The sequence below is a fragment of the Gossypium hirsutum genome, chromosome D07 (assembly GCF_007990345.1).
Source record: "Gossypium hirsutum isolate 1008001.06 chromosome D07, Gossypium_hirsutum_v2.1, whole genome shotgun sequence".
Taxonomy (NCBI): Eukaryota; Viridiplantae; Streptophyta; class Magnoliopsida; order Malvales; family Malvaceae; genus Gossypium; species Gossypium hirsutum.
In genome coordinates this window covers 9,274,787-9,413,369 of record NC_053443.1, presented here as the reverse complement: position 1 = coordinate 9,413,369, position 138,583 = coordinate 9,274,787, and the positions used below count along the sequence as shown (strand labels likewise).

At 33.3% G+C, this 138,583-nt stretch overlaps 13 protein-coding genes and 1 long non-coding RNA gene across 22 annotated transcripts; 8 read left to right on the top strand and 6 right to left on the bottom strand.

Annotated features, from left to right (window-relative positions):
- The first annotated feature begins 18,409 nt into the window (after positions 1–18,409).
- On the top strand, positions 18,410–20,217 carry LOC107953940 (phytoene synthase 2, chloroplastic-like). Its single transcript, NM_001327616.1, is given in 6 exon segments — positions 18,410–18,883; positions 18,984–19,034; positions 19,111–19,283; positions 19,396–19,631; positions 19,716–19,908; positions 19,990–20,217. Coding segments are annotated over 6 exon segments (1,257 nt in total). The 5' UTR covers positions 18,410–18,456; the 3' UTR covers positions 20,167–20,217.
- Positions 20,218–21,394: 1,177 nt separating this feature from the next.
- On the bottom strand, positions 21,395–23,754 carry LOC107953942 (glutathione S-transferase F12). Its single transcript, XM_016889388.2, has 3 exons — positions 23,437–23,754; positions 23,290–23,338; positions 21,395–22,037 (listed from the first exon to the last, which is right to left on the bottom strand). Exons 1-3 carry the CDS (start codon positions 23,581–23,583, stop codon positions 21,589–21,591), a joined length of 645 nt encoding a protein of 214 aa, XP_016744877.2. The 5' UTR covers positions 23,584–23,754; the 3' UTR covers positions 21,395–21,588.
- Positions 23,755–26,632: 2,878 nt separating this feature from the next.
- On the top strand, positions 26,633–30,657 carry LOC107953943 (sucrose synthase 5). 2 transcript variants are annotated; one of them, XM_016889389.2, is made up of 14 exons: positions 26,633–26,936; positions 27,014–27,171; positions 27,262–27,454; positions 27,530–27,648; positions 27,728–28,040; positions 28,132–28,305; positions 28,386–28,502; positions 28,577–28,743; positions 28,869–29,093; positions 29,180–29,746; positions 29,833–29,971; positions 30,062–30,141; positions 30,268–30,297; positions 30,378–30,657. In XM_016889389.2, exons 1-14 carry the CDS (start codon positions 26,724–26,726, stop codon positions 30,391–30,393), a joined length of 2,511 nt encoding a protein of 836 aa, XP_016744878.1. In that variant the 5' UTR covers positions 26,633–26,723; the 3' UTR covers positions 30,394–30,657. The 2 variants fall into 2 exon arrangements, 1 of the variants encoding a protein (XP_016744878.1); XR_005916077.1 differs by lacking the exon at positions 29,833–29,971 and having other exon boundaries at positions 26,636–26,936; positions 30,378–30,532.
- A 5,979-nt stretch (positions 30,658–36,636) lies between these two features.
- LOC107953944 (zinc finger BED domain-containing protein DAYSLEEPER-like) lies at positions 36,637–41,466 on the top strand. Of its 3 annotated transcripts, none has more exons than XR_005916076.1 (5): positions 36,637–36,903; positions 37,961–38,009; positions 39,172–39,338; positions 41,031–41,156; positions 41,246–41,466. XR_005916076.1 is itself a non-coding variant. In XM_016889390.2 (4 exons), exons 3-4 carry the CDS (start codon positions 40,247–40,249, stop codon positions 41,317–41,319), a joined length of 984 nt encoding a protein of 327 aa, XP_016744879.2. In that variant the 5' UTR covers positions 36,639–36,903; positions 37,961–38,009; positions 39,172–40,246; the 3' UTR covers positions 41,320–41,466. The 3 variants fall into 3 exon arrangements, 1 of the variants encoding a protein (XP_016744879.2); XR_005916075.1 differs by having other exon boundaries at positions 39,172–39,347; XM_016889390.2 differs by having other exon boundaries at positions 36,639–36,903; positions 39,172–41,156.
- A 7,444-nt stretch (positions 41,467–48,910) lies between these two features.
- On the top strand, positions 48,911–50,270 carry LOC107953946 (expansin-A13). The gene is made up of 2 exons (XM_016889393.2): positions 48,911–49,669; positions 49,751–50,270. The coding sequence occupies exons 1-2, from the start codon at positions 49,035–49,037 to the stop codon at positions 50,058–50,060; spliced, it is 945 nt and encodes a 314-aa protein (XP_016744882.1). The 5' UTR covers positions 48,911–49,034; the 3' UTR covers positions 50,061–50,270.
- A 1,005-nt stretch (positions 50,271–51,275) lies between these two features.
- On the bottom strand, positions 51,276–53,116 carry LOC107953945 (uncharacterized). The gene has a single exon (XM_016889392.2). It carries the CDS (start codon positions 52,945–52,947, stop codon positions 51,817–51,819), a length of 1,131 nt encoding a protein of 376 aa, XP_016744881.1. The 5' UTR covers positions 52,948–53,116; the 3' UTR covers positions 51,276–51,816.
- A 3,229-nt stretch (positions 53,117–56,345) lies between these two features.
- LOC107953948 (transmembrane 9 superfamily member 4) lies at positions 56,346–59,780 on the bottom strand. Its single transcript, XM_016889394.2, has 7 exons — positions 59,309–59,780; positions 59,191–59,231; positions 58,518–59,103; positions 58,278–58,415; positions 58,033–58,189; positions 57,428–57,912; positions 56,346–56,942 (listed from the first exon to the last, which is right to left on the bottom strand). Exons 1-7 carry the CDS (start codon positions 59,458–59,460, stop codon positions 56,723–56,725), a joined length of 1,779 nt encoding a protein of 592 aa, XP_016744883.2. The 5' UTR covers positions 59,461–59,780; the 3' UTR covers positions 56,346–56,722.
- Positions 59,781–60,454: 674 nt separating this feature from the next.
- Positions 60,455–63,872, bottom strand: LOC107953949 (uncharacterized). The gene is made up of 3 exons (XM_016889395.2): positions 63,473–63,872; positions 62,122–62,359; positions 60,455–60,964 (listed from the first exon to the last, which is right to left on the bottom strand). The coding sequence occupies exons 1-3, from the start codon at positions 63,740–63,742 to the stop codon at positions 60,810–60,812; spliced, it is 663 nt and encodes a 220-aa protein (XP_016744884.1). The 5' UTR covers positions 63,743–63,872; the 3' UTR covers positions 60,455–60,809.
- A 2,624-nt stretch (positions 63,873–66,496) lies between these two features.
- LOC107953950 (kinesin light chain 3) lies at positions 66,497–82,789 on the top strand. Of its 4 annotated transcripts, none has more exons than XM_041097387.1 (18): positions 66,497–66,743; positions 67,270–67,365; positions 69,544–69,734; positions 69,818–69,922; positions 71,937–72,037; positions 73,093–73,171; positions 74,224–74,235; positions 74,449–74,514; positions 75,891–75,959; positions 76,060–76,116; positions 77,392–77,469; positions 78,268–78,365; positions 78,449–78,494; positions 79,804–79,931; positions 80,131–80,236; positions 81,011–81,073; positions 81,764–81,829; positions 82,313–82,789. In XM_041097387.1, the coding sequence occupies exons 1-18, from the start codon at positions 66,614–66,616 to the stop codon at positions 82,502–82,504; spliced, it is 1,683 nt and encodes a 560-aa protein (XP_040953321.1). In that variant the 5' UTR covers positions 66,497–66,613; the 3' UTR covers positions 82,505–82,789. The 4 variants fall into 4 exon arrangements, with proteins under 4 accessions (XP_040953321.1, XP_040953324.1, XP_040953322.1 ...); XM_041097390.1 differs by having other exon boundaries at positions 81,011–81,113; positions 82,313–82,619; XM_041097388.1 differs by lacking the exon at positions 77,392–77,469.
- Positions 82,790–106,367: 23,578 nt separating this feature from the next.
- LOC107955994 (protection of telomeres protein 1b) lies at positions 106,368–111,328 on the top strand. 2 transcript variants are annotated; one of them, XM_016891758.2, is made up of 10 exons: positions 106,368–106,704; positions 106,951–107,081; positions 107,708–107,897; positions 108,394–108,455; positions 108,614–108,702; positions 109,290–109,571; positions 109,683–109,759; positions 109,908–109,963; positions 110,608–110,760; positions 110,917–111,328. In XM_016891758.2, exons 1-10 carry the CDS (start codon positions 106,590–106,592, stop codon positions 111,112–111,114), a joined length of 1,353 nt encoding a protein of 450 aa, XP_016747247.2. In that variant the 5' UTR covers positions 106,368–106,589; the 3' UTR covers positions 111,115–111,328. The 2 variants fall into 2 exon arrangements, with proteins under 2 accessions (XP_016747247.2, XP_040953320.1); XM_041097386.1 differs by having other exon boundaries at positions 106,565–106,704; positions 106,931–107,081.
- A 556-nt stretch (positions 111,329–111,884) lies between these two features.
- On the top strand, positions 111,885–113,039 carry LOC107953951 (uncharacterized). Its single transcript, XM_016889400.2, has one exon. The coding sequence runs from the start codon at positions 112,354–112,356 to the stop codon at positions 112,831–112,833; it is 480 nt and encodes a 159-aa protein (XP_016744889.1). The 5' UTR covers positions 111,885–112,353; the 3' UTR covers positions 112,834–113,039.
- Positions 113,040–113,459: 420 nt separating this feature from the next.
- Positions 113,460–120,199, bottom strand: LOC107953952 (isoprenylcysteine alpha-carbonyl methylesterase ICME). Of its 2 annotated transcripts, none has more exons than XM_016889401.2 (11): positions 119,734–120,199; positions 118,792–118,868; positions 117,934–118,003; positions 117,649–117,729; positions 116,953–117,027; positions 116,611–116,712; positions 116,389–116,526; positions 115,443–115,508; positions 115,186–115,329; positions 114,804–114,894; positions 113,460–113,924 (listed from the first exon to the last, which is right to left on the bottom strand). In XM_016889401.2, exons 1-11 carry the CDS (start codon positions 119,997–119,999, stop codon positions 113,763–113,765), a joined length of 1,272 nt encoding a protein of 423 aa, XP_016744890.2. In that variant the 5' UTR covers positions 120,000–120,199; the 3' UTR covers positions 113,460–113,762. The 2 variants fall into 2 exon arrangements, with proteins under 2 accessions (XP_016744890.2, XP_016744891.1); XM_016889402.2 differs by having other exon boundaries at positions 118,792–118,863.
- A 3,226-nt stretch (positions 120,200–123,425) lies between these two features.
- Positions 123,426–127,756, bottom strand: LOC107953954 (transmembrane protein 33 homolog). The gene is made up of 9 exons (XM_016889403.2): positions 127,382–127,756; positions 126,490–126,607; positions 126,241–126,341; positions 125,805–125,930; positions 125,411–125,531; positions 125,227–125,311; positions 124,618–124,731; positions 124,466–124,505; positions 123,426–123,835 (listed from the first exon to the last, which is right to left on the bottom strand). Exons 1-9 carry the CDS (start codon positions 127,547–127,549, stop codon positions 123,683–123,685), a joined length of 1,026 nt encoding a protein of 341 aa, XP_016744892.2. The 5' UTR covers positions 127,550–127,756; the 3' UTR covers positions 123,426–123,682.
- Positions 127,757–131,489: 3,733 nt separating this feature from the next.
- LOC107956604 (uncharacterized) lies at positions 131,490–132,149 on the top strand. Its single transcript, XR_005916070.1, has 2 exons — positions 131,490–131,608; positions 131,820–132,149. It is a non-coding gene; the product is annotated as an uncharacterized lncRNA (long non-coding RNA).
- The last annotated feature ends 6,434 nt before the right edge of the window (positions 132,150–138,583 follow it).

Here is a 138,583-nt window from a genome sequence, read left to right as displayed (position 1 = left end):
TATGAAAAGACAATGACAACCAATTTTGATGTAAAAACGATAATTAATTAAAAATATAAGGATGTACAATATCGATACAATAAAAACATTTCATATTTATTTAAAAAATTACATGACAAGTACAAAAATAAAATAAATCAATCAAATCCCCAGTCATAATGTGTGCCATATCGGGATGGTCGATGGTTGCGAGTCGGATTCCTTATTGGTTCAACCTCCAGTACAGGTTGTAGTCTTGGCCTCTCATCTTCTTCGCCTTTGCCCATAGTTGATTGCGACTGATAGCCATCGTGTGTCATCCAATCTAGGAATAGGTGGTTGCAAATATGGTCACCTTGGTAGAACATTGATCTCGAAGGTGTTTGCAACACCATTGGCGTAAGGGGTATAACTATATTGTGTCCCATAAACTGATGGCATAACGATCGAACTCCCGGTCAATGCCCCAAACATAGATGACCTATATGTCGTCATCGTCATCATCATCGTTGGAAACGTCAATGGCATCAACGTGGAATATGCTGGGGGCGGAGGTTCATAAGCAAAACCTAACATCGAAGTAGAAGTAGAGAAATGTGGTACAATATGTGGTGTTTGTGTAAAAAAGACAAGGTTAGTATAAGCACCAGAATAAGTCGAGTCATATTGACCGGGGAGTGGTGTGGCCATTAGTGTTGGCTCTTGCGTAGGTGTAGCCAATGGACCCGCCTCTGCAGCTCCGTCGTGGCCTCCTCGCCTTGGTTCCTAAGTGCCTGTCGTGGTCTTCTCGTATGCGGTTGCTTACCCCTTGCCTCTTCACCTAGTAGATATGACTTGCCATAGACATTAAACCATGGCATGTACTCCGGATAGCAGGCCAATTCAAGAGTGACAATGGCGTTGCGAGTATGTAAAAACTCGTACCTATTGCTCTATATGTTGATACTGTGCGTGGAATTTAGTCCAATTCCCATTCGTTCTTCCTCGCAAGTCAATATGATACAGATCTTCGATGTCTTGGGGTGTCGGTGAAATCGATTGCCTGAACCTGAATTGCCACAACACTCTATCTGACTCGTGCATCTCCACAGTAGTGTACACTACTAATGACACATTTATGAGCCAGATATTGGGGTTGACCAAGAATTCCGACGAGATGCATTCTTGAATTGTCGGATCAGAGTAATGCGTCCATTCAAACAATATTAAAATAATAAAAAAAATAGTTATTTATATACTACTAATTTTTAAATGAGCTACGTTAATATTATATAATTCAAATTTAAAAAATACATACCTCCGCTTTTGACAGTTGGTTTAACAGAAGCCGCATATCTCGAAGCACATTAGGTAGCCCCACGTAACTCGATCCATGGTTCCACCTATTGAGATAATATGTTAACACAATAATTTAAAATTTAAATATTTTATTATAGTAAATATATTATCCATTGAATTTTACATTGTTATGAGTGAGAATGTATAAGGGTAATCCGCTTGAGGATGTAAAATTGGCAATCGGTATCACGCCCATTATTGTAGTTGAAGCATGCAACCACCAATTTTGATTTTATGCGGTTTGGTCGCCCAACACATCTCCCAGTACAACATCGTCAACACGACTGCCCCAACTGAGTTCGCTTGCTTCTTTAAAGTCGACGAGTTTTAGAAGTCACCTTAAATGGACGAGATTTCGTGACTTATTGGGCATCAGGAGACCCTCGATAATCATAAGGATGTATGCCCGAACATGTTGTTCTCTTTGGACTTCAATCAAATCCTCATCGAACCTAGTCCCGTCATTTTTCGAAAAAATGATCTAATTTGATATTTATTTTTAATTTTCGGCATTTTTAAGTTATTTTCTCGAATAACAACTATAGTGTAATAAATTAAATATGTTAGTGAATATTGTTGAAACCATTTCTATTTTGGAAAAAAAACAAAAATTAGTTGTCGACTTTAAAAAAAACAAAAATTGGGAGTCGCCACCAATCTTTTATTGAGGTGTGATTGGATCACCTAAAAAATAGTTTTGGTCTACGAGTTTTAGAAAAATGGATCCGAGAGTCGGTTACGTACGAGGAAGGATTAGCACTCTCGTAACGCCCAAAATTGGTACCTAGTTAATTAATTAGTGTCTTAATGTCGAAAATATAAAAATATGATCCTTAATAAAAACTTAAAAAACGTTACTTATTAAAACTCTTATCATTTCAGAGAAAGAAAATGTCACACCCAATGCGTTAGGGCACGACATTCTAATTCCTCAAAAATGAACTAGTCCAAAATACTCGTGTAATAAAATTTAAAAGAATATTTATTTGTTTAAGATTTATAAAAAAATCCTAAACTTGGAATATTTCCTTTGTTATTATTTTTTTTAAAAAAATGCTTGTCTCGAGAAATCAATACGTCACATCCAATACGTTAGGATACAGCATATTAAATTCCCGACAACAAGCTTTTCATTTTATTTTTTGATTAATGAGTAATTCTCGATTGTTAGATTTAACGAAGAAAATTGGAACCCAATACGTTAGGGCTCAATTTCCTTGAAAATCCTAAATACGAGTATTATCTCAATTTTGAAAATTTTAAAAGCGAGTAAAAAAATGATGTAATGCTACATTAAGTGTAAAATACAATAATAAATACAACAATGACATAGAAATAAACGAAATTAATGTACATAAAAAACAACGACATGTAAAGTATCAAATGAACAAAATATAAATGAAAACATAAATCAATAAGCAAATGAAGGAAATAAAAAAAATATTGTAGTAGGCCTATTTTGGCCAGGCCCCGAAGCATGCCCAAATCCAAACAAATAAATAAATAAATAATCAAACAAAACCAAAATACAATAAAATAAACCCACTACAGGCCCAATTTCAAAACACCCGAAATTTTAACCCAGACCCGAAATAGACCCAATCCCGACTGGCCTAAACCAGTAGTCAGAAACCCTAGGGTTCCGAAAATAACACAAGCGCCGCAACAGTGACTCCCAGCAGGCTCCCCTCCATGCACGCCCCCAGCTGGCTCCCGTACGTGCCACATCCCCTGACGCTGCACTCTGTACCTGTAAGAGACGAACTAACGAGCAGCAAAAACAGACAACAACAGCAAAAAAGGAGAGCATATAGCAGATTGACAGCAAAATACTAGGAAAAATATGAAGAAAATGTAAAATTTAGAAAAATTTATTTCTTTCCTCAGATCGGCTATAAAAAGGACCGATTGAACTATGTAGTTTTTTTATGCATTCAATATACAAAAAATCGAGAATACAAAAATCAAAAACAGAGAGAAAGGTGATTTTTTCTGGGTTTTTATTCCTTTCTATTTCGCTTGTTGTTGGATTCCTTTTTTTTTCTTTCAAGTTTTATGTTCATCAATCGTTGTTCGAAAAAGAAAAAGAAGAGAGAAGGGTGAGGAGCGCACCTGGTGATGAGATCCTGGCCCTCTCCGTCGTCATCGGAGCATGGGCTAGGTTCAGAAACCGTTCAAATGCCCTCCGTACAGAATGGCGCATGGGGGAGGGCCTCTCTGCCTTAGGTTTTCTTTCAAAATAAAAGAGGGCTGCTGATACTTTAGGTTTTTTTGGTTTTTAAGCAACATAAGACGACGTCGTTTGACGCCAAGGCTATGGTTTCAAAATGGCGTCGTTAAAGGCCTGCAACCCGCGCGATAACCCGACCCAGGGAAGGATCCGCGCAATTTGGTTTAAGGGTCTATTTGCACAACAAACCCTTCAGCGTTGGTTTTCATTTCGATTCAGTTTTCTCTTTTTTAATTGTTACCTCGCATTTAATTCTAGTTTCATATAGATCCATGTTCGAACGGCACCGTTTTGAATATTCAAATCATATGCTAGAGAATATTTTTGTGTTAAATTGCTTTAATGGTCCCTTTAATGTTTAGCGTTTCTCATTTCAGTCGTTTATTTATTTGTTTCAAATTCGCTCCCAGGGTTTTGTTTTATTTCTAAATTAATCCATTGTTATTCTTTATTATCATTATTACTATTAATTATTTTTATTATTCATCAATTTACTTAATCGTTATATACATCTATTTTATTTTTTTATATAGTATTATTTTGTGTTTTCCCTATATTATTATTTAATTTTTGTAATATATTATTTTATAGATTTTATGTTTGACTAGTATAATTTGTACACATTTTATAATTATTTTTTTTAAATGTGTATATTTTTAACTTTAAAAATTTTATACAATAATATTTCATAATTCTAATTCTATTTTATATGTGTATATACAATTTATACTAATTTTTTTTACGTATGTATATAATATACCACTAATTTCAAATTGTAAATTTTTACCTATTTTCTCTATATAAATATTTTATTATTATTTTACTTATTTCAACCTCTTTTACATATATTGTTATATAAATACATATATTATTTATATTAAATACTTCATTTCATATATTCCTTATTTAATTTAAAACATATACTAATTTTGTGATTTATTCATTTTTTTATTTATTTTATTTCCTTATAATTCTTTCTTTAGAATTCATTTAAACATTTTTATTCATTTTTTTATTATAAAATTATTTCAAATCTTCGTAAATTACCCATTTTTTAAAATGTACAATTTTGTGTAAATACTTTGCTAAATTCAAATTTCTTTTCTCACTTGTTTTCTCTTTTTAAATTAGTTACATTGCATCTTCCTTTTAAATTAATAACTTTTGAATGTTGATGTTGATAGTGACATAATGCATGATTGAAATTATTGTCATTGTATTTATTGATTTATCGTTCATCACTCATTGGTGTATATTTACTATCCAAATTTTGCATGATTCATTGTTCATTTAATCAATGCGGTTTTTACCGTGTTTCAATAAAAGTATTAGAATCATCTTATTTCACAATTTGTCAAAATACACGTTATTCATGATTCTCGAGAGAATTGTGCCCTAACTTACTGGGCCTCAATTTCTCCGATGAATTTAGATAGCCGAGTATCTCTATTGTAATAAAACCTATGATTTCCAAATAAAAGCTCATTTTTGGGAATTCGATATGTGGTGTCCTAACGCATTGGATATGACATATTGTTTTCTCGAAATGAGGATTTTTTTAACTAATGAAAATAAAGGCAATATTCGATATTTAGGATTTTGTGAGATCGAACCCTAACTTATTGGGTTTCGATTTTCTCATCTGACCTAAAGAATCGAATATCCTTCTCAAAATGTACAGGTTTTAAAAGTCAAACTTAAGTTTGAGGATTTGAAACGTTACACTCTAACTCATTGAGTGGGACAATTTATTTCCTTTAAGTAAGTGAGCCTTATTATCCAATTCATTTTATTCAAGATAAAAGGATCGTATTTCAAAATCTTTTCAAAGTTTCGACACTAAGACATTAAACAATCAATTCGGTACCAATTTTGGGCGTTACGAGGGTGCTAACCTTTCCTCGTGCGTAACCGACTTCCGAACCTATTTTCTCAAAATTCGCAGACCTAAAATTATTTTTAAGGTGATCTGATCACACCACAATAAAAGATCGGTGGCGACTCCAATTTTCATTTTTAAGTCGACAACTAAATTTTTGTTTTTTAAACATAAAAATGGTTTCGACAAATAGAAAGAGAAAAAAGGTACAAAATATATACATGAAATTATAAAGAATAAAAGACATACACATGGGTTTACATATAAAATTTTGGACTATAGAATTTATAACAAAATATATATAATGCATTTATGAAAATAAAGAAAAATATATAAATATACATATATATATTATAACATATGTGTTGAAAATATAAGTTTGTATTTAAGGAAATAAAAAACATAGACATGTGCATATATATATAAATATTCATTAGAAAAATATATAAATACATACATGTACATATATACAAAAGTAAAAAAAAATTGAAACTAAATATAGAAGTGTATATATATGTATATAAAAGTTAGGAAGTAAAATAAAAACAAAAACATATGTATAAAATATATATAAGCATACGTATACTATATATAAAATAATATATATATTACATAAAAACGATGCATGCGCATGAATATAAAAATAAAAATAATAATAATGATACAAGATTAATGATGTCACATAATAGTATTAATAATATTAAAATAATTAATTTAATAATAAAAAAATTAAAATAACAAATAGAGGATTAAATAGTATTAATAATCAAAGACCAATGAATTTAAAACAAAGAGTATAAAATAAAAAAATATAAGGCCAAATAAAATGTAAACAAATTTAAAAATAATGAATTTGAAAATTAATAGTAAGGGAAAAAGAGATTTGAAATCAACAATATACAAATCAATAAATAAATTATACACAAATCAACAAAATAAGAACGCAAGAGAGAGAAATTTGAGTAAATACTCTTAAAAATTATTATTACTCCCCATTTCCCTCCTTTACAATGAAGGGAAAGACATCTATTTATAGTTGAGCCTCCCCAAATCCAACAGTACAGATTAATTACATCAACGGCTAAGATTAAAAGGTATCTACAAATTAAATCTCTAAGATTACAAAATCATATCTTCTAAGGTTGCATATCATATCTAAGATTACATATCATATCTAAGATTGCATATCATATCTAAGATTACATATCATATCTAAGATTACATATCATATCTAAGATTGCATATCCTTGAAGATTATGTTTCCATATGCATCAAGCTTGTAGATAGACCTTCAACCTTTTCAAGTAATGGGCCATCCCGATCGGGCCAAATGATATAATTTTGGACTTTGTTTTATTATTTTGGGTTTATTATTTTTTATGAGCCCGGGCTAAATTAGCCTATTATAGTTGCCCCTATTTGCTCATTATCGTGTAATGAGAACGGAGCAAAGACTTTAGAAATGACCAATTTTGCCTGGCCGTGCTAGACTTTAGCGCTCTTCTTCTTCTTCAAATAGCTTCATTCCTTCCTACTGCATATTCAGAGGTATAGGAACTGGTGCTTCAACCTACTCCACTGCAATGCCTGGGAGATGAGATTTGCACGTTGTAGTTTTTCAAAATTTGCTATCTTTAATCTGCTCCACTACAACTCTAGGGAGATAAGACTTATATCTTCAACTTGATCTGCTGCAACTTTAAAGATGAATTTGATGCGATCTGCTTTACTGTAATTTTAGAGAGATTCAAATCCACTCCACTACAACTTTAGGGAGATGAGATTTGTTTATTTAGTCTGCCCCACTGCAATTTCAAGGGGATAAGACTTGATTTCTTGAGTGTGCTCCACTGCAACTTCAGGGAGATAAGACTCGCTTTCTTGGGTCTGCTCAACTGTAACTTCAGGGAGATAAGACCCAATGCGATCTACTCTCTGCAACTTCAGATAGATAAGATTTGTGATTTTAATCCACTCCACTGTAACTTCAGGAAGATAAGATTATTGGCTTTAATCTGTTCCACTGCAACTTCAGGGAGATAAGATTCACCATCTTCAGTCTACCTCACTACAACTTCAGGAAGAAGGCTTGCTTACTTAGTCTGCTCCACTGCAACTTCAGGGAGATAAGACTAGATGCGATCTGCTCTTTGCAACTTCAGAGAGATATGATCTGAGATTTTAATCGCTCACTGCGACTTCAGGGAGATAGGATTATTGGCTTTATTCTGCTCCACTGCAACTTCAGGGAGATAAGATTCGTCATCTTCAGTCTTTTAAATTGTAATGTTGGGGAAATAAGATTCACCGTCGTAGCTTCAATCTGTTCCACTACACCACCAGGGGAGTAAGATTCACCGTCGTGGTTTCAATTTGCTCCACTGTAATGCCAAAGAGATAGGATTCACTGCCCACAGCTTCAATCTGCTCCACTTCAGCTAATCCAAGCCTTAACACCAGGGAGATAAGATTCGCCGTCGTGGCTTCAATCTGCTCCGCTACAACGCCAGGAAAATAAGATTCGCCATTGTGGTTACAATCTTTTCCATTGCACCATCAAGGCGATAAGACTGATGTCTTCGATCTGCTTCACTGCCAGTACAGGAAGGCAAGATCTACTATTTTCAACCTACTCCACTGTTGCTCAGGGAGATAGGATTCACAATCTTCAACCTATTCCACTCTGACCAGGGAGATAGGACTTACAATCTTCAACCTATTCCACTGCTGTCCAGAAAGATAGGGTTGGGGTCATCGATCTGCTTCGCTGTCGGTGCAGAAAGGCAAGATCTGCTATTTTTAACCTGCTTCGCTGCAACCCAGAGAGGCAAGGCTGGTGTCTTCGATCTGCTTCGTTGTCGGTACAGGAAGGTAAGATCTGCTATTTTTAACCTGCTCTGCTGTAACCCAGGGAGGCAAGACTGGTGTCTTCGATCTGCTTCGCTGTCGGTGCAGGAAGGCAAGATCTGCTATTTTTAACCTGCTTCGCTACAACCCATGAGGCAAGGTTGGTGTCTTCGATTTGCTTCGCTGTTGGTGCAGGAAGGCAAGATCTGCTATTTTTAACCTGCTCCGCTGCAATCCAGGGAGGCAAGGCTGGTGTCTTCGATCTGCTTCGCTGTCGGTGCATGAAGGCAAGATCTGTAATTTTTAACTTGCTCCGCTACAACCCAGGGAGGCAAGGCTGGTGTCTTCGATCTGCTTCGCTGTCGGTGCAAGAAGGTAAGATCTGCTATTTTTAACCTGCTCCGCTGCACCCCAGGGAGGAAAGGCTAGTGTCTTCGATCTGCTTTGCTGTTGGTGCAGGAAAGCAAGATTTGCTATTTTTAACCTGCTCCGCTACAACCCAAGGAGGCAAGGTTGGTGTCTTCGATCTGCTTCGCTGTTGGTGCAGGAAGGCAAGATTTGTTATCTTCACTAATCTGCTCTATGGGGAACATGACCTATATAATGAACCTAATTATGCCTAATGATTAGGATGGCATAAAATGAATCAAATGCTCCTAACTAGACATGTGTGATGGTGTTTGTACGAATGCATAATTTTTTAATAATTTTTTTCCTGAGAATGATCCCACCTAGGTTATCATTGCTCGAAGTTTATTAAGGCTTTAACACTGATGTGCTACAACGCCTTCTTGCTTGGCTGGCTTTTCTGAAGAAACATTTAGTCAGGTTGCCCCCATTGTAACCCTCAAAGTTTAATCCATTGGGGTGCAAAATTTGCATCATTTGCTTTTGACGCATTTAACCATGATGGACAACTTTGAACATCCCTTTTATATCGAAATTGGATTCAAAAACTCAGAAAGAATTTTGTCTTCAATAGGCAAAACCGCGATGGGCCCAAGAGAAAGACATTGCCCCGGCAGAGTTTTTTTTTGGGCGATATGGCATTAATCGTGAACAGAATGCAAAATTTTGATATTATGCTGTTGTTCAAATTTAGTACATTGTCAGATATGATCCTTTTGGCATTCCATACTGACATATAATTTTTCACAAATTTGCTAACTGTCGACTTTGTGACATTGGCATATAAAGCAGCTTTCATTCATTTAGTAAAGTAACTGACTATCACAAAGATGAATCAATGACCGTCAGACTCTTTTGGCAAGATCGACCAAATGACCTTCATGCCTCATATAAGGAGAAGTCATGTATCCCAATGGTTCTTTGTAGGGTAAGATCTGTTTCTCGGTTTGTTCTACCATCCTTAACAAGTCCGAAAATAGGCTACAATCTATGTCATCTTCAAAGTTATGAAATCCCTCTAAACACATGCCTCGATCAAAAAGAAATTCTAAGCCTGTAGCAGCGTCACTCATGTTATTGATATCTGGAGACCGAATATAAAAGAATATACAAAAGAATGTATTTATGAATAACTATTTGTACAATATAATTATGAATAAAAGAATGATGTGGAAGAAAATCCAAAAGAATGAAATAATAATTATTTCAAAAAGAATGAAAAAATATTGGCTCAAAAATGAATGCAAATATGTATTTTATTAGAATAATGACGTTCAGACATGAGCCTATTTCACAAAGGAATTTCTATCATTTTTAGGCTAAAAACAAAAAAAATGTTCTGAACATTACTCTAAATAAGCTCTAAAAATTACAGGGATTTCTTCCGCAGTTCAATTACTTAGAACACTCCCAGATTTATAAGGGAGGATATCTAACAAGGTCCCCATTTCATTTGTGTCTCCCTATATGTCATTGATGTGAACACTTCCCAACATCTCCTCATATATTACATTCACCCCATTGTCAATCATGATTGGGTAACGAATTTTCTGCATTAAATGAGCCACCCAACTTGACAATACCCATGTTGATGAATTTTTCAACTAGCTTTTTGAAGGTAATGCAATTCTCTATTGAGTGTCTCGTAATTCCCGCATGACAATTGCATTGTGCACTTGCGTCGTACCATTTGGGATACGGAGGCTGTGAAGGCTTCACATGTAAAGGAGAAACAACATGCGCATCGAATAAGCTTTGATACAACTCTTTGCACGACATTGGAATTGACGTGAACTGGAGTTTTTCAGTACCTTGTTTCACACATGATTCTTGTCTTGATGAACCCTGCTGATTAGCAATCGATTTGCTGTACGTATTCACGCTGTTCACCTCATTTCCTTTTTCTTTTGAGGCTTGCCTTCTATTATTTCCTCTAGCATCAATCCTTCCGCTTCTTATGGCGCTTTCAATCATTTCACCATTCATGATTATGTCAGAAAATCTTTTTGTGGCACTCCCTAACATATGTGTGATGAACGGAGCTTTCAATGTATTTATGAATAGCATTGTCATTTCCCTTTCCTGGAGCGGTGGCTGAACTTGGACGGCAACCTCTCTCCACCTCTGTGCGTATTGCCTAAAACTTTCACCAGACTTCTTTTCCATATTTTGTAGAGTGATTCCATCAGGTACCATGTCAGTTACATGATTGTACTGCTTTATGGATGCCTGTGCTAAATCTTTCCATGAATTAATCTTGGCACAATTCAATTGATTGTACCACTTGGGCGCTGCCTCTGTGAGGCTATCCTAGAAACAATGTATTAGCAACTGGTCATTAATAACATGCCCAGTCATCCGCCTACAAAACATAGTAATATGGGCTTCGGGACTACTAGTTCCATTATCCTTCTCAAACTCGGGCATTTTGAATTTGTAAGGGAGTACTAAATCCAGAACCAAGCTTAATTCTTTAGCATCAATCCCATAGTAGCTCTCAGCACTTTCCATTGCTCTAAATTTCTCTTCCAGCCATTTATACTTTTCCTCTAGCTGTTTTGGTAACTCATCATTCACTTTTTCTTTTCCCGCTGTATCATCGAAGTCAGGAATAGCCATATTGACAAGGTTGTCTTAGGGGTTAGAGCCTGATCCAACTTGAAATTCATTGGCATTGAAGCACTGGCCTGAAACTGCTGAGGCCTAATGGTGACAGAGGATTTGCGCGGACATTCCTCAACTTGCTGAGGGGTAAAGCCTGGAGGATAGACAGGTCCCTCACTGTCTCATTCTTCAACATTAAGCACAGAGCTCTTTCCTTTATCAATTCCTCCAGTCAGTAACTGAGTCAACTTAGCCATCATATTCTTCTAAGGTTCCATCAATTTGTCCATCAAATTCTGCTAAATCTTCTCGAGCTGCTCCTTCATTTGCTGCTGAAGCTGATCCTGCATTTATTTTTGGAATTGTTCGAGCTTTTCTAATCTTTGGTCCATACTTCTTGATTTCGCCCGAGTACCGTAACGGTGTTTAGTTGATTGGTTGGTTTCCAGGTTAACTGAGGAATGATTTTAATCGATTAGGCTCTTTTAGTGGACTTTAACGCGTATAATGTCATGTAATGCGAATGCATGCAATGAATGCATAAAGAGACGTTGATTCTGATTCAATTCCATTTAGAAAACTTTACTAAAAAACAAATCTCTTTACATAAAATGAATATTTATATGGCCTTGCCCTCATAGGCGGAGACATTCGATCCTCTTCTTCATTCGAGCGTTAAGATAAATCTCACGAACTCTTCAAAAAGACGTCTCTTCTATCTCTTTTTTGCTCGATCCGGGCCGCAACTCGTTGCTCACTCATGCTCGTGATACTCGTTGGCTTCTCTTTAAGAAAGTTCAGTGGCTCTTGAATAATCTTTGTCATCTTAAATCCATAGTCGTGTAGTCCTCCATTAAACTATCATCCTTCTCTTATCACGTTTTCTTGGACCATATTCGGACAACCATATTGTCTTCCATTTTATCAAGAAACTCATTTTCTTATGACAAGTTCTATATTTCACAATTGAACGTGAATCAACATCTCTTTTTTATGATGAAAATGTAATGTAATCATAACAAAAAAGAAACAAGTTAGTACAAAGCAAAAGCAAGCAAGAATAAATAGAACGTCTATTCGGGTGACCACTAGGGGTTTGAAGTGGCTCTACCTAGGGTGAGCTCCTAAGGTCTTCTATATGCGGTTCGGTTCTGAAGTAAGGGTACCTGAACCAGCAGATTCCTCGATCCTCACCTATTATAGGCTCATACAGACTGAGTTTAGTTCAGGGGGATACATTTCCCTATGGCTAAACGGAGATGAAAATCTTACGAAGACATAGGTACGGATGTATCCCGAAAGTGATCCACTATCCTGCACAGAGGTGAAAACCTCACGAATGACTAGTTTCTCACTCCCACTTAGAGGGGTAAAATCATTCAACTCAGGCAATGTATAATGCAAAGATCAATTTAGCAAGAAAATAATGAATGCAAAAGGATCTCATGAATTTTTAAAAATTTTCGACATAAGACAGAAATTAATCAATTTTTGGCTCGACTCTCGTGTTTGTCCCCAGTGGAGTCGCCAAGCTGTCGAAACCATTTCTATTTTGGAAAAAAATAAAAATTAGTTGTCGACTTTAAAAAAACAAAAATTGGGAGTCGCCACCAATTTTTTATTGAGGTGTGATTGGATCACCTAAAAAATAGCTTTGGTCTACGAGTTTTAGAAAAATGGATCCGGGAGTCGGTTACGTACGAGGAAGGATTAGCACCCTCGTAACGCCTAAAATTGGTACCTAGTTAATTAATTAGTTTCTTAATGTCGAAAATTAAAAAATATGATCCTTAATAAAAACTTAAAAAACGTTGTTTATTAAGACTCTTATCATTTCGGAGAAAGAAAATGTCACACCCAATGCGTTAGGGCACGACATTCTAATTCCTCAAAAATGAATTAGTCCAAAATACTCGTGTAATAAAATTTAAAAGAATATTCATTTGTTTAATATTTATAAAGAAATCGCAGCCCAATACGTTAGGGCACAATTTCTCAAAATCCTAAACTTGGAATATTTCCTTTGTTATTATTTTTTTAAAAAACTCTTTGTCTCGAGAAATCAATATGTCACATCCAATACGTTAGGATACAACATATTAAATTCCCGACAACAAGCTTTTCATTTTATTTTTTGATTAATGAGTAATTCTCGATTGTTAGATTTAACGAAGAAAAATGGAACCCAATACATTGGGGCTCAATTTCCTTGAAAATCCTAAATACGAGTATTATCTCAATTTTGAAAATTTTAAAAGCGAGTAAAAAAATGATGTAATGCTACATTAAGTGTAAAATACAATAATAAATACAACAATGGCATAGAAATAAACGAAATTAATGTACATAAAAAAACGACATGTAAAGTATTAAATTAACAAAATTTAAATGAAAACATAAATCAATAAGCAAATGAAGGAAATAAAAAATATATAAAGAGAAAAAAGGTACAAAATATATACATGAAATTATAAAGAATAAAAGACATACACATGGGTTTACATATAAAATTTTGGACAATAGAATTTATAACAAAATATATATAATGCATTTATGAAAATAAAGAAAAATATATAAATATACATATATATATATTATAACATATGTGTTGAAAATATAAGTTTGTATTTAAGTAAATAAAAAACATAGACATGTGCGTATATATATATATAAATATTCATTAGAAAAATATATAAATACATACATGTACATATATACAAAAGTAAAAAAAAAATTGAAACTAAATATAGAAGTGTATATATATGTATATAAAAGTTAGGAAGTAAAATAAAAACAAAAACATATGTATAAAATATATATAAGCATATGTATACTATATATAAAACAATATATATTACATAAAAACGATGCATTCGCATGAATATAAAAATAAAAAAAAATAATAATGATACAAGATTAATGATGTCACATAATAGTATTAATAATATTAAAATAATTAATTTAATAAAAAAATTAAAATAACAAATAGAGGATTAAATAGTATCAATAATCAAATACCAATGAATTTAAAACAAAGAGTATAAAATAAAAAAATATAAAGCCAAATAAAATGTAAACAAATTTAAAAATAATGAATTTGAAAATTAATAGTAAGGGAAAAAGAGATTTGAAATCAACAATATACAAATCAATAAATAAATTATACACAAATCAACAAAATAAGAACGCAAGAGAGAGAGAAATTTGAGTAAATACTCTTAAAAATTATTATTACTCCCCATTTCCCTCCTTTACAATGAAGTGAGAGGCATCTATTTATAGTTGAGCCTTCCCAAATCCAACGGTACAGATTAATTACATCAACGGCTAAGATTAAAAGGTATCTACAAATTAAATCTCTAAGATTACAAAATCATATCTTCTAAGGTTGCATATCATATCTAAGATTACATATCATATCTATGATTGCATATCCTTGAAGATTATGTTTTCATATGCATCAAGCTTGTAGATAGACCTTCAACCTTTTCATGTAATGAGTCATCCCGATTGGGCAAAATGATATAATTTTAGACTTTGTTTTATTATTTTAGGTTTATTATTTTTTATGAGTTCGGACTAAATTGACCTATTACAAATATATAATAGTTTTTTATAAAAATTCGATAATTTAAAGACAAACGTGGACACCATGTTTCCATCATTCTTAAACAGACAGACCATAGCACTCTTTATACGTCAAATCGTATATTTAGAATGTGATATAGTTGGTATATTTCCATCACACAAACAAAATCCAATAGCTGTGGTTGTTGTTTCTTCACGCTTTCTACCCTTTCTTTAAAATTTCCACCTCACTTCTCTCATTACACTCTTTCTTTGGCTTGTTTTATAAAAATAATATTAAAAAATTATTTAATTACGAAAATGGGTTTATAGGTCCTTCTATTATAATGGTCAGATCAAATTAATCCTCTCAATTATTAAATCAATTTAATCCTTATTGTTAAAAACAATCAAATAAGTTCAACATTTACTGATAAAAATATCATTTGTTACATGGTTTTAAAAAGAAAACAATAAATAAGAAAGGGTTTATGAAGCAATTATCCCTTGTGTCATGTTTGATGCGTCCTTAAGTTTTTTTTTTTTCAACAGCCAATTTAAAGGGAAATGTTTCTTATCGGGTCTCTCATGATTTTTTATCACACTTCAATTCAATGTCGTCAGTGTGTCAGGCAACACCAATAAAAAAATAATTTTAAAAAAAGTGGTACCCCAACCATTCAAATGACACCTATATTCTCTATAAAAAAAACATCTCATTTCCGTAATTAATTTGTTTTTCGTATTATTTTCGTAATTAATTTATTTTTTAATATTATTTTTATAAAAAAAAACCCCTCCTTCTTCGCTTGAGGTGCCTAGGGTTTGCTTCTCGTGGATTTGGGCTGGGCTTTTTTGGTCTTGTGCTAAGTGTCCTATTTTTTTGGACTTTGAGCCTTTATATTATGTACTGTTTGATGTTTTAATGAGATGCTTGAAATTTCAGTCAAAAAAAGAAATGCTTGGACTTTTCATGTCAAAAAAATAAAATAAAATAGAATTCCACCTAACAAAAACAAAGATCATTCACTTAGGTTATAATTAATTCAAAAAATTTAGGATCCTATATATATATATATCTCGTTTATTATTATTTTATCACATCTATATTTATTGTTTGCATATAGACGATACATTTATTAATCATAAAAAATATAAATATTTATTTTATATTAAGAATAATAGAATATTTTCTGTTATATTTGTTATAACAATTAAGTTATAAAAAATGTTAGGATAAATAATAATGGTTCATATTGTAGGTTATGTGGAAAGTTATTGATGATGGAGGTTTAGAAATGGTGTTTAAGTAGAGTATTCACTATATGAGGTCTCTCTTCTTTGTTTTAGAAGAGAAGATATTGGCTTGGAACTGGTCCATTATATCATGATTGCCTCATTCGTAAGCTTGAATATAGATTGAAGTTAGAGTATGGCTTGGATACACTCCATGTAATCATCTTTAGAATTATTGACTTTGAAAAATTGAAAACATTAATAAGATTTGATCTATGTGAATATGATGGTTGTTATTAATGACATTCTGAAGATACTCCTTTCTTATTGGCAATGATTATTTTTTTTCATTGAACGCTTGAGATATAATAAAATTTTTATACAGTATTAAAGGTAAAGTAGCATAATTTGAATCGGCGTCAAAGAAAACTTTTCGTGAGTGAAAGAACTACTTTGATGTAAGGCACTTAAGTTTCCAAAATAGTATAGGAGAACGCAATTCATGCATAGGAGATATGCTTTTGATGCATAGCATTTTCCACTTCAACAATTCAAGTGTCCTTAAGTTTTTAGGAGTTTAAATATGTTCTAAATTCATGTAGTCTTCGTACATTTAGTTAATTTATTTTTTTAAAATTTTGAAAAAATAAAAATTTAATTGTTAACCCCATTAAAATGTTACATTAACAAATTCAATAAAAAAATTAATAGTTCTAATAAATAGACCTGAATTCTTTTATCCATAATACAAATTGAGGAGGGAAATGAGCAACAACAAAGTTTGAACCTTATTATTTGAGGTGCTAACAAGAGACTTAACCACTATTCCCTTGTGCCATAGACAAATGAATTTTAATGTTGAAATCTAAAAATAAAAAGATTAAAATTTTAAAAAATAAAACTATAAGAACTAAATTCTAAACATGCGAAAAGTAAAACATTTGGAACATATTTTAACATTTTTTGACTCACCGAATGTGTTATATTTTGTAAAAAAAAAATCTAAATTACCAACAAGTGTTTGGTGTTGTGATAAAAACACATTGCACTCCTAAGAAGAGAATGCGAGTTCAAACCTTGGGGACCAGATTGTTAGGAGAGGCATCCCAAACATCGAACATGAACAGTAACATGAACATAGATAATGCCAAAAAAAGGCACAATGACTTATTTGATCCTCCAATTTTACAAAAAAAAATCATTTTAGCCCTCCATTTATTTTTCGTCTCTTTTAGCTCTTAAACTTGCACTGTTTGTCAAATTACCCTTAAAATTGATGGAAAAGTTAATGTTCTTTTAACTTTACTGACGTGGCATACACGTGGATGCCACGCCAACAATTAATTAATTTTTAAAAATTTTTTAAAAATAATTTTGAAAAATTAAAAAGTATTAAAAATATATTTTAAATTTTAAAAAATAATTAATATCTAATGGCCCACGTTGATGCCATGTCAGTTAATTTTTTCATCCGATGAATTGACAAATAATACAAGTTTAAATGCTAAAAAATGCAAAAAAATAAGTGGAGGACTAAAATGATGTTTTTTATAAAGTTAAAGGGTGAAATCATTGTGGCAAAAAAAATTCTCAAAATAGTAATTTGATATATAAAAAATTTATAATTAGAAGATTAAAAGAAAAAATGTGCATGACATTTTTCCAATTCAAATTTAAAATCTACTTATCTAAAATTGGATCAATTGGAGGGAACGGATGTCCCATCGTTGAAGACAATAAAAAATTAACAAATGTATATTTTATTTACTGAATTTTAATTCGATTAATATATTTATTATTGCAATAATTTGAATATGTCGAAGTCGCTTTCAACACCAAAAAAAGTCCCGTATGGTGTGTTTATATTTCACTTGCCGCATACTCACAGACAGTGTCGCCAATCGCCATGCCTTACTTAGATAACCTTATCGAATAAACCCGATCTCACTATTTTTTAATTGGTCGACATCATTCTCTACCTGGATTTCACCTTCATGCTTTTATCCTTCATCTCATTTGGGTTTATCCGCCCCCACATTTTAAGATTAAAGATTAAGAAATAATTTAAGAGCAGAACCGGGTTTGGTCTTAGGATCCCAACACCTAATCCCGACAACCATTTGTTTCATTTTGATTATATTATTCATAAATCACTATCCTCCTCCCCCATTTAATAATATTTGTAGCCATCCATCAAAATAATAACAATAGGTAATTGTTTTGCCTTCACAGAAATAACATTAATAACACACACACACACACAAAAAGAAGAAGAAGCAATCCAATGGAAGCTAGATACATACAACCAACTTTTAAATCAACCTCTCTCACGGTTCTTTCTTTGGTTTAGATCCCATTTGGTTTCAACATGTCTTTAAAGTTGCTTTGGTTTGTATCTTCCCAATCAAACTTGGGGTTCCTTCATCATGGGAACCGGTCCTTGCCATGTCCTAATTTGTTGTTCCAACACAGAGCAGGTAAAGGTAAGAATCAGAGATGGAAACCCCATTTTTGTTCTTTAAGGACTCATGTTCCTGGTTCAGAAGGGTTAAGAAGAAGCAAGGTGAAGGTCACTGTGATGTCAACCATGGCAGCCACTAGCTCAGCAGGTGAAATAGCTATGTCATCAGAGGAGAAGGTTTACAATGTGGTGTTGAAACAGGCAGCTTTGGTTAAGAAGCAATTGAGATCACCTCGTGGGGATGTTGTTGTACCTGGTGATTTGAGCTTGTTAAATGAAGCATATGATCGTTGTGGTGAAATTTGTGCCGAGTATGCAAAAACCTTTTATTTGGGTTAGCCTTTTCTAATTCTTGTTATACAGTAGCTTTGAATTAGAGTTTCGATCAAATACTAGAAAAAAAAAACAATTATGCTTAATTTTGCCTTGTCTAGGAACTTTGCTGATGACCCCTGAAAGACGTAGGGCTATATGGGCTATCTATGGTGAGTCTTTTAAGTGTATGATGTATGACAGTAATTATTTGATCACTTTCTTATGATGTTATATGCATTTATACAGTCTGGTGTCGGAGGACCGATGAGCTCGTTGACGGACCAAATGCACCGCATATAACTCCCACTGCTTTAGATAGGTGGGAAGCAAGGTTGGAAGATCTATTCAACGGTCGTCCGTTTGATATGCTCGATGCCGCTTTAGCCAACACGGTTAATAAATTTCCAGTCAATATTCAGGTTACTTGCATTAGACTGGCTTGTGCTTACCTTAAACTGAGCTAGAGAACAGCTTCTAGTTGGCATCCAACTTATATTGCTACCCATAGATCATTTTCCACTCTGTTTGCAGCCTTTCAAAGACATGATAGAAGGAATGAGGATGGACTTAAGGAAATCGAGATACAAAAACTTCGACGAACTATATCTCTATTGCTATTATGTAGCCGGCACTGTCGGGTTGATGAGTGTGCCTGTGATGGGCATTGCACCTGAATCTTTAGCTAGCACAGAGAGTGTGTATAATGCTGCATTGGCATTAGGGATAGCTAATCAACTCACTAACATACTCAGAGATGTTGGAGAAGAGTAAGTTGCATGGTGCTCTATGCATTAAAATGTACATTTTTTAAGTCTCATACTACATTTTGTACTTGAACTTGGTACCTGCAGTGCACAAAGGGGAAGGATTTATCTACCACAAGATGAGTTAGCACAGGAAGGACTATCAGATGAGGACATTTTTAGTGGAAAAGTAACAGATAAGTGGAGGAACTTCATGAAGAAACAAATAAAGAGGGCCAGAATGTTGTTTCATGAAGCAGAAAAAGGAGTTAAAGAGCTAAATGCATCGAGTCGATGGCCGGTAAGTAATCAATAAACTCGTCTTTCGACGTAACACGGAACATAATAACCAGTAATCAGTGTTTAAATTGTTAAAATGCAGGTATCGGCATCATTGATGCTATATAAGCAAATATTAGATGAGATAGAGGCCAATGATTATAACAACTTTACAAAGAGAGCTTATGTAAGCAAAGCAAAGAAATTAATTGCCCTCCCTGTTGCATATGTTAGATCTCTCGTGGCTCCATCAACAATTCGTTCTTCTCATCGGAATTAATTTCACTGTCCATCCAAATAAAGCTTAATGGTTCATTGTATAGTATTTGGATCCATGTATATTAGCATTAATTTTTTGGGAATGATTTGAAGCTTGGTGGGAGCATATGTGTATATATACTAAAATCATTTATACGACTAAAATATTCTAATCACCAAACTAGTTAGATTTACATTTGTTGCTTACATTTAGTTTTTTAGAAAATTTTACTTATGACGGGTGTTTATCATCGTATCAATAGTAACATCTATCTGAATTTTTTTGTCTCTTAACTATAAAAAGCTACAAGATGATTATCGAACTATTTAATTTTGTCTTTTTGATCACTAATTGACTAATGGTGACGGCTTTTAAAATTAGCATATTAGCAATTTTAACCCTTAACATTTATAAATTTTGTTAATTTAGTCTTAATTCTAAAGAAGGTTAACCCTCAACATTTACACATCGAGTAATTTGGTCTCTTTTTGGGTAAACTACATTAGTAGTATTCCAACTATTTTCCTGTTTTGGTCACCTAGCTATGAAAAGTTACAAAATGGTCAACCAACTATTAGTGATTTTCTTTTTTGGTCACCCAACTATGAAAAGTTACAAAATGGTCATTCAACTATTCAATTTTGTCTTTTTCGGTCACTCAACTATCTTAGATTTTTGGGTGTTTCCATTTTTACGTCACCTGTTGGTGATAAAAACAGACAAAATTGGATAGTTGCGTGTCCATTTTATAACTTTTCATAGTTAGGTGACCAAAAAAGAAATTTACTAATAGTTGGGTGATCATTTTGTAACTTTTTATAGATAGGTGACCAAAAAAAGAAAAAACCATATATAGTTGGATGACTACTGATGTAGTTTACCCTTTTTCTTTTTGCAATTTTGCTTTTCTTTGTAACATTGAGGGTTAATTTTAAAAGAATGAGAAAAGATAAAAATTATTATCCTGAGATTTTTTGGTGTTTTCATTTTTTTTATATATTTCAATCAAAATTGGCTGATAAATTTTTTTTCAGCTTTTTAGGTGAAAAGGTCATAAAAAAAATCAAATTACACAATGTGTAAATGTTGAGGGTTAGAAATTTTAGAATAAAAACTAAACTGATACAATATATAAAATTTGAGGGTTAAAATTACTATTATGTCAATTTTAAAAGCTACCATCATTAGCCTACTTGTACTTGTGAACAAAAACAACAAAAATTAAATAGTTGAGTGACCAAAAAACAAATACTAATAATTGGATGACTACTAATGTAGTTTATCCATATTTTTATTTATTTTATTTTCTCACCATAATATAAAGCTACATGGTAACTTTTAATTCGAAGTTAAACTAAAAGTACTATATTTAAGCTAGATTAGTTTAATCAAAAGACATTAAAATTTTATTCTTTGATAAATGAAAATAGTAATATAAGGTGATCAATAATTAGCGAGCTTCATGAGTTTCTTCCAAGCAGCTCGGTTAGAAATGGTCTCCCACCATGCATTCACATGCTTCCGTTGAGACACCATGTGCCACATCCCAACATCGTCGACCAAGTATCGAAGAGCGGGTAGATGGCTAAGGTCGGCCAAGGTGAATGAATCTCCAGCAAGATAGGCGGTGGTGGACAAGCGTTGCTCGTAGATGTCCAACACTTTTTCCAGCTTTTGTTGGCAGCTGAGCACTAAGACCGTATCACCCTGCTTGCCCATTCGTGGGAGGATCAACAGTTGAAACACCAAAGTGTAGACCAAATCGTTGAAGTTGTGGGCTTCTACTTCTAGCCATTGATCCACCATTGCTCGTTCTTCCAATGAGTTTCCAAGTAGGTTTGTACCTTGCTTTTCATATTTGGCTGCATAGTACCTTATGATTGCCCTAGACTCTGCCAAAAGCAAAATATTTACACATTTGAATATAAATATGAAAAGGGTAAATTACACCCAAGGTCACTAAACTAAGTTTACGTTTTAATCACTTAACTTGAAAAAGTAAGTTACAAAATGGTTATTTAACTATTTGAAAGTTTTTATTTAAGTCATTGGCTATTTAAATGGTTGATGCATGGCCGCCTTCTCTATTTACAACACTTGCACCAATCGAAACATCACAAATCTACAAACCAAAATCTAAACAACTTTCTTCTCCGATCTTCGACATTGGCTATCAGATCAATTTGGATATTTGGTATGTTCTTCTACTCGTCAATAGGTACTGATCACCTAGGGACGAAGCTAGAAAATTGCTTTAGAAGGGGCCAAAGATGAATCTTAAATTATTGGAAGCTAAAGTGTAATTTTATCATTATACAAACCTATACTTTCATAAAAGTTAAGGGATTAAATGGCAAATCTACCATTTGGGGGAGCAAGTAGGGATGGCAGAATCCAAGCCACTCAACGGATTCTAAACCAATCCGCTCCAAATGCAACGAACCTTTTCTTTTGAAAAGTGGATGCGGGACGGGGCGAGGTGGACTTTTTTCTTTTGGAGTGGGAGTGGAGTGATTATGGTAATTACTTGTCCCATCCTGACCTGCTCTAGATTGCCATTTTAATCCTTGTATATATAAGTTATTAAAAAGGTAAAAATATAATAATGTAATACTAAAAAAAGCTCATATATTTCATGTTTAAATATTTTTTTTGAAGAATTGTGTTTAAATATTTACTTGATTTTAAAAAGATCGAAAATATAAAAGATGAGTAGCAAAATTTGAATTGAAGCGGAGCGGGGATGGATATATCTAATATCCATGGAGATGATAGTAGTTTTCAAAATTATACATCTATAATAGAGTAAGGTGGATGGTGGAGTAGAATGTGCCAACTGTGGAGTTGTGATGGATTTAGCAATATTCGCTCTCGCCCCACTTCATTGTTATTCTTAGGAGCAAGGTCACTGCTTGCCCCCTTTATCTTCGTCCATGATCTACTGTACTAATTACCGAATCGTCGTATAAAGTTCGTTAGCCAAATTTAAAAAAAAATTAACAACCCAGTGACTTAAATAAAAAAAACATTAGAATAATTTATTGACTTAAATAAAAATTTTAAATAATTTAATAATTATTAATAGTTTAATAACACTATAATTTATCCTTAAAACCTTACAGGAACGCATCCCAAGAACCTTACCAAAAAGTTTGAAGTCACCATCCTCTATAGCTGGGACTTGTCCAAACGGCTGCAAAAAAAGAAAACGTCAAAATACTAAGAACCAAAAATAGTAAATATTATAATATAACAATGAATAACAAAGCAAAGAGACATGCAGTGCAGTACTTGACGAAGGAGGAAATCGGGTTTTTTATGATCGCCGGCTTCGAGATCGACATGGACGATCTGAAATTCAACCTCTTTCTCAAGAAGGCATGCCAATACCCTTTGAGGGCAAGCTGCCTTGATTGGACCGTACACTTTCACTACCATTCTTAAATTTTATTATTATTATGAACAAACTGATGGATTTTGATTTTGGTTTTAATTATAATTTTGCTAAGATATATATAAGATTGGGGGAGTGGGAATGGGGCAATGCTACTCACCCACCATCATATTGTTTCTTTGTGGGGGTTGTCACGTGCTAATATTCAATATTATGCTACCCTCCACATTCCATACAGTATTTGAGCCTTCCCCAATTCTATTTCTTTCACTTAAATTTTATTATCAGTCCCTATACTTTGTGAAAATTGTATATTTAGTCTTACTTTAATTTTATTAATTTTAATCTCGACTCAAACGGTAACAATTAAATCCGTTTGGTTAAATTTAATTACTAGTTCTGTATTATGCATACAAGTGTATATTAAGTTCATATTCTACAATTAGATCATTCTAAGTCCTTGTATTTTTTGAATTTTAAAATTTTAGTCTTGACACAGATGACTACCGTTAATCTATTAATTGAATTTTAAGTGAGTAATATGTGGAAATAACGAGCTGATATCGCATTACATATATTATAGTATGTTTATCGCATTGGATTTTGAAAATAACTTAACTTAATAAAACTTTAATAGTTGTCATTTGGTGAGGACCAAAATTTTAAAATTTAAAAAGTATAGGGACTAAAAATGACCAAATAAAAGTACATGGGTTAAATCCACAACTTTTGTAAAGTATAAAGACTAATAGCAGAATTAACCATTTCTTTACTCGTCAGTCTATCTCATAAGCAATCATCCTCTTCCATTTTCCTTAAATTTCCTTACAAACATTAAATTTAGTCCTTGTTTTGTTTTGTTTTTTCTATTTCAGAATAATTAAAAAAAATCTTAACATATTATTATTAATTTTGAATTAATTCACAATATATAAATAAAGGAATAGTGTTTCTCTTTTTGACACTAAACTGCCTTTATCAGAGATTATTTATATTTTATTTCCAATTTTACAGTTGACAGGTGAAATTGATGCGGAATTTTTAATTAAGTGGATTTTTTTTAACAGACCTTGTTTTAATGCAAATATTTAATTTCTCCATTTAAGTTGGGTTTAATGATTAAAATTATAAATTCATGAATGGGAAAAAAATTAAAAAAAAAATTTCCTCTTAATTTTAGTTTAATTTTGCCAAAGGAATTGAAGTTACCCATTTTTATTTCCAATTTAAAATAGTTGTGAAAATAATAAAGAAACATAAACGAAGGTAAGAAAGAAAAGCTTCTAATTTTGATGTGAAATCTTTCCTCTTTTTATAATTTCATAATATTTAAATATAGTAATATGGAAACAAAACTAAAAATGAAGAAATAAAATCTTTCTAATTTTGATGTGAAATCTTTCCAGTTTATAACATTAACATGGATTAGAAATGAATATATGGACATGTATGTTAGCTAATTAGCCAAAATTTGATTGCAAAAGCCATGTTTAATCTCTTGAAGAAGAAAATGGTGCCCAGGAAATTGTGGAAGAACTTAGTTTTACTATTTCAACCCAAAGTAAAAATCAAACGTCTTACAAAATCCCAAAATTAATAATAATTTCCAATCATAAACCATACAGCTTATGTCGAAGAGACGGAGTTTTTTAACAAGAAGAATGAAATATGGGAGGATCCAAGTGACGAAGAGGGCATCCCACTGTCAAAGGAAGTTGATGTGAAAGCAGAGGAATTTATCAATCGGTGCAAGGAAATTTGGAGGCTTGAAAGACAAAAATCCGAAGAGGAATTTCGAGAGAGGTTGGCTCGTAGTGCATGAATTTCTTGTTCTTCTTTTTATGAATATTTTTTATATGAGAAAATTTAATTAGATTTAATATCGACTGGCAATTTGATCTAAGGTTCTTCCTTTTCATAATTTAGAATGACATCTTTTTTTTCTTTTTGATGATTCGGATTCAATTCCAATGGTTTGATTATGGTATTAATATAAATTTTATTGTGTTAGGCTGGATTTCAAATTGTATCTATGCTAATATTAATTCAAAAAACATTAAAAAATATTTTACGATATTTTATATATTATCATATTCGTTACATTTAGACTGAGAGCGTAAGAGTAGACCTGTCCCTTCATTGATTGTTGTTTTTCAGCTTGCTTTCTCTTTTATATAATAGATGTTGAATTCTTATATTCAATTTACCAATATACAATATGGATAAATATAACCGAAATTCGTGGGATTGCAAAGCTTGGGCAAATATGAATGATTCTTATTATTTCATTCTTCTCAAGTTATTTATTTTTATATTAATTTGATTTGTTATTTTAAGTATCATTTTTAACCATGAAGTTTAATTTCTGATATATTTTTCAAACTAAAAATATGAATCAAAGAGACCCAGCCTCCAAGAAAAGGAATTTCAAACCAAATTCGATGGCAAATGCAGGAGAAAGGATAAGTTCAACTTAATCCATAAGCTTGCGTAGTTATGTCAATCTGTGTTTGCCAAAAATAACAAAATTTTAAATTTTTTAATATTTAGTTTTATGAAATGCTAATTCATGCAAGTTTAAATTAAAAATGACAAAAAATTAAGAGGATAAAGATTCGAGCTTATTTTTTAAAACAGTATAAATTAAACTACACCTGAATTTATTAAATTATTAGTAAGGCTACGTTATGATCATTTATTCAAAAGTAAACCTCACACTTTTCTTTTAATTTTTGCTACAAAGTATAATCTATAAAATTTATACAATTTTCAATTTAATTCATCATGAATTCGCTTGAGTTATAATTAAGGTTATAATTATAAACACAATAATTAATTGAGACAAAAGGAATTTAAGTTACGATTGTGTTGGAGTGGAACATGTCTGAACGTTTGTTTGTGTTGTTAGACTGACATCCACGAAAAGAAAAGAATAAAGCAATGCCCTTCAACTTTTTTCTCCTTCGGGTGGCCTAAGTTTCTTCTTACGTACACAAATTCTTTCCTTGATTTGATTAAGACTAGCATTGCATCCGAATCTTCTTTTTCTTCTCTTCATGCATTTGCATATATTTCATTATTCCTATCCCCCATCTGCACTTTATCATATACCATAACCCCAACCCCAACCCCATATATATATGTATGAACTACTTAGTATTGCATATTAAAGAAGAAACAAAAAATGACGTCTACATCGACCGGGAAGCTTAGTGACTCCATAGCTGACAACATACGCAATGCCTTGAAGCAGAGCCAGTCTTACATGAAACGTTGCTTTTCTAAGTACATGGAGAAAGGAAAAAGGGTTTTGAAAGCCCATGAATTGAGGGATGAATTTGAAAAAGTAATGGATGATAAAAATGAGACCTTGGGTACCATGTTTTCTTCAGCTCAGGTAAGTTTATTACATGCAAAAAAAGAAATGGAAAATGACATTTTTTGAAAGATTATGAGGTGTTTTATAATTTTCAGGAAGCGGTTGTTACTCCACCTTATGTCACCTTTGCCGTAAGACCGACTCCGGGATGTTGGGAGTTTGTTAAGGTGAACTCCGTCGATCTCTCCGACGTCAAACAAATATCCTCCGCTGAGTACCTGAAACTCAAAGAGACGATCGCCGATGAGAATTGGTATGTTAATTTATGCTATGGCATTGTATCTTCAAAAGGCGTATGTGTTTACGTCTGTGTGTGTATTTAAGTGTTTAATGTTTACTACAGGTCGAAAGATGAAAATGCATTAGAGGTGGATTTTGAAGCATTTGATTTCTCGATGCCAAAATTAACATTGGCTTCTTCTATTGGAAAAGGACTTAATTTTGTGTCAAAGTACATCACTTCTAAGCTAAGTGGATCTGTGGATAATGCCCAGCCCCTTGTAGATTACTTACTCTCACTCGAATATCAAGGAGAGGTATATCTATATATATGCATATGTACATATATGTACGATAAAATGCAAATTAATGGTTGTTTTCTCAACCTGCAGAAACTTATGATAAACGAGACACTTAACACAGCAGCAAAGCTTCAATTGGCTCTTATAGTAGCTGAAGTTTCCCTCTCAGATCTTCCTAGGGATACCCCATACCAGAGTATTGAGCTAAGGTAAAAACAGAATAGAAAAAGATATGGTTCCATCATGCTTGATGATTGCTTAGTATATGTGTATAAAATTTTGTTGCAGGTTCAAGGAGTGGGGATTCGAGAGAGGGTGGGGTGATACGGTTGAAAGAGTGCATGAAACGATACGGTCACTCTCGGAAGTGTTGCAAGCACCTGATCCACAGAATTTGGAAAAGCTTTTTAGCAAACTTCCCACCATATTCAAGGTTGTAATCTTCTCTCCTCATGGATATTTTGGACAATCAGATGTGCTTGGTTTGCCAGACACTGGTGGACAGGTTGTTTATATTTTGGACCAAGTGAGGGCCATGGAGGAAGAATTGGTTCTCAAAATCAAATCCCAAGGCCTCAATATTAAGCCTCAAATCTTAGTGGTGAATACAAATTTCTCCCCTATAGTAGCAATTTACAGTTAGTTTCTAGCCTGAATGGTGCTTGATGAATGGTAATATTTGAGCATAATAGGTCACAAGACTCATACCTGATGCCCGAGGAACTAAGTGCAACCAAGAGAGGGAGTCCATCATCGGCACCAAATACAGTCAGATCCTCCGAGTGCCTTTCAGGACTGAAACCGGTATCCTACGCCGATGGGTTTCGCGTTTCGACATTTATCCTTATCTCGAGACGTTTGCTCAGGCATGTGTAGATCTCTCTACTCATCCATCTGCTTCCATTTTGGTCTTACTAACTGCCCACTTTTATTTGGATATCATTAGGATGTTACATCCAAGATCTTGGATGCAATGGAGGGTAAACCAGACCTTATTATTGGAAACTACACTGATGGGAACTTAGTATCATCTCTAGTAGCTAGCAAACTTGGGATAACACAGGTGTCTGTTTAACTTACACACACACACACACACACATACATATATGCTAATTTCTAACAAGTATTTCTATGTAGGCTACGATTGCGCATGCTTTAGAGAAGACGAAATACGAGGATTCAGACATCAAGTGGAAGGAACTTGACCCAAAGTATCATTTTTCATGTCAATTCATTGCTGATACAATTGCAATGAATGCTGCAGATTTCATTATAGCAAGCACATACCAGGAGATTGCAGGGAGGTTAGAGAATTAGCCATATCGAACTCTGACTGTTCATTTTTCTTGAAGTACCAGATCCAATATTGCTCACTTGTAACTTATTTTACCATGATTTGTGACATAGAATTCAATCATGTTGTTTGCAGCAAAGAGAGACCTGGACAATATGAGAGCCATGCTGCATTTACACTCCCAGGGCTCTGTAGAGTTGTTTCAGGCATCAATGTTTATGACCCTAAGTTCAACATCGCTGCTCCCGGTGCCGATCAATCTGTGTATTTCCCGTATACGGAGACCGGAAAACGATTCACATCATTTCATCCTGCAATTGAAGAACTTCTGTACAGTAAAGTGGATAATGATGAACACATGTAAGTGAAGGTCTATTGAATTATATTTTGCTTCAAATCACTTGGGATTATTCAACATCTTATTGAATTATTTTGCTTCAAAACAGTGGTTATCTAGCAGACAGGAAGAAACCTATAATTTTCTCAATGGCAAGACTTGATACAGTGAAGAACTTGACTGGATTAACTGAATGGTACGGTAAAAACAAAAGGCTAAGAAGCTTGGTCAACCTTGTAATAGTAGGAGCCTTCTTTAATCCCTCTAAATCAAAAGATAGAGAAGAAATGGCTGAAATAAAAAAGATGCACGCACTCATAGAGAAATACCAACTCAAGGGCCAAATCCGATGGATAGCCGCGCAGACAGACCGTAACCGAAACGGCGAACTCTACCGTTGCATTGCCGATACAAAGGGTGCATTTGTTCAGCCAGCTTTATATGAAGCATTCGGTCTTACAGTGATCGAAGCAATGAACTGCGGTTTGCCGACCTTCGCAACCAATCAAGGAGGCCCTGCTGAGATCATTGTGGACGGAGTTTCCGGTTTCCATATTAATCCCACAAATGGAGATGAATCAAGCAACAAAATTGCTGATTTCTTTGAGAAATGCAAAACCAATCCTGCATATTGGAATCAGTTCTCAGCTGATGGATTGAAACGCATAAATGAATGGTAATAAAACAAGTTACAACCATGGCTGCTCATTTCTTTTGCAATATTAAAGCGCTGACTTGGGTATTTTTTTGGGGGGCTTGTAGCTATACCTGGAAAATATATGCAAACAAGGTATTAAATATGGGATGCATGTATGGGTTTTGGAAACAATTGAACAAAGATCAGAAACAAGCTAAACAGAGATACATTCAAGCATTTTATAATCTAATGTTCAGGAATCTGGTATATATATATATCTTTCTCTATTACTGGTTCACCTTTCATTGCTTTGATTTTATATCTGTTTATTAATATTAAAAAAACATTTTACAGGTAAAAAATGTTCCTTTAGCAAGTGATGAAACTCAGCAACCAGACTCAAAGCCAGCAGGCAAACCACAGCCTACACCGAGGCATGTCTAACTTCCATTAAAAACCCTTTCTTTAAAATCCGAGTCTGAGTAATATAATTTCTACTATTAAAGATTTCTGGGAAAAAAAACCAACCATTAACAAATCTACATGTTCCATTTATGCAGCACCAAGCGATCGCAGTCACGACTTCAAAGGTAGAAATGATGTTTTATTTATGTTTCCATATTCTGCAATGTATGAAAACTCACTGAAAGCATTTAACGATGGTCTCCAGGTTGTTCGGAGCTTAGTCAACACAGCTGTATATTGATCAACACTGATCTGCAATGGTGGATGTTTATTTGTTTCATTTGGAGATTATTGTTACATTATTAATCATGTAATAATTTGTTTCAAAATAAGATGAAAAAAAAAAGTACTTTGAGGCCACTGATTTTATTATAACTTCAATGGATTTGCTACAAGTTTTAGCAATGTTGAGCTTTCGGCAAATGAGCTTCAGGTTTTTTATCATTGATTTGACTGAGTCAAATAATATATTTCATTATCTTTAATTATTTGTGTGCCTTTGGTTTCCAATAGGATTTATTTGAAGGTGATCTCAAAAGATTAAAGGTAAACTTCATTGCTAATTACGCAATTGATGATTAGTTTTTTATTTAATTATGAAAAAGTTGTAAAGTGATTACTCAATTATTTGATTTTGTTTTTTTTTGGTCACTTGACTAAATGGTTAATAGGAAGATAATGTGATAGCTTTTAAATTTGACATACAATAATATTTATACCTATCAATTTAATCTTAATTCTAAATAAATTAACTCTTAAAATTCATATATAATGTAATTTAGTCTTTTTTGTAGTTTTGCTTTTTTATTTGTGACATTTTACTTAAAAAGCTAAAAAACAAATTTAGTAGCTAAATTTTATCTAAAATATACCAAAAATAAAAATACCAAAAAAATCCTAGATAATAATATTTATCTTTTTTATTCTTTTAAAATTAATCTTTAATATCACGAAAAAAAGTAAAACTACAAAAAAGACCAAATTACATAATGTGTAAAATTTAAGGATTAAATTGTTTAGAATCAAATACTAAATTAACATAATGTATAAATATTAAAGGTTAAAATTACTATTATATCAATTTTAAAAGCTACCAATTTAACGGCGAACAATGAAAAAAGAAAAAGTTAAATAATTGAGTGGTATTTTATAACTTTTTATAATTGGACTGAAAAAATTACTAATAGTTGGATAATTAATATTTAAATTTAAAGGTAAGAAATGTGAGGAGGAATCAGGAACTTCATAAATCATACAATAAAACCAAAAAATTTTATTAATGAATCATAAGGCCATTTTACCAAAAAAATCCATTTTTAATTAAAATTTATCGAAATGGGCCACTTTTTTAATTATTTACCGGAATGAGCCAATTCCGCGAAATCGTTGCCACGTAAGCGCGATGTCAGGGTACGTGGATGCGATGACACGCGCGCGTGAACAGTACCCCAACGGTCAAAAATTTGACCGTTGCCCCCCCCAACGGTCAATTTTTTTTTACTATAAAACCCTCCTACCCCTTATTTTTTCACAAACAAATATTCTCTCAATTTCCTTCCAAAATTCTCTTAAACTCTCAAATTCCTTCCAAAATCCTCTCAATTTCCTTCAAAAAATCTCTCAAATCCATATTAAATTTCTTTTTCCATTCAATTTCATTTTTTTAAAGAAAATTTTAAATATTTTTACTTTTTTAAAATAATTTTAAAATTTTTAATATTTTCAACAATGGCCGGATCATTAATACGTCTTGATAGGAATCACATATCGGTGGAGCAAATGAAAATGGTAAGTATTAAATTTAAATTTTAAATTTTATTTAAGATATTTTTATTTATGTATTTGTAGATAATTATTAATTTATTTTTTGTTATAAAAGTCTAAAGATCAGGTATTGGAATGCAATATTCGGAATATGCATGATCCTCCATCACCGTTAGTAGAGAACTACCTGCGGGAAACGGGATTTTGGCACGTGGCAACGGTAGGCCGGGGATGCAAGTTGGAGCCGAAACTGATAAGTGGGTTAATCGAGAGGTGGAGACCCGAGACGCACACATTTCATCTTCCATGTGGAGAGTGCACTATCACTCTAGAAGATGTCCATCTGCATTTGGGATTGCCGGTGGACGGGCACCCAGTCACCGGGTTTGCCCAATCTAGCAATTGGGAGGCGGTGTGCTACGAGCTTTTGGGCGCTGTTTCGAATAAAATGGATGGAGGTAAGGTGGAGATGGGCTGGTTACGTGCCACATTCCCCGATCTGAATGTAGATTCAACCAAAATTGAAAGAATCCGATATGCTCGAGCATACATTCTTCAAATAATTGGAGGCTATCTGATGGCCGACACGTCACGGAGCCGTGTACATCTAAGGTGGCTGCTAAAACTCGTTGATTTTAGAGCAGCCGGTGAATTAAGTTGGGGGTCTGCCGTCTTGGCAACATTATATCGGGAGATGTGCGGGGCGACCAAATCGAGGAGAGCAAAAATCGGAGGTTGCCTATCACTACTGCAATCATGGGCACGGTTTCGCTTTCCATTTCTACGTCCTCGAGTGAACCACCCATATACATTCCCACTCGTAACGAGGTAAATTTTATATTACATTTTGAAATTGTTATGTAAATTTTGTAAGAATAAAAGTATGCTAAAAATTTATTTAATTAGGTGGAACCATCCGGCAAGTTATCGTGGATTACCGTCTGAACTTGAAGATATACGGCTTCTATTGGAGCAACGGTCGGAAGCAGAAGTAAGTATTATTGCAAATAGATATTTCTATTGTAACACCCCTTACCCGTATCCAACACCGGAATAGGGTACGAGGCATTACCAAAACACATACACTTGTAAACGTATTTAACCGAGTTATAAAATTTCATCAAAATTAAAACTTTCAAAATAATTAACATGTTTCTATAACTTTTCCCAATATATCCTCAAAATATTATAATCATAATAATTAGGGCCTGCGAGACCCGATACATACTATGCAATTTAATGCTTCATTTCCATTTCATTCAATTCGCAATTTCTCATGCTCATAATTTAAATCATATCACTAGCAATTTCCATTTAATTCACGTGCAATTCAATGACATCAAATTCAAAACTAATACGTATTTACCATTTAACTCAATGTTTATTGATTATACCATTCAATAACACATTTATGAAATTCTCAATTTAGCAATGAAAATATCACTTTAGTTTGAATAACAATATCGTCCTGATATAAATACACTACCACTTATCCATTTACTTTAATTCTTTTGGGCCCATTTGTCACTTACCATCCTTAATCAAATTAGGGAACGGTCACGGAAAATTGAGTACTTCACTTTCACTTTGCCATAGTATAACTATGGTCTTACGTATGATCACTTATCACTTGTCCCTGATCAGATAAGTGTAGCCACCTATCACTTTGTTTCTTGATCAGATAAGTGTAGCCACCTATCACTTTGTTTCTTGATCAGATAAGTGTAGCCACTTATCACTTTGTTTCTTGATCAGATAAGTGTAGCCACTTATCACTTTGTCTCTTGATCAGATAAGTGTAGCTAAAGCTATCACTTATCACTTTTCACTTGTCACTTGATCAGATAAGTGTAGCCGAAGCTATCACTTATCACTTTGTCACTTGATCAGATAAGTATAGCCGAAGCTATTACTTATCACTTTCCACTTGTCACTTGATCAGATAAGTGTAGCTAAAGCTACCACTTATCACTTTGTCACTTGATCAGATAAGTATAGCCGAAGCTATTACTTATCACTTTCCACTTGTCACTTGATCAGATAAGTATAGCCGAAGCTATTACTTATCACTTTCCACTTGTCACTTGATCAGATAAGTGTAGCTAAAGCTACCACTTATCACTTTGTCACTTGATCAGAAGTACTCAAATCCGGCGTTCCGCTCAATTTGATCATTTATTCATATATCAGGCTTACCAACATGTGTTAATTCATAAACCATTCATGGTATTATTTCATGCCAAATCATATACTGAATATACCATACACACATACTATGAAACTTTATTTTCACACATGAGCTTAAACCATGACCAATAATGCACAAAAATAAGCATCATTCATATTTCATCGTTTATGAGTTATAATCAAACATATGACCATTTATACACGAATCATTCATATATTTCCCAATTTTCCTCCTCCTCCTCTCCATTCCACATCCTTAATGTGTATAACACACTTAAACAACATTAACCATAATTTCAATATTCACTAACATGTATATTCAAAGCTGTTTATCCGAGTCAGAGTCACTAAATTATTTTTATCCGGACCTACAGAGCTCCAAATTAAGATCCGTTAATTTTCCCTGAAACTAGACTCACATATCTTCATACCATAAAATTTTCATAATTTTTGGTTCAGCCAAATAGTACAGTTTATTCTTTAAAGTTTCCCATGTTTCGCTGTCTGACAGTTCCGACCACTCTTCACTAAAAATTAATTATCTCATTGTACAGAATTCAGATGATGTTTTAGCTTGTTTCTTCTAAAAATAGACTCATTAAGGATTCTAACCATATAAACTATAACTCATAATCATTTTTGTACAATTTTTAATGATTTTCCAAAGTCAGAACAGGGGAACCCGAATTCATTCTGACCTTGTCTCACAAAATCTATTATATCTCATGATTTACAATTCCATTGCTCCCATCATTTCTTTTATAAGAAACTAGACTCAATAAGCTTTAGTTTCATATTTTATTCATCCTCTAATTCAATCTCTACAATTTTTGGTGATTTTTCAAAGTTACACTACTGCTGCTGTCTAAAACTGCTTTAGTGCAAAATATTGATTTCCATTTTGCCCCAAATTTCACAGTTTATACAATTCGGTCCTTTCTCAATTAACCCCTCAATTAATCTAATTTTCTCAATTAGTACTTTACTAGACATTATAAGTTGTTACACAACTATTGAAATTCAGAATTTCCACATATAACTCTATCTTCAAACTCTTTTACTATTAGGTCCCAAACATTCACTTTCTATTCAATTCTTTCAATAAAATCAGCATATGAACAATTTAAAGCTCTAATTTCATGCTAAATCATCATATACTTCCAGCACATATTCATATCAACTTTCAACTTCTTTCATAAAATCAAAAACTAATGGATTTAACAAGTGGGCCTAGTTGTAAAAGTCATAAAAATACAAAAATTTCAAGAAATAGTCAAGAATTGAACTTACTTGTAATAAAAATATGAAGAACCAGCTTGAAGAAGCCCTTCCATGGTGTTTTAGCTGATCAGAATTCAGAAAAATGAAGAGAAATCTAGATAATTCCACTTGGGTCCTAACTTTATTAAGCAAATTTTGCAATTTTCCAATTTTGCCCTTAATTCTCCTTACTTTCTTGCTGATTTCATGCCTCTGCCGTCCAGCCCAAATAGACCTTGGGTCTATTTGCCTTTAAAGCCCTCTTCCTTTTATCATTTAAGCTATTTAATCATTTCCCAAAATTTTGCATTTGTTACAATTTAGTCCTTTTTGTTCAATTAATTATCGGAACTTTAAAATTTCTTAACGAAACTTTAATACTAACTTTTTAACACTCCATGAATATTTATAAAAATATTTATGGCTCAGTTTAAAATCTCCGAGGTCTTGATACCTTATTTCGATTCTAATTATTTTAATATTTATTTCTATTGCACTATTCACTATTTCAAAAATTTTCCTAACTTCATATTTAACTTATACTTACTAAATTAATAATATTTTCTACCCATTTGTCGAATTTAGTGATCTCGAATCACCGTTCCGACACCTCTGAAAATTCAAGCCATTACATTTTTTTTTTCGTCGGATTTGTGGTCCCGAAACCACTGTTCCGACTAAGCCTAAAATCGGGCTATTACATCTATACATTCGCTAGTGGATTGATGTTTAGTATTTAGTATTTAGTATTATGTATATAAGTAATATTTCTATCATGTTCATGTAGTTTCAATGGACACCATACGAGGATCCGACAGTCCAGGCAGTAATCCCGGAAGAGTTTTTACAAAATCCGAACGCTTGGCACGTGAAAGTGGTGTTGATCAACTATGCAACCGTGGAGCCCCACCAGACAGACAGAGTCCTACGACAGTTTGGATGTAGACAATCGATCCCTGCGGACCCTGAGGTGTTTGACGAGCACCACAAAATCGACCTTCGGCTATTAGGTACGGATTGGACTAGATACTAGAGGTGCTCATGGGTTGGGCGGCCCGGCCCGGCCCGAAGGCCTGCCCAAAATTTGAGAGGGTTCGGGTAAAAAAATAAGCCCGAAATATGGGCTCGGGCAGAAAAAGAGGCCCGTTTAGAAAACGGGCCGGGCCTCGGGTAAAATTTTTTTGGCCCGAGGCCCGGCCCGGCCCGGTTATAATTAATATATATTTATTATTATTATTTATTACATTTACAATTTTACATTTTAGACTTTTAGTTACCTACAGTACTTACCTTTCCCATTTCCCCCACCCGTTCAAACTTCAGAATCCCTAACCCCTTCCCTTCCCTCTTCCTTTTTTTTTCCCCCAAATCGAAAACCCCACCTCCACCTCCACCGATCCACCATCCCACCTCCGGTGTACGGTCCTCGACAACTCCACCTCCAGGCTCCAGTTCCACGACGCTAGCGTTGTTGTTGTTCTCTACTTCTCTTCACTTTGATTCTTCTGCAACTTCCGAAGGTATTCTTTTTTATGCTTTATGTTTTATGCTGTCCAAAGATTTGTTTTTGTTTTCTTTTTAAATGTTATGTAATGTTCGAACTTCGAAGGTATTATTTTTATGTTATGAACTGTTGAAAAATGTTATCTTTTTGTTATTATGAAGCCCCAAAGTTTCTTCACTTCGATTCTTTTTATGTTCACTGTTGAAAAATGTTATCTTTTAAGCCCCTGTTTTCACTATGTTTGATGCTGTATTATTTTTATGTTCTTTGGGAATTTTGTTTTATGTCTAATTTATTTGCTTTTATAAGAACCAAATGACTAATCTTCTCTGAGAGTACATGTATAGGCTTGAGGAGGGTCTTATTTTGTTTTATGGATATAATATCGGGAGAGGGTTAGGGGAAGACAGGGTTTGAAATGATGTCATTTAAGTGCTTTGTTTTCTGTCTGTTTGTATATTTTATATGGTTGACTAATTCACAATTTCACATTCAAAGTTAAAATTTCTCATCGACATATAAGAATGTTAAATTAGATAAAGCAGGTTTTGAGAAATTAATTACAGATTGAATTCACGTTAGAGGTTAACTTTTTGGCCTCTTGAATTGCGAATTGGGTTTAGTTTATTCCTTTAAATAGGGTAGCATATGCAGAAAACATGTGCCAATGCTCTACATGTATTTTGTGTACAATATTCTGGTTGACATTAAAAATGGTTACATTCACAGATCATGCCCCAGCTTTTGGGTTTAGTTCCATTATGAAAAATTTTCCATTATGAGGGTCTTATTTTATGTCTGTTTGTTTCTGGTTAATCTAAGTTTATAAAAGTGTATAATAAAAGTGTTGTTGCAATATATATATTCCCTTCCATTTAAAGTGCTAAATGTTTGTTTATATGTTTATATATTTATATGTTTGTTTATATGTTTATATCTGGAAATAAAGCTCTCGGAATTTTGAAATTGCATGGGATTCGAGCTTAATGAATTTATTATAATGTTTACTAAGATCACACGCTTAGTTTCTCCATTTAATCTCATCTTTTTTTCTTTGCTTTGTTATATTGCAGAAACAATCGACATTGAAATAGAATTTGGCTTACATTAGCTTCCTTTCCCGTAAGCTTTCATTTACATTTTCTTTTTACAATTTGGTTTAATTTGATTTTCCTTTATTTTACTTTGTACAACATTTTGCAGATTAGCAGATTTCCCCGTAAGCTAAACTTGCTTATCTAGTATCTACTAGTAGGAAAATAATGGGATTGAGAAATACAGATACTTCTATTTAAGATTTTGGATTGGATTTATGCAGTTTGAATTTCATTAATTTCTTTTTTGGTACATATGTAATTTAGCTTATAGAATAAGTATGACTATCTCAATTGTTTAAACGCAAAGGATGTTTTCTAGGTTAGGTTTATATTATATATTTAATAATTTGCCTATTGTTTATATATAAATTTGAAATCTAATAAATGTTTTTGTTCCATTCAATTCTTATTCCTTTTTATTTGCATTTTAATTTTGTTTGCGTTTTCCTCTACATAACGGTAACGAACTTTCAAAGTTAAACTATTTTATCTAGTTTTCATTTGTAGACCATGATATTTTTTAAAATTATTTCAAAATTTTTTTATACAAGATAATTTTAAAGATAACTGATTGTATCTTAAAATTGTTTCAAATGTTAGATGAATTTTATTAAAAAAATATTTAATAACAAATTATATATTTATAATTTTTAAAAGATTAAATTAAATTTTTATTGTTTTAAAGAGTTCAAAGTACAATTTTTATTATTTATAACAAATTAAAGAGTTATTAATTTAAAATTCTATATATTTATAACAAATTAATAACAAATTAATTTAAAATTCTATATATTTATAACAAATTAAAGAGTTATTAATTTAAAATATTTAATAACAAATTATATGGATGAGTAGTGTTTTTTTGTTAATATAACAGCAAGTTAATTAGTATTTAGTAGTTTAAAGAGTTACTAAATTAAAATTCTATATATTATAAAAGTATGCATCCAATCTAAGTGGATGAGTAGTTTTTTTTTTTGGTTAATATAACAGCAAGTTAATTAGTAGTTTAAAGAGTTATTAATTTAAAATTCTATTATAAAAGTAAGCATTTAAAGAGTTCAAACTTCAAAGTATGCATCTAAGCTACATCATCCTATTTGTTTTAACCTATTTGTATATTTAATAAAATATTTGTATATATATTCAGTAACCGATTTATAAGTAAGATTATTTTTGGATTTCAGGACTTCAATTTTTATGACTATGGCTAGTTCGAACACTCCTATACCTGTGGACGATGGGTTTAATGAGTACGAAAGTGCTGTCAAACGTCAAAAGTCTACCACTTCAAAGGTGTGGGATGAAATGACAAAGCTTGACTGCGAGAAATAAAATGAATTGAAGGCACAATGTAATCACTGTAAGACTATCTTCTCTGCTAAGTCTTCTAGTGGAACCTCTCATTTAAGACGTCATCTAAATAGCTGTTTGAAAAAAGTTAATAAGGACATCACTCAATACACCATAGCCATTCAGCCATCACCCGAAGGTGTTCCATCTATAAAAAACTACAAGTTTAATGCTGATGAGTGTCGTAAAGCTATTTCTACTTTTCTTGTGTGTGGCAAGCATTCATTTAGAACAGTTGAAGAACCTGCATTTAGATACATGATGAGAATTGCTAGTCTTAATTTTAAGAATATAAGTAGACATACAGCTGCTAGGGATGTCCTAATGTATTATGCAAAAGAGAGAGATCGTGTTAAAGAAGAGTTGGCTAAAGCACCTGGTTTAATTTGTCTAACTTCTGATAATTGGAATTCGGAGCATACTAATGATGAATATATTTGCATTACTGCTCATTGGGTTGACAAAGATTGGAAGCTACAAAAGAGAATCATAAGGTTTAGAGCTTTATTTCCTTCGTATGATGGTTTGAACATAGCGGATGAACTTGTTTTATGTTTATCTCAATGGGGAATAGATAAGAAAATTTTTAGCATTACTTTGGATAATGCTTCTTATAATGATGTTATGGTTTCTTGTCTTAAAAATCGTTTTCGTGCAAACTGAGCTATTTTGTGTGATGGTGCTTTTTTTCAAGTTAGATGTTGTGCACATATATTGAATCTTATAGTTAAAGCTGGTTTGGAACTTGCTGATGATGTTGTTGGTAAGATTCGAAATGGAATTAGGTACATAAAAAAGTCGGGAATTCGTAGGAAAAGATTTTATGATGTGGCTGACAAAAGTTTTCATTTGAATGTGACCAAAAAGTTGTGTCAAGATGTGTGTGTGATATGGAATTATACTTATTTGATGCTTGAATCTTCTCTTTACTATAAAGATGTGCTAGATTATTGGGGTCAACGAGATAAAGATTATCAAATATTTGCACTTTCTAATGAGGAGTGGAGAAATGTTGTTATTCTTTGCAAATTTTTGAAAGTCTTTTATGATGTGACTTGTATTTTTTCTGGTTCTAATTATCCGACGGCTAATCTTTATTTTAGAGGGGTTTGGAAGGTTCACAAGATCTTGCTTGATACAGTTAAAGGTTCTTATTCGTTTTTAACTCCAATGGTTAAGCAAATGCAAGAGAAATTTAATAAGTATTGGGCTGAGTATTCGTTGATATTGTCATGTGCTGCAATTTTAGATCCTCGTTACAAGTTGAATTATGTGCAGTATTGCTTTAATACAATCTATGGTGTTCATGCTTCAGATTTTGTTGAGACCATTCTTAGCAATCTTAGACTCTTATTTGATGAGTATGTCAAGAAATCTAAATCCACGTCTTCCTCTTTGGGTGGGAGTTGTAATGTTTCGAATAAAAATCCTGTTGATTCTGGTTTGGATGAACACAATGATAATAGTGCTGATTTTGGGGGATATTTTGATGAGAGTGATGATTATAAACGGTATTTAAATGAATCTAGCACTAGGAGTGAGAAGTCACAGTTGGACATTTATTTGGAAGAACCGGAGCTTGAGTTGAATAGTCAAATAGATGTTTTAGATTATTGGAGCAAAAGTTTAATTCAATACAATGAGCTTTCATTATTGGCTCGTGATCTTTTGGCAATTCCAATATCGACTGTAGCTTCCAAATCGGCTTTTAGCATGGGTAAAAAAGTTATCACACCTTTGAGGAGTTCACTTAAGCCAAAAACGGTTCAAGCCGTTGTTTGCTTGGATGATTGGATGCAAGTTAAGGGATTTTCAGCAGGTAATTATTATTCTCGTTTTATTGTTCGAATTTTATATTATTTTTTCATCAATTTGATTATCTAATTATTTATTCTTATTTCATGTTAGAAATTGGTTGCAAAAGGACAATGAGGACGATGACAACGATGAGGACGATGAGGATGATGATGTTTCTTCGGTAGCTTTTTAAGATGCTTTCCTTCTAAATATGTTGATGGACAATTTATATTTTGTTATGAAATTAAATATGTTGATGGACAATTTATATCTTGTTATGAAATTAAATATGTTGATGGATTAATGTATGAATATTATGGTTTGTTGCTTAATTTTCCAAAGTCATTTATATATTCCAAAGTCATTATGTTATTATGCAATATGCATAGAATATTTGTGACATTTTTTGACAGTTTTGGTATTATTTGACAGTTTTTTTGTAGCTTAAAAGTTAAAACTTAAAAGCAATAGCAGTGCTTAATTGCTTATTGCCCATTGATAATATGCTGCTAGTTCTTATTACTTGTATAATCATTTTTACTTTTATTCTCTTTTTTTAAGAATTGATTGTTACCTAAATGTCACAAATGTGTAATTATATACAATTAAATAACACCTAAATTCAATTAGTTGGTAATTTTTTAAACTTAAGAGTGTATTACTGTAATACTACATCAATTCTAACATAAAGTTTATACTTTATAGATAACATGATGAAAGCTATTATTTTAAATTTATTTTCATTATATACAAAAAAAGTATAATTTGATATTTGATTTAACTTTAATAACAATTAATTTAAACTTTTAAGCAAAAAAAGCAAAAAGCAAAAAAAAAAAAGGGCCGGGCCGGGCCGGGCCCGGGCTTCATATTTTTTTCACGGGCCGGGCCTGGGCTACATCTCAGGCCCATATTTCGGGCCGGGCCTGGGCCTGGGCCTAGTAAGCAGGCCGAAAATTTTTTTGGGCCCGGCTCGGCCCATGAGCACCTCTACTAGATACTGGTCAGAGTACATAGAAATGTGGGAAAATCGGCATGAATATCTACCAACTCGGAAACAAATCATCGTTCCTGAGTTAGCGTGCGTTCCAGAATACATGCCATGGTTTAGGATCCATGGAAAGCCGTATTTACTTACGCCAGAGGAGAGGCAGCGGGAAATACGTGTCGGAAGGGAAAGGCGCGGGCCTCTAAATCCAAGGGGACAAGACTACGAGGGCAGCTCCTCAACGAGGCCCAGACATTCACCCGGTTCATCATCAGCGGCCATGCAATCACCGTCCCCAACGAGAGCACCGACGCAGTCACTTGACGCAGCAATTCAACAGATGATACCCACGCATTCGCCTTTCCCTATGATGCCAGGTATGTTTCCTAGCCCTTATATGTACCCTAACCCGTACATGTATCCTTTTCCGAATCCTATGGCAGGTTGGAGCCAAATCCCCAGATCAGCTCCATTTCTTGTAATGCCGAGCGGACCACCGATAACTAGGTCAGTGGCGCAGGAGGGGTCGCAAGGGGGGCCGTCGGGGAGCTCTCCTTTTTACCAATCGCCAGCAACGCATGGCTTTCAAACTCCGTCGCCGTTCATGATGCAAACACCGTCGCCATTCATGATGCAAACACCTCCACATACACTATTCTTTGAAGGTGGATCATCGTCCCAAGTCCGACAACCAGATGCCGAACCGGAAGAACAACAATCACCACCGGAGGAAGAACAACCGCCGCCGGAAGCTAGAGGAAGGAGGAATCCAGCGCGTAACCGTCGACGGCCGCCATGTGGAACCGAATCCCCCGGTCATAGACATTGATTACTGTATTAAAATTTATCATTTGATGTAATGAAATACAAGTTTATGACGATGTAATACACATAGAAATTTTTCCAAGTTATTTTGATATAATTTGTTTAAAAACCCAACCCTAACCTAATTAAATTAAAAACCCTAACCCTAATTTAATTTAATTGAAAACCCTAACCCTAATTTAATTTAATTAAGAACCCTAAACCCTGACCTAATTTAATTAAAAACCCTAACCCTAATTTACTTTAATTAAGAACCCTAAACCCTAACCTAATTTAATTAAAAACCCTAACCCTAATTTAATTTAATTAAGAACCCTAAACTCTAACCTAATTTAATTAAGAACCCTAAACCCTAACCTAATTTAATTAAAAACCCTAACCCTAATTTAATTTAATTAAGAACCCTAAAACCTAACCTAATTAAATTAAAAACCCTAACCCTAATTTAATTTAATTAAAAACCCTAACTCTAATTTAATTAAAAACCCTAACCCTAATTTAATTTAACTAAGAACCCTAAACCCTAACCTAATTTCGTAAAATATTTTGATTAGTACTAACATTTAAAAAATTGTAGTAATTTGATAATTTTACTAACAATCAATACAATTATCAAATAGTAATTGAATAAAATGTAATTGCATCTAAAATTACATTCAACTATTGCAATTAGGGCATGATCGACTTGTATGGCCTGGGTTCCTACACCAACCGCACAAATTCTGTTGATTGGTTCTTTCTCGGATATTCATATTGTTCCGTATTCTAGTGGAGCAAGGTCGACCCTTCGGCTTGCGACGCAATTCTCTATCCGGTAACAGCTTAAAAGGAGCAAGAGATACGGGCGACCACTTACGTTCATCTGGGACCGGTGGGAAAACGTGTCTCCATACGTGGTACATGTTTTCTAATTTGTTCACTTCGTCCACATAACTCAGCGGATCCAGGCGGAGTTTCTGACAGGCTGCAATAGCATGAGCGCATGGATAACGAAGTGCATCGAACTTCCCACAGTCACAAGTCATGTTCTGCAAGTGTACACGATATTGCCCGCCAACAACACCTTGGTGCGGTCTGTCAAACTCCGTCACGCGAAACCATAAATTGTCTTGATCTTGACACACTGCGTGCATGATGTTTGCCCTCACGTTCGCCTTGTTAATTTCTTGAACTACCTTACTGCACCATACATGCCCACCCTGCATCTGGCCTGTATAAGTTGCCGCTCGCTTTGGAAATAGCGCCGCCAAACGGAAATATGCCTCTCGCACAATCTTTGTTATCGGTAGATGGCGCGTTCCTTTCAGAACAGAATTTATGCATTCTGTCAGGTTCGACGTCATATGGCCATATCGTAGGCCTCCGTCGTATGCTTGTGCCCACTGTTCGAAACGTATGTTGCAAAGGTAGTCCGCCCCTTCTCCGTTTTGGAATCGTAAGATTGTCAACATCTCGTGAAAACGATCTTTATTCATTTCATACCCTACCAATATAAGAACATAACGAATATTTTATACCACTTCGACCAATTAAACTAATTCAAAATGACAAACGAAATAATACAGTTATATAGTAAATACCCATGTTGGTCACTTGTCGTCATTCGGTATTAGATGAAAATTACATGTAGTAGTTCGAAGTAACGTGTCTCAGGCAATATCTATGGTGTGTACGCTGCCACAAGCTTTCCTCTCGATCAAATGCAGCTAGTATACCGGCGCCCCGATCTGAAATAACACAGATATCAGGTTGGGGGCACACATGCCTCCTTAACCTAGAGAGAAAAAAATCCCAGTCATCCAGGCGGAGTTTTTGACAGGCTGCAATAGCATGAGCGCATGGATAACGAAGTGCATCGAACTTCCCACAGTCACAAGTCATGTTCCGCAAGTGTACGCGATATTCCCCGCCAACAACACCTTGGTGCAGTCTGTCAAACTCCGTCACGCGAAACCATAAATTGTCTTGATCGTGGCACACTGCGTGCATGATGTTTGGCCTCATGTTCGCCTTGTTAATTTCTTTAACTACCTTACTGCACCATACATGCCCACCCTGCATCTGGCCTGTATAAGTTGCCGCTCGCTTTGGAAATAGCGCCGCCAAACGGAAATATGTCTCTCGCACAATCTCTGTTATCGGTAGATGACGCGTTCCTTTAAGAACAGAATTTATGCATTCTGCCAGGTTCGACGTCATATGGCCATATCGTAGGCCTCCGTCGTATGCTTGTGCCCACTGTTCGAAACGTATGTTGCAAAGGTAGTCCGCCCCTTCTCCGTTTTGGAATCGTAAGATTGCCAACATCTTGTGAAAACGATCTTTATTCATTTCATACCCTACCAATATAAGAACATAACGAATATTTTATACCACTTCTACCAATTAAACTAATTCAAAATGACAAACGAAATAATACAGTTATATAGTAAATACCCATGTTGGTCACTTGTCGTCGTTCGGTCTTAGATGAAAATTTCCTGTAGTAGTTCGAAGCAACGTGTCTCAGGCAATATCTATGGTGTGTACGCTGCCACAAGCTTTCCTCTCGATCAAATGCAGCTAGTATACCGGCGCCCCGATCTGAAATAACACAGATATCAGGTTGGGGGCACACATGCCTCCTTAACCTAGAGAGAAAGAAATCCCAGTCATCTAGGCGGAGTTTCTGACAGGCTGCAATAGCATGAGCGCATGGATAACGAAGTGCATCGAACTTCCCACAGTCACAAGTCATGTTCCGCAAGTGTACACGATATTGCCCGCCAACAACACCTTGGTGCGGTCTGTCAAACTCCGTCACGCGAAACCATAAATTGTCTTGATCGTGACACACTGTGTGCATGATGTTTGCCCTCACGTTCGCCTTGTTAATTTCTTGAACTACTTTACTGCACCATACATGCCCACCCTGCATCTGGCCTGCATAAGTTGTCGCTCGCTTTGGAAATAGCGCCGCCAAACGGAAATGTCTCTCGCACAATCTCTGTTATCGGTAGATGGCGCGTTCCTTTAAGAACAGAATTTATGCATTCTGCCAGGTTCGACGTCATATGGCCATATCGTAGGCCTCCGTCGTATGCTTGTGCCCACTGTTCGAAACGTATGTTGCAAAGGTAGTCCGCCCCTTCTCCGTTTTGGAATCGTAAGATTGCCAACATCTTGTGAAAACGATCTTTATTCATTTCATACCCTACCAATATAAGAACATAACGAATATTTTATACCACTTCGACCAATTAAACTAATTCAAAATAACAAACGAAATAATACAGTTATATAGTAAATACCCATGTTGGTCACTTGTCGTCATTCGGTCTTAGATGAAAATTGCCTGTAGTAGTTCGAAGCAACGTGTCTCAGGCAATATCTATGGTGTGTACGCTGCCACAAGCTTTCCTCTCGATCAAATGCAGCTAGTATATCGGCGCCCCGATCTGAAATAACACAGATATCAGGTTGGGGGCACACATGCCTCCTTAACCTAGAGAGAAAGAAATCCCAGTCATCAGACGACTCCCCCGGTGTTATTGCAAATGCAATTGGAAGAATTCTCCCACCGCCATCCTATGTCACTGTAACCAATAGCCGATGAGTGTACCTATCGAACATGAAGGTACCGTCAATTTGTACCAACGGTTTGCAGTATGGAAATGCGTCTTGGCATTGCTTAAAGGTCCAAAATAGGCGTTTGAACACTTGGCATCCACGTAGCAATCAGCCGTTGTAGTACGCATGTTCCGTTTCAAGGTCTGTGATGGCACCTGGGACGTATCTCTCTAGCACCTGACACCATTTCCATATTTTATTATATGAGGCGTCCCACCCACTATGCATCTTCTCCAATGTCCTTTGCTTAGCTATCCAAGCCTTACGGTAAGAGGGCGTGTACCCCATTTAGCTACGGATATTGGCAATTATCACCGGCACTGAAGTCCTAGGATCTGCTTTTATCGTGGGCAGTATCAAGCTAGCCAACATAGCTGAATCCATTTTCGGATGATCTTCTGAAACACCTACAGAGAGAGGGAGTACATTAAATAATGCAACATTGGAAAATAAAAATATTATTCAGACACATTCAACACTGTACCTGCAGCACATGTATGTGGACCTTTGTACTTTTTGATCTCCCACAACCCTGTCCTTTTCCTTAACGAGGCGACGATTTTCCATGAACATGTGCCGTCTTGCACCGCACACTTCGCCTCAAACTTATCAGATTTTGATTTAACGACGTGGTAGTTAACGCCGTTTTTGATGCTATGCTGTTTTAAAGCACCAATAAAACTATCCTTATTGGTAAACTGATTACCAGCTTCAAGTTCACCGAGATCTACCCCCAAACTTGTATGATCGCGCAACCGGTGTGGTAGATCTAGAAACTCTAATGCATCATCTGCTGACAGATCGACATTATGCATGTGGGCTGGAGGTGAGTATGCTCTGAATCATGGATTTTCTTCATCATTTGAACTCCTATCACCATTTTCACCTTCTGTTGGAATAGGCTCCGGTTTAGAAAATAATCACACCTTTGCACCATCCGGCCCGGGCTCTCGAGGTGGATCCACATCGGACTCGTCTTCTAACCCACAATCATCTGCAGCGTACGACGTCCCCTCACCGGTTGATGTCGTAGGAAGTACGTCATCCCTTCTTTTGGGCATTTGATAACGTCCCCAATTGGATGTAGATTGCCATCCACTAGAACTTGATGCAGTTCCCCAGCTCGTATTTCTAGCGTCAAACGTCGAGCCACCGACGTACATGTCCCATCCACCGACAGAGTATCTTGGTGGGGATGTGTATTCGACACCGCTACCGAACATGAGCTGTTCCGTATTTTGTAACCCGCTAACCGAGTGTCGGCCAGAGGTCGTGTATACATCTCGAACACTGGACGGAAGTACATCAGTTGGCGACGTAAATTGTACATATAACTCAATATAAGTTGCTCCGCTAGCAAGATGAGTCTGCACCATTGCCTCCAAGCTACGAGCACCTTTTATGTCGAACGAGTCATATGTCACCGGATCAACAGAAGAACAAAATCGATACGTGATTGACAGAACTTTCATTGGCGTCGTTCCGAAGATTTTACGCCTAATTCTTTTACAAAGTTCTGTCAAATCTATGTTTTGGCTAAATGACAGTCGCACCATATTCTCCGACAAAAAAACAACATCATTCTCGATGTGGCAAACCTCACCATCGTAGTAAATAACAGCACTAATGCGTTTACTCATTTTGAAACTCTAACTTTCTTAGCCTCTCTAAAATGTTTCTGCTATGACTTATGCATTCTAAGAACATTTTCTACCTAATTTATAGCCTCAGTCCAAACTTGCTACTGTAGCAAAATCGCGTCCACGAGGGTGTGATTTGACACTATTTGCTCAGAAACATCAAAAAATAATTATTTCCTACATGACCAACTGTAGCGAAATCGCGTCCACGAGGGCGCGATTTCACAATTTCTTCTCATATAGCATCCTGGTATTAGCGATTTTATACTATTTGCTCAGAAAACGTCAAAAAAATTATTTCTTACATGACCAACTGTAGCGAAATCGCGTCCACGAGGGCACGATTTCACAATTTCTTCTCTGATAGCATCCTGGTAGAAGCAATTTTATACTATTTGACCAGAAACATCAACTCGAAATAATTTTTCCCGAGACCTCTAAACCCTAAAAAGCCTGCACCCTAAACCCTAAAATCCAAAAAACCCAAACATAAAATTAACATCAAAATCGCGTCCCTAGAAACGCGCTACGACAGATCATCGCGTCCACGTCAGCGTGACCTGCTGACGTGGACGCGATGATCTGTCCGTACCCTGACATCGCGCTTACGTGACAGCGATTTCGCGAAAAATGACCCATTCCGATAAATAATTAAAAAAGTGACCCATTTCGATAAATTTTAATTAAAAAGGGTTTTTTTTTAGTAAAATGGCCGAATCATAATGCACAACCCTAACGCTTTTTGAGTAAAAAAAAAGAGAGGGCCCAAAAACAAGAAAAGAAGAGCCGGAGAAAAGTAGAGCAATAATGACTATTTATTTGCACAGTGAAGAATGCAATGGCAAGTTCACATTTTGATGAAAAAGATCTAATCGATTCCGCTACATCTTATTTTTCAGACACCAATCTAATTAAGCTCTTTAACTTTCCTCTTTTATTTAGTTTACTGTCTCTTTCCTTTGTTTTGTCTCTCAACAAAATGTCGAACCCATCTTCTATAACTGCAACTGCAGCTCTTCTTCTCTCACTCATCTCTACTGTCACTTCCCATTACTCTTCCTCCACCTTCTCTTCTTCCCCACCGGCGCCACAGTCCACCGTCTGGCACTCCGCACGCGCCACTTACTACGCCGCTTCGGATCCTCGTGACGCCGTCGGCGGTGCTTGTGGGTATGGAGACCTAGTCAAGGCTGGGTACGGTATGGCGACTGTGGGTTTAAGTGAAGCTTTGTTTCAGCGTGGACAGATCTGCGGTGCTTGTTTCGAATTAAGGTGTGTGGACGACCTGCGGTGGTGTATACCTGGGACATCTATCATTGTCACCGCCACAAATTTCTGTGCTCCAAATTATGGGTTCACGGCGGAAGGCGGTGGGCGTTGTAATCCTCCTAACAAACACTTTGTACTTCCCATTGAAGCTTTTGAAAAGATTGCTATTTGGAAAGCTGGCAACATGCCTGTCCAGTATCGAAGGTATACAAATCTGGGTTTCTTACATTGTTGGATTTGTTGGGACAAAACATCTTAAATTCTGTCTCATTTGTCTTAAAACAGGATAAAGTGCAGAAAAGAAGGAGGTGTACGATTCACCATTGATGGCTCAGGGATCTTCGTGTCAGTTCTCATCAGCAATGTTGGAGGCGCTGGTGACATAGCTGCAGTTAAGATTAAAGGTTCAAGAACGGGGTGGTTACCGATGGGTCGGAATTGGGGACAAAATTGGCATATAAATTCTGATCTAAGGAATCAACCACTTTCATTTGAGGTCACTAATAGTGATGGTCTTACACTTACATCTTACAATGTTGCTCCTAAAAATTGGAACTTTGGCCAAACTTTTGAAGGAAAGCAATTCGAGGCCTAAGATGAAAGAAAAGCATCATCATCAACAACAATGTAATGTTGGTTATTATTTATTATATATAGAGAGACAAGACTGTCCTATTCTTTTCTTTCTTTTTGTTTATCTGTTGTTTTGTACTGATTGGGGATGGAAATGGAAGGGTAGAATTGGCGACTTTTTTTATTGTGTGTAAGGACTTAAAATAGCAGGATATATCAATTTTGCCCAAAATTTCCATTTTTTCGTAGTTCGATGAGGTTTCACAAAATAGATCCTTCTGGTTGAACTAATGAACTAATTTAATGTAAAAAAATAGACATATTGGATGATTAACAAGAAATTGTATTTGACTTAATGAAGACCATGTCAACCATGGTGATATGCAAACTTAGCTTCACAAATTGCCTTCAAAGCTCTTTAGTCAATAAACTGCAATATGACAACACTACGATGACTGGAGATTGTACATCTCAGACAAGTTTCCAAACATGCACAATTCACTGCAGCTGTTATTCTTTTTACTATTTTGGATACTTAGGTGAATGGGAATCACTTCTTCCTAACACATGCAAGCATTTATTACAACAGAAAAGAATGCTGGAGTGTCCTGCAATACATGTCTGCATAACTAACACATAAAAGGGGATTTCAAGTATAGTCAGACGAAACAAATACAAGATAACACACTATCTACACATCCATGAACCTTCCTTCTAAAAATGTTATACAAATAACATAACACAATTTAGGAAACCTATGACATTAAATAAAAAATCACGCATAAAAAGCTTTTTATGTCAGGTACATGACAAATGAATCCTGCTACTCCAATCATTCTTATCCACCACCATCTTCTTACCTATAATCGATCTTGTGTAATGTCAATTTACTCGATCTTTCAAACACATGCATCCGTCGATCCGTGCCTTATATCGCCAAACCAATGTAAATGGTTTTCTATCACCTTGCTCAACTTTGAGATGAATATCATCATATCTAACTACATCCTTAGGGTGGGTTTGGATGGGCGATTGGGTGCGGTGCAGTGCGTTTAGCTTACTTTTTGTCTCACGCTATAGTATCGCTACAGTATCTAATCTCACCGCCACCCTTATTTTTACACTAACCGCAGGTAAACGCACCGCCCATCCAAACTCACCCTTAGTCTTATCATACATCTATCTTAACATTTGTGTCTCGGCTAGACTAGTGTTTTGTATATATTGCTTCTTGTTACCCCAACATTCCCTACCGTATAGCAAAGCAGGTCTCTTAGAACTGTCCTATAGCAAAGCAGGGCTCTTTTGTCACAAGTCTCCACCTTTAATCCTATAGTTAACATCTCCATTAATCTCTCCTATCTTTCTTAATTATACTGCCCCTAGATACTTAGAACAACTCTTGACAATCAAATTGCTTCTTCAAATAAATGTACACAGCTATAGACTCGATTTTCAATCTATACTCAATTGCAGTTATACATTGCAAAAAAGAAAGACACTAGAAGATGCAACTAATAATGTACAAAAAATAAAATTTGTTCACAAAACTTTAGATTTGAATCAATCAAAGTGTGATGAAGCTATAGTATACAAACAAATGAATATTTGGTTTTCAAACATGTAAAAAAAAATTGTCATACAAAAAAGCATACTTGTGTGTTAATCCAAATCAAAGGAAAAAACTGGCAAGAATCAAGCCTCTTCTTTCTTTCTCAAGGTTGCTGTAAAATAATAGGTATAATAAAAAAACAGCTAAGAACAGGATTTAAGAGTAATCAAAGAGTTTGATGAGATTCAATAAGCAATGTATTTAGCATAATCTGAACAGCAGCTTCATAGATAGCTCCATCATAATGCATGCCATCAGATGTACAATGCGGGCCACAATTCCAAGTTAATGACTGAAAATCCAACAAAAACAGAGGGCCACCGGTTTGGCGTAAAAGCTTACTATCACCGAGTGCTTTATCATAGGCATGCCACATTGCATCATTCATCTTCGCCCTCTTCTCCTCTGTGTTCAACATCCCATTGATCATCACCGGCATCCCGAGCCAAAACAGGTGGGATGACTTGATGGGGACTGAGCCAGTCACCGGTTCATTCATGGCTAACTCAGTTGAAAATGGCAACAAGGAAACTACTTGAGTTTTTAATATATGCAAGTGCAGATCATAATCTGATGCATTGGTGAAATGAAGCATGTGCCAAAGACCAGCACCCATGATCATAACATCAGGGCAATTCTTTTGGGTCTTGAAATTCATCACCAAATTGGTCAAATTCATAACATAAGGTGCCCAAATGAAATCCAATTTCATACCGGTTTCGTTAACTAAAACGCTGTAATCGCTATGCCTTTTGAACAAATCAGCTCGAACTGAATCCATGCGTTGAGATTGAGGACCCAAAATCAGATTTAGCAAAGAGAGGGTGAACAATCGTGCTTGTGAATCACCGGCGATGACCACCCAAGAGCCGTTCAGCAAGTCAGAAGCATCAGATTTAGACAATTTCGTAAACTCACAAGCTTTAAGCTTATAAGAATCGGACCAATCCCAACGCTTATCGTAAAAATCAGCAATGGAAGAGGAATTCTGGGTGTTGTTGAAATGATGAAAAGAAGCGTTGGGCTTGACTTCCCAAGAAATCTCGTTGACTAAATTGATACAAGAAGAACGGTGATCGAAAACAACGGCGGAAGAGACGGATGTGACGAAATCGGGAACCGAAGGGAAATAAGGAGTTAAATGAACACAAATGGCGAGAGAAATGAAAAGGGCACCACTGAAAAAGAGCATCTTGTTACGACTCAAGTGCCAACCAGCCATTCCCATTGGAACTAAAACCACCACGCACGCCGCCGCAGCTCCTAATTGCACCGCCCCTAACATCATCATCAACATACTCTAATTTTCATCATATTTTTTTGTTTGGTTTTTCCTCGATAACAGATCTCGGTATTTCACGATACTACAGTAAACATTACCGGTGAAATGGCCTTTCTTTTTCTCTTTAATTGCCTTGGGAATAAAGACTACTACACCTGAAAGCAACCGTACAACAATAAGCTTGGCTTTATTTTCTTCTTATAAAATATTACAGTTGTTAATATTACAAATCTGGATCCTCAGCTGTGTAAAAATTCAAGGTAAATTGCAGTATTAATGGCATTACTTTAGTGATATCAACTAAATTGAAGGATTCACCAGTTATGGTAATTCTTTTATATTATTTTAACCATTTTTACAATTGATTTTTCAAGGAAGATATTAAACACCTTAAAGAGGAAACAACTGTTAGTGTTGCGTTAAACAAATCTAAAATTTGGATAATATTTTCCAATTTTAAGGTAATTTATTGCGTTAATGGCATGAGTTTATTGCCATAAACTAAGTTTAAAGATAGAACAAAAATTATTTTCTAAGTGGCATCTTGGAACGCCTTTGGTATTGATAAAGCATATAGTATAGTTGGGCGAAACAATACAGGTCAATTATAAGGTATTTCAAATTAGGCAGTACGAGGATAGCTCCAGTCAGAAAATTGGGTTCATTAAAATATCAATGGAACGGTAAAATTGGATTCAAGATTCAATGGGGGTGGTGGAGTGTTACGAAATGGAAATGGGAATAGATCCTTGGGTATAACAGGCATTTGGGGAAATATTCAATTTTTTTATAATGAATTATGGGGTATTTTGAGTGAGTTAGTCCTTCAATGGTATAATTACAGCAAAATAATGATTCATTCTGATAGTTTGTAGGTGGTTAAAGGCATTCAAGATAGTGCATTGATAGTTTCAAATTCTGCTTTAATTAAATAGATTCATTAGATTTTGGCACATAACAGTCATTGGATTTTAAAAGAATATTTATAAATTTATAGATAGTGGTGGTGTATATATTCGGAAACTTCAATACTAATTTTATTGTGAGATGTGGTGTAGGAGCTTTATTATATTATTTTACATGACTGTTTTAACCATTTTTTTAAAATTGAATATAAAGAATTTTCTTGAATTTTGAAAATTGTTTTCTTCTTTTTCGGCTAATTTTCTCTCAAATTTAAGTATTTCACCAGAACTTGAGAATATTTACATTATAAATTATCAATCATTATTTATATATTCACAATTGATCACAGTTTTATTTTTTAAAATTTCCTTCTCATAATCTTATTTTATTTTTTTACCATAAATTATAAATTATTTTAAAACATAAAATTAATCGCACATGCAAATTTGGGATTTATTATGTTGTTGGATAAAGTTGTATCACCACGTAAAATTTTAAGGTAATTTATTGTGTTCCACTAAATTAAATGATAGTCAATTGATGTAAACAAATAGGAATATATTATAATAATGGTATTAGAGAATTTTATATAGCTAAATAAATACTAATTTTGTTGCCCTATAAAACCATCACATTTAGTAATTTTACCTAATTATTTTAAATTTGAAGTTTGAAGGTGTCGAAAGGAAACAATTTTCTTGAATTTATTATTTTTTTCAGGTTTACTCTTAATTTTTATAATTACTTTCTTGTCTCTCAAATGGATTATATATTTGACAAATTTATTTATTTCATCATGTTTATCATCAAAACTTTACTATCAGATAATCTATATTATAAGATTATCAATTATTAATTATATTTTTACATTTTATTTTTTAAATTTCCTTTTCATAATCCTATTATAATTATTTTAAAATATAAAATTAATACACATAGCTAACTTGTGCATTGCATAAGTTTTATAATTATCTTTTTCCAGTTGTTAGTATCGTGCTAAGCAAATCTGAAATCTTTTATATTGTTGTATAAGATTCTCCCACCATGTAAAACTTCAAACTAATTTATCGTGTTAGTGGAACCAGTTTAGTGACATAACCTAAATTAAATGATAGACACAAAATTAATTAATGTATAAATTAAATATTTTTTTATTGGAGAACCGTAAAAATCGATTGTAAACAAAGTGGAATATACTATAATGGTGGTGTTAGAGATTTTTGTTTGTATACATAGATGTTGCCGATTTGAAGCTGATGAAGGCAAGCAGCTTGGTTCATGAGAATGCATAATTGAGCTTGTTGAGGGGATGAGTTCTTTCGGAATAAATTTTTAAAGTGTTGTCCATTAAACAATCAAATAAATTTTTAAAAATCATCTTCGAAGAGAATTTTACCTCTCGTACTCTACCAAAAACTAGTGTACCATGAGCAGTTGCCCTAAGGGCTTAGTTTACAAGGTTGAGAATGCCTCGACCTACGTGGATATATAGTCACACACCAAAACGATATGAGCATCTCGCTCATGGTGGGTTCGCACCCCTAACCTATAGCATATATATCACTTGTTGAAGAAGATGGTACTTAAAAAAAGGCCACAAAATTCTTAATCCTGCCAGGGAAATGGGCCATTGATTGTGTTATTGTTGTGAGTTATTTGTATAGTAATTTGTATATTGAAAAACTTTACCATTTTCAATCTTAATTTGGATTTCAATTTTGCAAAAAAATTGCATTGATTTCATGTACAATTTGCCAAAATGTGAATTCCATTCACTAAAATTATTATTATTAAGACATTTGATATTTGATTTTAACATTGGATTCAATTATTTCAAAATCAAGATAAATTAAAGTGAGAGAAAATTTACTTTCAACATTTACTTTTTCATTCTCAAAAGTTGAAATTGAAATTTTACTTAGGAACACCAAACTCTTTTACCAAATCAACCCAACAAGCTTGACCTAGTTGCATGGTTCGTGAGAATGCACAATTGAGCTGGAATTAACTCTTTTGAGAGAAGTTTCTAAAGTGCCATATGTTGGGTAACCAATCGAATCCCAAACAATTAAAGATATTGTCTCCTGAATAGTATTTTGCCTGACGTGCTCTGTCAAGAGTCAACATGCCATAAACACCTTGACTATACGTGGGTGTACAATCACCTACCAAGACGATTTGAACGTATCACCCTTGATGAGATTCAAACTTTTGATCTATGACATCCAAGTCACTTCTTGTTGGGAAGATGGTACTCAAAAAGTTGCATTGCTTTCATGTGCAATTTACTAAAATGTGAACTCCATTCACTAGAATTATTATTATTATTATTATTATTATTATAAGATATTTGATATTCGATTTTCGCATTTAGTTCAATTATTTCGAAATCAAAACAGATCAGGCTAAGATAAATTCACTTTCAACACTTGTTTTTTCTTTCACAAAAGTTGAAACTGAAATTTTAGAACACTACCAAATCGGGACCCAACACAAAATGCGACGAATTGATTGCAAAATGTAGACATATGTTATTGTTTTTAGAGCTAACAACATGAAAATGACTGCGTAATAACAAAAGTTCGTCCTAGAAGTATGCATCTCAATATTCAACATGTTTTCACTCCAACAAAAATAATAATAATTGTAAACAAAATGGGAATGGTGAAGTGAGGAATGCAAAGTTTTTGTTGGCATCAACTAAGGTTTAGAATGGTTCATATTTCATACAACACTGCCAAAGCAGCCCAAAGCACCCACGCGCTTCCGGTCTGCTCTTTTCGTAATCATCATCGTAGAATCTTTTGATAAACTACCTATCAACTGGTTCTGATAAAGCAAAAGTATGCTTACTTCTTGTGAACAGGGAAGACCATCCAACTTCCTACTCACACTTGATTGAACGGTAAATGTGTCGAACAAAGAGCAGAGATGCACGGAAGCCAATAGCCCCAAGCATGAGGAAGAAGCCATAGCAAATGCAGGCCATGTACCCAAAGAAGAACGAAGTTTGCATGAAGCCTGACATGTCTGACCGTGCATTGTAATAATACAAACAGTAGGTGTATATGAACAGCCCGGTAGACCCACCACAAAGGAAGGACCTGATAGACCAAAGACAACATCAATTAAGACCAGCTGATTATCGGAAATGAGACATGCCTCACATGGTATCTGCATGTCGGTTACTCATAAAATGATTCATATTAATAATTCAACAAATGATCCAAGACTGACAGATAAACTAGTCAGGATTCTCATATTTTGTTTGGAATTGTAAAAACGGAGATCATGATTCAAAATTCTAGATTAGAGAAGAATATTACAGCATGAATATTGGCAATCCATCAATATTAGAAAAAGTTGTGCATATTATAAGTCAAAGATAAACATGCCACGTAGACAACAACCAATGAACAAACAAACAAACACAAAATACTTGAGCTCACCAGAAGAATAATATGAGAAATTTTAAAAATGTTCTTCAAGCAGCCATGCATCTACATGTCAATATATGTTGTTTGGGCGTGATTTCCAAATGCATGTGTTTGCTTAGTATATACATATCAGAAAGCTAAAAACGACATACCTCCACCACCACTCATGGTCTTCAGCAGCAAGTTGAAAATAAGTCAAAGCCACAGTGATAAAAGCAGTGACAATCAAGAGAATGATAAAGACAATAAACAGGATGCTGTATATGGTGTAGATCCTATGTCCCCACACGCTGGCAAATATGTAGTAAAGTTCAATATAGATAGCACTGAATGGCAAGAAACCTGCCATTGCCATCTGAGGAATAGTTTTCCGGTACCAAGGCAATGGTGGGATCTCTCTAGGATATTTTGTGGTGCGACAAGGGGCTTGAAACTCCGCCTTACTATTCTTCCCAGCAATACCTCCTAATACTAATAAAGGTGAAGTGACTAGAGCCCATATGAGAAAAATCACCACAATGGTTCCAAATGGCAATGCTGCTGTGGCTTTATAAGCAATTGCGACAGTATTAAGAAAGCAAAATGTGACAAAAAGAGGTCCGCAAAACAAGCTTCCGGTTAGTAATAAGTTTCTCACCTGTCATGAAAAAGGGTGGGAAGTGGGAATAGTCATCAGAATTTTGACTAACAAGATATTCGTATTTAAGCAATACAATATCACATACAGGAAACAGTAAGAAAGACAGGAATTACATACCCAATTTGTTCCTTCTAGCTGGCAATAGAAAGAAGCTGCAGTGTACCCAGCAATGCCAGATGTAAGGGCATAAATGACGACCAGAGCAGTGAAAAGAGCTCCTCGGTTATATGGATAAAAGACCCCAACTAGAGCAAGGATAAAAATGAAACTTGTACTGGAAAAGGATGCAAATGAATAACAGTCAACAGATTGCAGATTGCTTGGAAACTAAGAGCCAATTAACAATGTAAGATGATACTCACAGAGTGAAGAGTTGGGTGCCAGAACCAAGGGCGGCGGCAAACAAGGACTTGTGCTTGGGGTATCTGAACACATCACCATGAATATACTTCCACCCAGACTCCTCCTGGTCATCTGCCGATTCCTCATCATGTGCATACCTATTAAATAAGGAATACAGGAATTGAGAAACAAAACCCAGTATACATCGAATTAGATATGGAATTTTCCATGCATGAAAAACAGATGGAAACCATTCATACTTGATGAAATCATTCTTCAGGACTCGCATAAGAATGGTGGCCAGGAAACCAGTCAATAACAAAACGATGACACATGAGTTGATGATTGAGAACCAGTGGATTTCCAAATGGTGTGGCAAGGAAGAAGATAGCGAGTACTTGTCCATCCGTTTCTCAAAAGGAGTGTTGGTTTCCTTCCATTTAACAGTGTACATAAAATCCACATCAACTGGTACATCTTCAGTGAGATCCACAAGGGCGTTGGGATCAGATCGAACAGTGATCTCAATGACACGATCCTTGTTATAATGGATCTCAAAAACGAGATGCTTAAAGAGGTAATATTTGTAATCAGCTGGATCGGTCTTCCCTTCCTTTTCAACTTTCCCCAAGAAACCCCAAATGGGAAGGTCATCGTAGTACATCTGGAAGTAATAGTCTTTCGAGACAGCTTTTCTGAACTTGACCACTTCTTCCTTCGTAAGCTTCCTTTTACAAGCAATTTCAGCCTCTTTCTCCGTCAAAAACTCAAGTTTATAAGGCGCACTCACTAGTCGATCTCCATTCAATACTTCACCCAAAGCTTCCTTCTTCTCCTTCACGGGAGCTGAAAGTACACAGCAAACCCTCAAATCACTCAATTTAAGGTTAAAAAAAATCATAAAATAGAAATCGACACGAAGTAAAATCAAACCTGAGGAACAGAACGGAAAATCGAAGTAACGATAGGTCTCACTGTGAATTAAACAAAAAAGTTAACGGAAAACGAAAGTTGAGTTGAGATCGGAAAGCAAAAAAGGATGAAAGAATACCTGGGATTGTGATAAGGACCTACTTTATTAGCATAAAGAGGAACTTCATCACCAGCTTTGTAACGATGATCGGAAGCGGTGGATCTGACCTGAGGTACGCCGCATATGGCGACAACCGCCACGGCTACCAAAAACGCCCTTATTCTATCCATTTCGATCGCCGGTATATTAAGGATTTGAATGAGATCGGAAACCGGTTTAAATCTTGTATTTTTTGAGATATGTTATATAGAGAAAAAGAGAGATTTATTTGGTGATAGTGTTAAATAATAGACTCGAAATAGGCTAGTAAAAGTAAAAAGACGATAACATGAAGAGTGAGAAGCACTCCACGGTCCGCACCTTCCGTGGGTAACCGAACCAACGAAATTGACCGCCCAACCGGTAGTTGTTCGGAATTTTTAGGCACATTTGATTTTTTTTTTCTACCTCTTCCGCCATGTTTGATTCGCGAGGAATTAAATTAATGAATGGGATCACTGCAACAATGAAATCGAACTTAACTTCCATTTCAAATCTTAGTTATTACGGTCAATATTCATATTAGCAGTAGCACCAAAAAATTACGCTCGGTGATGATGCTTTTGGGAAAAAAATTAAGATTATCGTGTAATATTATGGTTTTTAAGATTATTTAAAAATTGTTATTTATAGCATGTTAAAGATTTTTAGCTAATTTAAATATATTTTATTTATTCTATATTATAAATTTGATACGGTTCAATTATCAAATCAAATATATTTAAATAATAATCAAACCAAATTAAATAAAATTGAACCAAATAATATGATTTGAATCAATTTCCGATTGTTGGGGGTTTTAAGGTATATCATTCGAATTAAATTTAAATAATAAAAAAACATTTAACTTAATTATAAATTATAACTATTAGTATAAAAAGGTATTCAACTTTAACAAACTTTGTACTGTTTTTTATATTAAAGAAGAATTCCTAGCCCATGTGTAGTAATTAATTAATGCATTGATTTCCGTGGACATGCTCTAGCTACGTTAAAGGAGATGGTTTCCCCTTCTCATACGTTATCTTACCATTGGCATTCCCTATCTTTTGCACACACGTGTTGATGAAATATTTTCATGTAAAAAGTAGGATTATATTTCCTGTGAAGTTGATGCACAATGGGTACAAATAAAAAAGGAGATAACCTTATTTTCAAACAAGTTATTGCACAACTATTTTTATGGTCTTTATACATAAAACTCAACCATCTATCTTAAGTTCTAGAGGAACAGAAATACAACACCATTCATCCATAAAACGAATGAACTCCAAACACCGACAGACACTTCCGATACCAAGGTTCTGTTTACCCCGAGACAGGCTAACTAAAATAGAAGTGAACATAAACAAGAAAACCAAGCATCCTATATACTGCAAGTCGGCCTAGCCGACTAAATTGTCAAACACATTGACATGCTTTTTATCTATGATTAATCAACTGCATCTGACAATATATACATGATGAGCAAGCAAGTGTTTCAGTCTGAAACTTTGTGCAGTTCCTGGTGGCGATGAGCATGCTGAGCAGAAGAATAAGCTGAGAAAGCAGATCCAGTAATGCTGAGGGAGTGCTTTGCAAGGTCCATACTTCTCTTAGTACCCAACCATAAAACCCAAAAGAATCCAACCCAACCTGATTCATATTGACGTATCAGATGAGAAGCAGTACTCCAGAAAAATTAAGTTGCTTAATAAAAAGCATAAATCGATTTTCAATGTGAAGAATTTCAAGCTTCAGGTTGAGATAGTTTGATATAGCAATTCTAAAGACATGAAACACATAATTACTTACGGTTACCGCAGTAGTATGAAAATGATAACAGTGCCACAGAAAGACAGCAATTCGAATAAAAGAGAGAAAACAGTGCAGATACACTCAATAACAAAACTACTTAATGTGCAGTAGGAAGTATATCAACTTAGGCATTGAAACATCTTATCCCATTCCCTCCAATTTGGAGGGCATGAAACAGCATAATTGCATGAATCTGAAATGGAAAAAGAAGAAAAAATACAGCAACCACTGTGCATGTGGGTATGCAAACTGGCACACAAAAAACCACTCACATGGTTTAGCAAACGTAGTCAGTAAAGGGAATATAGGTCATTATTTTGTGCTAGAAGCTAGGCAAAGCCATACGGCAAGAGAGAGAGTGAGAGAGAGAAACCAATTAACGAACATACTCATGGTGATGATAGAAAGTGCAGAGTAAAAATCTAAATTCAGTTCCCCACTTTCAGTAAAAGGAATATGGGTCATTATTTTGTGCTAGAAGCTAGGCAAAGTGAGAGAGAGAAACCAATTATCGAACATACTCATGGTGATGATAGAAAGTGCAGAGTAAAAATCTAAATTCAGTTCCCCACTTATAGGCTGTGACATATCTTTTTTCTACTCTGGGACACGGAAGGCCACCCCACAGATATGTAAATAAAAACTAAATTCTGTTCCCCACTTATAGGCCGTGACATATCTAAATAAAAACTTTGGGACACCAAAGGACCACCCCACAGATACACTCCAAGGAGAAAATCATGGATTTAGCCCAACATACTGCATACATCGACTTGTTGCAACTTCATTCAGATTACCACCTAAAATAAACCATAAGGACTGAAATTCATTCGGGGACATGGTTTCCAGCAAAAAATTATAAAGATAAAAAAGTTCAACCCTATAAAAAGATAAAAACAAAAAGACTTCATCTTGTAGTTTCCAACCAAGTATAATCTTAAAACTATAAGAATGAAACAAAGTAAAAACTAAAATAGATGCTTAAAAAGATATACCTGTAGCTACAAGAGCAGCTATAATTGCTGAAATTATTGCAGTTGAAATAACAAAAGCAGCAACCGATATGGCCCCAATGTAAAAAACTGTTACACAGGCAAAGAAAAGAGCCAAGAAGCCTCCTGCAGCAGCCAAAGCAATGAGGGAAGAGATGATGACGGCATTGACAGTTGCAGCTAGAAAGAAAAGCATAAATACAAGCAATCCTGTCAAGGTAAGAAAAGCAATGGACCCAACCTGCAGAAGTATCAGTAAAAGGCCAGTTAGAGGATTCTGAAGAATGTAAATTAAGGGAGCTAGCGGACAGAAGGCAAAAAAAGCAAACCAACAAATGTGATCAAAGTAAACACCACTTATTTATCATAACTAGATATCAATTTAAGCAGCAAGAAAGAAGAGCAGCATGGTGTATAAGGGATGCACAAAAAAAGTTGTACGAGCAAACATAGAAAAATTATAAAGTCCAGAAGGCACAAAGCAATTTGAAACTCATGCCACAATCTGTAACTCAGCTATAAGATGCAACCATTATGAATTTAACGTTTCCAAGTAAAAAAAGAAAGACTCATCCAAGCTTCTAAAATGACGCATTTTCTTTATGAGTCAATAGAACATTCTTAAATGAACTCAGGAAGTAACTGTTCACCGGCCTTCGCTCACAACCGTAACCCTTTAGAGGATAACATCTGCAATACATGTTTCCTCAACAGACATGACAAAATAAACAAACGCTCATTTCATTATTTCATATAACATTACTTTTACTTATTCAAGAGAAAAAATATTTATATATATGTATCGTCAATTGTTGGAAACAATATAGCTTCATCTAGTCAAGCCTCTCTCTCCACACAACTCACGCATAAGAACTGATGCACACAAAGAAATCAGTGCCTATCAAAATCAAAAGTGGTCCTATTGTGTTACAAGTCTGCCAATTTAACTATCTCTCACTCGAGTGATGAAAATCTTCCAGTGCCCGGCAAAATTATACTCATTAAAGCTTAACTAGGTTGTTCTTGCTTCCTGCTTCTTTAACAATTGCTCTCAAACAAAATCATACTTGATTAAAAACGAAAAAAGAATGCTTAAAATGTATTACACCATAAAAAATTTAAAACTTGCTTAAAACGATTTCACCAAGGGATTTCTTCTACCTTACTCTACTTTTGTAAGAACAGTAAATCAAATAGAAATAATATTACAAACTTCACATGATTTTGGTCAAGCAATGCGATGATTAAGAATTCGTTCTTTCCTTTAACAATTATCAATTCTGAAGCAGAAGAAAGGCAGAAAGAAATCGTTTAACAAAGTAATTTGAAAAAAATAAATAAAAATAACCCTCACAGAGATGACAAGAAGAGCACGAAGGGGGCTGCCACTACGAGTCCACCGTATAACAGTACGGCTAGTGTTTCTAGAGGCTTCCCCAAGGCGAGGCCCATTCTCGGAAACAGAGATCTTGATCCGCTGCAGAAGCGGAGCTGGTGACGATGAAGATCCATCGGGGTAGATGATCGTCGAAATCAAACGGCGGAGAGCTTCATGGAGCAGCATTTCCTCACTTTGGGTACAGTTATTTTCGTCTACGGACGCACCGTTCATTTGCTCCGTCATTGTTGATGTGTTATTGCTTTGATGTAAGTTGAAGAACTAAGGAAAAACCTCAAAGATCAAAGATAGAAATGAAGAGTGAAGATGAGCTCATCAACGACACGTAGAATTTGGAATAATATTTTCTCGTTGGTTGTTGGGATTTTTTTAAATAAATAAAATAACTTTATTTTAAGTTGATTACATTCAACTCAAACACGTGTGCTGTCTGTACGTCACATGGTTCGGTATTATTATTTTTAAGGGTAAACTACACTTAATATCACTAAATTATTACCAATTTACATTTTGATCACTCAATTTCAAAAAGTTAAATGGTAATTGAACTGTTCAAAAGTTTTCATTTAAGTCGCAACTATTCAAAGTTTTTATTTAAATCACTGGACTGTTAGTTTCTTTTTTAAATCTAGCTAGTGAACTTCAAGCGACGATTCAACGATTAATACGATTGATCAATATCTATCAACGAGTAGAAGAACATATCATGGATCTAAGTCAATCTACCGGTTAGTGTCAAAGATCGAAGAAGAAAGCTATTTGGATTTTGATTCGTAGATTTGTGACAATCAAAGTTGTTTCATGAAATAAACTAAATTGCAAAAGAGGAGGGAAAAAAAGTTTTCAATTGATATAGGCAATGTAAATGGAGAAGATCATACGACTACAATTTTAATAGTCTAATGACTTAAATGAAAACTTTCGAATAGTTTAGAGATCATTTTGTAATTTTTTTAAGCTGAGTGATCAAAACGTAAACTTATATATAGTTTAGTGATATTGTATGCAGTTTACCCTATTTTTAATAAATATATATATTAAAACGATTAAATTGATTTTATATGGCACAACAAAATGTAAAATATGTTAAGTTTTATATATTTTTTTTCTTGTTCCAATTCTAATTATATATCTCTTATAAAAAAATTCTAATTATATTTTAGAATATAAAGTGTCATTAAATAGAGAGAAAATAGTAAAATAAAAATTTTAGAATTATGTCCAATTAACTTATAATGTCAATTCAATTAAAGGTTTTTGATAAAAATAAAATTTTTTTATTTTTTATTTTTTATTTATATGAATAAAATTTAATAAAATTTTTAGTAAGTTAAAAATTGAATTACTTTGTGCAGTGTTAAAATAATTATGTTTTAAGTATCCTTTAGTGGAGAATAACATTGAGTTGATCCGTCCTTAAACAATTCCTACTCCTGTCTTTATAAAAAAAAGATCAATTTATTTGATATAAATATAATTACATATTATTGAATCCAATTTGTCAAAATATTAACAATATAGAATTTATAAAATAAGCAAAGTTAATTTAATTTTGCAATTAAGCTAATTAAAATTTTCTCATTAATTATACATTTAAAATTCAATAGTCACGAATGTCTATACTTTAATTAAAAATTATCCCCAAGTAATTAGATAATGAGATGCACCAAATTCGGATCTCGGAGTTTGTTGCCAGTCGACACAACGGAGCATTGGCCATCAAGTAAAGGTTTTCTCAACGGGGTATTTACATGGTAGGTCCCTTTATTATAAGGATCAGATGAAATTAATCTATATACTATTAAATAAAAGCTTAATATAACATTTAGTACTTGAATTTGACACTTTTTCCTAATTTTGTATATAATTTTTTTGGCCCAATTTGGTACATGAACTTGGCAATTTTTTTTTCTAATTTGGTACCTAAACCTTTTTTTATGTTCAATTTAATACCTAAATTTATTTAATGTTATAAAAATTACGTAAAATACTAACAATGTTAATTTTTTTATGCTACAAAAATATTATCAGCATTAGAGGAAATTCATGTTAAAAAATTGGTATTCAACCATGCTTAACGAATTAATATTAGATAAGGAAAAAAAGATTTCAAAAACCCCAAATTAAAAGAAATTTGTTATTTTAAATTAATAAAATAAATAAATTAATAAAACTAAAATAAATTAAACATATAAAATATATAAAAAAATATCATATCATCTGTCACATGTCGGTCATATATTGATTATTTTTGCTACCTCATAAAAGAATATTTTTAGTATGTTGGAGTAATTTGCAAAACATTTGACAAGTACCAACTCAAACAAAAAAAAAAGGTTAGGTACCAAATTAGGAACAAGAGTCAAATTCAGGTACCAAATTGAACCCCAAAAAGATTAAGCACCAACTTAAGAAAAATTGTCAAGTTTGAGTACCAATAGTTACAAGATGATCACTTAACTATTCAATTTTGTATATTTTAGTGGGCTAATGATGCTAGCTTTTAAAATGGGTACAATAACAATTTCAACCCTCAACAAGTATAAATTATATCAAATTAGTCTTGATTCTAAAAAATGTTGATGTAAAATTAAAAAATTGTTAACATTGTTAAATTCAAGTCCCCTATAATGCCATTTTTTATGACATGATTATCAAGTGAGTAACTCTTTTAAAATTTTAAAATGTCATATCAATAAATTTAATAGAAAAATTATAATTGTGTTAACAATTAGACCTAAATTATCAAATTAAAAAAATAGAAGAATTAAATTCTTAAAAAAACGTGAACTAAATTTTAAATATATAAAAATATAAAAACTTAAATCATGTTGTAACATTTAAATTTTAACTATTATGTCCAAAAATAATTAAAGCTTATTATTTTCAAGGCATCTAAATTTTTAATTTTTTAAGGAGGCCTCACATTATTTAATATTTATTAAATTTTGTCTCTTCTTTATGGTTTGGTTTCCCACTTTTCTTTTCTTTACCGCGCTCTTTTCCATTATTTTCCTTTCTTTAATTTTCCCTTCCTTTCCTTTTATTATTAGTTATCGGTTAGGGTAGAAAACCGCCGTACTGCAAAAGCAGAAGATGTATCTACGTAAAGCTGCCGTTAGTTTGCTAAGGAGAGTTCGCCTCCCTTCCCACTCCATCTTCACTTCTGTTTCTCCTCCAACAACTTCAATGGCTATCGCCACTCCGTTGCCGTTCTCTCTTTCCAGTATGTTTCTCAATTTTTAAATTTTTGTGATCATTTTTGTTAATTTCGCTATTTTTCCTGAATTCACTTTCGATTCAGTGACGCTACACTGAATCTGGTCAAGCCCGTATTATCCTTTTAAATTTGAGAGAGTTCCAATTCTTAGATTAGAATGCTAGTTATTTGGATTATTCCCCAAATTGTTCATCATTTTTTTGTGTATTATGTACCAGTGTTTGTTACTTCTGCTATTTATTTGCTTTAGGAACCAAAAAGAAAAAAAAAGTGAATTTGGGTACAAAAGCAAACAAATTTAGAAAATGTAAAACTTTTTGGCAACAAAATGCTTGAGTCTACTTTTGATAGTAGAAATAGTGCTGGCTTTTAACCATGTTCATGTTTGTTGACTTCCCACGGAAAAAACGAAGAGGAAAGAGTGAACCGAGTAGCATAAGTTACAAGTTAACTCTGTCTATAATGGTCTTTCATGTTTAGCTGTTATATTATCTAGTTCTTCCTGATATCATCGATTTTGATATTATTGCAGGAAAAATCCAATTCCCCAATCAATTTGGTAATGGAAGTTCATGGAGTACGACTTATGCTGATCCTCCTATATGGACTATACTATCTATTCAAGCTGGTATAACTTCTCACTTTCTCTCTCATCAAATTTTCCTTCTTACCTACTATACTAGTCTTTATCTCTGCACTGTATCTTTTTTCTTTTGTCATTTCTACTGAAGTTCTTGTACTCCTCAATCACACCCTCAAACATTTAAAAAGGACTCAGTTTTTCTTCTTTCTTTTTTTCAATGGGGTTCTCGGTTGATAAGCTACAATATTGCTGCCTTCTATTGACTTGTTGCATTAGATCATATAGGGAGTATTTCTATGTTCTTTAAATCCTCTTATTCCCTTTTGGATATCTGGGTATCATTTTAATATGATTCCTGAAAATTCAAGCACTTTCTTAATGATTTTTTGGGTTAGAAATAGAACTGCAGAAAAGTTTAATGTTTTCTCCCTTTCTTATCAAAGTGTTTTGATTTTTTTGGTCTTTCACAATTCAAAATGTTGTTGAATTTCTTTGTAGCATATGTAGAATTTTTTGGTGTTTCTATCTAGAATTTCTTAACCTATATTGTTGTCTGCCCTCCTCTTTCTCATATGTCTAATATATTTGAGAAAAATGGTTTTTACTATTTTCTATTGAAGAGTATTTGTTTCGAATTATGCACTGGATAGATATGCAAACAAAGAATATTGGCATCTTGATATCACGTTTTAACCTTCTTGTTCTTTGAGCTGATCAAAGATTTGTCTAATGTATTAAATTTTTTTCAGGAAATTGTAGTTTGCATTGATTTTTGCTGGAGATGGTTTCCATATCTGATTCTGGTTTCTATTTGGTTATGGCTACCAAATTTGGTGCCCATACTATTGTCCCCCCCCCCCAACCCAAATTTAAAATCTTGAAGACGAATTGAGAGGGGAAGAATAAAAATAGTTCAAGGGGCCAAAAAAAAAATCCTTGTCATCTTCAGACTTTCCAAATTTTGTGAAAATGCCATGTCAGTTTGTTCAAAGACACAATAATGAAGTCAATGCCCATGTCAGCAATGCCAATGATGATAATTTGACATCGTTAGCAATTGAGTGGACATTAACAAATAATTTAAGTAAGAAGACATGATTTAATATGAATTATTGTTGAGGCACTAAAAGTGTCACTTTGATCAAGTACTGAGACTAGTTGTTCATTTGGCATTGGCCAAACTGAAATACATAGATAAAACACTCAATTAACCTACAAATCCAGGTTCCTCTATCAACATCTTAAAGATCATTACGAAAATCTTAAAATCCTCAAAAATTTATTGAGTTCTTGCTACCCATAGATCATACAAGTCATGACCTTGGGCTTGTCCATTCATCGATAGACCTTCATCCTAAGTCTGTATTAAGCCAGAACTCAAATCATGTAAATAAAACCAAAATTAAGCATATTTTAAAAACAAATTGTTGAAAGCTCAAATCTTAGCTTGGTTGTGCTGGTAAAATAAGATGAAGGGGATCAGCTGGAAATGGGAAAAAAAGGGGTATAAAATAAATGGGAGTGAGACAAAGAAAGATAGGAGGAATGTCACTGAATAGATGTCAGTGGTTTGCTGTGACTGCTGGGTGCTTGAAGAGAATGAGAGTAATTGCAAAGAAAGACAACAAATGCAGAGAACTTTTAGAACTTGAAGCCAACCATGCAGACACTTAGAGATACATGTATTGTGCAAATCAAAGCAATAAATGTAAAGCAAAATGTTGCTAAAATTAACTGAAATTCCTTTTCCCATCAAATGATTTAATTACTTTTCTTAGATCAGTATTTAGTTTCAATTATTGACCATTTAAGATATATTAGTTCATACTAATGTCTCATTTTTTCCATGTATTTTCGGTTTAAAATTGCATGTTCCTATTCTTGAAAAAAGGCAATGAAGTTTGCATGCTGCTGTGCTTTTTCTGTACGCTATCCATGATTCATTTTTTTGGTATTCATCTTAATTGCTGAAACCATGATCCTTGCATCCTTCTTGATCAAAGGTACCGTTATCCTTTCTTAAGTAATAGAGCTTTTGAGCTGAACTAAAACAAGAAAAAACACATTGAATCCTTTAAGGTATAGCTAAACATCCAAACAAAATGCCTTAGCTTTTTAGAAGTTACTTTTAAATCTATCTCAAATATTTTCTTTGATCGGTTATCGTCTTACAATTGATTACTGCTTATACAATTCTTGTTGATGGCTCTGTTTTCTTTGCAGCTATAATTTTGGGGATAAATGTCCACCCCGTTTTTGCTGACGATGGCTCAAATCAAACAAATACAGAGAGTGATATCCAAGGCGCTAACATTTCTGGATTACGTAAAATTGAGGATGGCTCTGTTATATCCAATGTACACACATCTAAGTGGAGAATTTTTACAGATAATGGGAGGGATTATTTTCTGCAGGCAAGCATTTTTTGCTCTACTTTTTATCTCTCTGTTTTAGTTTCTGACTTGCTCTCTCTCCCTCTTCCTTTTATAAATAATAGGGAAAACTAGAGGAAGCAGAAAAGTTCTTCCTTTCAGCAATCCAGGAAGCTAAAGAAGGATTTGGGGAGAGAGATCCCCATGTTGCATCTGCATGCAACAATTTGGTGAGTCTACTTCTCAACTGCCTTTGGCTATAATCATGGTAGATGCAACATACATACTCCAAAAACTATCTATTTGCATCTTATCTTATGATTGAAGCACCCTAATGTTTCCAATACTTTCAAGTACATATCTAATACTGCACAAATAAAATATATATATATATCTTTGATACTTTAAGTAAACTTATTCATAGCTATTATTTATGGTATGCAAAATATATCTACTTGTTTGTATAATTTGATATTGAGGTTTTGGTGGCATTTCTATTGTTTAGGACATTGAATGATTTTAAAACTTGCTTCTAGGTGAGAAAGGTTTGAAATATCTCTAAGGCTTAATGCATTTTTTAATTTCCGAATTAGACACTTTTTTCTAATGTAGTAGCTTTGATTTTTTTTGTCTAATGCGGTACCTGTATTTGGCAAAAGTTATACATTTTAGTACCTAAAAGTTAGACTTGATAATGGGTTGGGCCATTGCAAAACTTTAGGCCCATTTTCTAGGCCCAGGCCCAGCCTGAAAATGGGCCTAAAATTTTGTCCAAGCTTGGTCCGACTGAAAAATGCTAAACCTAAGCTCAGTCCGTATTAATTTTTTATATATTATTTTTATATAAAATAAATTTAAAAAATATAATACATCAAATACACTAAAAACATTAAAATAAATGTTTCCCAACAAATTGAAAATACATTAAAAAAAAGTCTTTATACTTAAATAACATTAAGGTAGTTGCAACTTAGCAAGCAAATGCCTCTAACATAGTAGCAAAATTAATAATAAAATAAGAGTTATATAATATCCAAACAATAACAACAAAATAGTAACAATCTGATAGGAAAATGGAAGCAAAACAACATCAATGGCAACAAACAACAGCAAAACAGCAGTGAGAAAAACATTTGGGCAAATTTGGGCCGGGCCAAGCCAAAAAATTTTACTTGAGGTTCGACCCATTTAGAAAACAGGCTTTATTTTCTTGTCCAAGCTCATTTTTGGGCCTATACTTTTACCTAAACCCTCCCACTTTTTAGGCGGACCTTCAGGCTTAAGTGGTGGCCCGGCCAATGATTAGGTCTACTAAAAGTAATAATTTTAATTTTTAGTGTTTAATTCGAGTTTTAGGGTTAATTTGATGAAAATTTATAATTAATTAATAATATTAGCAATTAACTTTCATTGAATCAACCCTAAAACCTAAAAAATCACATTAATCAAACTATATTTAACAAATTAAACAAATATTAAAAAAATTCACAATTAACAAAAAATTTATTCTATTAGCAAAACCATGAAAATTTGAAACTAATAATATTAGCAATTAACTTTCATCAAATTAACCTTAAAACTCGAATTAAACACTAAAAAGTATATCTATTTCTACACTGGACAAGAAAAAAACACTAGTTTTGACCTCATTCTAACCATTATCTTGTACCAAAATGTATATCTTTAGCCAAATTAATATAGGTACCACATTGGACAAGGAAAAAACACTAGTTTTGGCTGTTTAGCTTGACACAATATATATTTCTACATTGGATCTGCTTTCATCAGTTTCATTTGTTCTCTGCTTAGAGTAATTGCTCGAGAATAACACCGATGCCAATGTTGAATTTGGTTTGATATGTAATGTTGTTGTGGCTGGAAGCTTCTGACATAGGTGATCTCTCTCAAGCATGTTGACATAGTCAAATTTTTTTAATACCTTGAAAATTTCAATCACTGGTATGTTTATGTGAGCCCCATATCTATTAAACAGTGCAGACCCATCACACCTTTGGGAATGCTTAATAGACCATTGGTTGTCTTATATTTACTCTAGGTATCCACATTGTCCAAATGAAAGTAGTGATGTCAATTCTTTCTTCTCATGAAGTTGAGATAAAAAGCTTCTCTTTTCCTTGCTTTTTTCTTCTCTAAATCTATTTATTTACATTGCAATGTAGCTTCTTCTGTTTAAGAAATTCATTCCCTTGTTCCCTTTACTTTTTTCCCTTTCATCCTTTTTAGGCAGAGCTTTACAGAGTTAAAAAGGCATTTGACAAGGCAGAACCTTTGTATTTAGATGCCATCCGCTTATTAGAGGAGGCATTTGGCTCTGAAGATATACGGTAACTAGCGCGTTACTTTTTAAACTTACATAAGGATCATATATCATCAGGATTATATCTCAAGTATATTATTTTGTACATTTTTCTTTCATATAATATTTTAAATTTCATGAAGATGGCATGTTCAGATACACTTGCACAGTTAAGTAATTTTCTAGTAATTATTCATGTTTATGTTTCCATGCATTATACATCATCTACCGTACAGAATCTGCTTTGTTTAGTGTTGTAACTGTCAATTCAGGTTAGGATTTGATGTAGAAGAAACTAAGGCTTATGCAGAGTAGGTTTGAAGGAAAAGACTAAGATTTGGGAGTTGCCTTCTTGCTTGGGTTTCAAATCTGGTTTAATTTATATCGAGGAATATGAAGAAAAAAGGAATTAATCAGATAAGAGGAAAACATAAAAGCCAAGATGAGAGATTGAAAATCCTACGCAACTTAGTTTATATAATTCTACATATCTGGAAAACATTAAGTTCTTGTTGAAATTGGACACATGTCAGAGAAGCTTGCAAACTTTTCCAAAGTTCGTCTTTAAGTTGAAACCTGATAAACCAATTCACAAGTTTAAGATACAAAAACCTGTCACTGCTACTTCTTCTGTGAATGGTGCTAGCAGTATTGTTTAGTACCAGACAGCTGTACCTTGCCTAATTTTCCAACCATTAAGACATATATGATCGATAAGGAACCTAAAATTTAGAAAAATCAAACTAATGGAATAACCCATTGCGACTATCTTGTCCAAAATCTTTGAAACTGTTGAAGGTGTCCAATGGAGATGGTCTTAGTCCAAACATGAGATTTATTTGGAATCAATCTACTTAAGGAAATTAGTGCTGTTTTCCTGACATACTACATTTTCCAGTTTTATTGTTCAAGAAGGTAGATGTACCTGAACACAGATTTTGTATGAGCAGACAGATTTCATTTATGTTAATAATACAGTAGTTTCTTCTACTGTACCAAAATAGTTGTAAATGGGTGCAAGCAACTGCCTTATTAATCTTATTTCTTATTGTTCATTGAACTATTTTATCCATATTAATAAAGTGTAGGAGTTGCCCTGCACAATCTCGGGCAGTTCTATCTTGTCCAGAGAAAGTTGGAGGAGGCTAGGGTGTGCTATGAGGTAAGAGAATATGGTTCATTGACTTGGAAACTTTTTTGATGATCAATATTTCTTCTATCTGTATCAATTTGGATATTGTGGATTTGCATACGTAGTTTTTAATCATATTATCTAGCTGGTGGGTTGTGTCAGGCATGAGAACTGTGAGCATAGACCAAAAAACACGCTATTTATTGTGGCCTCCTTTGTTAACAGCAGCTAATTCAGGGTATTAAGAAACACAGCATTTCTGGGAAAAATTGATATCACAGTTGTTGCAGACTGCAGTTTGCTTCTATCTAGTAAGGAATGTTTTAATTGGAAGACCAGGATCATATTCTAAGAGACAGCTCCTTAGTTATTATTGGATAACTTGGATTGTTTGGTACACTATAAGCATGATGGAATATCGTTTCCCTACTCTGATTACCATGTCAACTAGATGTCAGAGAATTGCAGTATTAGACTTTCTAAACAGCTAGTTGTTTCTTAGTTAAATTAAAAAAATCTAGTCCCTTTCTGGTGTCCCTGCTTCATTCTAATGCCAATCAAGAAATTATGTATTCTCCTTTCATTTGGAGATGGGAATGTGTAGTTAAGAATCTCGTCATATTTTAACTTGTAATTCATATAAATTCCAAAGAACATATTGAAGCATCATGTTTGAGTAGCTTTCTAGTTTTTTTTTTTAAATAATTTTAAAAATTAAAAGTATACTATTATTATTTTTTATACTCTTGTTTAATCACAAATTACTTAATTCTAAACGGCCTGGCAACAATTTGATAGATTAAATTTATACATGCATTGCAGCTCTTTCTTAAACACGTACAACTGCTAGTTGTTTCATGTCTATCGTATTTTAGTATTAATAACTTGTATATATGTTTGGCATTAAATTTTATGGTGTGCAACGATAGACTTAATTAATTCTACTCAATTGCATTCATCTCCTAAGTCTCTCTGTTGATGTTTCTCTACCTATTTATACTTCGATACTTACAGTTTATGACAACTTCATCTAAAATATCTTCTTTTTTTTTTTTTTTTGGGTTTGGTAATTCCTTTGACAGAGTGCTTTAAAGGTATGAATCAGATATTCAAGTAGGTATGCCTTTATATACACACGCGTGAGCACGCACACACACATATGCATCACACAGAGACATATACATGCTTGGATATCTTTTTACTGATTTTCACCTTAAATGCATTTTGTGACTCAAATTGAGATTAGTTTTCTTTTTCTCTGTTATACTTTCTTTAGAATGACAGAATTATGCTACAAAATGGTTCAGATAAAGGGACGTGTTCTTGGACGTGGCAGCGCAGATTATGCGGATACAATGTATCACCTTGGAACGGTAATGTTTCAAATATCCATATCATTTTGTCACCCTTCTGTTGTTTTATTTTGCTACAGCCTCTTGTACTATTAATTAGTTCTCATCCTTGTGTTCTGCATTTTTTCTTTATAATGTGCATCAGTGGTTGGAGGAGATTTACATTTTGTTCATCAATCCACTTCAAGAATGATTAGAATTTCAAATTTTTAAGCTGTCTTTGGATGAGGGATTCCTTTAGTAGAAATAATATCAAATTTAAATCTTGGCAAATTAAAAGTTGCCTAACTTATAATTTCATATTCCATATTGTACATTTTTCTCTTTTTTTCTCTCCCTAACTTCGTTATTTTCCCCCCCTCATCAAATTCCAGTACTTCAAATTTCATTCTAAGCATAGAATATATTACACCGGAGTTCTTTAGATTTACCTCTAACTACTCTCTAGTTAAATTGTTTAGAGATTCTACATCTGCTCCAATGATGGAATATGAGCATTTATCATAAACCCAATATGGGTGTGATTAGTTTTGCTTGCAAAACAGAGGCAATAATCAACCTCTTGGTTTTTTTATCCAACGTTTCTCGTTCTTTATCATGAACTGCAAAAACCTTTAATGTAAGATTTCACCTCAAAAGTAGTTGATTTGAATGCTTAGATTTCTTTGGTCAATTTAAATGAGTATTGAAGAAAGAAACTGAAAAGAATTTGGGTTTGCTGAAAGAAATTTTTTTTCTTGAGTACTTAATTTGAAGTGAAAAATAGGACAACTTGTGAGCAAGATTTTTTGTTTCGTAAAGATTCACCAATTTCATCTTGACTAGTGAGTGAAACACTAACATTTGTGGATTTGGGTTTTAAAACCTTAGTTTTAAGATTCATTAGCCTTTTTTTTTTTTAATTAGAGAGTAATTTAAATTGATGCAGTACATGCTACTCATGCATGCATGCATGCATGCCTATTGAAGGTTCGAGTTTTTAGCAATGCAAGAAGCAGTCTTTTGGTGTGGAGTGTGGGATTCTGAACTGTCGGACTTGAGTGTTTTAGGGACAAAACTGAGTTTCTTGTGCAAACTGGAATTTACTAAGAAATACTTGTCCAAACAATGCAATTACAAATGCTGATATCATAATTGATGCTTTTTAAAATGCTTGAAAATTTTCAATTTCCTCATCTATATGCACTCTTTGATTTAAGTGCTGCAAAATGTCTTTTCTGTGGTAATGGATGCTGAGATTCATGCCTAATTATGACAGGAGATATTGTAGTAACGAACTCTTTGTGCCTGTAAATTTGTTACATATCCTACTTTTGCTTCATTGTTATAATCTTTGTCTTCTGCTGTATTCTCATTAATGTGTTTTGATGTTAGAGTGAGTTGTCGTTTAATTGTAGGTATTGTTTCTCCAAGGTAGACTAAACGATTCTGAGGTCGTTATTCAGGATTCTATCAGAGTACTAGAGGTACATTTCTATTCTGGTCAAAGTTAGTGTTAATTATGGGTGTTATACGGTCATGGGTTTGGTGGTTTTCGATTTTTTTAATGTGCTCAACTATATATAGGAAAGTGGTCAGGGGGAGTCAATGGCATGCATCAGGAGATTACGATATCTGGCGCAGGTTGTAAATCTTCCTGTCCTTTTTATAGCAATTTTCATATCACTTAAATAGCCTTTGGTTGATAGGATGTTTACCTGGTTAGGGTAATGAAAAGGCTCAGTTATACTTCATTGGAGAATCTATTGAGGCAAAATCTCGCTTCTTTGTAGTTTCCTATTGACACACTTGGTCTTCTAAGGCATCCGAAGGGAGGCCCTCATTAGTCAATCTTGATGGAAGCTGACTATATTTGGCAGGTTTTATCTCCATGTAACCATGTGGAGAAAAGATATTTGTATGCTTATCATGCTAGTTACAAAATTTAGACAGCCATTAAGTTCTAGTTGAATTTTAAGGACACCATATTAGGCCTATCTGGTTTTAGCGGTCATCCTTTTTTGCTTTTTCCTTTATGTTACGTTGTGAGCATGTTGTTTATATATTTGTTTGTTAACTATGTAAAAAATCATCTACTTTTAAGTTCTGCAACCAACATATATCAACAGATTGATTTGTTGAGGATGGAAATTATAGTCCCCCTCTTTCCCACTCAAGTTAGCATGTATGTAAAATAATAGGAATTTTACAGCTGAAGAAAAATTATATATTTGAGGTTCAACTTATTGCTTTTGCTGACCTCAACAAGTTGTTTCCCTTGCATGAAAATTTTAATTGAATAGAGGTAGTATCTTAAGTTACAATGCTAAAATTCCAGGATAAAATGTTCACGCTAGATGATGCACATGATTGAACATGTAATCCCTTTTGGTGATACTTTCTGTTGCACATTCTTCATGCATTTTTTTGAACACATGATGTACTAATATTTTCATAATTGTGGCACTATACCTAATTGTTCATTTCCGAGGTATTGGGTTACGGATGCTTCTTTATTTTGCTTTATCTGACTTGATGCAACAATCCGGAAGTTATATAAATTGGTTTTAGAAATACTATTTTTTTTTTCTGTTTTATCTGTACTATATAATTTGCAATTATTTTAATGAGTGTCAATGGCTCGGATTAGCTGTTTAGATGGGGTTCATGTGTATCCAAGGGCTAGGATAGAAAGCTGCTGTGACTCTGGGATAAATTGTCTGTAAAACACATTAGTCAAACTTATTATACTTGGATATTATCATTAATGGTTCTACAAACAACCATAGTTTTTCTTGTTCAAACTTAAAATTGTCATTGTAGCATTAGTTCAGATTTTCTTTACTGTTCTGGTTTTTTTCTACTAGTTATACTCCTGTAATGCATCAAATCCACTTACGTCGTTGCTATTTTTTCTAGATATACATAAAATCCAATCGTATTTCAGAAGCAGAAAATATAGAGAGAAAGGTCCTTCATATTATGGAATTATCTAAGGTTCGAATTTTATTCCTCTGCTCATGTATGTTCTTTTATACGTGTAATTATTGTGCTTATGCTTTTTACTTATGTTTGTGGGTACCTCTGGGTGTGTATGAATTTCTGTGTGAAACTTTTCCTCTCTGAAGACATTCTTGTTATATGTTATTATGCATTCCAAATTGTTTGAAATTCAAATGATATTGACTTCATAACTTGTATTTTCTGAAGATACTTCTATTATTCCTATTTGTTGATTTTAGGATAAAACCACCTCCTCATGGTTCTTTTATCAGCTTCTACATGATTCATGCAAATCAATGTATGCTTATTGCCATGTACTTGACAAAATGTTTAAATTTATAAGTGCATGCATTGGACATGTTGTCACCCTTACTGGCACCTTCTAACATAGTTTGTTAACGTTGCTTGATACTTTTAAGTATTAGGTTGTTGCTTCACTTGGGGTAGGGCCTTTCCTTTTACCTTTTATACCTCAGGTAGTGAAAGGTTCCTAGAGTCTAGATTGTTCCTTGCAACTATTGGAAGAAACATCTTTTAGGGTTCTTTTGGAATTTGTTTCTTTTCTCCTCTCTATTTTCTCCAATGAGCTATGCAAGCACATTTACTGCCTGCCCTTGCAACTTAAGTTTCTATTAAGTTCTCACAAAATACAATTCAAAAGGTTTTTACTCCCAACAATCTATCTCAAGAACCGAATTGCCCTCAAATCTCATAAACAATTAGGTGACATAGTGATTAAATGATTGCTGTATTGAATCATTTTCTTTAGTGACTAACTTCATTTTCTTTCAGGGATGGAACTCATTGGACACTGTAGTTGCTGCTGAAGAGTTGGGCTTAACATTACAATCATCTGGGAGCTTAAAAGAAGCACAAGAACTTCTTGAAAGGTTGGTAGACTTTAATTGTTCTTCAATATTGTGATAGTTTATGGTTCCAGACATCATATTCTTTTATACATTTTTCTTCTTAGGTGTCTTGATGCTTGGAAAACATTACTCCCTGAAGATCACATCCAGGTTTGTTGTTTTGATTTTGTACAGATAAAAATATCTAAAAATAAGATTTGATATCATTTTGATCAGTTGTTTTGATTCAATGAAGTATTTTCATTATACTATTAAATTTCTAACAAAAATGATTGCTAGTTTGGAAAGTTGGAATTAATCACCATGTGTTCCTAATTTCTTTTTAAGTCTTAGAAACTTGAAAAGAATAATTTTGAAGTAATTATTTCTTGTGTCGAGTTTCAAAATTCAAACCAATGGATAGTTGTTTGTTTTGAACTCAAAATAAGACCTTTCTTATAACTATAAAAAGGGATGAGTGATGGTAAAGATAAACATGCATGAACCGGATCAATTCACTAATACTTAATTTGCATGAACAATGTATTTGTAGGGACTAAGCCAAAAGTTTACTTTCTCTTAGAAAATAATCAATTATTTGTATGATCTTTTTGTTGCTAAGTATTAAAAAGTAACAACAATAAAGTAAGATCTGTCTATGTTGATAAAAGGCGCATATGTGTGCCAGTGCCTTTGTACATTGTTATTCTTGCTATGTAGCTAACTTTTTTGTTCTATTTTACTGTCAGCCATCTTGATTATTGGAAACAATATTCTGGAATCCTGGACAAAACCCTTGTAAATAAAAACACTCATCACTACACACTGGTTGTTAAATTTGTCTATATGACACAACTGTTTTTTTGGCGACATCAACACTGAAAATGAGCTTTTAAAATGAACATTTTTGTTGTTGTGTTTGGTAACATGTTTTATATAAGAATGTTGGCCAAACCTGTCAAAACAAGTGTTTTGGGTTGTGTTTTTAACAACAGGTGAGTATGGTAAATAACTAGAAGGAGGTGGATGGATTTGGCAAAAAATTATTGTAGTTAAATTGTTTTTTTGTCAGACTCAAATGTACTGTGTACAATTTGTGTTTGCTTCTCCCACTTTTATGTTTAATGCAGTGCTTTTTATGGTCTATACAAATTTTAAAAGCAATTTGGAAGTCTCTCATAGTTATCAATGTTTATGAGAGAAGCTTCAATGTTTGGACATATTCACCAACACTATTCTACTCAATGTATCCCAACATTTATACAATCTTTTGAAATATTCAATAAGCTCGTTTGGATTTCTATGTTGAATGAGTACAAACATTGCCAAAATGGAAGTCTAATAATATTTTGTTTCTTTGCTATTTCATGACATCTTCCTATTTCACATATAAAATAATTGTAAGAAGAACAAAAAATGTTACTGAGAAAAGCGATAAGGTAAATTTAAGAGGAATCTCCTTTGTTTTTCCTGGGGACAGATTGGAGCCAACATGCTTCACATTGCTAGGGTGGTAATGCTTAATTACAATCAACTTAGGGGGATGCATGTTTCTGATGCAATTGCTGAGATTGACAAGGCAAAAGGTCTTTTAAACAATGCAATAAGGTTAGTGCTGTTTCATTACCAGAAAAAGAAAATAGGGGCTCTACAACCTATCTTCTGCCACTTTTTACTCTTCAATTTAGTTGATAATGATTAACATAGGTTAATTTGTTATTTCCCTAGTAATAATTTATTCTCTGCCCTTGTCTGCATATCATAGATTCGAACAAATATGTCTTACTCCTTTCTCTTTACTTGATAGGATAGCAAGGAAAGTTATTAGTAAATCGAAAACACAAAACAAGAAGCAAGGTTATGGAGTTTCTGGAGAAACTAGGCGAGATGGTTATGCAGCAGTGATCATACTGGTTAGTTCCTTGTCAATAATAGATTATGTTGATAATATGAATCCTTTTCTCTTGTATTTTCAACAGAAAAATTTACATGGCTATTTATACTAAAAGAGTAGGCCTAACTAAGGAAACATAATCAATACGTTAATTCAATAATCCTAATTTTAAGCTAATCTAATCCCTAAAAATCAGTAATGAGATTAGCTGAGATAAGCCGTCAACAGATTATCTGTCAGCTTCTTTTGTCTAAATGTTTAAGATTTTGTTGTCAATTTATGTGGAGATTTAAACAAGCCAACTTTGTTTCCTACCATGGAAACAATTTCTTGTCAAGTTGAAAAAATTGGGATAGAGGGAGTATGATATAAAATGATATTGTTCACAATTTGATCATTTATATTATTTTATTTAATGAGCTTGGATCCTTAGATTGTTAATGGCCAGAATAAGGTGATAATGATGTAATTATATTTCCCAACCATTATCTTTTATTTACGGTTCTGTGCTGATATTTTATTGTTTATTCTCCTCCTTACCTGACAAAAGAAGTATGCTTTTATTATCACAGCATTCACAATTTTTTGTTATGAGCTACCAGTTGACAAAGTCGATTTGAATTTCTTTCTTTGGCCTAAAAACTAATGAATTGGTGATATCAATATTTAAATTGCAAAAAAAAAAAAGTCAACATCATGCTAAATGTTAGTTTGTTAAAGATGTGTTGCTTTTAAATTATAATTCTCTTTGTTATCATGGGATGTGACAATTTTTTTTTCATTGTGGTTGCAGTTGCAGTCGCTCAATGAACTAGGGCTTTTGGAGATCAACAGGCTAGAATTGCAGGAATCAGGGGTTAGTATTGTAACCTTCTGGTTCTCGGCATTTGGTTCAGGTTTCTTTGAAATGATTTACGATTTACAGTAGTCTTGCTTTGGTCAAATTGACATTTCTATTTAGTGTTATTCATTTGATACCCAAGTTATAGTTAATGTTTGATTTGGCACCTAAAGTACCTTAGGTACTTTTGTTTTTCAGTTTGCACAATGAACTCCCCCACACAATGGGGCAAAAGACCACAAATAGTTAGTTAAATGCAACATGAGGCTAATATGCCACATCATTTTATTGGGGTGTGATTTTGTTTTGGGCATTTTTTTAATTTCTGAAATTAAAAAAAAAAAGAAAAAGATAAAGAACATTGAAAACAAATTGGTATGTGAGAATAAAGGAAATAGGAAAAACAAGAGAGGGGCCTTACATATGATGATCTCCATTGAAATCAAATACCATCATGCTTCTCCTATGTTCTTTGGTAATTTTCCTTTTTTAAATTCAATAGTTTGAACAAGTGTATCAGATATGTTTTTCTTCACCTAAACTTATCTGAGATGTTTGATGATATTGAATATGCCCGTCGATGTCAATTTTCTATGCATCCTTGTGTTCTTGATGTAGTGACATAATTGGTAGTTTAGACTTATTTATTTCAAGCAGTCCTTTGACCATTGTACTAATAGTTACTATGGTTCCGTTGGGCTACAGGCAAAGTTGTCATCCACTCCTGAGGTCAAAAATGCACATTTTGAATGCATTTCTGCCTACAAAGAGGTACATCGCCTGGTTAATGTCTTATATTTATTTTAATCACTCATTTTACTTTACTCTCTTACATTGGTGAGTTGACTTGTTCTTTTTCTTATGCGGTGCCTGGTTTCTTTTAAATTCTTTTCTTGTCATCACCCATTTTTTTCTCACTTATCCTTTGGAGTTGAGTAGAACCATTCATGTTGCTCAGAAACCTGCAAATTAGGTCAATTATCCCTTTTGTACTATAATTTCTTTATTCCAAATATCATCTGTTATATATGTTTTGTATTTTTGGAGCAAAATTGTTTGTCATATTGCATTTAATAATCTCCTATGCAGCCTAATGCACCCAACAGCACTTTGAAACCAAGTTAAATGCAACTCTCATTTACCCTTAAATTATGGCTTCATACTTACATGTTTTCATTGAAATAGAAAGCTGAAATCTTGAATTAAATGTATGTTGTTGCAAGAATGTCAATTGTTTTAAACTATACAATGCAGTTGGCAACTGAAAGGTTAATCGGTGATTTGAGGCAAGTTAAGGCGGAGTATCTTTCTTGTTTGAAGCATCTTTCAAGTTTGTTAGATGCTGAAGGCACAACAGAATACAGAGGAACAACATTGCAGGAGCTGAAGGGTGATATCAAGCGTGTAGAAGATGATATTTCGCAGTCAAGGAGGCATAAAAGCTAAGCCAGGCTACCCAACACCTCATTTTGATTCAATTTTCTGAAATATACTTTCCATTCCTGTTTGAAGAAAATTTTATTACTTCTTCAAATAAAATTTTATGCCAATTTCATTTCAATGGATATGAAGGAATTGAAGTGCAAATGATTGTTAATTTTAGAGGGATGGTTATGTTGGGATGTTAATTTTTTTTTAATGGCATTTTTTTTCTTCACTATCTTAAAATTGCATGTAAACAAACTTGAAAAAAATTACGCAAATAAGAGTAACAGTTGGTTTCTTCAGTTATTAGATGAGTCATCAAAATCATGGTATGCCAACTTATGACCATTAATTTGTTTAAATGCTGAAGCTAACAAAGTCTTTAAAAAAATAAATTATATTCGTTTATGATTTTATTTACATGTTCTTTGATATTCTTCTTTAACATCTTTCTTTTTTTCGAAAAAAGTATGGTAGTACTTGAAAAAGCTTCCCCATGTTTCTTTTGTCCTAATAGGACAAATTTTCTTCTCACAGAAGGATGCGAAAGATAATAGATTCTATTACAAAAGTAGAAGTAAAGAAAAAGATTTTATAAAGATAAAGGAGACTGGTGGATGAGAAGAGAATAAAGAAAAGTTTTTAAAACTTTTTTCGATGCCTTGTTTAGGCTTCCTCTATCTTTATTTATAAGAGAATTCTTAAATTCTATTTTATTTTTTTTGAATTCCGCACAATATTTTTGATAAGGATGATATCTTATTAATGATGAATTAATTGTTGATTCCACGTAACTTTTCTTTTGTCTTGTCACATCATTGATTGACATTGCAAACTTTATTTGTTTGTATCTAGATGCCTTATTCTTTAAATAACCTCTAAACTTAAATGTTTTTTTCTTGGATATTATTCTCCCACGTGGCTTCCTTGTTTGGCTTTATCCTTCTTGAATATTATCTAGATTTATTAACTCTATTCCATCTAGATGTAATGAATCTGTTGACAGTCTTGGTGAGTTTCAAATCTCCCACGTGTTCTTGATTTCTTCTATTATGTGTGATGAAAAATCATCTATCTCCATGTCAGCTATCTTTTTTAATAGTTGCACGGATTCTTCATCTCTATCATTCTGGATGTTTCCAGTTTCATATGCCAATATTCTTCTTTCATCAATCCAAAGTCTGAGTCCTTTGCTAAAGTAAATATTGGGTTTTTGTCATTAAATTTATCCCTGCTTAGATTTGATAATAACTGGGATTATTATAACACTTGTCAATGTTTTTTGTCAAGCGTCCTTTGTCTTCTTTGACTTCTGAAAGTTTGGGACTTCCAATCATTCTTTGAATAATCTAAATTTGATATGGCTGATAAAATTTTTTTTTCAACAATACCAATAAGACTGCTTATTTCAAGATAAAAATAATAGTAAAAGTCATCTTCATTTATTATGCTTAATAATATAGACTTAATAGATGCAGAAAAATCTTTTAATAGATGAAAAGAAAAATTTTGAACTATTATTTCTTTAACAAAACCCTATTCAATATTGTTTATATCAAATAGTTCATGATCAAGTCTAAATTTTATAGTAGAAAATTTTTCATATAAATCAGTTGTAAAAACATAAGCTTGTAGAAAATATTCTGAAAAAACTTTTTGAAATTGAGCTTGTTGTTTGCAAATAGCTTCATTTATTTTTGTAAAAATTTCCAGTGGTAAAATTTTTCTAGCCTTTATTATATAAACAAAGCCTAAACATTTTATTCATAATAGGACTATTTGTTCCTTTATTAATAAAATACTGAAATATATCAAGAAGATTATTTATCTCCTTAATATCTAAATATCCTATTGCAAGATCTTCCCAATCTCTATATAAAATAGATTTTAGTAATAAATCACGAGCTTCATTTTCTTTAGTTTTTTTTCAACTAAAAATTGTGAAAATTTAGTAATAGCTCTTCTAAAATTAGCTATTTGTTCAGAAATATGAGTTTTTTATATTTCATTAATAAAATTATATACTTCTAGTGGTAAGCTTGGATTATAAAAATATTTTATTTCCTGAATTTGTTGTTGTTTCAACAAATTTTCTGATAAACAATACTTTTCTGCTCCCTTTATTATTTCAGCATAACTGGCTTGATATACTGAATTTGGATCTTGGGACCAAGGAAATTTGACTTACCATTCTTGGTGTAAAAGATAAATGAGTTCCAACTGGTTGTCTTACCATTGGATATGGAATATAATATCCTTGATTAGGATAAAAAGATGTTTGTGCAGGTAACGTCACAAATCCTAGATTAGGATTTATTGTTTTCCCTTTGTTGGGTCTTTTATGGACAGTAGTCCATTCGCCAACTTTTTCTAGAGGTTTTTTACCTCTATCCATATGACCTGCTAAGATAATCAGCAATAATATTATCAGTTCCTTTTAGATATAAAACTTCAAAATTAAAAGTATATAATTCATTGTACCATCTAATTGTTTAACTGCCTGATTATAGTTTTTATAATAAATTTTTTAGGTACTAAATATATAAGAAATTTTTTATTCCCTTCTTTATTGCTAATAATTCTTTTTCATATATAACATAATTAATTTCATTTGGTTTAAATTTTCCTGAATTATATCCCCATATTAATTCTTTATTATTTATTTTTTTAGCTTGATTAATTAAAACATCCTTTCTTGGAATAAAATATCCATAAAAAATAATATTTTGATTTAATCTTTTATAGTTAATAATCATTCTAGAATTTCCTCTTTTTATTTCAGCACGATTTCTGACCATAAAAGTTGGACAGAATGTGGACTATTAGTTTTTTCTATTAATCCTTTTTTCTAATAATTCTCTAATTTGTATATCAAATTTATCTATATCTTGTTTAGTATAGATCATTGGTTTAACTCTAATAATTTTATTGGGATTTTCCAATTTAATTTCACAATATCTAAGGCTATTTTGCCATAATTTTGATGGTTCTTCACTAAAATTATTTTCTAAAATTTTAAACAACCAATGACTTGTTTCAAGTTGTTTAAACTGTTCTTTTCTTGGTGGTGTAAAATTTTTATCATACACAAATTTATGATTTTTTACAGATAACATAATTAAATTTTTATCAAATAGAAAATGGTAAATGCTAGTATATAAAATTATTTCCTAATAATATATCTCCATGCATTGCAGGAAAACATAATATTTTGGGTACCACAAATCTTACATTATTTATATAGATTGGTACATTTCTAGCTTTATATTGGATTATGATTTCATTATCATCTATTCTTATTGCTTTTATTGGATGTTTCATAGGTTCCCATTTTTTTTACAGGAATGGCATTCTTTCTACAACTACTAGTTGTAGCTACTGTATCTAATAAAGCATGCAAGGAATATGTTTTATATTTTTTAAATTGAAATGTAATTTCAATATATGTGTAATATTTCCTGGATTGGAAATTTGAAAATGTAACTACATCACTTGTTCCAATTTTTATTTGTTGAATAATTGTTGAAGTTTGTATTTCTTCCATTCTAGTGTTTCTAGGATTTTTACTTGGTTCTGTAGGAAAAATAAGAATATGAACTGTTTTCATTCCTATTGGTGTAGAACTTGTACTTATATTATCATCTTCTTCTTCTATTTGAGTATTTGAGGGTAAAATTAAATTACCATTTGTATTTGTTATAGCAGTATTTTTAAAATATAATTTATCTCCAGACGACATATATTCTATAGTACTTACAGGTTTAGAAGTATTTGTACTACTTATCTTTTCTATCATCCAATCTTTTGGTATTGATAGATCTCTTAAATGTAATAATTTTGGTTGTATTTCGGTAGTAAATTTATTAGGTTCAAATAGCTTAATTATTTTATTATTAATTTTTTTGATCTCTACTTTTACTGTTTAGTATATTCATTAATAGAAATCCAACTTATTGCTAGATCTTCTGCTAAATCATTAATTTTAGAATTTTTTGATTGAATTCTTAGACATAAACACTATTTCTATTAGAGGATGTGTAATGGATATAAAGTAATTTGGTTTAACTTTAAATCCTATTACACCTGTATGTAAGTTTGATTGAATTCCACCAATAAGTGTTTTTATTGGATTTTCAAATCTTTTATCTAGCAAAACTGCTATTATCGGTATATCATGACCTTTTCTAAATAAAGCTCTAATAGTCATCATTATTATTCCTAAATGTACATATCTAACTTGAGGATATTTCTTTTTAATCCTCTTAATTTTATATTTAGTAAATAATGAGATTTCTATTAATCCTCCTTTAGTATCTTTAGCTATTGTATTACCACCTATTTATTCTATATGTCTTTGACACCATATTTTGAATTTAGATATTTTATATCTTTTTCTTTAGAAATATGATTTATTTATTTATTTTTATTATTTCATCGAAAAAGTCTTTTCTTCTCCAATTATATTTCCTAATTTTATATCTTGTTGTTCATTTTTTTAGGAATTTCTTCTAATTGATTATTAGAATTGCTTTTTGTATTAAACATAAATATATATTCTTCTTCATCTGTATCAGAATCTTTTTCTGATATTAATTCATAAAATATTTCTTCAAGATTTATTTCCTCTTCTGAACATATTTCTAAGTCTTGTTCTTCAAGTGTTTTAATATTTTTCTTTGCACTTTTTCCCTTATTAAGACAATTTAGCGCTATATGACCTTCTTCATTACATATAAAACATTTACATATTTATTTTTTAGGTTTTTTAGAAGTTTTTCTTCTAACAAATCTTTTCTTTTTATTATAACCTGTATATTTTTTATTTCCTGGTTTTCATCTAACTAGTTTATATCTTCTATTTTTCCTTTTATATTTTTTATAAGTAGTAGGATGTAATGGTTTACATCCAAATTCCCATTCATTTTCTAAAATTTTTCTACAATGTTTAGTACTTAATTAATGCTTAACTTGTTTAGAAGCTTTACTTTGTAAATAATATAAAGTTATTCTTTCTTTTGTAAAATTTATTCTATTTCCTATAGAGTCTATATTTTTTGGTGCTACACCAAATATTTTACTATGCTTTTCTAAATAAGAAACATATTTTTTTATACATATCTTATCCTATTGTGGTGGTAATTTATGAAAATATTGGTTTTTTTCAAAATTCTATATTTTCATTGTTTTAGTTTTTGATATTCATGAAGAATTTTTTTAGAAAATTCTTCTAAATATCTAATATCACATTGTCGAAACCACCTTTTTTGAAAACAAAAATTTTAGTTGTCGACTTTAAAAAACAAAACTGGAGTCGCCACCGATCATTTATTAAGGTGTGATCGGCCCACCTTAAAAATAATTTTGGTCTGCGAAATTTGAGAAAACAGGTTCGGGAGTCAGTTACGCACGAGGAAGGATTAGCACCCTCGTAACGCCCAAAATTGGTACCAAATTGATTTTTTTTAATGCCTTGGTGTCGAAAATTTAAAAAGATTTTAAAAGGAAACTCTTTATTTCATTAACGAATTAAAATAATAAGACATTCTTATTTCAAAGAAATAAAACACCACACCCAGTGAGTTAGAGCACAATGCTTTTAAATCTTCAAAATACCCGAATATTGCCTTTTGCTTTTGAAAATTCTTATTTCGAGAAGAAAATGTCATGACCAGTAAATTAGGACCTAACATTTTGAATTCTCGAGAATAAGCTTTTATTTAAAATTTGCAAATTTATTGCAAAACAAATACTTGACTTTCTAAATTCATCGAAAAATAATCGCCATCCAGTAAGTTAGGACACGATCTTTCTCGAGAATCATGAGTGCCAAATATTTTAGAAATTTGTAAAATATGATGATTTTAATGCTTTGACGCAACCAAAATACATTTTCTTTAGAAAGTGTAGAAAAATGCTAATGTATCACATAAAATCAATATTTTAATTTTAAATTATATGCATATATGTATTTTCAAAATATAAGTATGATACATAAATAAATTTTGAAAACATGTATATGCACATATTAAAACAAGTATATATAAGTATACATATAAAAAAAATAATGAATGAGATATGTATAACAAAATAAAAATTATTAAAATTTCTAAAAAAAATCATGTATGTATATATGTAATGAAAATTGTAAAAATAAAAGTAAAAAATATGCAGATGTGTATATATTTACGAAATAAAAATATAAGTATACATGCTTTAGTAAAACAAAAATAATAATAGTATATGAAGAAATTAGGAAAATGTGTATATAGATGTACATATATATAAAATATATATATATTTACAATAATTTTGAAGGGCGTACGTGTATATCAATATCTATATATGCATATATATATTATAAAATATGAAAAAATATTTAAATATAATGGAAATATAAATGTATATACGTATATATGTAAGTATAATTATAATACTATATAATATAATAATGATAATAGTAATAATAATAATAATAATAACAAAAACTAAAAAAAAACTACAAAAAAGCCTTAAAAAGGACCATTAAGGATTAAACTGAAAGCTAAACGAAGTTAAAAGGCCAAGTTTAAAAATAGAAAACACCAGGATGGACCAAATTGGTACGCGCGCCATGAGAGGAGGACTTAAAAAGAAATTTTCCCAAGTCAATCAAGCACTGCGCACTGATATGGATTAAATTGTCACGCGAGCAAAATATTTGGGCCAAATTTAAAGGAAAAAAAAACTTGATTAAACACATCGCAAAATGGGGAGGGCTAGACGCGCAATTTCCCCACTCAGGGCCAGAACGCGCGGATCCCCCCCAGGTCGGGTCGACGCGCGGGTCATGGCACCCTAAACGGCGCCGTTTTGTTCCTTCTATTTAAACCAAATTTTCTTCTTTATTTTTTTGAAACTTGCAGCAAACAAAAGCTAAAGGAAAAAAAATAAAATAAAATAAACCCAAGACTCTCTGTTAGGTTTTTAAAAAAAAATCTTTTTCTTTTGCGCCGCCGCTCGTCGGCCTTTCATACCGGAGCTCCGATTCTGGCAGAGAGGAGACACCGCGACAGTACCAGGTAAGATCTCCTCCCCTTTTTAAAAAAACAGTAAAGAAAAAGAAAAAATTGAAAAAGGAAATCGAAAGAAAGAAAAAAAATAAAGGACCCTTCAAGATCCTATTTTTCTGTTCTCTTTTATTATTTTTTTACAACAAAACAGGAAATAAATGAAATAGCAGCAACACAGAACCACGATTTCACCTTTGTATTCTTAGAATTTCTTCTGTATATTTTTGGATTCCAAAAAACTAGCAGATATCCCCCCTTTTTACACAATCCTCATTCGATTTTATACCCGAATCTTAAAGAAATAAAAATAAAAAGCTCTCTTCATTCTTGCCATCTTCTTTTCTGCTAGCTACTATTTGTGATCTTGTTGCAGATTTGTAGGAGACGTGTGCGGCGTGTGCGACATTTGCGGAGGTGCGCGAGGGAGAGCAAACGTGTAGAACACTGCGTTGTTGGGGCGAGGCGGCTGCAGCGTTAAGCTTGCTGCACTAGGGTTGTATTTTGGGCTGGTGCTAGGGTTACTAGTTTTGGGCCTTATTGGGTTTAGTTGGGCCTGATGTATATTTATTTGGGCCGGGCATATTTGGGCTTATACAGCTGCCCCTCTTTGCTCGTTGTCGTGTAACGGGAACAGAGCAAAGACTAAAAAGCCCAATTGTGCCCAGTCTTGCTAAGCCTTGATTTCTTCAGTGCTTCTCTTCTTCAAGTAGCCTTATTCCTTCCTACTGCATCTTCAGAGGTATAGGAACTAGTGCTCCAATCTACTCCACTGGAAATGTCGGGGAGATAGAATTCATATGTTGTAGCTTCTCAAAAGAACAAAATTTGCTATCTTTAATCTGCTCCACTGCAACTTCAGGGAGATAAGACTTATAACTCCAACTTGTTCTGCTACAACTTAAAGATAAATCTGATGCGACCTGCTCTACTGCAACTTTAGAGAGATAAGATCTCTGGTTTTAATCCACTCTATTGCAACTTCAAGGAGATAGGAATACTGGCTTCAATGTACTCCACTGTAACCTCAGGGAGGTAAAATCTGCCATCTTCGATCTACTCCACTACTGCCTAGGGAGATATGATTTGTAATCTTCAATCTATTCCACTGCTGCCCAGGGAGATAGAATTACTGGCTTTAATGTACTCCACTGTAACCATAAGGAGGTAAAATCTGTCATCTTTGATCTGCTCCACTACTGCTTAGGGAGATAAGATTTGTTATCTTTGATCTATTCCACTGCTGCCCAGGGAGATAGAATTACTGGCTTCAATGTACTCCACTGTAACCACAGGGAGGTAAAATTCACCATCTTCGATCTGCTCCACTATTGCTTAGGGAAATAAAATCTGTTATCTTTGATCTACTTCATGCCAGTACATGAAGACAAGATATGTTTTCTTCGATCTACTTCGCCACCAGTATGGGAAGACAAGATCTGTTATCTTTAATCTATTCCACTACTGCCTAGGGAGATACAATTATTGGTTTTAATGTACTCCGCTGTAACCACAGGGAGGTAAAATTCATCATCTTTGATCTGCTCCACTACTACTTAGGGACACAAGATCTAAAATCTTCAATCTATTCCACTGCTGCCCAGGGAAGTAGAATTACTAGCTTCAATGTACTCCACTGTAACCACAGGGAGGTAAAATTCGCCATCTTTGATCTGCTCCACTACTGCTTAGGGAGACAAGATCTGAAATCTTCAATCTATTCCATTGCTTCCCAGGGAAGTAGAATTACTCGCTTCAATGTACTCTACTGTAACCACGGGGAGGTAAAATTCACTATCTTTGATCTGCTCCACTACTGCTTAGGGAGACAAGATCTGAAATCTTCAATCCATTTCACTGCTGCCCAAGGAAGTAGAATTACTGGCTTCAATGTACTCCACTGTAACCACAGGGAGGTAAAATTCACCATCTTTGATCTGCCCCACTACTGCTTAGGGAGACAAGATCTGAAATCTTCAATCTATTCCACTACTGCCCAGGGAAGTAGAATTACTGACTTCAATGTACTCCACTGTAACCACAGGAAGGTAAAATCTGCCATCTTTGATCTGCCCCACTGTCTATGCAGGAAGGCAAGATCTGCTGCTTTTCAACCTACTCTACTATTGCTTAGGGAGATAAGGCTTCATGATTTCTCCGATCTGTTCTCTATGGAACATAACCTGTATAATTCACTTTATGAACCTAATTATGCCTAATGATTAGGATGTTATGAACAAAATGAATCAAATGCTCCTAACTAGACATGTGTGAATGACATTAGAATGAATGCAGAATTTTATTTTTCCGAGAATGATCCCGCTTAGGTTTTCATTACTCGAAGTTTATTAAGGCTTTAACACTGACGTGCTACAACGCCTTCTTGCTTGACTGTCTTTTCCTCAATCCTCTCCTATCGCAATTTAAAGATACAAGATCTAAATCTTTCTGGTCTTTTACACCATTCCCAAGGTGACGTACTAAAGGCTCATGCGCAAATGAAGGCTCTCTTCTCCGAGGCAACCTCTTCCTATTGCCTGGTGATTATTCCTTGCTTGTTTATTTAAGCTTTGTCATCAACATGACCTTCTTGTCCCTTTGTTCAATCAATGTTTTTGACAACAAAATCTAAAGAGAAAGTCTAAATTTAGACTCTTCCTTCTCAAATTTCCAACCTTTAAATTTGATACGTTCTAAATAATAGTCCTGTTTCAGGTTCATGTATTATTCAGAAACTTATAGAGTAATATGCAAGACTTCCCTTGTGAAAGTTTTATTAGTCTATTAACCATTATTCTAATGCAACATGCTTGCAAAAAGATCATCGATAAGAATAGAGCTGGTTCTGAACACAGCTCAAAATAAATAAATTGCCAAGGATAATAAAGATGGATAACAAAGAAATTGATTTAGGAATGCGTATCATGGAAATGAATGAAATGTTCCAAGAATAACAAAAATGGTATAAGGATCAGGTGCCCCAGATATCGCAGCTTGAACTTCTCTGTACAAACTTTTCGAAGACCATTCTGAGTTTAACATGTACTTAGGAGATCTATAACACTTTGTCGATGCCCTAAGATGTCGCTTACCCTTCCCTATTGATTCAGGTATAGCAAGACCACTGCATGCCCCACTCTGATCAGTATTTGAGCTGTTCCGATAATCTCATGCCCCATTCTGATCAATTTTTGAGCCGCCCTTTTTGGGTTTTCAACTCAAATCCCCTTTGGTCTAAGGCGCCATTTGCGGGTTTTCACCTTAGCCTCTCTATTTTACTTTTTCCATTTTTCATTTTTCATTTTTCCTTTTCACTTTTTCATTTTTCATTTCATCATTTTTTAATGACTCAAAGTGCCCTTTGCGGGTTTTTACCTTGGTCATCTCATTCTTTACGCGGAGTATTTCCTGACTGAATCTGAGTTTACAGGACTTATCATCTATCTCGCTCACAATCAAAGCTCATTTGGGAAAAAAAACCTTCTCTATAACATAAGGTTCTTCCAAATTTAGCATCCGTTCCCCTCTAAAACTTTTTTTTATAGATGGAAGATCTTCAACATTTGGTCACTCTCGTGGAATTCTCTAGGATGAACCTTTTGTTATAGGCTCGCATCATTCATTTCTTGGTACATCTGACCCTAATAAATAGTTTCTAACCTTTTTCTTCAACTGGGTTCAACTAGTCGTATCGAGATTGGATCTTCATCCTACTTCAGCTCAGCCTAAACTCGAAGAGAAAGAATTTCAACTTCAATGAAAAAACGTGATAAACTGGAAAGAGTGGCATTGCCCCGGTAGAATTTTCATTGCACCATTCATGATATTCACCTTGAACATACTACAAATTTCTGATATCGTGCTGTTGTTCAGTTTACAATGACAGCGCTTAAATCGGACACATCCTGGTATGACAATGCGAAGGCATCTTTGAATGTTTGAAGTAACCCAACAACGTCTTGCTTTGTTTTTTCGGTCATGCATGTTCCCTCAAGGTCACAGTCTCTATTGTCACATTTGTTTCTCTTATTGCTTTACCATCCTCAACAAGTCAGGAGATAAGCTACAGTTTATGACATCTTCAAAGTCATGAGATCTCTCTAAACACATATCTCACTCAAAAGGCGATTTTGAGTCTGTAGCAGCGTCACTCATGTCATTGATATTTGGGGACCCATAGTAGGTACCAAAGAATATACAAAGAATAATATGGATGAATGAATGAATGGTTTGGCAGAAAAAATCCAAAAGAATGAAAGAATCGTAAGGAATAAAAGAGTATTTGCTCAAAGATGTTTGCAATGATGCATTTTATTAAAATAATAATGTTCAGACATGAGCCTATTTCACAAAGAAGTTCTTATGGCTTCTAGGCTAAAAGCAACAAGTGTGTTCTGAACATTACTCAAACAAATTCTAAATACTACAGGGTTTCTTCTACAGTCCAATTATTTAGAACACTCCCAAGTTTACAAGGGCGAATATCTGACAATGTCCCTTCTTCAGTTGTTTCTTCGTATATGTCACTGATGTGGATACTTCCTAACACTTCTTCATACATTGCATCCACCCTATTGTCAATCAGGATTGGGAAGCGGATTTTTTGCACTAGATGAGTCATCAAGCTTGACAACACCCATGCTGATGAGTTTTTCAACTAGCTTTTTGAAGGTAATGCAATTCTCAATTGAGTGCCTCGTAATTCCTGCATGGTAGTCATATTGTGCGTTCGCATCATACCACTTGGGATACGGAGGTTGTGGGGGTTTTAAGTAGGAAGGGGAAACAACGTGCGCATCGAATAAGCTTTGGTACAGCTCCTTATACGACATCGGAATTGGCGTGAACTGGAGCTTTTCAGTACCTGGTTTCACTCCAGATTCCTGTCTCAATGAACTTTATTGACTAGCAACCCTCTTTCCAGGATGACTTACAGTAACTGATTTGGAGTAACTTGTGTTGTTCACCTTATTTTCTCTTCTCCTCGAGGCTGACCACTTGCTACTCTCTTCTGTCTCAATTTTCCCGCTTCTTATAGCATTTTCGATCATTTCACCATTCATAATTATGTCAGAAAAGCTTTTTGTAGCATTTTCTAACATATGTGTGATGAAAGGTGCTTTCAGGGTGTTAATGAATAGCATGGTCATTTCCTTCTCCAGGAGCGGTGGCTGAACTTGGAGTGCGACCTCCCTCCATCTCTGTGCATACTGCCTAAAGCTTTCACTCGGCTTCTTCTCCATGTTTTGAAGGGTGATTCTATCAGGAGCCATGTCTGTTACATGACTATACTGTTTCATGAATGCCTGTGCCAAATCCCTCCATGAACCAATCGTGGTACGAATTAATTGGTTGTACCATTTAGATATTGCCCCTGAAAGGCTATCCTGGAAACAATGTATCAATAGCTGATCATTGTTAACGTATCCAGCCATTCTCCTGCAGAACATGGTGATATGAGCTTCTGGGCAAGTTGTCCAGTTGTACTTCTCGAATTCTGGCATCTTAAACTTGTGAGGGAGTACCAAATCTGGAACTAAACTTAGCTCTTTAGCATCAATCCCGCGATAGTTTTCAGTGACTTCCATCGCCTTGAATTTCTCCTCTAGCCATTTGCACCTTTCCTCTAACTGCCTTGGTAACTCCTCCCTTAATCTTTCCTTTTCAGCCCCTTCATCGAAGTCAGGAACGACAAAGTTAACAGGGTGGTTTCCGAGATTAGAATCCAATCTAGCTTGAAAGTTCGAAGCACTGGCCTGGGACTACTGAGGCCTGATTGTGACTGTGGGTTTGTGCGGATATTCAACTTGAGTTCGAACATGTGGAGGAGTAAAGCCTGGAGGATAGAGTGGTTCATTACCCACTTCGACATCAGCCATGAGACCCTTTCCTTTATCACCTCCTCCAGTCAACAGTTTGGTTAGCTTCGCCATAATATCATCTTGGGATTCTCGCATCTTCTCAGACATCTCTTGTTTCATCTTGTCTAACCACTCCTGCACCTGTAGCTGAAGTCGGTCTTGCATCTCCTTTTGGCACTGTTCGAGTTTTTCCAATCTCTGATCCATGTCCTTAATCTTTCCTCGAGTGCCGTAACGATGTTTGGTTGGTTGGTTTCCAGGTTAACTGAGCAATAATTTTAGTTAATTAGGATCTTCTAATAATCTTTGATGCATATGATGTAATGTAATGCAAATGCATGAAATGAATGCGAAAAGAGACGTTGATTCATGTTCAATTTTTTACTAGCAAACTTTACTAGAAAACAAATCTCTTTACATAAAGCGGACATATATATATGGCTTTACCCTCATACTCCAAGTGAAGACATCGGCCCTTCAGATATTAAGATACATCTCATGAATTTGATCTCCATTTTGTTTGATCTAGGTCGTAAATCCTTGCTCATTCACGTTCATTAGCTTCTTTATGAGATTGGGACCTTTGATGGCTGTTGAATAAACTTTGACAATGTGGATCCCCAGGTCATGCAGCAAAGTCGTATACTCCTCTTGTTAGGCTTTTCGTGCCATGTTTTTTTGGACCACTGTATTATCTTCCACCTTATCAAGAAACCCGTATTCCATAACAAGCTTTCTAATCTAGTAATCGAACTCAAATCAACATCTCTTTTCTAAGATGCAAATGCAATGCAATCATGATGTCATGCAATCAAAACAAAATAAACCCAAGTCAGTATCACACCAAAAAGATATAATCCAATACAAACATGAAATAGCAAGAACATTTATTCAGGAATCCACTAGGGTTTGGTATAGCTCTACTTAGGGCAAGTTCCTAAAGCTCACTATATGAGGTTTAGTTTCTAGAGTAAGGGTACCCGAACCAGCAGATTCCTTGATCCTCACCCATTATAGGCTCATGTGGATCGAGTTCAGTTCAGGGGGATACATTTCCCTATGGCTACATGGAGATGAAAATCTCACGAAGACATAGGTACGGGTTTATCCCGGAAGCGGTCCACTACCCTGCACGGAGGTGAAAACCTCACGAAGGACTAGTTTCTCACTCCCACTTAAAGGGGTAAAACTGACCATGTAATGCAAAATGCAAATACAAGGTAATCGACTTGGTCCAATCATGCATACATATCATGATAAAAATCAATGAATGCGAAAGGAAATCATGAGTTTAAAAAAAACTTTTGATTTTCGACAAAAAAGACACAACATAATCAATCCATGGCTCGACTCTCTTAGGTCCCCAGCGGAGTCGCCAGGCTGTCGAAACCACCTTTTTTGAAAACAAAAATTTTAGTTGTCGACTTTAAAAAACAAAACTGGAGTCGCCACCGATCATTTATTAATGTGTGATCGGTCTACCTTAAAAATAATTTTGGTCTGCGAAATTTGAGAAAATAGGTTCGGGAGTCAGTTAAGCACGAGGAAGGATTAGCACCCTCGTAACGCCCAAAATTGGTACCAAATTGATTTTTTTAATGCCTTGGTGTCGAAAATTTGAAAAGATTTTAAAAGGAAACTTTTTATTTCATGAACGAATTAAAATAATAAGACATTCTTATTTCAAAGAAATAAAACACCACACCTAGTGAGTTAGAGCACAATGCTTTTAAATCTTCAAAATACCCGAATATTGCCTTTTGCTTTTGAAAATTCTTATTTCGAGAAGAAAATGTCATGACCAGTAAGTTAGGACCCAACATTTTGAATTCCCGAGAATAAGCTTTTATTTAAAATTTGCAAATTTATTGCAAAACAAATACTTGACTTTCTAAATTCATCGAAAAATAATCGCAATCCAGTAAGTTAGGACACGATCTTTCTCGAGAATCATGAGTGCCAAATATTTTGGAAATTTGTAAAATATGATGATTTTAATGTTTTGATGCAACCAAAATACATTTTCTTTAGAAAGTGTAGAAAAATGCTAATGTATCACATAAAATCAATATTTTAATTTTAAATTATATGCATATATGTATTTTCAAAATATAAGTATGATACATAAATAAATTTTGAAAACATGTATATGCACATATTAAAACAAGTATATATAAGTATACATATAAAAATAAAATAAAATAATGAATGAGATATGTATAACAAAATAAAAATTATTAAAATTTCTAAAAAAAATCATGTATGTTTATATGTAATGAAAATTGTAAAAATAAAAGTAAAAAATATGCAGATGTGTATATATTATAAAATATGAAAAAATATTTAAATATAATGGAAATATAAATGTATATACGTATATATGTAAGTATAATTATAATACTATATAATATAATAATGATAATAGTAATAATAATAATAACAAAAACTACAAAAAAGCCTTAAAAAGGACCATTAAGGATTAAACTGAAAGCTAAACGAAGTTAAAAGGCCAAGTTTAAAAATAGAAAACACCAGGAAGGACCAAATTGGTACGCGCGCCATGAGAGGAGGACTTAAAAAGAAAATTTCCCAAGTCAATCAAGCACTGCGCACTGATATGGATTAAATCGTCACGCGAGCAAAATATTTGGGCCAAATTTAAAGGAAAAAAAAACTTGATTAAACACATTGCAAAATGGGGAGGGCTAGACGCGTAATTTCCCCACTTAGGGTCAGAACGCGCGGATCCCCCAGGTCGGGTCGACGCGCGGGTCATGGCACCCTAAACGGCACCGTTTTGTTCCTTCTATTTAAACCAAATTTTCTTCTTTATTTTTTTGAAACCTGCAGCAAACAAAAGCTAAAGGAAAAAAAATAAAATAAAATAAACCCAAGACTTTCTGCTAGGCTTTTAAAAAAATCTTTTTCTTTTGCGCCGCCGTTCGTCGGCCTTTCATACCGGAGCTCCGATTCCGATGGAGAGGAGACACCGCGACAGTACCAGGTAAGATCCCCTCCCCTTTTAAAAAAAAACAGTAAAGAAAAAGAAAAAATCGAAAAAGGAAATCGAAAGAAAGAAAAAAAATAAAAGACCCTTCAAGATCCTATTTTTCTGTTCTCTTTTATTATTTTTTTACAACAAAACAGGAAATAAATGAAATAGCAGCAACACAAAACCACGATTTCACCTTTGTATTCTTAGAATTTCTTCTGTATATTTTTGGATTCCAAAAACTAGCAGATATCCCCCCTTTTTACACAATCCTCATTCGATTTTATACCCGAATCTTAAAGAAATAAAAATAAAAAGCTCTCTTCATTCTTGCCATCTTCTTTTCTGCTTTCTACTATTTGTGATCTTGTTGCAGATTTGTAGGAGACGTGTGCGGCGTGTGCGACATTTGCCGAGGTGCGCTAGGGAGAGCAAACGTGCAGAACACTGCGTTGTTGGGGCGAGGCGGCTGCAGCGTTAAGCTTGCTGCACTAGGGTTGTATTTTGGGCTGGTGCTAGGGTTACTAGTTTTGGGCCTTATTGGGTTTAGTTGGGCCTGATGTATATTTATTTGGGCCGGGCATATTTGGGCTTATACACACATAATTTAATTTTTGACAATATATAACTAGATATACTATCCTGATCTTTTTTATCAAAATATCCACAAAATTCTGTTTTTAGAATAAAAGTTAACCTTTTTAAAAGATTTTTGGGAGTTCCTATCTGGTTGATTAACTACCCTTTTTGTTCTTTTCCTTTATTAGATTCTTCTCATCTTCTTAGAAATTGTAGAACATCTTCTTGAAATGTTCCAATAAGATAGTTTAAAATTTTTTCTTTTGACCACATATTGTTGTTGTTTACAACAATAGTCATAGATTGTGCCCAGTCATCTATGGTTTTTTCATAGTCTGCTATAGGAATATTAGTCAAGTCTAAATATATTCCTCCTTGGACCACATTTCTTTTATTTAAATCATCTATTCTATGTGGGACAGGTTGAGTAGATGATTCTCCTTAATTTTCTGATTTTATTTCATTAGTAGCAATATTTTCGGTTTGATTACCAAAAATTCTAGTTGTATTTTCAACTTTTTCATAATCTTTATTAAAAGATCTCAGATAATCATCATTTTGAAAATCTGACTTTATTTTTCTTTTTCATAAGAATCTGTTTGATCAGTATCCATAGGTTCTGGTATTTCTATATTTTTGTTTTCATCTGTTGAAGTATTTTTTTCATCAGATTTATAACTTGTAACTTTTAGGTCTTCTAGGTTTATAGAATTATCAGAATTACTAGAACTACTAATGTCTGTAGTGTCATAGTTTAACATATAATGATAATTAAATAAAGTAAATAAATCTTTATGTTTTCATAAAGTTATTCTATTAATTTTAAATATTCTATTCTTTCATTTTTATCAGATGTTTTAGTAAATTTATTCTTCCAATGTTCTATAAGTTGTTTATAGAATTGGAAATCATATTTTTGTTGATGAGTATATTTTCTTTTCTGTTTTTTAGGTTTTTTTATTTCTTTTATTAGTAGAAGATGATTCTTCTTAGAGGTGCTAATGGGCCGGGCGGCCCGGCCCGGCCCACCCCGACGGCTCGCCCGAAATATGGGAGGGTTTGGGTAAAAATATAGGCCCGAAATATGGGCTTGGGCAAAAAAATGAGGCTCGTTTAGAAAATGGGCCGGGCCTCGGGCACCACTTTTTTGGCCCCGGCCCAGCCCGATATAATAAATATATTTATTTTTTTAATTTTTTTAATTTTAAAATATTTTTAAAATACTTTTTTTATTATTTTTTAATTTTAAAATATTTTTAAAATACTTTTTTTAATTTTTAAAATAAATTTTTGGTATTTATTAAAAAAATGGGCTGGGCCGGGACGGGCCCGGGCTTATGATTTTTTCCCGAGCCGGGCCTGGGCAAAATTTTAGGCCCATATTTTGGGCCAGGCCGGGCCCGGGCCTAGGACTCAGGTCGAAAATTTTTTTTATGGGCCCAGCCTGGCCCGGCCCATGAGCACCTCTATTTCTTCTGAAGAAGTATATTTTTCCTCAGACAAAGTTAATATTATATTACTATTTACATAATATAAATGTCCTAAATCTATTTTTTGTTCTATATTTTTATTAATAAGAAAACTTCCAAATGGAATATAATCTTAAGTAGACCAAATGTCTCCGCGATTAGTCAAATGATTGCTTGGTTGGTTGGTTTGTTGGTTATGGGGAATGAGTTAGTTATTAAAATATTTAGATTTAGAGTTTCATTATGTATAATTAATTATGATGTGTGGATCTTTGATTCTTGTGTATATGTAATGGTAAAATTTTCTCAAAATGTTAGAGTTGTATGATCTAAATTCTTGTTAAAGAAATATAGTGGTAAAATAAAGTTTTTCAACATGCATTATTTGTAATTTATATTATATTTATACTTATAATTGCATTATTAAATTCTTTAAAAATAGTCTTTTTAACTTGATATTTAGATTTAATTTGGTTTGAATTTGAATTCAAATTTTATTGCATGTTTAATTTTATGTAAGATGAAGTTGTTGTTGTTTTTATAAAACTTATATGTTTTTATATGATCTAATGTTAAAAAAAACCGATATACTAAACTTTAAACTAATAGACAAAACAATAAATTTAAACAAAAATTTTATTCTAATATTGCAAAAAATAAGGCTAAATTACTTAGGTGTCCCTTTATGTAACACCCCGGTTCTTGGGATTGGAAGTTTTGTGAGTTGTAGGAAGGGGGCAGTGGCTAGATCGAACTGTTGTGTATATTTTTACAGTCAAGTGTCAGGATGGGTCTGCTAGTCTGGTGGTTGGTTCTGGTTTTAAAATGTTAGATTTTATTTTTTATTTGTTTTGCTTATTTATATTTTTTATAGGAAAAAGAAAACAAGAGTTTTCTTTCACATTTTGGGTTTTCCTAATGTTTCTCTGTACGTTTCTCTTTTCTCCTCTCTCCCTCTCTTCTCACGAAATCCTTTCTTTTTTTCCATTGTGGTTTTGTCGTTTTGATTTGGTTTCGAGTTCTTGAGGAAGATATAATTGCACAGCAAGTGAAGGCTTTGTGGTTCACTGATTGTTGGGACGTTTTATCGCAAATTAAGGTGTGGGTTTTGAACTCTTCTTTTCGTTATCGAAATACTGAGTTGATTCTATGAAATTCGACATAACGTGTGTATCTCTATAAGTACGTTTCACTGTTGTACTGCTATCTGGAATTTCGGTCTGTAATTCTGTTGTTAGTCATGTCTCAAACTCACACTGAGCTCTTGTAGCTCAGCCCCTTAGTGTTTCCTTTTCAGGTACATTTCCGAATTCTGATGCTGGACTCGACACGCTTTAAGTCTCGGAGTTATGCGTTTTAAATAATTAGTTTAAGAACTATTTTGAAAACTGTGGTATGAACATTTGTATTAAATACATGTAAGAGTTATTTGGACTAAGGTTTTTGTAATACCGAGATTTTATATCTGAGAGTTTTTACGGAACTTAAATACTGTAATGTTTTTCGGTTTGTTAAACTAAAATTTTCCACAATCACTTCGGTGATCAATGTGACCTCCAAAATTCGGTCTAAAACTCCTAGGTTGGGTATTAGGGTGTTACACTTTATTATAGGGACTAGATCAAATTAGTCCCTTTATTATTAAATGAATCAAAATTATAATAGAATTAACATTTACTATATAAAAAATGTCTTGAAAATTAAAATTTTCAATTGTAGTTCAATTTTAAATAGAAGATTTCATTTACAGAACCATAAAAACTTTAAAAATATTAACTTCATTAAACCCTAAATGATATATTTTGAATATAAATATTTACTATATTCTAATTTGAACTAAATTGATCTATTTAATAGTAATGTTGAAGATCGACTCGATTAAGCAACGAACAAGTAAAAAATAGCGGAAGAAGTTTAGAAATTGAACACACAAATTTAACGTGAAAAAATCCTCCAAAAAGGATAAAAACCACGAGCAAAGGTAATTTTACTATAACGGCAAAAGAACAAAGAGTACAAAAGATAGAGATAAAAAACTAAACCCCGAAACCCGAAAACAAAGAACCTTCAAATGTAAACACAAAATTCTCCAAAAGCATTATGAGTTCTAATATTTTAATGGATGTATTTTCTAAGCTTGTACAAGAGTCTATTTATAAGCTAAATTCATAGGTCAAATAATAATAAAATAATCTAGACTAATCAGAGTTTGCCTGAAACAAATAAACAGAGTTTAACTGGGAGATTATCTTTCAAATTTGACTGAAATATGTGACATACTTAACAAATCTGCACCTTGACTCATATTTCCACAACTCCATCTTTGCCAAAGCCCATCCCAGACCTATCTTGAACTATGCAGGGAATTAACTGAGTCGAATCAGTGCTTAGAAGTTGGAAGACTTCTAGCCTTTGACTTGTGCACTGCCAAATCAAAACTAACCTGGGTTTGATTTTCATAAACACAGTGCTCTAACTTTTCAAAACCTGTATCCAAAAAAGAACCTCTCTTCAACGAAATAGTCATACATTTTTCTCTCCCATGACCAAGTTGTCTCCGCTCCAAACAAGTTGACTTCGACTCCATAACGAACGTGGGATGTCCGGTTTCATTGATCACTATAGAACATTCCAGAATATAAAGATTGTTGGTCCTTTTACCTTTTAACAAAAAGAGAGCCCCACGAGACACCTTAATGTTGCTCGACTCGATGTTGATTCTACAACCTTTCCAGTCTAAAATACTCAAGGAGATGAGATTCTTTCGTAAATTAGGTACATACTTGACATCTAAGAGTGTCTTAATCAACCCATTTTGCATCCTAATTTTAACAATACCAATATCGATTACCTTACTAGATTAATCGTTTCCCATGCGTACAACTTCACCTTCAATCAAACTATATGTGAAGAACCATTCTCTGTTGGGACACATGTGGAAAGAATATCTTAAATCTAGGATCCACTCGGACGTAAGCTCAGAGCTATCGCTCGTTAACACTAACAAGAAATTATCACCGCTTTCATCGGCCAAATTAGCACCAGCTACATCTTCCTCATTACTTTCAGCAGTTGTTTCATTTCGCAGTTTATAACAATCTACTTTAACATGACCTAACTTCTTACAATAGCAACACCTTTTGTCTTTCTTCTTTGATGCTACTAAAATGAAAGCTTGTCTATCTGCATAGCTATCAGAACCAAACTCATTGTCGAGTTTGTATTTAGGCAACGAATGACCATTCACATCCTTCAATGAGAGTTTGCTTACGCCATAAATCAGGGCCTCCCTGAAAGACTTGTATGAAGAGGGTAAAGAGCACAATAATAGCATAGCCTGATTTTCATTGTCAATCTTAACCTCAACATTCTTTAAATCATTCGAAAGAGTAATAAATTGACTACTGTGATCTCTGAAAGGCTCACATTCGTTCATGCGAAACGTAAATAGACGTTGTTTCAACACTAAACAGTTAGCCATAGACTTAGTCGCATAAAGTGTTTTTAACCTTTTCCACAAGACGAATGAGGTTTTCTCCATCAATACCTCCTACAATACCCTATTCGCAAGGCACAACTGGATTACAGACAAGGCCTTTTCTTCAAGCTCTTCCCATTCTGTCTGATCTAGATTCTCAAGTTTTTTTCTTGTAACGACTTTTTTCGGCCGGTCTGAACTAGAATTGTCATCATCCGAACTTGCCATAGATTAAAATTTGTGAAATCATCAAACTTCTCAATGTCAAACCTTGTTGTTGTCATCTCTGAACGGGTTGATCTACGAAAATTAAATTAACTCTAATATCACTTGTTGGGGATCGACCCGATTAAGCAATAAACAAGTAAAAAATAGCGAAAAATTGAAAAATTAAATATACAAATTTAACATGAAAAAACCCCTCCAAAAAAGATAAAAAAATTACAGGCAAATATAATTTTACTATAATGGCAACAGAACGAAGAGTACAAAAGATAGAGAGAAAAAACTAAACTCTGAAACCCGAAAACAAAGAACCCTCAAAACTTAAACACAAAATTCTCCAAAAGTGTTAATCTTTTAATGGGTATATTTTCTAAGGTTGTAAAAGAGCATATTTATAGGCTAAATTCATAGGTCAAATAATAATAAAATAATCTAGACTAATCAGAGTTCGATTGAACCAAATAAACAAAGTTTAACTAGGAGATTATCTTGCAAATTTGACTGAAATACGTGGTATACTCAACAAGTACGGGAATTAATTTGATCATATTACTATAATGGAGATAACTCTAGTACATTCGCGCAAAAAGAGGCATAACTTTGATTTGATTTGAATGACAGAGAAGGCACAGAGGCGCGACTGTGTTGGAAAGTAGAAGGAAAGACATAATAATTTATCATAAATTCAACTATTTTATCCGTCAAGTGTGTCAAGATTTGTTACGGTTTGAGTAAAATATTAGATCCAAAAGATTGGGATTGAGCGAAAAGATTAGATCAATTTAAAACATAAGTAAGGTTTATGTCCGAATTTGTTTTGACTCGTTTTTAAGTTGATAATATTGTATATTATGTTATTCTTTTATATATTATATAATTTATAACACATAAAAATTTAAATCTATAGTAATATGTAAAGCTCCGCAACAAGTTTGAGTGTTCTTGTGGCTATTATAGAGAGATCGTATTTTGACCAATGGTGAAATATCTCGAAGGCACATGTCAAATGAGAGCCATTATCTCTGATGTGGTCATGTTATTGAGACAGGTATTCATGCAATTCGAGATTGTTCATTCTCGAGAGTAGTCTGGAATGCTGTGGTTTCTTCCAATACTAGAAGTATTTTTTTCTCATATGATCTTAATGAGTGGTTAGTGTTGAACTTGACTAATCAAAGAGGCTTTGGTAGCAAAGAGGTGAACTGGCCGACTTTGTTTCCATTATATGTTGGCTATTATGAAAATCTCGTAATAATTTTATTTTCAAAGACAATCATTGTAGTATCAAATCAATAATTTCTACAGCATTAACATGGACTATGAGCATAAAGAAATCAAGTACAGGTGATTTTCTCAGACATACTAGAGCTACTTTTAATAATTGGATGCCTTCGAAGCAGGGTTTGGTCAAATTAAATATAGATGATGTTGTTTTGGATAACACAAATGGCGGGTCAATAGGAGGAGTTTTCAGAGACTCGTCTACAAACTGGTCACATTGCTTCACAATGAAAATTGGGAAGGAGAGAATTTTTAAAGTTGAAGCTAGAGCTATTTTGAAAAGACTCCAAATTGCATGGGAAGCTGGCTATCGACATTTAGAACTAGAATGTGATGATGCGATGGTAGTTGAATCGATTTTGGTTGGAGAGGTTGCTGTTAATAGGATGACAGAGTTGCGACTGATTAATCAGCTCTTAAAATGCAATTGGAGTGTACAAATTTGACATATCCTAAAGATCACAACAAAGTTGTTGACCACATGGCTAAAGTAGCTTGTAATAATTTTAATAGTTTACAAAGATTTGAAAAACCCCTAGACTAAGCTTAGTGTTGCTGCATGAAGATTAGAATGCAATGTTCCTTATAGCTATTTAAGAATTTCATTAGTTTGTAAATAAAAGGATGAATATTTGGTATAATAACAATGTATTATTTTTATTTCACAAGTAAACTTAAAAAAATTGACATGCGTTGTGAAATAAACTTAAAAATTGTCAATCCTATTTGTAAAGTTTAAAAATTCTATTAATAGTATATCGAATAATTTCCATTATATAACACTACTCTATAAGCAAATATTAAAATGATTAAATATAAAATTATAATAAATAATAAATATAAAATCATTAAATATTAAATAAACTTAAGTTACCCATTAAAAAATATAGACAGACTTGTTACTAAAGCAATCTCATGCAAACATGAAATATATTAATAATCTCAACATCAACCAGCCGACACGACCCGGCCACTAACACCTCGAACAGTAAACAAAATGAAGTAAAAAGAAATTCAAAAACCCAAAACCAGATCGTTAAGAAAAGAGAGTGAAGGACGCCACTGCTTACCGTATAATCTTAAGTCCCTTCCAACTACAACTCCGCCCCCCCCCCCCCCCCCCCCAATTCCATCCTAACTGCGGGTTTATCGCAGTTTCAGAGAGCGAAAGAGAGATGGTTTATCGCAGGTTTCTTTGCATAAAAGATGCCGTAGCTTGCATTAACGACAAAGTTGATTTAATTGCTGTCATTCTTAACTTCAGTTTGCCCCAAACAACCAGAGGCACCGGTACGTACAATTTCTTTACTCGTTTTAACTGTGATTATCACTATCACTGGTTGTGTTGATACAAAAGCCGGATTTACGGCTGCTACCGCTTATTTATGATCCTTATATGAAATGGAAATGTGAAAGATGATTCTTTTTTTGGGGAAAAAAATCTTTTCTTTTTATATTAATGTTCTTGATGGTATTTTTTTTCCTGGTTGTTGTGAACTTTATTTTGCTCAACCAGAATTTATGGTTTCTTTGCAGATTATGTATGTAAGCTAAAAATAATTGATGAGTCACACCCCGAGATTCCTGTTCATGTATTTGCTCAAGAAATAGACCATCTTCCTTTTGTTGCGGCTGTTGGTGATATTATTCACCTTTCACGTGTCGTGGTATACTCTGAAATCCTATGTGTTTTCCTTCTGTTTTCGAAGTTTCTTTTCAAGTTAATATTGCTTGTGTTTGGTCAGTTCTTATTTCAATTTTATTCATTATTTTTCTTGAAAAGCTTCTATTCTTTGTTGAAGCTCTTCTCAGTTAAACAAGTGAAGGGGATTAGGAAGAAATTATCTGAATTTAGTATAAGGAACTAATCCTTGGTTAATATTAACCTTATAACTGTATCCTTTATCCATTAAATAGAATTTGGTGATTGAAATTAATATAAAGAGGTTATATATGTGACCTTGATATAAAATGGCTCAACTTGATGTCAACTGCACTTGCATATGATTGCACTTGTATTTATAACTACATAGTGGCAAGAAGGATTTGAGTCTTATGGGTAGCAGTTAAGAGGCTTTGGTTGCATGTCAGCAAGTGTCCTAAAAGTTTAAGGTATTAGCTTTGGGTTTGATTGAAACTGAATGCCTAGCATTTTATGAAGTATTTCTTGTTGTTTGAACAGTGGTCAGTCAGGTGAATAATTTATTGCCTTCAAGTTTCATATTTTTCATTTTCCTTAGATGGTGTTTTATTTTATATAAGTTTAGTTTGAAAATGTAATTATCTTATGCAGATGAGAATCCATGAAGGAGATGTATATGCTATATTCAACAAAAAGTTCTCTTCATTTGCTTTATATGACGGGAAGGATGTTGAAAATTTCCAACCTTATCAAGTTCTTTTGAGATATGAAGCGAGAAAACATGATGCAATGATAATAGCAGGTCTGAGAAAATGGTTAGCGAGTTCACATGTCATTGACGGTATGCTACTTGTTTTCTATTGATATCTATATTTCACCTTTAACTGGCAGGTTATTTGTCCTTAAGTATTGATAGTTATAATCTCTCAATTAACATCAATCTACGTTTGAATGCTCTAACAAATGTCAAATTTGTATAGTTGGAGTAATATACTTTTCTGAAGCTGCTTGCATTTCTACTCCATTCTCATGCTTCTGTTAGAAAATTCAAAAACTTCATATTGCTATTTTTCGTTTCTGGATTCAATGCTTATCTAACTTTTTTTGGTTGGTCTTCAGTTTAAGGGTTTTCTTCTATTTAAGAGTTTGCCATCAATCACTTTTGTATTATGCTAAAACAATGCATGGGGATTTTGGTTCCATGTGTATATAGATTAAAAGCCATGCATGCGCACTGCCTCTTTTTATGTGATTCTGTCATCTAATTATGATGCCAAATATCTGTTTGTTATCATCAACGAATGCAAAAAACTCACTGTTCCTTTTCTTTTTCATAGAGCCGAACTTCTCGTTATTGGAGGAGATCAACGAAGTGGGTCTGGTAAATTTAGTATGCAAGGTATTAAACCACATCTTTGGTTATCCTGTGCTACTTTTTTTCTTTTTTAATCTTGGTATTTTTCAAATATGTCCAATTTATTCAGATATTAATACTGCTTTTAGATCATTTTGAGGTGTTCTGATCCATCTTCTTATTTAATGTTTGGTCCTACTAAGGTACTACATATATGCAAAACTACTGATGATAAGTGGATGGCCTTTATTTGGGACGGAACTGATGCACCACCTATCAGTATTTATAAAAAGTGGGTTGATATCTTTTAGTTGCTCCTAGGTGAAACTTTCTAAATTTCTAAATGTACATAGCAAAATAAGTTCTAATTTTCTTCAAGGGCTGCACTGGCATGCATTTAACTTCTCATGTAGAGAAGTTTCTATAGCAGGAATTTAGACCTTCTCAATGAGCTACCATTGTTTTGGTATCCTTGCAACCAATTTTTTTCCAACGTTTATCCAAGTACTTAAAACTTTTAATAGTCATTTACATTTATACATAATCAGTGAGGTATTTGGTCTGTATGAGCTGGCTATTTTCTGGTACTATTGTTGTTAACTTTGTTACTTCTTTGATGTAAAAAAAAGGATTATTCATCACCCCCAGAAGGTCTATCAACAGTTTTGGGGCACAGTATCTTCTTAAAATTCAGATCAGGTCTATCAACAGTTTTAACTCTGTTATGATCAAAGTTGACTTCATTTATGACTTATGCCTAATTGGACAGCTTTTAGTTTTACAAGCACAATACTGATGCTTGCTATGCGCCTATGTCTAGTTCTGTCTTTCTTTATTGTAATCTAACAGATTTATTCATTTAACGAGTATGCTCCCCAGGCCAGAAGATGAAGAGCATAATCCACTCCCTCTACATTTCAAACCGTTGCCTTCATCAGGACATGTGCTACATACATTTCCTACCGTTGGAACTATATTAAGGCTGATCTTTGATGTTGAGTGCATGCCATATATCCTTCAGTTGCTGAAAGTTTGTCAATGGTTCAAATTTTTTTGTGTGGAATGCAAACTGCACGAAGGATTATGGTATGGTGTGTTCACATCATATTCGAAGATCCGAGATATACCAAATGTTGATATTCTCATACTTGAGCGCCAGAGGTGATCTTTTTGTCAATGGATTAAACAAATAGATTGTTTATTCCCTTTTGATTGATATTCTTTTTGGAACTTTTCGATATCTCACTTTCTTGCATTATCCGTACATGTCAGCAATTATGACTGCCGGTCATTAGGTAATCTAGATCGGATGCCATCCTGGAGCTGTCCGTGGCCGTCAAAAATCACAGGTCCCATGTGACTATAATTTGTTTTAATTTCCTATTTATTAATATATTTGATTCAATCTCCCACATGTAGTTGTTACATTTTTCCTGAAACATATTGAAATCGATTAGAGATGCTGTACTTGTGATCTTTTTCAATGCCCTTGACCAGAGGTTAACTGCAGTGCGCCATTTGCTACATTGATGGATGTTCTCACTTGTCAAAAGGTATTATACAATCCTGCATTTTTCTTTTGATCAAAAGGTATTATATATTGATGGACCCTGTCCCCTCTATCCCTCACTCTCCCAGCCACCTCTTTCTCTTGATCCATTACTTCACAAAATACCCGAGCACCTTTGAAACCCTTTTGAATCATCTGCAGACTGCAATCCCTTTTTTTCCTCACAATCAATCCCCTACATAATTGGTCTGTCAAGGTTAGGTGAGCTCCGGTTGAGCTTGTTTTGAACTCGGTTTGGGCTTTGTAGTGTACATTCTTTTTTGCTTCAAGGTTGGCTGCCTAATTGCTGTAGTGGTTCCAATTGGCATTGGCTGGCAGGATGGTCTAAGTAGTTTGAGCATTGGTTATTTTCTGTTTTCTTGTGATGAAAAAGATGGTTTTCTTCTCTTTTTTGATTGCAATAGTCTTGTTTGGGTGCTTTTCTCTTCTTTTGGATAGGCTAGTGACTACTTTTGGTAGAGAGGACCAAGCTTAAAGGTTTTATCATGTTCAAGGTGTTTCCATTGAGAGTAAAGGGGATGGGGAATGGTCATATTTAGCTTGAAGGCTATGGCCACAGCATTATAGAATTAGAGAGTAATGTTTTAACTGGAGTAGTGTTAATTTGTTGTTTGGATAACCTTCCAGGTAAGAAAGAAATTCAGGTGTGTAATACGATTCGTTGCTGTAATTCCATGGCGAGTAGAGGATTTCCGCTCTCCTGATGGAGTTTATAGGGTTAAGTTCACCCTAGAGGATCCAACTGCCCGAATCCATGTGTATTCTTATGCTGAAGATGGGGTAAGGACATACATTCAACCATTTCTCAATCATTTTACAGAAACTCTTGAATTCAATGTTGCAGACTAGGATCATGATTGCAACTTTGCATATATTATGGCATTCCTCATGCGTCCTGTATATTTGGTTAATTCTATTTAATCTGCATTGCTTAAGGAGAAATTTTTCAATGGATTATCCACTGGTGGACTGAAAAGGAAGCTAAAGGAGTTGCTTGGAGTACCTAAAAGTGATGATGATGGACAGGAGGAAATTGAGGGTGGTGCTAGAAATCCACCATGGGTACAATGTTGCTTGAAATCTCATTCCATTAAACGGCGCCGTTGGATATTTGATACCAAGCTTGTTGGTTAACAAGTTTGACTGTACTTGCTTGGTATGTAGGTAGGTTTGGTTAAGCTTAGGACTAACAAGGAATTAAGTTAAGATTGATTAGGCCTTTGCTTTTGCACTTGCTGGTTATGTGTATATTTTGTATGACATTAGTGACTACATTATGTGTAGATATGTAAATCTGATATCCCTTTGCCTTAATAAAATATATATGTATGTATATATATTTTTTGTATGTCATTGGCCTTGGAATTAGAATACAAGATGAATGCCTTGCATGCATGCTTGTGGGTTATTAGGAAAAGGGCCAACCTCACCCCATCTGGGTTTTGTTTGCTAATCTCTATCAGTTAGCATACTCTCTCTCACATCCCTCTCCCAATTTTTGTTGAAATATACAAATTTTCGTAATCGGTAATGTACATGTGTAACTATGGATAAAATTAATAAAGCGTATCACATAAAACATCATTAAGTGATGTATATGTTATCATATACTAAAATATTAAAACTAAATAAGTAATAAAATGAGTATTATATATAATATCACAAACTTCCAAATATTTCTGATGTTTCATAATTTTTTGTAATAATTTATTTATGTAACTTTATACTTCATATCTAATATGTAAAAATGATCAAATGAGTATTTTGTTAAGTATACAATATTTGTAACATATACATAAAAATGAGTATTATAAACTTTGTATACATGGAACAAAAATATTACAAGAGTTTTAACAATTTATGTAGTATAAAATATTAAATATTTTTAGTATCGAGTTTATCCTATCAGTAATAAAAAAAATAATAATAATTGATGTGGAAGATCCATGCTATGGCGGGGCATGGCATTTCCCAATTGGAATGTGAAGGGAGGACAAAACAGAGCATACACATGAAAAAAGAGAGTTCCCAAACAAAAGAAATACACATGGCATTTTCTATTTTTCATAACAAGTAAATTCCTAGGACTGTGACGTGGACAACCCAAAACCCAACTGTTTGGTTTTTGGATTGTCGAAGTCAAGTGAGAAACCAAACCCAACCCAACCCAACCGCATTAGCTTAACTTTCAACCTCTTCTCTTCTAATGACTTGTTGTTCATTTCCCTTTTTCATTTAATGCTCTCATTCATTTCTAATAACCAAGCAATCTCCCGATTTAGATCCCAACCACTCCCACCCTCCTCCTTCGTTAAAGCCAAAACATAACTATGACAACCCAATATCACATGTTCTAAGTGACTGAGTTTTCTCATGGCAAACAAGGATTTAGAATTTGTGAAAGCAGCTGCTTGGGCATGGTACCAGCGTGGTAGTTCCGGTTCCCCTATGGCCATACCAGAATTCGATGTCAAACGGACTCGACGAGCTCCTGGTCCTGGGCCTTCACGTTACAAGCTAGAAGCCATGAGAAACAACAAGAAGAACAGCATGGGATCTCCCACCACCACCACCCATAATTCTCTACTGGATCCTTGGGAAGTCCAAAGCATTTCAAAGAGACTTGATCATCTTATTCAGCTGAGTGGGATCCAATTCTACGAGGAGCTTTTGAGGATAGATGCAGATTTTGTTGTAGATGATCATCACCACCCCAAGAAAAAGAGCAGCAGATGCAATAAGTTGAAACGGTTTCTGCTAAGGCGTCGTGTATGTGGCACAAACCATGACGTCGTTGAAACTGCATACCGTCGCCCCGTACCCAAAAGGCCGACGTTTGGTGAATTCCATTAGAGTTTTTTGGCCTACTTGTTCTAGGTATGTCATTTCCTTCATTCAGACCCTGCCCTGCCTTGTATCCTGTTTGCTTCATTAGTGTTCTTTTTTGGGGGTTGTTGCTTTGAATAAATGTATTTTATGATTGAAAAAAGCGGAAAAAGGAGCTGACTATCAAAGAAAGGTGCTACGTGGTCCTAAATTCAATCTCAAAATATGTTATACGTCGCTGCTCTTTTTTCTATAAGGATTATTATGAACCTACGACATAACGTGTAATCAATGTTACCAGTTAAGTTCAGCAGGTATAACTAATTAGATAAAAATTGAATCAATGTTTAACGGTTTAAAAATCAGTAGATTATCGAATTCGATATAACTTATTTACATTAAATTAGACACTTTTTTTGAAAGGAAGCTTTAAAGTGTTTAAACAAGTGAAGAAAGCATCAAATCATTTTTTATTTAATTCCATATTTTACCCTTATATTAAGTTCTCATCAAATCCGAGATTCCGAAACAATCATCTTTTATTTTAATTTTAATATAATTCATTTTTACATATATATATTTAACAAATACCTTTTAATAATATAACTCATATTTTCACAATCTTGTGCAATATGCCTGATTATTTCCAGACATTCAAAGAAAATAATAATTGATTTTTAATAACACAAAACACAGTGATTCTTACATCCCCAATAATCGATCAATGATTCCAAACCACAAGTGATAAGATAATCCTAATAATAAAAATCACTGTGGGGATATTAAAAAATGACACCAAACGCTGCCTATGTTTTAAAGGAAAATGCACTATATATTTCATGGCAGGCTGATGTTCCTACAATATCTAAATAGGAATGAAAGAACCCAATGGATGCTGCAAGGAATATGAATATGGAGGAAATTCAGCTTAAGAAAAGAAACATCTCGGCCACAAATCAAAAGGGGCTGATATGACGTGCCAACCTTAACAAAATCTCCGGCACGAGGCGTTTCCTCGGAGGTGCCGAAGCATCCTTGGCAAGAGCTTCCTCATCACCAGCATGTATGACGGAAACCACATGATCAAATAGATCATCTTTTCCTCCTCTTAATGGATCCTGCATAGCAGTACTAAATTTTAGGGGCAGAAAGACTGTTTATCAGTAAAATTCTTATGGAGGTCTCTGAATTAAGAGTCAAATTGTATTTTGACCCTGTACTTAAAAAGTGAGTAAATTAGTCCCTGTACGTTAGTTCAAAGAGCAAATTGACCTTTTTTGTTAAAAAATTCATCAATTTGTACTACAAATTACAAGTATCGTGGACGGAATAAACACGTAATGTGCCACGTGTAACTCATGCTGACATACAATAACAAATTTTTAACAGTAAAAATGGATGTATTTTTTAACAAAAAGATTAGTTTGCTCTTTGATCTAAGATATAGGGACTAACTTGCCTATTTTTTAAGTAGAGGAGACAAAATGCAATCCTACTCCTAGTACTGGGCCTCCATGCTACCTTTATTGAGTTTATTGATACCATATTGACAAATATTTGTCGCAAATTTAACTGCTCAAGGACTGGAAAGCTGGGAAACCTTCAAGTGCCGTACCAAGAAAAAAATGCAGTAGAGATCATTGTTTGGTGAATTGGGTGCATTTAGTCAGGTAAAACAGTATATGCTAGTTGTTAGTACTATTAGAATTACTGTTTCCAAGTAAAGCTTCAAGTGGTTTGAGCTAAGTTCACAAAGATCTCGGGAAATTGATTCATTTCCCTGTTAAGTTAAACTAAACCGAAGTTCGACATTGTCATCCCAGTTTATATGTAGATTTAAAAGGACCACGAGTCAAGTATGATAATGAATGTGAAATGCGAATTTTTGATATTAGTTCATTCACATAACAAAAGATTAGAGGTGGATGACTAGACTGCAGTAAAACAAGAATATTAAAACCTATATTCACATTAAAAAGCTAGTAATAATCACTAACCTGTAAAAACAGATCAGTATGGGATTTTCCTTCATATAAAATTACTTCTGCCTCAGCTCCTACCCCTTTCAGAGATTCTACAAGGTTTATACTGCACAGTAAACGTCAATGTCAAGAAACAATACACCTGTTTCTGTGAAAAATAGCAGTAAATCCGTTGCAGCAGTATGATGTCTGTTCATCAAAATACATTCACTACAGAGCACAATCCGGCAGAATCATTCCAATTGCAATCGTTATTACTTAATACATCTTATAATTCCAGAATAAAAATATAGTAATGGAATTAAATAGAAGTAAACGAAGATATTAAATGGTTAACATCTAGGCGCTATATCCGATAGAACTTAGTAGTTACCACTATGTCAACACGCATTCTAACCTGGCATCTGATGGTATTGAATAATCTGAAGTTCCATGAAAAAGTTTAATAGGAGGAAGAAGAGAAGCAGCTTCTCTATTGCGTGGATCTTTTATTCTAACTTCAGGAGAAAATTGTTCAAAGGATCCTTCCCCTTCCATGATGCTGTAACATTGAAACAGAGCTTTAGTTGGGCAATAAATGGTACATAGGGTAATAAAAGGAAAGGAATAAGCATAGAAAGAATAGTTACCAGAAAAATATTATAGGGACTATACCTTAAAAAGATGGAACGATAAAGGCCTCGATTGTGAAAATGATCGACCAAATTAAATAAATTGTACCTATTCACAATTTAAACGGGAATAAGCACGTATCTGGGTACAACTAGCAATCTGTTTATACAATTTAACAGGGGAATAAGACCATACAATGTACAACTATCAATCAACAGAAAAGGACTAACTTGTTCCATAAGAAAACTAGTTTCAGTTAATGTTGTCTCCTTTAAAAGGCAAAAGTTAGTGTGTAGTAACTAAGCTAAATTTCTTTCTGGCATATGACATGTAGGAAGCAGGTTGCTTACCGGCTGATACTTGAGAAATCAATACACCACAAAATGTCTTTATAAAATAACATAACAAAAAGCACTGTACACACGTCATTCCCACTCCAGTGATATTGTCTTGCAAGATATCTTTTAGGAGATTCAGAAAGGGTGGAAACTATGATAAAAAAGATAAAATTCCAGAGTGAAAAGATGCATGAAATCTAAGGAGAATTATTTACAGATCATGAACTTAGAACAAACCATCAAAACAAAACAGCAGCAGTGATTCAAGATATTGACAAGATGTACTTTCCAAAAAAAAAAAAACATCAACAAATGCTTCACAAAAAAAGGTATAGCTAAATGTCTTTCAGCTGGGTATTATCTGAAGCATTAATGTTCATAACCATTTCAATGGGACAGTCATGCACCCTACATAAGAAGAAATGAAAAATGTAGCTGGTTGCTCATTCATTATTAGGACACAAACATTTTTATCATACAAAAGGTAATAAAAGGGTATTCAGATAGCATCATGAACTTGGTAGTCACATAAAGATCCTGGTGAGTTGTTAATCCCGTTGCTTATATACACTGATTAAGCCCCAAAAAATGGGAAAGTATGACATTCTGCACATAATAAAAAATAAAAAATAAAAAACATAAAAGTTTACCCTCCAGATAAGCCAAAATAAGCTTTTATTTGGGAGACACTCCAGGTGGTGCTTTCTCCTCTAGATTCTTTGATTGCTTGCTCCAAAAGAACACAAGCAGAAATATGTGCTCCCGCTGACTGCCCCATTAAATAGATTCTATTCAAAATAACCATAAAAGAGTAAATTGAGACAATAAGGAAATAGAAGAGGCATGCAAAATCAAAGAAAGCTGTCAGTCACCTATTAGGATCACCTCCAAATCTGTCAATGAGATTGCAGACAAATGAGACCCCTTGAGATACATCTTTCACCATATCACTAATGGTTCCCTGGGGAAAGTTCCTGCATACAAATATCAGGAAAAGATGGTTAGCACTAGAAGAAAAGAGACAGGATTCATAAATGAATCAGTTAATAACAGGGGAGGGAAATTGTATGGAGCATAGAGGCAAAATCATTCATTGGATATGGTATTTTGTTAATGAAGTATTTATTTCGACACTTAGAATACTTCATACGTGGGTGGTATTTTTGGCAAACATGAACTCTAGCACCATGCCATGGCATCAACCAAAGTAATACCTGTAATCAACACATGCTACTATGATATCTCTTTCTGCCAATTGTAGTCCTAGAAGAGAACCCCAAGCCTTGTACCTAAATCAACAGAAAAGTTCAGAAACTTAACATTAAAAAAAATGAAAGAGGTTGACTTACAATAAATATTAACGGTCAGCTAGACATGAAAGAGGTTGATACATCGTTTGATCATTCAAGTCCACTGAATGAGCAATTTCAGCCTTAAATTCTCTTTGGGTTTATAGAGACCTCAAATAATATATTTCAATAGATGATTATCGAGTTCCTAAGAAAAACCCAATGCAGAACCCTTTATGAAATATTAAGGAATTTTAAAGCTATATCATGTATTTCATACTTATGTTGGATTTATGGTGGAAGCAACAAAAGCTTGATTTAGTTCTACCCATTCTTCCACGTCATGTTCTCTCTGCCTCCGTTGTTCCCTTTTATAAAAGTTTGATTTAGTTCCCACTAATTCTTCCAACCCATGTTCTCTCATCCTCCAAGTTCCCACTCATTTTCTCAGTTAATCAAATCAATTCATCAGTTTGGTCAGTTTTATGTCAGTTTAATCAGTTTTTGAAACCGTCTGAACCGATGAACGTTCAACTCTACCAAATTAAATGAAAATGCAAAATCCACAGTTGTATATTAAAATGAGACCGATACACCATGCAGCAATCTCAAGTCACTCACCCAATTATCCATGCTCCCCCAGTCACAAACACCACAACTGGCTTTGGGCCATCAGTATTTGTGGGCAAGTAGAGATCCAATCTGTCAAACCACCATCAAAGAGAAAATAGCAGCATTAATCTATGATATGTGACATGCAAGTTTGTAAAATCTTACTACTAGTCTTTTTGCTTGATGAGCCAGGTTTGATCCATAGCTACTAGAAGTAAGAGTCCAGCATTCTGCCAGCATAATACATGGTTCTTGGCCTAACTCCATAATTACATGTGTCATATATTCACATACCTATTCCTTGGTTGATCTCCATAAACAATACTCCGTCGCACTTGGCTCGAGAAAAAGTAACAGTACGCAACTGCAAAGTTTAACAAGACATGCTTAAGAAATCATATTCTATCAATCTGAAGATATTTGAAAGCAACCAACAAAAGTAACTATTTCTGGCATAGGCGAACAAAAAAGCAGAGAGCTGTATGATCACATTCTTCACAAATATAATTATCTCTAAACTGCCTAAGCATGAAGGCAAACATAAGGCAACTGTCATTTATTCCGATGCAAGCAGCTGTATGATCACAAACTTGACTGCAACTCCCAGCAGACACGAAAAGTTGTCCCCCTTGAATCCAGTTAGTGGGAGAACCAAGACACATAGGGCAGAGTTACAGCTCAGTCAATGAATTCACTTGGTCACTGACAATTCAAAAAGTTCTAGGAACATATATTGTTAATGAATATTCTAAAATGACCCTACCGGGAAAGAAATATTGGGTCAATATATAGTATTCAAATATTTTTGTAAAAGATCATGCGGGTCATAAATATATATGAGCTTGAAAGGAACTCTGATAATTTCAAAAGTTTTTAGATAATGCTACATAACAGATGAGCTAAACAAAGAATACTGAATAGATTATGCAAAATATACTAAGTTCTCAACACCTTTAAGTCCTTTTTCCTTTTTCCTCATTTTTATATTTACTCTTTTTGCTTCTTAGATGATTTACAAGAGGCAACCTCTTGTTAAACTTTCACTTTAGCCAAAATCTACTATTTTCATGTAAGAAGAAAAGTAAATTATTCCTGATAACAAGTTTGCAAGTTCATACAGAAGATATCATCAATCAATAATATAGAAAATACCTTGAAGAAAACCAGGCATAAGAAGCAAAGCATAACAAGCAAGGGCAACTAATCTTGTGTACCACCGGTAGCCTACCCTGAATGCAAATGTATGATTAAAACAAATATATATAATAATGAAGATGAAAGCAATACAAAATAAGCTTGTGGACAATAAAACATGTACACATATATGCCTATTTGCATGTAAAAGCTAAAAAAATGAATTGTTTTTGTTGTTCACTGATTCTATCTCTAAAATCTAACGTAAATATACATATTTGTGTAAATGAGGCTAAAAAAGGAACTATTTTTGTTCATTAATTTTATCTCTAAAATCTACCTTGCTACAACTCTTCTTCTTTCTTTCAAACATCCGTGTTTAATGCCCATGTCCAACAAACATGTTTGATATGACCCTCTAAGCACCCCCCACGTAAATGAAAAACTTTATAAAATTTAAACATAAGGTATGTCGGGCTCATATTCATATCCAAAAGTCACACCAGAGTCCAAATAACATGCCTAAAAGTACCGAAAAGATGATCAACAAAACACCAAGCAGCAAGCGTATTTGAGAAGAACCAAGCTCAAATATAGCAGAATAAGGTTGAGAGTGATAAAAACATTTCCATTAAATCATAAAGCGGGTGAAAATTTGCTCAACCTAATAGAGCCGCAGATCCTCAATTGGAACACAACGCGACTCAACCTACTTTCGCTCAACTCCTAAGCAAACATTCAAAAAAATTACGGTAATTCACTTTGCTTCTCTTCTTTCCTTCAACTATCTAGGCAACCAAATACCGCCTAGAACCGAAAATATTGAACTAAATTAATTTAAAAAAAATATTAACTCGATTCTTATAAAAGTGCCACTTCATCAAAATTCAGTATAAAATGAAAGCAATTGAAATTCGTAAATAATATGTATAATATAATATCAATGTATATATTATATACCCGAGATATCGAAGGAGAGTAAATGTAAGCCGCGTAATAAGATAAGTCTCGGCGGCCGCATGGCCCAAGTCTCGGCTAAAAGACGACTGCCTCTCCATATTTTCCGGCTTCCGAGGGAACTGCTGTTGCTGGTGGTTTCCGAAGGTCTCCGTCCCAAAAATGAAGCCGAGGAACCTGCAAATCAAACACCTAACGTCCAAATAAAAATGAGTAGCAGTTTCATCATGTTGACGGAGGTCATGTATCGGCGGTGACATTGATGCCATCGCCGGTCCCTAAAAATTAAAAAAATAAGAAAGAGCGGGGATCTCAGATTTGCGAAAGGAATTTTTTCTTTATTTAAATTTAATCTGATTTTAGTCAATGATTTGTGTTGAATCCTTGCGTTGCCTTGCTTTGTTCAAAGCCTATTTATTCTTTTTGTTTGGTTCAAATTTTGTTGTTATCATTGTCATTAGGTAATTTTTTTCCTTTTGCTTTTGGTGTTGATGTTACTACTTTAGAGTACGATTAATGTCGTGCCACGTGGCAAGAGATTAATTAGTGGGGTCCATCTTAGAATACCCCAGACACGATAGGATTGGGGTGCCAATCTTTTGATTTTTGTTTTCTTCCATAAGTAAAACAAACATATTTTTTTAATATATAAAGTAATTTTAAAATATTCCTTCCAAAAATTTAATTGTCTAAAATATCACTAAATTATAAATATTCTAATTAGATATAAACTATTTTATTATGAATAATTTTTGCTTCATCTCTAAATAAAACAAAATTAAAGCTAAAATGATAAAACAAAATAAACGTTATGATAAGATTGAAAATTACAAAAAATAATATTTATACACGAATCAAAAAATAATGTCAGAGTTTGATGTATATTTTATTAAATGGATAAGTTTGGTTTAGTGTATACTTCGCCAAAAATAGAAATAATCAATGCGTCGTGGGTCATGACCAGATCAGCAACGCTAGTGGATCATGGATGACTGCCTGCTTATTCGATTTGGCGATATGTTGGGTACAATTACATCATAAAAGTGCAACATTGTTAAATAATAATAAAATATGGATAAACTATATCTAAAGTCATTAAACTATTAGTAAATTTATATTTTAGTCACTCAATTTTAAAATGTTAAAAAATGGTCACTTAACTATTTAAAAGCTTTCATTTAAGTCATTGAACTATACAAAAGTTTTTATGTAAGTCACTGACTTGTTAAATTTTTTTAAAGTTTAGCTAACGAGTTTGAAGCGAGCGACGATTTTATGATCAGTACAATGAATCAATACCCATCAACAAGTAGATGAATATGCCTTATATCCAAGTTGATTTAATGGTCAATGTCGGAGATTGGAAAGGAGAAGAGGAATGTGATTTTTTATTGGTATAGGTGGTACCAGGCTCGTTCTTGACATTTCTAGGGCTCTAGGCAAAACAATAAAATAAGACTTTAGGTTCCTTAAAAAGTTAGTAAAAAATTTGGGCCCTTAAAAGTTGATAAAAAAAATTTAGGCCCATTAAAAATTAGAAAATAATATTTTAAACCCCTTTTAGCCTTAGGCCCTAGGTGGCCAGACCTTCAAACAACCCCCAAGGCCGGGCCTGGGCGGTACAAACAAATAAGACATTTGATTTAAATGAAAACTTTCGAATAGTTTAGTGACCATTTTGTTACTTTTTTAAAGTTGAGTAACTGAAACATAAATTTATTAATAATTTAGTGACTTTGGATGTACTTTAGTTATAAAATATTGGGTAAACTACACAAAAGTCACCCAACTATAAAAAGCTCTCATTTTAGGCACTCAAAATAAAAAGTTTACAATTTAAAAGCTTTAACAAAAATATGACATGACATTTTTTTGAGACGTGGACCAATTATTGGATGTCATATTACCAGTTTCAAGGAATAAAAAATAATTGGTCAATACTAATTGTTAATCAAAATAAAAGAAAAACAATAATTAAATAGTTAAAACCCCCATAAATCTAAGCTGACATCTTTTTCCTCAAATCTTACATCTTTCTCATCTCAGATCTCACAAAGATAGATCCAAAAACAATTTAATACAAATGCGGGAAAAAAATCTGATGATAAACAATCAAAACGATTTTTTATGGATCTAATAGCAATAAAGAAATAATGATTTAAAAAGAAAGAAACTTGGGTGACCAAAGAGCATCAATAGTGACAGTGACGCCCCACATGGCGGTGGGTTGTAGACGTGGCCCAAGCTTAAGGAAACAAGGTCCTTTATCTTACCATTCCTGAAATTCCCAAATTTGATTTGAAAATGAAACCCTAACCCAAATTCCTTTATCTTCCCTTTCCAATTCCTTCTTTACTGTTGCGTTTGAAACTAACACCAAAAGGCTCACAAAGCAAGTTTCCCAATTTTTTAGGGTTATGTCTCATTTAAATTAAATAAAAAGTTTGGGGACTAAAATGATAAATTTTTAATGAATGGATTTTTTTTAATTACATGGAAATCAACAGCTTACCATTTATGATTTTAATACGAGTGGCTGAAATGATCGGATAATGTAATGTGGGTGCCTAAATTACAAATTTTTTATTTTGAATGTCTAAAATATTTTTTTTATAATTGAATGACTATCTATATAATTTCAGTAAAATATAATGCAATAAAATATTTTTTTCAATATATCTTCAAAATTTATATAAATATCAATATATATTTTTTGATGTGGTATAATTATCAGTATAATTATAATACGAAATAAATAAATAAAAATTATGATATCTTTTTCTTTTGTTTGTTTTAAATTATAATATGAAATATCATTTTCGATTTTGGGCGATTTAAATCTTATCTTGTGTATTAAATAATAAATTTATAATATAATAATAGTATTATGTGTTAGACTCAACTCAATTTGTTTCTTCTGTACGTTTCTATAGACAAGGATAAACCCATATCAAATCTATCTTTAGGTTTCGATCCCAAATAATAATAATAACAATAACGAAATTCTATGTTTAGCCTTTAGGCTTTTTTAAAGTCGGATTTAATTTGTCCAAATGATTTAAATATTTTAAAATCATAAATAGTTTGAATTTTTAATAAGAATATATCTTTTAGGCATGATTCGCCTTGATAAAATAGTTTTTTAAAATTATAAATTTAAAAGTTTGTATTTTTAAAATTTAATCTTCGTATTTTTATTTTCACAAATTAAATTTCTTTTATTAAATTAAAATTTACTAATATAACATTTTGAAATTTAAAAAAAACCTCAGCTACAGGACAAAAAATATATTGAAATGGATTTAAATTTAAGAATAAGAATATAGTTTAACCGTATTAACATTTTTAAAATTCAAGTAAACATATTTTAATAAAAATAAAATATTTAAATTAACTAAAAGTTGAATTATCAAATAATATAAAAAAATATAAAGCATACGTCTCTCAAACTTAATTGTAGTATAAGAACTATTACTAAAAATTGATCATTGTTATATACTATGAAAAAGAAAACTTAAATCATTATCAAGTGGACATGTGTCATGTAAGAAGATATTGGACTTACCGTTTTTATATTCTATCATAGATTAAAAGAAATAGATAAACTTCTTCGCATCACTTTCTTGACAGCAAAAGCAAACAACCTTTTCAAGCTGTCACTTGCTAAAACACACAACTGGGATGTCCATCTTCAATGAAATGCCAAACATATCAGATTATTCTTATTATTATTGCTAATATTGTGAGACTCAATTCAAGGGTTGTAGGAATTATCACATACACTGCTGTCCATGTTCAATGTTGTAGATTGTAACTTGTAAGGCAGAACCCATAGTTCTCATGTAGCAAGTTTATCTTGCATTTTGGATGTTGGAATAGAACTTCATTTTATCCCCCCCCCAAAAAAAAAAAAAAGCTAGAAAACGAACAAAGAATTCTTTGTATATTACTTCTATCTGGACCACCATTTCTGAATTGCAGAAACCGGAGTGTTCAAAAATGGTGCATAACGCAGGATAAGTGGATTAATAGTCCTCCCGATCTTCGCCCACACACTTTGGTGGTAACCAGCGGTAACAGGAGCATGGTACATAAGCTTCAACAGCTGTCAGACAGTGGATAAAAGCAAAGCACAAAGGATTTAGACCGTTTGAAATGCATTCGATGTTGAGAAAGATTTTTCTATACAAAACTATTTTGTATTTAATATTTTTCCCCATAATGTTACTGCAAGCATTGTTTGCATCAATGAATTAACAGCTCCATGATCTATATGAAGTTGAACATATCATTGATACGGACAATGCAAGAGAGAAAAATGGGGACAGAAAATCAATCCAAGAAGAAACATCAAATACCAATCTTTATATGCAAAGAAAATTATATAAACAAGTTCAAGATACTTTATATTCAAAATCATTTAAAACTAAAAATGGAAAAAGAGAGAACTAATAACTCGCATTTCAACTCTTTTTCTTTTTACGGAGCAAAAAAATTAATTCCTGAATAATAAGATGCATAAAAATCATACAGCACAAGCAGAACACATTCATTAATATATAAACAAAGACCAAAGGATCAATAAGTATCTAACTGATAAGTCATATGCTCCAATACTAGTTTTTTGGTAATAACCAAACTAGGTACTGAACCCACCTATCATGCCATTGCCATCCAAAGAGTCACTAATAAACAAAAAGGTAATACATGAAAAGTAAGAAGTAGTGTTACAGACCTGCCAGTACATGAAAGTTTGTACAATGTTGCGTTGCCACCTACAAAATTTAATAGAAAATTTCGGCAAATTAGAAAAGCTAGAGGTCATGGAATGTATAAGCTTAGAGGGAAATATGAACCAAAAAGAGAAAAAAGATATCAGCAACTGACGAGAACAAGGAAAAAATTAGAAGCCAGCCAAGTCCAATCTCAGCATGTGATGATAGAATGGTCAGGGTGGTGTTGTTTGATTCTACCCACACACAAGGATCTTCCAAATACTTCCTGTTCAAACAAAGGATATAGTATTAGTAAGGAGCATAGAAATAAACCCTCGGGGTTAGACACGCACATACATGACGCAAGCATTTCATTTCATCCAGGTTTGAGGCGACATCAAAATGAATGTCATAGAACAAATCGAAGTACTATACATCTGAGGATTTTTTTTTTTGAGAGAATACACCTAAGGAATTGGTTAAAGTGAAAAAAAAGGATAAGTAGCATTAACATTCACGAAGTAAGTTTTTTTGTTTATTAGCACCATTCCTTTCAGCAAAAGTTGAGTGTATAACCCCCCTTACTGTGCCTTTTCAGATAATAACACAGTTTCCATCCATCTGAACTTCAGGCCATTTCATATAAGGAAATTTCACCCAGCAAATTTAACTGAATTTCTTGTAGTGAACATTAATAGTCTGATCACAAGATTAATTAAAAAAAAAAACCTAAACCAGAACACTGTAATACAGAAGATAGTTTATCTGAATAAAGGTCTACCTGTACAAGGTAGAACGACTAAAATTATGCCTTAAGAACTTTGCAATGCATTCGAGTGATCGGCATAAAATGGGAATCAAAGCAACTGCAGTGAAGGTCCATATCAATTCATCATACTACATAATAATAAAGAGAATTCAGGAGCAAAAATGTAAAAAGTGTTTATGAGCAGAAGAATGCTTACATTTAAGGCAAAGATGTGAAGTGACAAATGTAAGGCAGTAGATAAAGTAGATAAAATCTTTGGTTGCAATTACTGATTGAAAATACACTTGAACAGCTTGTAAAGTCCATGCCCTTGGCCTCTGCATAACATATAGAATGGGTTCAACAGAAAAAACTATTATATATATATTTTTTTGAAAATAGAATGGCTGGATTATTATTAAAATTAAAACAAGGCCCGGTTCTTTAAAGCCCAGACTCTCTCAAAACAAAAGAAACTAAAACAGACAACCCAAAAAAAAGAAGAAGGTAAAGAAACAATGTAACCCAGCCACCCAAACAGGCACTTTCCTTATCCATAAAACTATCATATATTTACCAAATGTATGACAAGTCAGTGGAAATATGTTTACCCCATATAGTGCATACAAAGCGTATACAGAAGAACAAGCAGTGCCCATAAATGAAAGCCGGTAAGCCCTATTTGAAAGGCTTCTAGGGACAAGTGGAAAGATGGCAAGCACAGCCACAATAAAAACCTGCAAGATAAAAAACAAAACTAAAGAAAAAAGAATCTAACAAAAATATGTACATGAAGTCAAAAATGGCCCAAGTTACAAGACTAGCAACTGGCTAAATATTACATCTTATAAATTTAATTATACATTAACGGCCAATCAGCTCCTCGACAAGGTGGTCTCTCTATGGCAGATGCAAGAATAAAGAGGGAAATAAAATGCACTCTTTCCTCATTTAAAAACAAAAAAGAAGGATAAGGCAAGAATCATTTGCTAATATACAAATATGTTCATGTGGGAGAAAGAAATGGGATGGTGGGGGGTAGTATACCCAAGCATTGACAGAAAATTGTATTGTGTGCCGATCCCAGCGCAGAGAAGTTGCATTTGAACCTGAACCTGCTGATGGCCCTGAAGTTCTAGCTGTTGAGCCTAGATCATGAATTTATGATTGAGTTCAATGAAGGAAATAACACCTTAATAAGGAAGATCAAATAGAAAAATTATCCAATTTTTATGTTATTTATTACGAGTTTAGTTTCTTTCCATAACCTCAATTTCAGAAGCAACGATTTTTTACCTGCACTGAACGCTCGAGCTTCACCATTTGCTACCGATGATGAGGCTGACGATGAAGTTGGTTTTGCTGACCCTGTTTGTGCACTTGATGACATAGCCTCTACCACAAGATCAGGATCCTTTTCATGAAAGACATCCCATAAATCATTAGTTACGAGCAGGTCAAGGAACAATACTAGAAAATTATTTGAAAGAGAAATGTGTTAAAATGTGAGATACCTTCATATAGCAAAGTAGAACGATCGCAAGAAATTGCACAAACAACATTAACATGTAAGCCAAATACCATCGAAATAGGACATGCATTCCCTATGATCCTTATGTAGACCATTTTAACAATTAATAACTATGAATATATTAAATTATTTCTTTTACCACTTGCCTTTAGTATTTGGAGTTGCATTACACTTGAGCTTTCATTCTTAATAAATAATGGTCTTGCTTTCTACTGTTTACTTGGTTTTTTTAGCAACTCTATAGGAATTTGATGAAGACTTGAGAAGTAAAACTTCCGAAAACAAAATCAAATTGGGTTAGAAGAAAAGCAATTCGAAATTGTTTTTTGTGTTGCTGTCTTATAGTATCTAATAGCCCCAAAAAGCATCATACTAATAAATAATCACATATAAATTAACAAACCCCAGAAATAAAAGTTTATAAATAAGATGTTAAGAAAACCCTAATGGAAAATTCCAAATGTCAATTCCAAGATTCTTGAATATCACACTAAAAGAAGAGAGGAAAAAGCAGACGTGAGATAGCAAAATTCCGTCTTAATCAGCTAAGAAATCAAGATTGCAAGTTGGTAGAGAAAGAAAAACTCAGACAGAGAATCTCAAATATACCCAAATTGGTAAAATTATGCAAGGAAAAAGAGAAGAAAAGGAACGAACGATATAGCGCTGGTAGAACTTGCGCTTGAAGTGATCAACAACATCAGAGCGAGAAGCCATGTGAGGAGGAATCAAGATATTGGACCAATAATCAGCCCATCTGGGATCGTTCTCGTAATCGTAGGCGGCCGCAGCTATTTTCTTGAGTTTCTGGGGATCTTCACTCATTTTTAATTTTCTTTAGTTTTTGTCGCCAAAAATGGTTACTTCAAAAAAAGAAAAAAAAACAAATCTGCTTTAGTTGAGAAGGCAGCAAAGGAAGACGATGAAGAAGAAGAAGATAATATGGTGAGTAGTTTTTAAGTTGCTGTTTTAGGTCCACTAGCAAGTCTTCTCCTCTCCTATGTTCATCGACCCAAAAAGTGCGGTTTTACCAAACTAACCTAAAAATAAATTATATTTGTAAAAAATAACTCAAGTTCAAAAATAATTATTAAAATAAACTAAAATAAACCGTACTTACTCGTTTTTTGCACCAATAATTATCTAATAATTGTGTCAGAATTATAAAAATTAATTTTTTGGTTTTGGCTTGTCAGTGGCCGGAACTCATGTATTTTTTTTAAATTTGTATAATACTGATATACGAAAAAGGAGAAAGAAAAAAAGAAAAAAATTATTTTTTGGTACTGGCCTGTCAATGGCCGGCACTCAACAGTAAAAAAAAATTCCTTTTTTTATCAGAATAATATATAAATATACGAAAAAATAAAAAAAATTTTGGGTGCTGGCCTGTCAATGGCCGACACCCAGTACAATTTTAAAAAAAAAATTTACTTTTCTTTCGTGTCAGAATTAGATATAAATATACAAAAAAATTAAAAAAAAATTTGGGTGCTGGCCTGTCAATGGCCGGCACCCAGTACAAATTAAAAAAAAATTCTTTTTTTTCGTGTCAGATCAGATATAAATATACGAAAAAATTTTAAAAAAATTCTTTTTTTTAGTAGGAAGTGGATCGAAGATGCAGATCTTGTCTTCATGTATTGGCATGAAGTAGATCGAAGAAAGCAGATCATGTCTTCTTATATTGGTAGGAAGTGGATCAAATGTGCAGATCTTGTCTTCCCATACTGGTGGCGAAGTAAATCGAAGAAAGCAGATCTTGTCTTCATGTATTGACGTGAAGTAGATCGAAGATAGTAGGTCCTGTCTTCCTATATTGGTAGGAAGTGGATCGAAAAATAGATCCTATCTCCCTGAAGTTGTAGTGGAACGGATTAAAACCACATATATTATCTCCCTAAGCAGTAGTGGAGCAGGCTAAAACCACAAATCTCATCCCCATGGAGTTGCAACAGAGTAGATTGAAGTCGTATCTCTCTGAAGTATAGTGAAGTGGATCAAGGCAATGAGACACAGTGGACTAGAATGAGGCTACTTGAAGAAGAAAGGCACCAAGAAGTCAAGACTCGGCGAGACTGGGCAAAATTGGCCTTTCTTAGTCTTTGCTCTATTCTCGTTATACGAAAATGAGCAAAGAGGGGCAACTGTAAGAGCCCATTTTTGCCCGGCCCCAAAATAGAAACCCAAAATCCAAAATAAGACAGTCTATTACAGTAGTGGCCCAAAGCCAAAATTAAATAAACCCAACGGGCCCAAAATGTTAAAAAAAAACCTAGCCTAAATGATATTAACAGTTTCGGCAGAGAGGAGCAAACCCTAACCCTCTCCAGCGGCGCATGCGCGTCCCTGCCCCTATGCACCGCTCCAATTCCCCGCACGCTGCCGCCGCCACACTTCACCACGCTCGTCTAGCACCTGCAAAGAATTGAATGCAACCACAAATGAAGAAGCACGCGGGCAATAATAGTAGTTAATAGATAATAAAGAAGAAGAAAGCATTGTAATTCAGCTATAAAAGCCTGAATTCAACCTTTGTAATTTTTTACGAACACATATCAGAGAATCGAAACTCAGAAACCGAACTTTAAAGGTTGATTTTGAACAGTTCTCTTCGTTTTCTTTTATCTTATTTTATTTTCTCTTCTTTTGCAAATCGCTTTTAAATAACTATAATAAAAAATCAAAAGTAATAAAAAAGGGAAGAGGGAACTTACCGAGGAAGCGCCGTAATTGTGCCCGCGGAGGTTTCTCCTTCGTCACGGCCGCCAGATCCCAAGGGCGCCGAGTTTCTTCATTTTTTTTCTTTTTCGGGATTGAGGGTTTAGCCTTTCAGGGGTGTTCCAAGGCCAAGGTTCGAAGCTTTTTCTCCATCGCCGGTCACTGGCCTTGGTGACTGTGATGGTGGCACGCCGGAGGCCAATAAACCCAAGGGTTGGGTGCTTGAAAGAAAAGGGGGAAAAGCTTTGAAACTAAGAAAAGAAAAAAGAGACCAGAGGCTGGAATGAAATTTTGCTTAAATGCTAAGTGAAACGGCGCCGTTTGATGGGGGGATTTGCGCATACTTTACCCTAATGGGTAATTTATGCATTTAGTCCCTCCATCTTGCGCTAAAGTGCAATCCAACCTTTTGTTTCTTTTAGATTTGGGCCACGAGTTCTGGGTCTGTTTCAATTAGGTCCTTTGACTGTGCAGTCCTTCGCACTGAAACGCTGCGCACAAGGGGCTTGGGATATTTTCTCCTTCGCTCCCTGATATTTTTAGCATGTTGCGAATCAGTCCCTCGTTCCATCTTTTAATTTTTAATTATCCCCTCAATTTTATTTTGATTCCAATCACACCCTTGACCCCTTTAGCCCCTATTTATATATACGTTTTTTCCTTTTAAAACTGCTTTTGTTTTTATTTTATAGTATTTAAGAGTTCCTCTTGTATTATTATTATAAACTGTTTTAAATTCATCTTTATTTATTTCAAGTTTTTTTTATATATATACATTATTTATTTTAAATATATACATATATGTGCACATTGTCTACTTTAGTTCACTGTTTTGCTTAAAAAAGTTTCTCTTATTTTTTTATGTACTTATTTTAAGCTTTTATATGACGTAAATTCTTTTAGCTATTTATCTTAAGTACATAATATATTATTTTATCCTATATATTAGAATGTATTAATTATATACATTAATACATTAATATATTATTTTATCCTATATATTATATACATTAATTAGTCTAAAATTATTTTGTGCCTTTTCAACTATGCTATTTGTTTTTATGTTTTGTTTATAGTCCATTTTAAATCTTTTCTTATTTTACGCGTCTACATGTACATACATATTACTTATTTTTAAAATTTTTTCATACATAGTATTTTAAAATAGTTTTGTGTATATATATTTTTTAAATATTTCTTTTCCACATTATTTGTTCAAAATTCATTTATTATCATTTAAAAAAATATCCTGCACTTTATTTGTTCTAATTTGTCTTATGCTACTCATGTTGAAATTGTTATATATACTACTTAATATTTTTTTCTTCGTCTTTAATTATTAATACTAGTATTCAAATAATGCGTGTTGAGTGTGTATTAATATTGTGTGTATTAATAAGTATGAGATGTCGGGCCCTAACTTACTGGGCGTGGCCTCTTGTCACTTCGAGATAAGGAGGCATTTTCCATTTTTTGATTTAATTAAAGCATTTTTAAATCAACATTATAAAGAGGGATCGTATTTTTAAATTCTTTTCGAGTTTTCGAATTTTCGACACCAAGACATTAAGTAATCGACTAGGTACCAATTTTGGGCGTATCGAGGGTGCTAACCCTTCCTCGTGCATAACGACTCCCGAACCTGGTTTTTTGAATTTCGTGGACCAAAATCGTTGTTTTAATAAAATCTAAATCGTTTATTAAAAACAACCGTTTTACGAGGTGAACCGATCACACCTCATCAAAAAAAGGATTGGTAGCGACTCCCGTTTTTGTTTTTGCTTTTAAAATCCAAGTCGGCCCCGTTTTATCAAAAAATGGTGTCAACAATATATATATATGGTAACTATAACTAATTTACTTGTACTCTTAACTTATACCATAAGTGATGTGAATATTAAATTGCAAAATCTCTATTTTCCTAATATGAGATTTTTATTTTGTACACAATTGGAAAAAAAATCAACTTGTTATTGCATAATATTTAATATTAGGTTCAAAAAGTTCACAAATTCAACTATAAAATGTGTAACATACCTCACACTTTGTACATAATTAGCTCATCTTCATATAATCAATTCTTAGTTATATCTCTCAATAGTTTGCAAACAATGGCTTCTTGTGGCATTGCTTCTTGTTTCGTCATTCTTATGGTAGCATTTTGTAAGTATATACAATATTTCTCTACTCTAATTTTCAGTTGTTACATCATAAAAGAATTTTTGTACAAAAGAGTTTATAGTCTAGAGATAAAAGAGGAGCTGCAATTGTTATGATTTAAATCTCGTTTGTCTCAAATTCATTTTATATATATATCTAAAACAAATAATAAAATAAAATAAATAAATGATGACAATTATTATTTAATTTGCAGGTGTATTGAACTCGGAAGCATGTACTCATAACTCAGAGTGTCAATTGAATTGTGAACATCTCGGCTTTTGTGACTTAAAAACCGGAAAATGTAGTTGCTTGCCAGTATTTGAGCCGCTACCATCTAATGATGCTAAATGCAGCAAAGATTCAGACTGCGCCAAACCTTGTGGACAAGGTTGTAAACGCTATAACTGTGTGCGTGGCTATTGTTTGTGCCATTGTACTGCATAAAAAAACATATTGTTTTCTTTCAAAGGCTCCAATTTTAGGCCTTTCAATAATTTGTACTAAAAAGTAGTGAATAAAAAAAAGGTGTTGAGAGGATTAATTTGTTTTTTGTTATACTAAAAACAACTTGGTTGATCTTGAAATATATAGATAATAAACTAATAATTAAAATCGTGCTTCCAATTTAAATATGAATAATGTATTCGTGTTACGTTTATGTTTTTTTCATGTTATATTTATATTGTGTAATCGTGACATATCTAACATATAAAAATTACATTTAGAAATCTTCTTGATGGTCTTGCATTGATGAATTAGATACTTCATTAATTCTTTATTGAATCGTACTTATAAATCTATTTGTTGTGTTGAAAGAGACATGTTTAAGTGCTCAAAGTTTTTTTTTTCTTTTCCCTTCTATTAACATTTGATTGGTGGGAGGGGCAAAAGACGGGGTTGGTAGTGAATGACCTTTTGACCCAAAAGGAAAAATTATCTATAATTCTTTTAGCTTTAATGAAATTACAAGTTAAGATAATGATAAAATTGTATTTCGACTTCCAAAAAAGTTATTATTCATTTCTGGCCTTAAAACATTTTTCTTGCTTCACCCCTTGTTGAAGGGAACAAAAATCCCAACAAAATATTCGAAGATTTTTTTTCCCTTGTATTAACAATTTAATTGAGGAAACAAAAATCCCAACAAAAGGTTAGAATCACAAGATTTCAAGTTGACAAGCATTGAAGAGGGCAACAAGATTTGAATTGTTAATTTAAATAAGAATTTCTTCATCATCTTATTTCGACATTATACCTCCCATTTTTAGACCCTTTTCAAGCTCAATGGTCTCTTGAGTTCTTCCCACCACTCCATCAAAGCATAAATATCACTCATTTATCTGTAATCCGTTCATCACACTAACATGAACATTTCCCCTTTTTTCACCTCCATAAGTGCTAAATAGCCTTGTTGCAACGTCATTTACCCACCTATATGGTTTTTTTTCATATGTTTGAAGGGTGAATTTGAAAGAAAAATGAATAATCAGAGCAACATATAAGTATTTGGTTTTGATGTACTTTACTGTATGGTATAGAAGTTTGTATGTAAGGAAGTGGAAATGTGGGAGCTATAAGAAGCCCAGGGTAGACAATAACAAAATTTACTTTCAAGAATTAATTTGAAAGTACTGCTTTAAACTCGATTTATATTATTATAAATTTTGAAAAATTTATAAATTACTTTAGGCTTTTTATCAGTTGCTTAAATAAATAATATTTTAAAATATATACATGTGATGGAGGCTAATTATTGTTCTTTAAAATTGTTAAATTTGATGGGAGCATTAGCTTTCGAAAATGACTCTTAATAACCAGTTTATTGAAGAGTTTTCCTGAACCAAAAAAAAGAATACTATTGACTTTGACAAATTTTCAGATATTCAAATTTCACAATCCCTTCACTTCAATCCAACTTTAATCCTAAATCCCAATCTTATAAATTCCAACATTTTTTTTTAAGATTTTAATGAACTCTAAAGTTTTCTCAGTTTTATGTAGATACACAGATAGGGAGCTTAGAAAATTGGAGAGAGAGAGAAATATATAATTAATTTCAATTAAATTTAAATAAAATTTTAAGTATTTATTAAAAAATTTTAATTTTATTTTTATTTTTCTCATTAATGAGTTGACGAATTTTTTTGATACAATGTCTAGAATTATTCATAGTCCTCTCCCAATCTTTAAATAGGAGGATAATGCGCTTTAGTGCACTCGAATTTACGTCCTCCTACACTGTTAACAATACCAACGTCAATTGAATTAAGACTCAATCAATAATGAATTGAAGAATTTTAATGCATATCAAATATAATTCCAAAATATATTTATAACAAGTGACATCTTTAAAGCTCAAATGGATGAATTTATATACAATTAGTAGATCGATTATAATATTTTAAAACAAAATTCTTACTAAAAAGGTAAATATAAAGAATGAAAATGGAGGTTACAATTTTCTTCCCCTAAATGCATAGGCTATTAAGTAATAACCTTCGATTATATTTTATCATTTTTCTTCCCTTGTAATGTTTATATTGTTTCTTAAAAAATATATTTATATAGTTAAATTATGCTGTAAAAATTGAACGTTGACAATGACAATATAGAACGATCGCAAAGTAATAAGAAAAAAAAACACATAAATTTTACGTGAAAACTTTTTCGAAAAAAAATTACGGACAGAAGAGAAGAAAATTTACTAGTGTTGAAAATAGAATGATACAAGAAGAGTTCCGATTACATATATTTAAAGGCTGAAAAATATTATTTTAATCAAAGTCAAATAGAAAAAAATGTAGTTCTATCAAAACTAATGCCTTAGGTAAATAAAAAATGGTCTTTAACCATTATCATTTTAAAAAATTAACTCTAAACTATTTTCTGTCAAAAAAAATTAAAGTGAACTGATTGAAATGGAAAGGATCAAACCTGGCAATCACACTAATCCTTTTTTTTTTTCCTTAGAAAATAATTTTATTGAAATGGTGAATAAAAGTGGTGATGTCAATCATAACACCACATAATGATTCCATATCCAAAATGACACCTAATCAATGCTAGACGGCAAAATGTCAAAAGAAACAATACAGCCTCAGCCAATAAAGATAACCAGCAGCGAATAGCAACAACACCTTGATATTAACACTAGAAATTGAAGATCTACCAAACTACCCTCTTGGTTCTCCGTTTTGTCATTGTATTTCCTAACACCAATAACCACCATCAAACTAACCTCAACCATCTTCGAGGAAACAAAAGGACACCAAAATGATACAAAAACATAAAAAGTATATTGCAGCAGAGCCTTGCACAAATCTCAATAGAGGACACCAACAATTGCAATTGAATCCAAAGAACATCAAAGATGAAGCAAATTATTGCAACCATCTCGCAAGCATCTTCAAAACATTATATTCCCACCTTATATAAATTACATCCCAGAAACAAACACACAATCCTACCCACCTTTGTAAAGGAGACCACAAAATCAACACTCTTTCAACATTTTTGAGTTGAAATCGTGGATTTCTTTGAAAAACAAACCAAAGCATAAAACTCAACAAAACCTCAAAGCAATGAACATACACCCAGGGTTAAAGTAGAAAATTTTTTTTAGGGGCTAAAATTAAATTGTAATTTTTACGATAGAAAAAATAAAATTTCACCATTTTAATAGCTTATATCTTTATAATTTTTAAAGGATTAAATCAAATTTTTATATTTTTAGGGGAGCTAAAGTTTAATTTTACCTTTCCTAATTTAAAATTTTTAAAAATTTAAAGGGCCTAAAATGATAATTTTCCATTTTAGGGAAGGTCGGGGCCCTTACCAACCCTTTTAGTTTCGCCCCTGCATACACCAAGTTGTGTGACCTATCAAATTAGGCTTCTGCTCTTAGAGAAGAGTATTCGAACTTTGAATTGGTAAAGAAAGTGTGAGAGAATGCCTATTATTTTGACTAAATAGCACGCGTGGTCCCAACAAGCAGCACTTTGTCCCAACGACGCGGCGGTTCCTCATGTCCCAACGACATATCAAGCCACGTCACGATGTGTCTGTAACATGCCCAAAAATCTCCGAAGTCTTGAACAATGATAAAAATATAATAAATTAGTCGAAATTTTGAGAAAAGTTGGAAATTGGAAATTTAAAGAGTTATGATACATAAAAGATAGATGCATAAGATATTTGAAAAAGTATAAATATTAATATAAATTTTTGGGAACCGATTAAATTAATGGAAAGTATTGGGATAAGGTGAAAAAGTTGGGTGTTGAAGGATTAAATTAAATTGTTGAAAAAGGAGGAGGGACTAGAGGTGAAAATATACCAAAGGAAATGAGACACATGGGTGTTATTATAGAAAAAGTGGAAGGGTAAAATGGTGAAGGAAAGGGCAAGATGGTAAATAATACAAAAAGATATTTTTGTATAGATAAATTGATGGAGAAGTCTAGAAAAATGGGGAAAAAAAGGATTAAAAAAAAAAGGGTATAAAAGCCATCAACCATGGTACTTCACGTCAGTCACCATTTACCCCCCATTTTAACTTTTATTTTTCTTTTAATTTAGTCCCTCGCACCAAATACGAATCAATTAAGCTAGTTTTTCCTAAATTTCTTCATGATTTGTGAGTGAGATCAATGGAGGGGAATAGTAGTTACATTAATTTCATGAGAAGAGCATTCATGGGAGTTTTGAAGGAGAGAGAAAACAAAGATTAGACTTGAATATAAGTGTTTGAGGTAGGAACTATTAACTTCTCTTGAAATACATGTTAGTTTTGATTAGAAAACATGAATTATGATATGTGAACATGATTTTTAATGTGAAAATATTGTGTATTTTGATATGAAAAATTGAAGAAAAAGTGAAGGAAGTTGATAAACAAATAGAGAAATAAAGCAAAGAAATGGACAAAGGATGAAGGAGGAGAAGAAAGTTGATTTCATGCTTAAAGTTGTAAGTACAACTAGAATCTTACTTGTTTTGGTTATGAAGTTAATTTTTAGAATGAATATAATTTTAATATGATATTCAATTACAAATTTATATGTTGAATAATTGAAGAATAAGGCTTGATAATGATTAAATATAATGAATAGATTGTATTTATTAACTTGAAAGAGATGACATGTGAATGTGATAAGAAATTGTGATGGAATATGAAAATTAAATAGAGAAATGAAATATGTTATATACATAATTGAAAGAAAAAGATATTGTTACATGAAATGGCATGATTTTCTAATTTGTAAAATAAGTAAAAGTGATAGGTGAAATGTATAATAAGAATAATTAGTGAAATTATGGAAGATTATTAAATATTGAGGCAAGTTACATGAGCTAAGGAAAGAGGAATATATAATTATACGAAGTATTGTTATAAGGATTAAATGGTAAAAAGTGTAAAAGTGACATGTGCATATTATGACTTGCCCAAGTAGACGAGATAAGAACTATTGGGATATTAGTGGCATGCCATTAAGGAACCATAGCGTGCTAGCTCTCTGATTATTAGCACATTAGTGCTCTTCGATTAGCACTGTTCATCCGTTTCGGCGGTGTTTTGTTCTGTTTCGTATATCTTGTGTGTTCTATTAAGTCTACTAGGCCTCTGAAAAATGTACAAAACTATTTTAGTGATTATTGAATCATATAGATTATATGTGTTGAAAAGTTATGAAATTGAGAAAAAAAAGAAAATATATGGTTGAAATAAGTAAAGTAAATTATCAAAAATTTTAGCTATGTGAAGTAAATGAGAATTTAAAATAAATAATGTGATTCTAGTATTATATAGATGATAATTAAATCAATATGTTCAGTTGGTGTTTAATGAGTAAATAATAAATGTGGACCTAATTGTAAAAAAAATAAGTGAATTGGTTGGTAAACTATGTATGATGAATACAAGCAGGTCATTTAAATGATTATGTGTAGTGATAATAAATAAGTTATAATTTATAATATAGATTATGATCTAAATAATAGTTGTACTTACTAAGCTAGCAATAGCTTAACGCGTGTTTATACGCGTAGGTTAAAAGTAGAAGAAAAGAATCTTTGAAGATTGAAGGCACTTCATCCACATCAGTGGATCCTAGAAAGGAGTAAAGTATTAATTTCTTTTGTTTCAGTAAATGGCATGTACCTAGGTATGTGTATTAAGGTTGAATGTGATGGGACTGAAATGTGAATCTCGATGTTTGCTTAATTCATATGAAATAGTTTAAATGTTAATTAAGTGATATAAGAAAATTAGATTTTAGAATGCTTAATTATGATTTATATTTGAATTAAATTGGCTTAAAATTTTGAGATTTGAACAAAGGTTAAACTAGGTAAACTTTAGGAGTTAATTTGGCAAATTATCCCTTGAATTTCAAACTTAAACGCGGTTCTTGAAATCTACACAGTCGTGTTCTTTGTTTTTCACAATGGCTCTTATTTCACTTTGAAATTTTGTTCTAAATGCAAGAATGGTTGAAAATTTTTATTTTGGCTTATCTCGAATACCAATAATTAATATACTGAAATAACGGAACTAATATGTACAAATTATAATGTTATCTTATTCAGATATTATTATAGTTTCTGAAAACCAATGTAGCACTTCTATACTTAATCTGGTAATCAGGTTGGGTATAGGGGTGTTACAGTGTCGACGTGGAATACAAATTTTTCAACTTTTCTTCTCCCAATTTAACTCTATTTTTAGTTTCCCACTTAAACTTTGGTTAACCTAGAGTTATTCTAGTCAAATATACTACGAACTTTAGCCTATAAATAGGCCTTAGTTACTCTAGGTTTAAACACAACAGAAATATTCAGATTGAGAATTTTGTTCTTTGATTTGAAGAGTTTTTTTTGGGGATTCGAGTTTTCCTTCAATTTTCTCTATCTTTTGTACTCTCCTTTATTTATAGTGAAATCTCCTTTTGCTCGTGATTTTTTATCCTCATTTGA

Bases quoted from the DNA above. Each gene is read 5' to 3' on its own strand.
- LOC107953952 (XM_016889401.2), bottom strand. From the start codon at position 119,999: ATGGCATCAATGTCACCGCCGATACATGACCTCCGTCAACATGATGAA. The intron at 118,869-119,733 runs GTATATAATATA...ATTTGCATTCAG, and splicing joins ACTCTCCTTCGATATCTCGG to GGTAGGCTACCGGTGGTACA. The intron at 116,527-116,610 runs GTGACTGACAGC...TATTTTGAATAG, and splicing joins TTTGGAGGTGATCCTAATAG to AATCTATTTAATGGGGCAGT.
- LOC107953946 (XM_016889393.2), top strand. From the start codon at position 49,035: ATGGCAAGTTCACATTTTGATGAAAAAGATCTAATCGATTCCGCTACA. The intron at 49,670-49,750 runs GTATACAAATCT...GTCTTAAAACAG, and splicing joins ATGCCTGTCCAGTATCGAAG to GATAAAGTGCAGAAAAGAAG.
- LOC107953943 (XM_016889389.2), top strand. From the start codon at position 26,724: ATGACGTCTACATCGACCGGGAAGCTTAGTGACTCCATAGCTGACAAC. The intron at 26,937-27,013 runs GTAAGTTTATTA...TATAATTTTCAG, and splicing joins CCATGTTTTCTTCAGCTCAG to GAAGCGGTTGTTACTCCACC. The intron at 29,094-29,179 runs GTAAGTGAAGGT...GCTTCAAAACAG, and splicing joins GTGGATAATGATGAACACAT to TGGTTATCTAGCAGACAGGA.
- LOC107953954 (XM_016889403.2), bottom strand. From the start codon at position 127,549: ATGAGTGAAGATCCCCAGAAACTCAAGAAAATAGCTGCGGCCGCCTAC. The intron at 125,312-125,410 runs GTAAGCATTCTT...CCTTCACTGCAG, and splicing joins TTCACATCTTTGCCTTAAAT to TTGCTTTGATTCCCATTTTA. The intron at 123,836-124,465 runs GTCTGTAACACT...ACTGTCTGACAG, and splicing joins AAACTTTCATGTACTGGCAG to CTGTTGAAGCTTATGTACCA.
- LOC107953944 (XM_016889390.2), top strand. From the start codon at position 40,247: ATGCTTGAATCTTCTCTTTACTATAAAGATGTGCTAGATTATTGGGGT. The intron at 41,157-41,245 runs GTAATTATTATT...ATTTCATGTTAG, and splicing joins AGTTAAGGGATTTTCAGCAG to AAATTGGTTGCAAAAGGACA.
- LOC107953948 (XM_016889394.2), bottom strand. From the start codon at position 59,460: ATGGATAGAATAAGGGCGTTTTTGGTAGCCGTGGCGGTTGTCGCCATA. The intron at 59,104-59,190 runs GTTTGATTTTAC...GTGTACTTTCAG, and splicing joins TTTTCCGTTCTGTTCCTCAG to CTCCCGTGAAGGAGAAGAAG. The intron at 56,943-57,427 runs GTATGTCGTTTT...TTGGTCTATCAG, and splicing joins GACCATGAGTGGTGGTGGAG to GTCCTTCCTTTGTGGTGGGT.
- LOC107953950 (XM_041097387.1), top strand. From the start codon at position 66,614: ATGTATCTACGTAAAGCTGCCGTTAGTTTGCTAAGGAGAGTTCGCCTC. The intron at 78,366-78,448 runs GTTGGTAGACTT...TTTTCTTCTTAG, and splicing joins GCACAAGAACTTCTTGAAAG to GTGTCTTGATGCTTGGAAAA. The intron at 79,932-80,130 runs GTTAGTGCTGTT...TTTACTTGATAG, and splicing joins CTTTTAAACAATGCAATAAG to GATAGCAAGGAAAGTTATTA.
- LOC107953949 (XM_016889395.2), bottom strand. From the start codon at position 63,742: ATGACGGAGCAAATGAACGGTGCGTCCGTAGACGAAAATAACTGTACC. The intron at 62,360-63,472 runs GTGAGGGTTATT...ATACTTCTGCAG, and splicing joins GTGCTCTTCTTGTCATCTCT to GTTGGGTCCATTGCTTTTCT. The intron at 60,965-62,121 runs GTATATCTTTTT...AATATGAATCAG, and splicing joins AGCTGCTCTTGTAGCTACAG to GTTGGGTTGGATTCTTTTGG.
- LOC107953951 (XM_016889400.2), top strand. From the start codon at position 112,354: ATGGCAAACAAGGATTTAGAATTTGTGAAAGCAGCTGCTTGGGCATGG.
- LOC107953942 (XM_016889388.2), bottom strand. From the start codon at position 23,583: ATGGTAGTGAAAGTGTACGGTCCAATCAAGGCAGCTTGCCCTCAAAGG. The intron at 23,339-23,436 runs GTACTGCACTGC...CTTTTTTTGCAG, and splicing joins CCGATTTCCTCCTTCGTCAA to CCGTTTGGACAAGTCCCAGC. The intron at 22,038-23,289 runs GTAAGGTTCTTG...TGCTTTTGGCAG, and splicing joins TGGTGACTTCAAACTTTTTG to AGTCTAGGGCAATCATAAGG.
- LOC107955994 (XM_016891758.2), top strand. From the start codon at position 106,590: ATGGTTTATCGCAGGTTTCTTTGCATAAAAGATGCCGTAGCTTGCATT. The intron at 108,703-109,289 runs GTGGGTTGATAT...TATGCTCCCCAG, and splicing joins CCTATCAGTATTTATAAAAA to GCCAGAAGATGAAGAGCATA. The intron at 110,761-110,916 runs GTAAGGACATAC...GCATTGCTTAAG, and splicing joins ATTCTTATGCTGAAGATGGG to GAGAAATTTTTCAATGGATT.
- LOC107953945 (XM_016889392.2), bottom strand. From the start codon at position 52,947: ATGTTGATGATGATGTTAGGGGCGGTGCAATTAGGAGCTGCGGCGGCG.